The sequence below is a fragment of the Triturus cristatus genome, chromosome 10 (genome assembly GCF_964204655.1).
Source record: "Triturus cristatus chromosome 10, aTriCri1.1, whole genome shotgun sequence".
Classification (NCBI taxonomy): domain Eukaryota; kingdom Metazoa; phylum Chordata; class Amphibia; order Caudata; family Salamandridae; genus Triturus; species Triturus cristatus.
In genome coordinates, this window is record NC_140593.1 from 1098850538 (window position 1) to 1098994716 (window position 144179).

Genomic DNA, 144179 nt, shown 5'->3' on the forward strand with positions numbered 1-144179 from the left:
CCCTTTGCAGGAGGAAATGCATTCAGATCAGGCTGTAGAGTTAAATGCTTCTCACCCACCCTACATGGCCTTCCTTGCCTAGTTAATGGGGACGTAATTACCCTGAAATGCAGGTTCTGTCCCTATTTTATGCCGAAGCTCTGGTAGCTGACTAGACTTAAAAACCTAACTTTCCCTCTGCCAGCCTTGTGAGGCAAGGTATTACACCGTTATAGATAACATTCCCAAATAACTAGGCAGCTTGCTTGATTGCATGCAGCACGTGCTAATTGTACACTTAGTATCTGTCTCGACTGTGCTTCAGAACCAACGATCATTGCATGGGCATATGTGCCCCGTGTTAGTTGTTTAATGACTCCCTGGTGTGACTCTAGTTTGGGGCAAACCCCTTCCCGCCCAGATCGGATTGTCTGGTAGTTGAATAAATGGCGCCACCGAAGCGTGGGGAAACGATCCGACGCTTAGACTTGTAAATCAAGAGGAGGGGAACGGGAGCGTATAAACTCCAGCTTACTCCTTGCGGTGACTAGGCTCAGTGAAGGCACGGGCAGGGGAAGTCCATTTGTAGGCCAGACAAGCGAATGTGAGTCGAAAGCCCCTGCCACGCTTTTAGTTATTTTCTCCTCAAGGATGCGGCTATCAGTCGTCCAGCAGGTGCCGTGGCACCAGGGCCCACAGTACAGTGATTACGTTGTATTTCATTATCCAAATAGAAGAAAGGGGAAGACATTTCCATTGCTTCCACAGGGGCCATGGCTCCCTTGCTCCGTCATTGCCCCCCGCCCCCCCGCCTGTTTTGTGTACTTTGCACTCGTTATATAGTGTCTGCCAGACGCAGAGGTTTTCAGAGCTCCGCGGTTTTTATTACAATGTGAGCCTTCCTTTACTTGTCTGCAGGAGCACGTGGCTGCAGGTTACCAAAGTACTGCTGCAGCACCAAACTTCCCCTGCCTCGCTTATATCGACGCACAGTGCAGTATTTTAAAGCATCCCAAGAGGCTGTAACGCCCTCCATGCCCTCCTGCCGCGTCTGTTGTGTTGTAGACGTGTGGCTATCTCTGTAACAGTCAGGTGATTTACCGCCTATTTAGTCTGTACTTCACTCTGCCACCACGAGAGCTACCATCTTTTTACATAGCCCATCTGCCCATAGACACTGCGTACATAGCCAATTGTCATTCACTCACGTTATTCTGTGCCCACTTTTGTCAGGACAACTGGAACGAGTTCCCTCCCTCAATGTCGCCTATCTCCAGTCGGTGCCAAGGGGGTACCGCATCTAGTAACCCTCGTTGTTCTTTGCCCAGCTCCTCGCCCGAGGAATAACGTGAAGACACCCACCTTTTTTGTGCCCATCACTCTGTGGTGGGCACATCATCTGACCTTACTTCCTGTCCGTCTTCATGCGTGGATCACGCCACCTAACGCCCTCCTTGTAATTTCTTCCCCATCTTTACATCGCTTATTCAGTGGGGCATTTCCGGCTCCAACCCTCACTTACTTCACCCACTTTATACTTTGCCAAGAACGCCCATCAGTTCTAACCCTCACTTAACTCTACGTCTAGGCTACATTGCTGTGCCAAGGACTCTATGGGTCACACTCCCTCTTTATCACGTGTCCAGTTTTGCAGGTGAACCACCTTGCTCCACCTATCCTCCCAGTCTTTCTTATCTTGCTCTGCCAGAGCCGCTCTCAGGATCTAACTCTTCTTCACCCCATGCTTACCTTATTCTGCTAGAGGGCCCATTCTCTAACCTTTCCTTTACCCATAGCTATCTTTTATTGCTAGAGGGCCCTCTCTTTGACCTTCACAACCTTAGCTACCTTGTTGTTCTAGAAGACCCTCTCTCTAACTGCCCCCTTACCCGTACCTATCTTGTTCAGATAGAAGGTCCTCTCTCTAACCTCCACTTTTCCCCCATACCTATCTTGTTATGCTTGAGGGCCTTCTCTAACCTTCCCTTTACCTAACTTGTTCTGCGGGGAGCTCTTTCTGACCTTCCCTTTACCCTGTGCGTACTTTGTTATGCTAGAAGGCCCCCTGACCTTCCTTTTACCCTGTGCGTACTAGAGGGCCCTCTGACCTTCCCTTTACCCTGTGCGTACTTTGTTATGCTAGAAGGCCCTCTGACCTTCCCTTTACCCTGTGCGTACTTTGTTATGCTAGAAGGCCCTCTGACCTTCCATTTACCCTGTGTGTACTAGAGGGCCCTCTTTCTAACCTTCCCTTTACTCTGTGCATACCTTGTTATGCTAGAGGGCCCGCTCTCTAACCTTCCCTTTACACCGTACCTACCTTGATCTGTTGGTGACCTGTCTTTGATTTTCCCTTTACCCCATGAGTACAATGTTCTGCTAGAAGGCCCTCTCTAACCTTCCCTTTACCCCCTATCTACTTGTTCTGCTATGGGTCCTCTATCTAACCTTCCCTTTCTCCTGTAGCTATCCTGTACTGCTAGAGGACCCACTCTCTATCCTTCCCTTTACTCCATAGCCACCTTGTTCTGCTAGAAGGCCCTCTCTCTAACCTTCCCTTTAGCCCCTATTTACTCGTTCTCCTATTGGTCCTCTCTCTAACCTTCCCTTTAACCTAGGGCATATGCTGTTCTGCAAGAGGGTCTTCTCTCTAACCTTCACCTTATCCCCTTACCAACCTTGTTCTCTTAGAGGTCCTCCTCTCTAACCTTTCCTTTACTCCAAACCTACCTTGTTCTTTTGGGGGGCGTCTCGTTAACCCTCCCTTTACCTAGTACCCACCTTGTTTGGTAAAAGGGCCTCTCTAATCTTCCCTTTACCCGTAACCACCTTGTTCTGCTATAGAGCCTTTCACTAATCTTTCCTTCACCCTCTGGCTACTTGTTCTGTTAGGATGCCTCTCTCTTACCCTCCCTTTACCTCTGGTGTACCTTGTTCTGTTAAAGGGCCCTCTCTCTATCCATCACTTTACCCCATATACCTACCTTGTTCTGTTAGAGAGCCGCTCTCTAACCATCCCTTTACCCAAGCTTACCTTATTCTGCTAGAACCCTCTCTCCAACCTTCACTTTACCCAGTGCGTTCCTTGTCCTGCTAGAGGGAACTCTCTAAGCCAGTGCGTTCCTTGTTCTACTAGAGTGTCTTCTCTCTAACCTTCCCTTTTGTCCTATTCCTACCTTGTTCTGCTAGAAGGTCTTCTCTTTAGCCTTCCCTTTACCCGTACCTACCTTGTTTTGCTAGAGAGGACTCTCACTATCCTTCACTTTACCCCATTCCTACCTTTTTCTGCTAGACTGAACTCTAACCTTAACTTCACCATGTATGTATATTGTTCTGCTAGAGGGACCTCCTTCTAACCTTCACTTTACAATATTCCTACCTTGTTCTGCTAGAGCGTCTCCCCCTAACCTTCCCTTTACCCCAAATTGACCTTGTTCTGCTAGAGAGCCCTCTTTTTATCCTTCACTTAACCCAATTCCCACCTTGTTCTGCTAGTAGGAACACAAATCTTCACTTTACCCTCTGCGTACCTTATTCTGCTAGAGAGTCCTCTCTCTAACCTTCACCGTACCCTATTCCTACCTTGTTCTGCTAGAGGGCCCTCTCTTTATCCTTCACTTAACCCAATTCCCACCTTGTTCTGCTAGTGGGAACACAAATCTTCACTTTACCCTCTGCGTACCTTATTCTGCTAGAGAGTCCTCTCTCTAACCTTCACCGTACCCTATTCCTACCTTGTTCTGCTAGAGGGCCACCCAATTCCCACCTTGTTCTGCCAGTGGGAACACAAATCTTCACTTTACCCTCTGCGTACCTTATTCTGCTAGAGAGTCCTCTCTCTAACCTTCACTGTACACTATTCCTACCTTGTTCTGCTAGAGGGCCCTCTCTTTACCTGCTGCTAGAAGGTCCTTTGTCTACCTTCACTTTGCCCCATTACTACCTTGTTCTGCTATAGGGAACTCTCTAACCTCCCTTTACCCCGTACCTCCCATGTTCTGCTAGGTGCCCTCTCTCTAAACTTTGTTTACCCCGTGCCTACGCGGATCTGCCGGTGGTCCACCCCTGCAGTACCCACCTATTTGCCCTGTGCCTTGCTTGTTCTGGCACAAGCACTGTGTAGACCTGTCCCCTCCTTGCCGGGTGCCTGCATAGCTTTGCACGGGCACAGTCGGACTAGCTGCCTCCACTCCGTGCCTGCCGTGTTCTCTAGGGGGCACTCTGACTCTAACACCTTGTGCATGGGCACAGCCTATCCCATCTTCCTCTTTACGTTGCGCACTGTGCCTCGAGCTCCTTCTCAACCCCCTCGCTTGCAGTGGCACCCAGTGTCTTTACCCCTCGACTGCCTCGATGTGCAGGGACACAGACTGTCCTGGCCCGCCGCTGTACCCCGGGTATACCTTTTGCTGCCACGCACTGCCTAGCTTTAACCCCCCGTGCCTGTCTAGCTGCCCGGCAGCGGCTCCCACTCCACCCGTGCCTACCTTGCCATGCCAGGCTCCTGAGCAGCGCTGGGCAGGGTCGCGGACTGCTTGACTGCAGCAGAAAATCTCAGCCCACTCCAGGACTTCGCTGCTTGTGGTTTGTTGCTCAGCCCAGGATCGGAAGGGAGGGAGGCGCGAGGGGAGGGTGGCAAGGCTATAATCTTCTGCTCGGGATTATTATTTCACTCTGCATACAACAGGCCATTGGGCTCCGCGAGCGAGGACCTGCTCCCAGCCCAGGAGTTTACCTGCAGCCTCCAGCGGGGGGACCCGGCGCCCGGCCCAGGATTTCACGCCCAGGGGCACTCCAGGAGCGGAGCCGCCTCCACCGGCGCCTTTTTGCCATTCTTGCCCTCGCCAGCAATTCAACGAAAAGGGATTCGACCTGCATTTTTTGTGGGGAAAACTTCTCGCTGCAGCCCACTGCCTCGAGTTTTTACCGCATGCTTTTGGAGGGGCGCCCAGCCCCCTAGACAGGTGATGGGCGTTCCGGCCGCCTTCTAGCTCGGCTCCTTGGGTTTCAGCCTGGTCTGATCTAAACAAAATATGCTGAAGCCCCGACGGGTGCGCTCCTGAAGCCGAGAGCAGCCAGGGGAGCAGGAGCGGGCGAGCCTGCGAGGAGGGAAGCCGGCCAGCAGACTCCTCCGAGCGGGCCACTCGCTGCAACCCGACCCCAGCGCCTCTCCCCGAGGGATGGTACTGCATTCCCCAGCCCCCGGAGCCTGCCGCCAGCTCCCCCGCCCAGAGCCTGCCTTCCCCTGCAGCAAAAAGTGCAGCCCAACGCGATGAGGACCTGGGCTTGGATTTTGCTGATCTGCGTGTGCCACCTGCCCTTTGCTTTCCCCCAGGTAGGTGTCAGGCTGGATTCCCGCACGGTCATGCTGCAGCAGCCCTGGAAGCTTTGCTGCAATGGAAACTGCCTGCTGCCCCCACAAAGCCTGCACTCTGTATTAGAAGCGCACTTTCCAATTGCGTTTACGGCGTTTGTTGCTTGTGGGATTTCAGACCTGGAATTGCAGTCTGGCTGCGTGCTCTGTTTTTACGCCCCCTAAAAAGTTACGTATTGTAATTTTTCCGAAACTTGATTGTTGAAAATAGCAAAGTGCATTTGCAGGTTTTCTGTTAAACTGGGAGCTATATATATATATATATATATATATATATATATTGTTACACAGGAAGCCTTTAATAGTGCAATGTAGCGTCTGTTTCCTTCATCAGATCAATTAATGTGGGATAATGTCGCTTCTGGGATACAGTGAATTGTGGAAGAGTGTTTTTTTTTAACATCCGTGTTTGACAAGGAAATGCACACGTGAAGCCCAGAAGGAGAAGGGCGTTATGCTGTTTTCACTTTGATTACTGCAGACAGAACAGCGTCCAAAGAAAAAGCGTTCTCAGGAGATTTGCATAGGCCTCGCTGGCATAGTAACACCAGCGGTACTTGTGTGTGTGGGGACGGTTTAAGGGGGGCGAGGGCGCTCGTTGCAGGTTGGTATAGTCAGTAACCTGGGATGCATTAATCGCGCATTTCTGAGGCTTTAGAAGCAAGCGATGATTTCATTCCTGAAACCACATCTGAGGAATTTTATGGGCACGTTAGTTCTAGACGGGCTCTGTAATCTCCCCCAGGCCAGACTGCCCGTGAGGGGAGGAGGGGCAGGCTTAGGCGCCCAGGGTGCCTTTAACTAAAGAGGCCTGAGCCCTTTTATATGCGATGGCTGTGTAATATATGTGTGCATTTTTAATGGGCTATGAAGTGCCTTGGAAGGCCAAACTTCTCCTGCGGTCACATGAAGGGAAATTGAAGCCAGCCTAAAGATTAGCGCGTGGACATGGCTGCGAGCTACAGTTACCCGTGTGTGTGTGTGTGTGTGTGTGTGTGTGCGTGCGTGCGTGTGCAGCGCTTTCAGCCTCATGATCTGCCCAATAACGCCCCTCGTGAGGCCCAGCAGGCTTTGATTTACACACCTAGATGCCCGCACAGATTAGGCCGGCCAGGTTTGCTTGCGCCCCATAACTGATAATATTGTGCACTCTGGGAATCTGCAGCCAGTGCCTCAGCGAAGGGATTAGCCTCGTGTGGGCAGGAAGGGCATGTCTGGGCTGTGACTGAGCACTTTCTTTTATTATCTATCTGTGTTTGTATAAAGGAAGCCGAGATCCCACAGGAGCTGATCGAGAGGCTGGCTCACAGCGAAATCAACAGCATCAGTGACCTGCAGCGCCTCCTGGAGATTGATTCCGTAGGTAAATTCGGCTTCTTTCCTTCCTCCCTCCCTCCCTCCCCCCTGTCCGCCCCTGGCCCTGGGTGGCACCGTGGAGGGGCCTCCCCCGGCGCAGGGAGCCTCCAGCGCCGCCTGTTTATGAATGGTTGGGTGTCTGAGTTCTAAGCGTTGTGAAACCGCAGCAGAGCCGAGGCAGCTTGTGTCTGCAATGCATGTCTTGCACACACCTAGTTTACACACTGTACGCCCTACCGGCCCTTGCCTTCCATAGGTATGCCATATCATATCGTGTACATAGAGCTGCCCAGGTCTCCTTGAACTCCAAGGGGGTCTCTCGTGCCACATCAGTCCCCAGATCCCTTTAACGACCCTAAGTATTTCTGAAATGGATATCAATGGCATGGAGTTACTTATTAGCGCCACGCGAGGCAGACCAGGATCATTCTCTGCCTTTGTAGCATTTTTAGCTGAACCTGGTCAGTGTGTGTAAAGAGGTGTGCCTTTTGAATCCACCTCTCAGTAAAGGAGGCAATTGACGCTTTCTAGGTAGCTGTGCAATGCACTTCTTGTTCAGAGGGTGGCATAGTTTAGTGCTCTGTAGGAGAGAAAAAGGCCACGATCCCTTGAGCTTTTGAACATCATCTCATACGTTGTCTAAGAATATTGAAGGGCCCACCACCCTAAAAAGAGCAGCTGTCTATTTGTCTTCGGTAAAGTGCACACCTTTTTGTAATTTTGATGTGTATTTCTTGTATACAAACGGTACATTTCAGTAATCCTTAGGGACTGGGTTACGCTTCCTTCTGGTTGGCAGAAGAAAGACAGTGTCGCGCAAAAATATGAAATAAGGTTAACTAACACTAGAAGCTGCATGAAGTCGGAGGGTCAAATAGGTTAGGTGAATGGGCAGAGCTAGATGCGCCTACCAATATTAATCAGTCACAAAAAGGTGTTTCTTGTTAGGAGGCAAGAGTTATTTAAGCCTCAACATCCCAACTAAACAATTGGGATACACCGGCCCACCGGTCATTCTTTAGTTCTAAGAACGTTAATTTATTGTACTTCAGCACCATGTGGTCATTGACGCTTTATTGGGTCAGAATTGTATCAAAGCCAGATTATGTATTGTATTGTATCAAGAGGGAAATGAGATGCAGCTTTCATAAGACTTAATCACAACTAATAGGATACTTTAATGCCAGTGAGATTTGATATCACCCAGTCCTATATAAGCTGCACTGTGTTTTGTCGTGGTCGTGGAACAAGGCCATTTTAAGCAAAAGGAAAACTTCACAGCTTTTCTTGCATAGTATTAGGTAAAGATTAGATAGTTATCATGCTGTGATAAGTTTTGATATTTGCCCATACAATATCTGACAAATATTTCACTTCTTTGTTAACATTTTGTGTAAAATATACTTTCAGTCAGTTTTAATATGCCTGGCTGTACAGGAGTTTTTAAATGTCTTTTAAGCTAACTCCTGGAGTTGGCTTGATCCAAGTGAGCGTTATGTTTAGGTCACGTAAGAGAAACAGAGCACATCTTCCTAATTAAATGTAGTTGTAAATTCGAATACAGATTGTAGTTTTGAATTGAAGGCTTTAAAAAGCGCCAAACTCCGGTTCAATATGCTAACCCATAAAAAGGTAAGGCAGGGATGAATACAAAAGTTAAAAGTAAACCCCCAAATAGTGCTCTTTATTATCAATATGACTTAACTATTGTTTTTTCCCAATAATCTTGTGAAAGATATTCAGATAACAAGCCTATCAATCAACACTAAATATTCTGTGTAATCTGCAAAGTGCTTTGTGTGTGCGTGTGATAGGAGCCTTCGTATGCTATGTTCCACATATGTACTAGGTGATTTTAACAGGACCGCTATTCCTCCTACTTCCGAAACATCCCTACTATATCTCCCTCCGACCTATATCGTCCACATTATCCCACGGTCTATTGGATATTTCTGTCGTATATTGTTATTGTTTATTTGATATTGCATATGTAGCTCTTGTAAATGCTGCCGTGCAAACTCTGTAAAATATTCCTCTATACAGCCTACTTCTGAAACACCCTACCATAACTACCTCCGAACTATATCATTCATATATACCACTGTCTATTTTATATCTTTATTGTTATTGTCTATTTCATACTACATATGTAGCCCTTGTAAATCCTGCAGTGCACTCTCCGTATCGCGCTCTGATACCTTTGGGTCAAGTTCGCACCATACAAAACTCGAAAAATAAATTAATGATGTAAGTGACTAAGGCCTGAATGTGTTACTTGGTGTATAAAACCGACACAATGCAATACGCCAGAGAGAGATCCCAGCATACTTTCCAAAAGGAATAATATTGTTGAATAATATTGTTGAAATGAGTAGAGGAGAATTGCCAGTCTCTAGCTCTTGGACCAAGGGTTCTCACGTAAGACATGATGTAATGGGTGGTCAGGTGCCAGAAAAAAGTTGGCTGGTTGAAGTTCCTGTTGATGTGCATAGTGGAATCGTCAATACGAATGCCTGAGGGGGTTAAACATTGCTTTGATAGTAGAAGGCTTTCATAGGAAGTTAGACTAGATAAGTGTTGGAGACTGCGTATTGCAAGGCATCGCTGGTTGGTGCAACAACCAAAGGGGTGGAGTTGGCCGTGGAAGTAAAATAAGCGGAATTAATATAAGCCGGAGGCTGCCACAGATCGGAAAGCATGGGCGTGGAGTTAATAGAAAATTAGAGAGGATTTGATAATGCCCCAGGGCTTTGCATGCCAGAGTGATAAATGAGTATGTAAACCAGAAAGATGTATGGAGTTTATAGAGAGGTTTGAGAGATATACTGGTGTGTGAGGCGCTCAACTGCAAGAGGCTTCTAAAACAGCTAAAACAAGACCTTATGAATGAGAAATGAGGAAGGGGAACTTGAGACATTGAGATCATAGATAAATATGGTTCAGTCGGAAAAGAAGTGATTAAGTAGCATAATCTGGGCTTTCTATATTGTCTAGAGCTAGGAAGGGCAAGATATCTGACAAGGTGTTAGAACATGATCAGTATATAGTTGTGTTCCCCAGTTGTTCACAAGGATTGCTCACAAACCAAGTGCCGCTGGGAGTTTTGTTGTGCTACTTGCTGATCAAAAATCAGGATTTATATTGACTTTTATTTTTCCCAATTTTAGAAAACTAATGCCTACTTTTGGACAGCACTACATGGCTCTGCTCAATATATTCTCAGTACATGCAAAATACAAATTTGTGTAATTTTCTTCATTGTTCAACATATTCTGAGTTATTGTGGACCGGCAAAGAACTCCCGTAACCCAGATTAGTTTATCATGACTAGCTTGTTTGCTCTAGTTCCATATGGACAGAGCAGCAACGAAAACTTAAAACATTAGAATAACTTAATACATTTAAATTTGTCTTGATTCTTATATCTAGAATTTACAATGGACTACATTTGTAGCATTGATAGAAATGAGTTGTGCCTAGGATGACCACCACTCTTCAGGTCATTACGGACACTTTTCAGATCTGGGCATTTGTGTGAGAACGAAATGCATAGTGTTGTATTCTTGTTTTGTGACAATTGAACACATCATATGAATACACCTAAAAATCATTTGTAGTAGAAACGTTCAGGGCTTGACAGTGTCCATAAAGGCTTGGAGCGAGGTGGTCATACTAGTTGTGTCTTCAGCTTGAAGAGACGTGGTTGGGCTTTTTAGACTTATACTTTTTAAGCATGTGCTTGAAAAGAGCATTAGCTGACTAGATGCACTTTTGGTGCTAAAGGTTTTATTTTCATGCCAAATAAAGTGGGAGCCCAAGATGCAGTCGTTTGTGTACTTGATGCCTAGTTTCAGTGTGAGACAAGCGGTTTCGAAGATGTTGGCCCAGTTGGATACACTTTAAGCTATTCTGTTGTCTGTTGACCTGCCGAAAAGCGAGAAGAACTCTCTAAAAACAATCACTAGTAGGACGTTGGGATAGTCATCGCTGAATGAGCCTTGAGCTTAAACAATTTCTTGAAATATTTCAATATTAAGATGTTTAATTTTTCATTTGCCGGTGCAGTTAAATGGCACATGTCTTTGCATCTGTTTGAATGGTGAGTTTCAGGGTTAGGCTAGAATTTAATGAAAATCAGAAATATTCAACTTTCTGGCTTATTTAGCTTTTTGGGTAGTTCTTTTTTCCCCCCACTGCTGGTAATGCAGCTCTTGCAGTGATGCATTAAAGTCCATACATGTGTTGCGTTAGTACCGCAACACCATTGAGGTGGTAAACTTGAGAGCCTTCACAATTATGGTGGATTAACGCTCGCTGCAGCACTGCGCACCAGAGCTTCCAGTGACTGCAAATGCAGATTCATTGTTATTATTTATTGGTTTTCTATCAGACTGGTGGTTGTCTTTAGAGCACTGGAAGGAAAGCCGATGTGGTCCAGAGAGGAGCAGTTTTCGCAGCAGCATTTGGTTAGGTCAACTCCTTTATTATTGTGCGGTAGTTAATTTGGTAAACTACCATTAAGCCTGTTGGAACAGGTGGATTTTCAAGGCTTTGCAAAGTTTCCCAAAGTTATTCTTCTCCTGAAGCAATGGAGAAAAGGAACTCCATATGGGGAGTCGTGAACATGTAGACATCTATTCCCAAAACGTTTGGGCCTCAGCCGGTGGATGGAGATTCTGTTTCAAGTAGTCGACCTGTCCACCAAGGAGATCATCAATGAATATGTATATTAGCGGTTTCAATACAACATACTGTTTTAAACCTAGACTCTTAGGTGTCAACAAGGGACTTTTATGCAATCTGTTTATGTAAATGCATCATTATAATGACTTTCCCCACAAATGGAAGTAAGGCTATAGGTCTAGAAAACCATCTAGATTTGTATATGGCTCCAGGTTGGCCCACGTTTTGACTGCTTTCTATTTTAAGAGATTTATAGACAATTTGTAGCCAAGGTGGAGGGAATGGAGAGAAAGATTTTTGATTGAACATTTATCAGCCAGGATGCACGTGCCATCCAGGTATGGAGCATCATTGCAGTTGCCAACTAAGGGTTCCACACAGATCACATTGGTAGGCTTTCAGCTAGGAACTGAGGGGATATATATCTCTGAGCAAAATATCAAGAGCCCATTTTTATTAGATGGAATGAAATTGTCTTAAATTGGTTCTTTGCTAGGGTCACAACAAAGTTTGCATATAATTTGGTGAAAAACTGTAAGGTCAGCATTTGTTTCAAGTCCAGAGAGAAAACAAACGCATTGTATTTAGGACTAATTTAACGCCAAACGACCTTTACAACGAGGTCGTTACACCGCGGTACGTTTACATCACGGTCATTACAACGCAAGTCGTTACAACGACTTGCGCTGGATGGCGCTATACACTAAGGAATAGTATGATTTACTATTCCAACACCTTCCTTACTGTTACGTAGGCTGGAGTTGGAATAGTAAATCATACTATTCCTAAGTCCAGCGCAAGTTGTTGTAATGACTTGCATTGTAATAACTGCGATGTACCGTACCGCGGTGTAACGACCGCGTTGTAACGTCACATATTCTAATTTAACAGTTCCATGTAACTGCAGGTGGAAACCATGATTTTTTTAAATCTAATGCATTAATACCACTGACGAGCACGATGTCACCAAACCAGATCACAAAATTAGACTTCCGGGTATTGCCAGACTGTGCAGAATGTTCCTAGATTTTAAGATAAAAGAACCTTGGTGGCTTGATAGCTGACTCTGACATTCCTCTTTCCATCTTCAGAGTTCCTGGAGTCTCTTTCATGCGAGGCTTCAACCTCTGACACTTTGTGTGGGAACTGTGTCAATAACTGGATGTTTGCTTAAACCTTTTAGTTCTTTTCGCCTAAATCTTTTAGTTCTCTTCGGTTGTATTTGATTGATTCTGGCTTCATAGAGGGAGATTGAGTGCTCTGAAGTAGACAATACACAAAGTGAGAGCTACGTCAACCATTATTAACGTTACAAAATTGAGATACGCCTTACAACCTGCAATTTTCTTTTGGGAAGTGAAGTAAAGAATCTCTGTTCCCATCTGAATGCATCGTGAGGTGCAGTTGATAATCTGCAGCCTGAAGAGCCGGGAACCTTTATGGATGAATCCACAGGCTAAATCTCTTTTTCTGATCTGGTTTCTTTTCTGGATTGTTTTTGACTGTATTTGCAGGCAGCATAATTCTTTTTACACGCTATTTGGTTTTTATTAGCTATGCTCTCTACTCATGCCTTTTTGAAGCATAAATCATCCAAATTAGACTTATCGCAGTATGCTGCTGTGCAGTCAATAGTGGATTTCAATATGTATAAGTAGAGTTCATGCTCATTATCCCGCTATACCAAGGTTTTTGTTTTTTTCAAGTTCTCAGTTATCCACATCTTAGGTAATGGAACTGGTTCTTAAAACGCATCCACAAGTTAATTTCAATAATTTTATTTCCCAGTCTCTCTCATACACAGTTGGAAAGGGTTTATGAGAGGTGCAAAATACCCATATCCTGTTTCAATAAAGAAAGCGCTATGCATCCTGTCTGAAGCGTATAGTACTTTCACATACTATTTTTGAACTATAGCCATTTGCCTGTGCGACAGCGCTGAACAAAGAGGACTTCACAAACTGTCTTTTTGTGGGCATGGGTAGGGGAACAAAAAATAGATATTTTCTTCAGGGATATACATACCAAAATTATGAGATGGGAAATTAGCAAATTAAACCTAGTCCTGCATTGATCCCGGTTGTTCCCCTTTCCCTAGGTGGGGGCCGTATCCCTGCCTGGAAAGAAATAGTGTTAATGTCTTTCTAAGGAGGGTTCATAAAGGGGGTCCTTCCTCAAACAGTAATTATGTTTATCCATGTTAACTACGTAATATTGAGATGGTAGAGGCACTGAACCATTATTAGTCCTTGTGCATCATACTTGTAGCACTTTTCAGCTTGTTTTCATGGTTTTAAAGTGCTCTCATGGAGGGTTGCCAGTCATACTTGAAAGAATTGAATCACATAATCAATGTTGTGATGGGGCTACGCATACAACAGTGTTTATTTTTTTTTATTTTTACGCAGCAATTTTCAGGGTGAACGAGTTCAACACAGCTGATCACTCACTCCTTGAATGTTCAAATGGTGAGGGAGCGGAAACCACCTTTGCAAAGAAAGGAAAAATTGCTTTAGGAAAAGACTGCAACTTTTTTCAACTGCCTCATTAAAAAAAAGATCTCCTGGAAGTGAGATTCTAAATTGCCATATCATCTAAAGATAGTTCTTAGTGATAAAGCATGCAACTAAAATAATGTATGTGTAAGAAAAATGCCATCTTTTAAGTTTATTTGGTACTTTAAAGCAATAGGCCGCAAAAGCAGCAAAATACATTTTGATTCTTGTTCATTGATTAAAACTGTGTTAAATAACGCCAATAAGTTTTTGGATAGTCAAAGTGATTTAGGCTGTGCTCTGTTGCAGCTGTAGACGTGCAGGCCCGGTTTTACCATGGGCACGAAGTCAGTTCATTGAAATTGGCTTTTATCAAGGCTTTCCCCTTAGCACTCCAATCTCTGAACAGGCATGGTTAGGATGGAATGTCACTGGGGCAGCTAAGTTGAGGATTGTTGCTCACTATAGATCAAAAGGGGCTCCTTGAAGCTCTGAAATTGCTAGATGTTGGCACCTGAAACATACTTGTACTGTACAGTAATGCTACAAAATGCATAGTAGAAAATCTCGAACACCAGTAAAGTCGATAGACTGTTGCACATACTTATTGTTTTCCTGGCCAAATATTAGTAAACTGTTGTCAAGAGAAGTGCCGATATGTGCTTTCCATGCCAAACGATGCTATTTGATATTTATTTGTCAGTTTTATATAGCGCAGACTTGACCCAAAGGTATCGGAGCGCTTTACAGAGTAGGCACAACAATAATAACAGGTGCGTAGCAGGTGGTTAGAGATAAAGTAATGGTAAAAATAAGCACAACAATAATAACATGAGGTACACAAAAAAGGGTACATGAAAATAAATAGGAAATGGTAAGAATACAGACGTTGTACAACGGGAAATGGAGCAAAATAGAACACGTGCTGGGGGTTACATACAATGCCATTAAAAATACACATCAACAATTGTTGTGAAGGGAGAGTCCAAAAGACAGTCTGATACAAGAGTATAAAGTCCTGAGGTAGAACGAAAGGGAGTTTCCAGGGAAGGCAGAGTAGATGCAAGGATTAGCCCGAGGTAGAGAAGGCACATGGCATCTTAGCACTAGTCAACTTGGTGTAGTCAAAGTGTGCACGATATCAGTAGCACTGGGTACAGAGAGAGAAAATAAAAGTATATAATACACCAGGGACAGTGGGGATATAATAAGCATAATAGCAGCGTTACTCAAGTTACATGCAAAGTGTAAATAGCCGTACCAATTAACAGTAAAACAAGGAGGAGTAAGCTCAGCAGTGTATATAAAAGTGCTAAGGTAGTTGAGGCAGGAGGATGCAAGGTGAGGGGACTAGAGGCACAGTTATCCCCGAGGTAGTGATGTGAAGAAAACCGAGGGGAGTGTAGTGAAACATAGGTCCAGGATATGGGCAGGTTACGGAGTCACAGAAGGCAGCTGACAAGGGGAGGGCGGGGTCAAATGGAGTGGGGGTGTGGTTAAGTCTTCAGTGAGAGAGGAATTTGTTGGATAGGATTTTTTTAACTTCTTTTTTGAAGAGGGATGTGGATGGGTTAACCTCGGTGGGAAGAGTGTTCCAGATAGTAGGGGCCATTCCAGAAAAGGAACAGTGATAGGTTTTCTTTTTCTTGAATCTTTGAGGCATGAGCAGTAAGGAGCTCCTACTCCTTAAGGATCTGTTCCCACCCGAAAGAGTCAGTTTCTGGGCCAGTTAGGAAGGAGTGTTGTGGTGCAACGCTTTGAGTCATGCAATCGATTTTGAAATGTATCCTGGCCTCAAGTGGCAAGCAATTTAGCGCACCTAGGTCAGGGGTGATATGATCACTTTTGTTAGATTCCGCGATGAGCCTGGATGCTGAATTAAGAGTGGCCTTAAGAGGAGCAAGTGAGGTTTTTGGAAGGCCTACACGGGTAGCGCTACCAGAGTCCAGTATTGGTAGCACAAGGGCCCGAGTCATAGTTATGAGGTCAGCCAGTGGGCAGGAAAGGTTTTAGTTCCTAAGGATATTCATCTGATGGTTGCCTCCTCTGGTGATGTCACTGATGTGTTTATGCATGGAGAGGTCTTTGTCTAGGGTGATACATAGGGATCTGGCGGAGTCGAGGATGTGAGGAGTGCAGTTTAAGGCACAGATAAGTGGCAAGCATTCCTTGACGTTAGAGGTGGGAGTGGGTGGAGTGATCTGTAGAAAATCAGTTTTGAGAGCATTGAGTTTGCGACGTTTCGAGTCAGCCATTGTTGTGTTATTGTTAGTATGTCGTTAAGGGTGTGGATGTCCTTAGCAGAGGTTATTCTCAAGAAGAGTTGGGTATTGTCAGCACATATATGGTAGGAGATGCGGGAGCACTTGAGGATATTGGTCAGGGGCTCTGTGTAGAGATTAAACAGTGTTGGGGAGAGGATAGAGCCCTGGGGGACGCCCAGCAATAGTGAGGCCTGCTTGGATAAGGTGTGATTAATTAAGAAGCGCTGCAACCTGTTGTGTAGAAAGGAGGAGAACCAGTTTAGCACGGTGCCGGCGCGACTCATCCTCTGTTCTAGAATGTTGAGCAGGGTAGCATGGTTGATGGTGTCAAAGGCTGCTGACAGATCGAATAGGATCAAGAGGCAAGATTTGTTGCAAGTGAGCGTAGGCATTATCGGCAATATAAACCTTGGCTGTTACAGTCCTGTGACCCGATCGGAAGCCAGATAGACACTGGTCGAGGAGTTGGAATAGTTCAGTGTGATTGAGGAGCTGTAAGTGCCCTCATTTTTTAGGAGTTTGGCCAGAGTAGGAATGTTGGAGATGGGATGGTAGTTATTCGGATCAGACTGGTCGGAGTTAGGTTTTTTAGGATAGGGCTAACTTGTCCAATTTTGAGGCACTCAGGTAGGTAGCCCTGGGAGAGAAAGGCATTGATTATCTTAGTCCACAGTGGGAGTAGGAGGTGAATGGACTCATTTAGGAATTTCGACGGGAGGGGATCAATCAATCGGGGGTTTGTAAAGCGCACTACTCACCTGTTAGGGTCTCAAGGCGCTGGGGGGTGGGGAGGCAGCTTCGTTGGGGAGTCATCTGAAGAGCCAGGTCTTGAGGTCTTTCCTGAACTGGAGCAGTGTAGGGCTTTGCCGGACGTGGAGGGGGAGGTCGTTCCAGGTCTTTGCAGTGATGTAGGAGAAGGACCTTCCACCCGCTCTGATCTTGTAGAAGCATGGGAAGGGGCCATGTTAGAGTATTTCAATTAGGGCGAAGATTAAGAGGGCCAATCTCATTAAGGGTTATGAAGCTCGACCACTAGGTATCACTTTTGGGCGAGAGGAGGTGGTTATATAGGCGATCTTCTTGGTCTTTTGTGGGGAGGAGACGGAGGGGTTGGGGCGGTAGAAGACTGAGGGCGACCTGGATGTCGTTGGTGATTAAAGACGTTTTCTCTACGAAAAAGGAGGCAAACGTTTCACTCTAACGGGGTCCTTTGTTGTTTGAGGAAGCAGGATCGCTTTTACAGGTGGCTTGATTTCTGATGATTTCAAACAGTTTCTTAGGTCTATTCGTAGCAGTGTCAAGTTGAGTTTGAAAGAACACTGCTTTGGCGTTCCCAATGTGCCTATTATAGGCGTGTCGTCATTGACGCAAAAGTATGAGGTTAGCTATGGAGGGGGTGTGTCTCCATACTCTTTCAGCAAGCTGAAGGAGACTCCGCTCTTCTTTAAGATCACTATTGAACCAGGGATTTGGATCGTTTGGATGGGATTTTTTTTTTATATTTAGGGCTCAGGTATACATGATGATTGACATAGAGTTGAAGTAATGATCAGTGAGGGCTTGGGCTTCTGTCATGGTGGGAGGTGGGAGCACGGTTTCACAGCTGGCAGTAGATATAGAGTGAGTTAAAGTTATGGGTGTTGCAGGTCAAGTGTTTGGCTTTCCTATGTTGGCCCTTGGAGGTGATTTCTTTTATATTTAGGGAGAAGGTGATGCAGTGGTTCAAGGTACCCATAATGCATTACAGGAGAGAGTCTTCGAAAAGGAAGCAGAGCAATGGAAAGTGCATTTATGGTGCATTAAGAGAATATGACACCACTTTTCAAAAATATACTGATGGGTGAAAAAGGCACCCTCCCCCCCCCAAAAAAACACATAGATATTATTAAATTCAGTGTTAGGAAAATCGATGTCTCATATTATTATTGACATTCTCGGATATACACTTAGGTTTAACACTGCATTGCTTAATCGTTAAATATCTTACTATAAAATGTTGAACCTTATTAAATAAATTGCTCATTAAATAGTCACTTCGTTCAATAGGCCCTTCGAATGCTGATATATATGAACGTTTAGAACAGAAATCATCAGCACTATAAGGGGATAGAATGATAGCTTAAAACTTTGTATTTTAAGAATGGGTTTCAAGTATTCAATCGATGTTATTTCATCTTGTTCTGCTAGTTAGTAATGAAGCAGGTGCATCATTTCTTCACAACAGTCTTTTCCTGGTGTCTTGTAATCCTGACCTACCATTTCGCCAGGCAAATATGCATCTTAAAACTCAGTGTGAAACATACCCCTTCTTCTGTAGTTCTTTAGCATTGTTTCATTTTTACAAAATGTTTTGAAGTGGAAATGTCATCTGTCACCATGGGAAGCTCAAAGTTCATTTGACATAATTTTATCATAACTACGTTTTTCCTGGTCATGGTTTACCTGAATTATCCCACTATGTTCTTAGTTTATGTGAATCAATTTGGTAACTAGCAGTTAGGCAGCCAGATAATATTGAAATGCAAGTTGGTATATTTTGCATAGTACAACGTTAATAAAATAGCTATGCTTATGCCGATCAGTCAATTTTGGGGCACGTTCTGGAAAGTGAGGTTTATTTGTTGAACATAGTCGTTTTTGCTGGCCGTTGAATCAGCTAGTCTAGCCTTTTCAGAAGTGGAGGAGAGAAAACAGAAGTCTAACCTGTGGTAGGATGCTGTTTTGCATCTTGGTTCAGATCGTTCAGGAGGCCTTTCATTTGGTTATTCGCCTTTTGCACCTCTTGCTTTCTAGTCTGGCGATATCATGGCTTAATATCTTTCATTGGCCTTAAGGCATGGAGGCTTTCTTTCCCCAGGCATAAAGGCGTGCACTAGTTGTTACGGCCATCAAGGTAAAAAAGCAGGCCTCTTAAGATTTTTCAAGCCTCTAGGGAGGGCTATTTTAGTTCTGTCAGAGTGGGTGATGTGGTCGAAGTTCTTTAGAACTTTAAGTTTGGCAACAGAGTTCAGGATTATGCATGAATATTGTATTTTTTTTAGTTCAATAACTATAATAGTATGTAATTCACAATGATGCAATAAAGACTTAGCTCTTTCTCTTAAGTGGAGACAAACATAAGGGATGGGAGAGGCACAGAAAAGCAAGAGTACTTTTAAGAGTCCAGTACAATACAGTATCAGTGGAACTAAAATTATACGCATCTGTATTGTTTGTTCCTGTGGGATAAAAAAAAAGCAAAAGAAGCATTGGCATTAGTATACAGAGCTGCTAGGCCTAGAAAGACCTACTCAAAATAGATATTTTGATCAGAAGAAAAACCCGAGTGCATAGAGTATATCTTGGAAGCATTGAGTACAATGAGTAGTTAATAGGAACACTTCCTTTGAAAATAACTATGCTCCATTTAACAGTTTTGCCATAGTAACCCCTTATTTCTGCTCACTGTACATCTGAATAGTGTTTTGTCTCGTGGCTATAGATTTCTTCAATGGCAAGCAAATGAGAAGTATGTCAGTTGGTTCAAGCTAGTAAGTGAACAGTTCTCTGGCAACTTCCTCTTGTAGTCTCCAAAGTAAATAGATTGCAATAGATTTTCAGGGCAGACTCGGAGAATAAACACTTTCTTGCACTTCTTTAGTCAAATGCATTATGTGGTGGGAGTTCAAGCCCTCTGCAGGTGTTTGGTACATTTTCGGAGTTCTAAAACTCCCCGAGTCAATCAAAGACTGGAATGATATTTGTAAGTATTGAAATTCGCAGTTTGGGTGAGCATGACAGCCCTCTTCCACTTTCAGGTTCTGTGTTTGTGATTCAAAGCTAGTAGACCTAGTAGAAAAAGGACAGAGGCTTTGGATTGCACCCTACCAGCCAGCCTAAAGTGCACCTAGCTGTTCTTGGTGCATGTTAAGAGTCTGCTATCATAACGAAGAATTTCTATAGAAATTGTCTTTACATGCTTTTTGCTTATTTGTGTACTTCCAATGTTCGGTCTTCAGTGAGGATGATTGACTCAGGTTTTCAAATGTGAATTCATAATAAAGGTCAAATGAAAGTTTAAAATGAAGAAGTGTTGTGCAATAGAAATGCCATTTTAAATGACAGCCCCTACCAGCATAAGTAAATGGATCCATGGCTATAATCCCTACCACAGTGCATCCTTATCTAATGCAGTTTAATTTCTTTATTGGTCGTCTGTCAGGCAAGTGTAATGCACATGTCTTTGATCAATTTATCATTTTTACTGTATGTGGAAAGTTTTTGCCTCTTCAGTTTCTCGTCTGAGTCCCTGTCTTTTGCTTACTGGAACCTTTCATTACAGTTTAGAAAAATACATTGACTGTACAGCCTGGGACTCTGCATCTAATTGTTGCCCGGTAACTGTACAACATTAAATTCTGTTGTTCATGAGATGTATTGTAGCTACATGGAAACAAATACGTTTAGTAACCAATAATAAGCAGGCCAAAAAATTCACTGGAAGGACTCATTGGTGGTGCCGACCATTGACGACGTACCATTCTCACTGAACTGATATAAAGATTACATCATTCCTTATTCTATAGTGAAGGCCTCTGCATGTGCAGTTTTGAGGCTGAAATCCATTAACATCTGACTAAAGACATTACCTAGACACCCTCCTAACGGGATAGATATCCCTCTACTAAAGAAAGCCAACATCCACCTTTAACGACCTTTCCAGGTGCCATCCAATAACTTCCCTCCACTTCCTCAACAAGATCATGGAGCTGGCAATAACAATCCTGTGCGCTAGCAAATCAAGACCAACACCCTCCTTCAGGATTACTAATTAGAATTCAGACCCCCCAGTTCAGCAGAGAGGCAGAATTCATATACATGGTGGACAATACCCACCTCATCATAGACAGTGGTTACCCAATCTCCTCATTCTGCTGGTCTTCACTCTTCAGTTTCAGTATGATAGACTACATCTCCCTGCTCAACATTCTTACATCATGCGTGAACTTCAACATCACCAAACTCAAATGATTTTCTTCTACTTGTTCAACAAATATCAGTCCATTTAAAAGAACTCTTCAAGATTAGAATATATCCTGTTGAACTGTGGTGTATCCCAAGGCTTCATTCTACCACTTTTCATCTACAAATTCTATATGAAACATTTGGGAGCTCGTTGAGGGCAAGACATTTTGATCCACCAGAACAAGGATGAAACTGCACTAATTGAAGATCTTATTGAGCAGCAATATCGGTCTTTTAAAGAGCTTCCTCACTTGCACACAATCCTGAATGTTGGTCTATTTGAAAATGAGCCATAAAACTGAGATTGCCCTGATCACAAGTGACAACAAAAAAGTACAAGAATGAATTACTCCAGTAAAAATGGACAAATTCGTTTTCCAACATTTCAGCGACCCCAAATCCCTGAATTCCTTATCAGCAGCTTCAAGACTTACATTTTTAAGAAGCATTGGGTAGCCTGGCATTAGCTCTCGCTGTTTAACAAAAATTAAGCCATCCAACTAAAACCTACCATCACAGACATCCACCTCACACCAAGGAAAGCATCCTCCATTCAGCGGCAAAATTCATGAAGGGATTAAAAATGTACAACTGGATCAGCTCCACACTTAAACAACTATACCGATTTCAAGTGAAAGCTAAAACCATCTTGAACATCTGCTGTGCCATACTGAAGGATGCCTCCTCCTAGACACCTTCCTTTATAGCAGCCAAGATCTAGATCTCCAGTGGACAATGTAAAACAAGGTGTCATGACCTCGTCAGGCTTGAAATAAAGCAGTGCATTAAAGAAAAAAAAATAGGTCTTCTCATGCTATGTACTAAGAACTCCACCCCATCACAAATTTGATAAAAACCCTTCTCTGTTTTAAGAAGAAGTTGAAGACCATGCTCTTAAACGAAAACGTTGCAGAAAATCACTTTGGTCCTTTTCCACACTAGAATGCTTGCAAAGACAGATTTCTCAACATTAAACTGGTCTCGCTTGCTATCACTTGATTCTCATTCCCATTTTCTCTTGTACAGCACTTCACTGCTTCATAGAGCAGTATGCACTGTAGAAATACCACATATACATGCATATATGCTGAACGTGGCAAAACAATACTCAGTGTTCCTCCGTGAGTGGGCTACTATGTTATAGTGCATTAAAATGGCAGTGATAAATTATTTATGGTAAGTGCCCCTATCTGGGCCACCTTTTGAGTATGTTCTTCAGTTTTGGGTATATTTTATTAAACAAGATTTGGCCAAGTCAATCAGTCGTTCTATACAAGTTTTGAGTTAGTCAATACCTGACCAGCCATGATAAAAGTATAGAAAATAATGAAAACATTGCTTTCTATACTCTCAAGATGGCTGCTGCATTGTGTGACACAAGGTGCTTTGCATTGTCCTGACGTGACTTGATGACGCAGTGCATATTGCTAACGCTAGTGGAGTTGAAAGCCTCCAGCACTGGCAAAACCAATAGCAAACTACCACCATGGAAAGGGAAGCACTGATTAGTGTAGTGGGACAACATCCAGCTCATCACCAAGGCCACATCTGGAGCCTAGCTATTGTGGAATACCATCAGGAGGAAGGATGTAAGGGGAGAGACCTGGTAAGGTGATAGCCTAAGTCATCACCAAGGCATTTGGTGCGTTGCCAAAGGGCATTGGGTGAGAGCCTAGTGATGGGGTTGATTTGTGTTTGGGGAGGGTCAAAGTGAAGAACTCGAGCATGCGCTGAAGATCGAGACATGCACTCACATGGAGTGCTAAACAAGTAATGATATTAAAAAAATAGTTCTATGATGTCAGCATTAGAAGGCAACACTCTAGCAGATAAAAAGCAAGGATAAACGAGCTATGCTGCAGGAAAGGGACAAACGTGATAGAAAGGAAAGCCTCCAGTAAGGCAGGGAAGGGACAAACATGTGATAGAAAGGAAAGCCTCCAGTAAGAAGCAGGAAACAGACGGCAAGAAAAAGCACGGGCTGACTTTGTGAAGTATTTTATACAATGCTGGTTGTGGCCGACTGCTGAAGTGATCTGTAGCAGGACTGCAAAAAATGCTCAGACTTACCGAAGGTTCAAGCGCAGTTTCTTAATTAAATTACAGAGGTGGACTACTTGAATTATAAAGAAAATATAGAATGTAGTATGACTTGTTTTATTTTGGTACAAAAATAAATACTTCTGAAAACATTTGCATCGGAATTGGGTGCAGGCAGAAGAATAAAGAGAAAGCGGGGCGCCAATTAAGGCTGGAAGAAAGAAAGTTTGAAAGTCATTTTTGTAGTGGCAGCATTTTCACTTCTGAAAAGGACACTGATATATGCATCACATTCACCAGCAGGCAGTTAGTAATGCAAGGTTGGATGAGGTTTTTTGAGATGCGTTATATTAATAGAAATGTTGTTTTCACTCAAAACTCCAATATGGACTGTTTATAAGGAGTCTTTCAAAAATATATCGACCGGAAACTGGGGCGAATAATTGATCCATACGTGAATGGTTTTTTTTTTCTTGCCAACCTCACCCTCTGCTGAGCAGTGGCGGCCGCCTCAATAAATGGGCGGATGGAGGGGTGTGGGGAGAGTGGAAAGGGGAGTGCACGCACGGGAGTGCTTTTATAATTAAAAAAATCAAAAAGAAACACTTACCTGGAGCATCCTGTCCGCCTCGCGCATAGCGCTCGGCCTCGTCCTTCCTGGTCCCAGCAAGCACTGTGGCACGTCACGGACTCCCTGCAATCAATGCGCTGCTCTCATGTGAAAGCAGCATGGGGATTGGTCTGAGCGGGCTGGAAAGTCTCTTCGCTCAGACCAGGAAGTCTGTGGGGGTTTCTCCAGCCCGGCTGCTCAATGCAACCAGGCTGGAGAAACCTAAGTGCGCATTTGTGTTTTGGTCAGCCTGAAACGGCCGGCCAAACACATATGTGCACTTAAAGAGGGCACATAGCCCATAGCACTCCTCCTCCCCATGCCCCACCCCTCCCTGAGCAAGCTGGCTCAAAGCCAAAAAATGAAAAATAAAACGATGACATTGTTTTATTTTTCATTTACTCGCTCCAAGCCAGACAGTGGGGCAACGCTCCTCCGCCATTGTGGAGAAGCCGTCACTGCTGCTGAGTTATTGGTCAGATTATGACATTTAGAATAATGTTGATGTCCGTAGACTTTTACTACATAACGTAACTTATTTGATTGAAAACCCAATTCCAGTGACAGCTGGTAGGGGATGGTGGCGGAAGGGGCTATACATTTTTTTTAAAAGAAGTACTTGCCTGTGGGTCGCCAGCCGCTGCCTCTCCTCCGTCCTCGCTGTATCCTACCTCCCGGAAGCATCCAGGCTCTCGAACTCCCCTAGCCAATCACGACACTGCCTTACAGCAACGTTGTGATTGGTCTAAGCACTGTGGTTCGGCGCTCAGATGGAGACTGGGAGGTTGTGCATGTTCTCCAACCAGGCTATACAATACAGCGGGTGGAGAACATGCAAAGTGCGCATGACGGTTTGGATGGCCCAAGATGGCCGGCCAAACCGCCATGCGCACTTACGGTGCAGCAGTCATTCCTCCTCCCTCTGGGTCATGAGAGCCCTGCCCCATCCGCCATGACCTGGAGCTTGCAGCCAGACTGAAAATAAAATGATAACGTTCGGTTAATATCATTTTATTTTTCATTTCCACTGCTCTTAGAGCAGTGGGGCGATGCTCCTCCGCCTTAGCGGAGGAGCCAGCGCTGCCCAATTCCTATGTTGCGGAAATATTCTGATAAACGCCACTATTGACGAATATGTATGTACATATGTAGTTCTAGAAATTTATGTAACGCAAATCTGGTTTGGAAGCCATGAACCCTATACTATGTTAAGCTAAGCTAATAACTTAAAAACAAGTTCTAAACAGGGATCTTTAAGTAGTTTCACACAGTGTCATCTTAAGGATTTTTGTAGGCCCCAGGCCATATTTTGGGGCCCTCTGTTAGGAAAAACTTTGAATTTGATTACCCATAATCTGTTTATTCCTGCTGATGTCACACACTATTGAATTTAATGCTAAACGTATTATGACATCATCTTACATAAAAATTGCTGAATAGGATTTGTCCTGGCCCAAAAAATCCTTATATTGACACTGCATAGACCGAAAGAGTAATAAGTAGAGATAGGCAAAGAAAGGGAGAGAAGTTGAGATAAAGAAATAGACAGTAGTGACAGACAGACAGAAAGACCCCTGCCCAGGGGCCCCAAGAAGGGTGGGCAGTTGCTCATTTTGCCCATGCCTTAAAACGTCCCTGTTTCTTCACTCACAATACTAGCAGTACTTGAAAGTAAGAGCGATCATAGATGTTTATTTGCTGAAACATTTTCAGCCATTATTCACTTTTTTCCTGTTTGGAACCTCACTCGTTTTCTTTCCCAGCATGTGCTCATGTACCAGTTTATTCGGCCATTAATCAAACAGAGGTACTGGCTGGGTGTAGCTCGAGATAGGGTCAGCTACAGAATCTTCAGTGAAAAGCACTGCTATCCAGGAAAATTGTATAAAATACGACATGAATACTATTGGATACATCTTGATGTAGTGTTGCTATCAGCAATGAGAACCATGTGGACTCTGGCCAGGAATCTTTCCTATGCCCACAGAGGGGAGGATATGGTGACCTTGGTAGGACACTCCAAAGTCCGTCGCCATGAAACCTTTTCTGTCGGTCACTCTGCACTGATCAGGAAGTTCCTGGGATCTCCTTCTGTGTCAGTTATTTAGCACCTAATGCAAACTGCTTGTTTGCTGCAATATGTTTGTCTGAACACAATCATAGATTTCATAGTATCGTTTGTGCACGCACAGTAATGTTGAGCTTTTTGTTTGTCCTCATTCACAAATACGTAATTTTTTAAGAGGTATAGGCTCAGGGAACGTTTTGAAGGAGAAGAGATTCTTATTGCCTCAAGGGTTCCAACAATCTCTTGATTTCCTGAAAGCCAGCCTCATCTGAACCCTGGCACACAGAGGATTTTAGATGACCTGGGTGTTACTCCTCCTTCCTGCCATTGTTTTACTTATTTCTTAATCCTTGGACTTTATTAAGTTGTTATCTAATGATTATTTTTAACCCAATCTTCCCAAGCCGTCCATAATCCTGCCCTTTTTTAGATCGACAGCTACGGTCTAGGCAGTTTAGTCTTTTTACCACTCTAACCCAATCCAGATAATCCGGTGGTGAGATGGATACCCATTTCAAACAAATTTCCCTTCTTGCCAATAATATTAAAATGAATCACAGTAATGTTGATGAAGATGGAGATAACTGGTCCTTTCAAGATGCTAATCCGATGCAGATAAGTAGATGTTGAGGAGCGCTGAGGGAACATCCCATTCTGAAAGTTTTTTTTCCAATTTAAAGGTTACAAACGGGGTGAATGGTAGGATTCAGGTGGGTGGTAAAATAGAACATGCTGCTTTTGACTCTGTCAGTTTATATGCAAAGTGAATGAGAACCATTGAGATGAGTGACCACTCTTAAGGTGAAGCGCCTTAAAACAATTTAGTTTGCAGTGAGTGTTAGTAGTCATTATTCTTATTATCAGTCAATCTTTCAAGTTCAGCAAAAGTGTGATGCTCCAAATCTTCTTAAAAGCTCTATGGTGGGGGACTTCAGCGAATCTGTTAAAGTTTGTTGATTGGTCCTTTTGCACAGAAGGGATTCAAGAGCTGTCCTTACCTCTGAGTAAGACGAGCCACCATTTTTAAGCTAAGAAGGTGATTCATCCCACCTCTCATTTAGTCACTCTGAAACATTTCCGACGGGGTACTGTCTCCAAAGTCAGCTAGTGTTTTAAACATGACTACAAAGGAATGAGATTTATTTCTGCTAAAATATTTTTGCTTTTGGTTGTGTTTTTCCAAGAGAATTACAAAAATGGCAAATGTTAGGGAAGTTTTATTGCTGAGTGCTAACAGGTCTTTGCAGGAGCGGGCAGCAATCTAGCCCTTCTCCGACTGCCTCTAATTTATTTAAAGCTGATGTGTAATTAAGATAATGGAAATAGGATCATCCAGAAATCAATAACCGATTAGTCGTTTTCTATTATTTTGATGTTCTACTCGTAGGCATTTTTACCTTAATGTATGAATGTTATGTTTAATTAAATAAGGAATTGACACTTTAAAAGTCAGTGTCCTACATGCCATCTCAATGCTTTCCTAATCATGGGCCTAGTGCGTATACGTTTCTGTGCTGTAAGCATAACGCATCTGCTCAAAAAAAGTGGGTGTAAGCTCTTTTTTTAAATTTATTGTAGCTAACCCAGTCATGATCAGTAAATATTTCCTGTCCCTGATCCAGTTTACTGTACTGGGCTATCTGCTACTATGAGACACTATTGGCTGTGTCGAATCGGGAACTTAGGCAGGCAGGGTTTTTTTTCGGAAGGGTGGTGGCTTGGTAAAGGCATTAGCGGTGCAAATATTGGTGATCAGCCAAAAACTGAAAAGTTATCTAGTATTCATAAATTTATTGCAGGCCGTATCACTTCCTGGAAAGTTACTTCTGCAAAAAGCAGGAGTAAATGCCTTTCTAGTACTAGAAAGGGATGGGTGTAAACTATATTTAATGTTGGTATGGGGCTTCAATATATCAAAAAATGTTTCCTGTGGAAAGAACAAAATTCTGCTTTTGCACATTTAGGCCAAGTGCACTTTGGTGAATCATCTTCCACTCAATCACCTGAAGTATGCGCAGTGAGCAGTGATTTCTGTGGATTTCTACATGTAATCTCGCAGGATTCTCTGAATCCCTAAAATGTGTAAATCTACACCAGGGTTCTCCAGTACCGATCCTGGAGGGCTGGATCCATGCCAGATTTTTAGCATATACACATTTGGATAAATGTAGTTATCTTAAAAATCTCGCGTGGGTCCGGCCCTCCAGGACTGAATTTGGGAGAACCCTGGTCTACACAAATCCCAATCCTAATTTTGCAATACATGGATTCATGCATTTTTGGTGAATCAGGCTCAAGATGTTGATCATGCTTTTGAAATTTGTTGGGTTTTCGGGTAATCAAGGATTTTGAGTTTTGTCATCATTAACAACACTGACTGTTTTTATAAAAGGGCACGTTTCAGTGTCGCCACTGTCGCATACTATTAAAACAACATTTGGAATGTGTTAATAAGTTAGGATTGACAGAATTTAGGGGTGAGACAGATGTATGTTTGTATTCATTGATTCAGTTTAAATGTTTGTGTAGCATGTGAATTAATTAGCATTGTGTCTAACGCAAGAATTCTTGTGGTTGGTGCTGGGCCTATCACATTTTACTAACATTGCAGTGTTGCTTAACTACTCTGTTATTCTCAATCTAATGCAAATACATTGAGGTTGCGGTCTGTCAGTGACCATACATTTCTTTGGTAACCATGTCCCATCCCTGCAGTGATACTTAAGCTGTCACCCTGCACCACTTGCTTTTCCAAGCAGAAAGTGTAATACAGAAATGCTAATAAAGAACGCATTAACGTGAATTGAGGGCTTAGTTCTGGCAAACTTGCATAAACTCTACTAGTGTTAAAGGCATTGATCCACCGTGGCGCTGATTTATTTAATTGGCAAAGCATTCCTTCTGTCTAAATAAAGAAAACGTGCCTTCTGATGAGGCCACAATAGAACCACTGGAAACATTAAGAGCCATGTCACATTAATTCATTGACTGCCTCTTCAGTGAGGGCATGAATAATGATATTGAAAACAGATCACAGACGGCCCTAGATCCTTGGATTTGAAGAATGTATGCACTGCTTAGTGACGGGGATTTGCTTGCCAAGTGACTTAGCACATTGTAGGAGTCCTTGATAAATCATGGCTTATAATTACATTTCAGTCTGTATTTATCCATATTAATTTTTTGCCCATCTAATTGGTATTTATCCATATTTATTTTGTGTTTTAGCGAATATAGGGAGTAATACAATGGTTTATTTCCTCTTTTATTTAACCGATAAACATGCACTCATACTTTGCTGCCTGTGACGTTGTAGCGAATTAAGCTGCTAAATATAGCAAAACACTACACCTTCAGGTAAATGTAAGAATTCTAATACAAATATATGTTACCATACACCTGCATTTAGGGAAATCTCAACCTATTTTTAGCTTCTCGTGCTACCTATCTGCTCAGCTGTTGTCTTTTTAGAAGTAAAATGTAAATATGTAAAAGTCACAATGAACAAGACATCTTTTACTCCACATATATGAAAAAATAGGGTATAAAGTTAAGATGTAGGTGTCGATGACATTTCGATCCCAAGAGGGGATTGTGGGATCATTATCAGGACTGAATAATAGAACAAGTTGCCTGGGAAGTAGTGCTGTATTAGTAGAGCCACGGTCTGAAGGATAGTATGGCGATGGCCACGTCAAGGGAGCGGGAACCAACGGCCAAGATTGGAAGTGGGTAGCTTCAGAGTAGGAAAAGGTCTGTCCAAGGTGAGGATTCGATGAGTTGAACAATGAGCCGTCCAATTAGGGGCGTGTTAGCTGGGTAGCCGGTAACCAACCGGGGACCTGGTATGGGAAGGAGCCGGGATAAGGCAATGAAGGAACATCAGGCCAGTCCGCGAAGCCATGAATGAATGCGCCGCTGTCTGTGATGCACGATTTCTACTTGTCGAATCCTCGCTTTGGACGGACCTTTTCCTACTCTGAAGCTACCCACTTCCAATCTTGGCCATTGGATCCCGCTCCCTTGACGTGGCCATCGCCATGCTATCATGTAGACTGCAGCTCTACTAATACAGGGCTACTTCCCAGGCAATGTGTTCTATTATTCAGTCCTGGTGATGATCCCAGAATCCCCTCTTGGGATCGAGACATCGTCGCCACCTACATCTTAACTCTATTCTCTATTTTTTCATATATGGAGTAAAAGATGTCTTGTTCATTGTGACTTTTACATATTTACATTTTACTTCTAAAAAGTCACTCTTAAGTCACTTGCCTGTGGTAAGGAAATCGGCTGATTTCCAACTACACCGTCACGTCTAGCTCACTTATTGCATATATTTTGTTGTTTCTTTTCATTATTTGTGAATAAATGTCTTTATACTGTCGATTGAGACACCAACTTAGCCACTTTTGAATGTGATAATTTGGCTACATCTGTGTTAACTTTCTCTCTAAAGGGACCACTGTCACTTAAAACTACTACTGCCCTAGGTCCCTCGTTTGACTTTAAAGGGTTTCCTTGTTTCTAGTCTTATATTATACTTTTATTGCAGCACAAAATCACAAAAGTTATGTTCTTGACAATTGTATAAAACGTATAACTGTTATTATGGCACCATAGCAAGTGCTCTGGGCTTTCTGTAAATTGATTTATTCTCCTGTTGATGTTTGTGTGTGTGTGAGGTTAGTAGAGGGTGTGTTTACTTTAAAAGTGGTTTGAGTAGGTTAGGGTAAAGGTGAATGATTTGATCTTGAATGGTCTTTGTAGTGACGAATGCATACTAATGCCAAAAAACTTTACGTTTTTACTTTTGAATTGAGTGGCCATTGGTCCATTGCTTGTGACCCTATTCAGTATGAAAAACAATATGTACTATATAACTCCGCACAAAAGAATGTTTTTTTAGAATTTTTGCTTGGCTGTTTTGCTAGTTTCAAATAAATCTTTATTTAAACTTCACTCCTGTCCTTAAGGTAGTTCACTGGCTCAAGGTTGAAGCAAAGGCCGCGCTTCAAATTATTACGCTGTATTCGCATATCCTTCCATTCACTGTCCGCTAGATAAAATGTGCTAGTTTCTAATGTCTCGACTACACCAGCTCCTTAGTTGGAAATCCATCAACTTAAAAGTGAGAGACTAGAATTCAAACCTCCTCAGCCAGCAGATAATGAATGGGATGTCTTTTCTGCAAATATTTGAAACACTGCAGACCAGGGGACCTTCCAAAAGAAATGCGGATCCTTTCCCCTTCCTTATCTTTCCGTCACCCAGATAGTTGCACACTCCTCTTTTTCTCTAATAATCAGATGTTTCTACAATGCACAGTCTTCTGTCCACCCAGACAACACTTCAGCTGCTGGTCTTCCTTGTAACAGGCAGATGTACCTGTGGCACGCAGGTAGTTCTAGAACGCAGATAACTCCCTCACTCCTCTTTTCTCCTGCAGCTCCCATATCATCGTAGGTAGCTTCCAAGCTTCAGCTTCTGCCCTCCAACCCCACCCCACCCCGCCCTAGCAGCACACACACTCGCCCTTGGCGATGAGCTAGCTGTCACATATGCTGTTTCACTTCCTACAAGATACAGCAACCAACCCAGCACCGCTCGGCATCTCCATCGGACTCTTTATCCAGAGTCTTTGTACCCTGTTATGCACCTTTTATAGTTTCTGTACCCTTTGTGTATATGCAAGGGTGCTCCCTTGGACCTGTGCTTCTGCACTACATCACTTTGGTCCAAATTGTAGTCCATGCTTAAACAAAACAATTCTATTAATAAATTAAATAAATGCTTTAGTGATCTCACCTGAACAAGTTGCTCAGGATTTTATATGCAATCATCGGAGGATTATCAGCGCTTTGAGGCATACCAGCTTCAAAAGTGTCTCAGTCGCCACCATAAAAATGTGCTTTCCTGAAATACTGGCAGTTTCTCACAATTTACAAAATCATGTTTCTTCAGAGAAGAGATACTATAAAAAGCCAGCAATATGCCATTAAAAGACTTTAATAATCAGGCAAAATTTCCCTCATTCCTGGTGCCATCCTGTTGATGTACCAAAACATTTTAGATTGCTTGTTTTAGGCCCGTGTCTAGTGCACAGCTTGCCAGGCTTTTTGATTCGTGTTTCCCCCACTCAAATTAAGCTTTCCTTTTAATAAATTATGCGATTTAAAATGTTACACCGAACATGCACAGGGTACCTGCCAACACCACGCTTAAAAATACCTACTCAGTCAGGCTTAACATATATTTCATCAGCCTTCCTTTCAAAGAGTTCCAGCGCTATAAAGTATACATTAATTTTTAAAGCTGAGATAGCTATGATAGCATTTCGTACTGCGCTTCTCTGGTAATTATCTAGTTTGTTCTCTTGCGCCTACAATATTTATACATATATCTTCCCCATGGGACCCTGTGGAGATATAACACTTTCCACTATGTCACATGAGGCATTCCTATCTGCAAACTGTATGCAGGGAAGCTTAAATATAGAAATCTGGATACAATTGTTGTATGGTCCCCTCTCCTTTAAGTGACCTAAGCTGTCAACCGCCTTTATGCAGCACGGTTACTCGACTTTCAGCACACACCAGCGCCTCACTTGTTGTTTTTCATTGAGAATGAAATGTGGAATTTTCCGTTTTGCCTTTTCTCATGGCCCTTTAACCCATGCTGCCGGCTTGTTTAGGGGGCGAGGCGGGCCTGGCTGCACTGCCAGAGTCTGCAGCGAGGAACAGCAGCACCCAGTGTGCCTTGAAAGGTTAGGGTGGGTCTGGTGGATTTAATCTGTAGCAGAGACACTAAGCAAACTCAGGCGAGCTGGTGCTTGCTCTTGAATTAGTGCTCACCCGAAACAAAAGACATACCTGCTGCTGTCACTCTGTATTTTGAGTTGGACACTAACCTTGATGCCGATGGAGTCCAGCAGATTTGCTGTTGGCGCTATGAGAGGAAGTTTACTTTGTGTAGATTCTGAACTCGCCCAGACATGTACCGTTCTTAAAATTAGAATTATTTGGCATTGTTTCATGACAACTAGACATCTTTAGAAAGGCTTCGCCAACAAATTGCTCGTGAGTTGCTGGTAGCTCTCCAGTTACGTGTGAGCAGCTCTCCTATGTGCACCTCAACCTAATAAGTTAGAGGATGAATTAACATATGTATACCAACATTGAAAAGGGTGGATTGAAGATGAAGTAGCTGATGTTTGAAGAAACAGGGTTGAACTTCCAAAGTATATTTAAAGATGAAATTTGAGTGATAAATCATGTAGTGCTGAGGTGGCATTATTACTGGTATTATAACCTTAGTGCCGTGGGCATTGCAGCTAATATTACCCATGTAGAGGCATTCCTAGTTGATAAACCTCTTTTGCCTTACTGCTAACAACCCTGCCTTATGCACTGAAGTTGAACATTGCTTACACTTGCTGGTCGCTAATGTAATCTTGTCTTATGTGGTCACTATACAACACGAATAGTAGTAGTAGCTTGGGATGATTTTCATTGAACATAAGTAGCTCTTATTACAGAAAAGGTTGGAGACCCCTGTTATACATGCATGTTATATCATGTGTTATTTTGTTTTAAGGTATGTGTTAAATACAAACCTAGCTTCGAGAAGCAGAAGAGAACTGTGTATAGATGTGGATGTGCGAATAAATAAGGAATAGGTAGGCATTTGGTGAGGGATAACAGTGGAGGAGTACAAATTGCTCACACATTTTTGAGGAAGGTTCAGATCGAGAGGTTGTATGATGTAAAAATGTTAGTCCTTGTTACAAATAAGTGATGACTTAATGCCAGCAAATGAGAAGTTTTCACTGATAGCAAGCTACTGCCCATTGGGTGTTGTAGATGGTTTATATTGGTAGGGTGAATGCAGCCTAAGTGGTGTAAATCGCCTCATGACTAGCCGTTTTGGCCAGGAGATGTTAAAAGGTCGTTCTTAAAACAAATATGCAGGTTCTGTCGGGGGTCTCCGTTCCCTTATGGTGCTGCTTTAAGATCAGAATTTGGACGGTCATGCTCTTGATATTACAATTGTTATTTTTTGGTTGGTTTAGATGGCAGAACATCTTTGGAATTCTTTAAAGAACTCTCTAAGCAAGTGTTCTGTTGACGTTGGAGCTGCATGGTGATATTAAACATCCATAAAAGTTAGAACTTTGGTAGATACTGCTTTCTCCTGAAGGTTTCTTTATCTACGTAATTCTTCTGTTTTAAAACATCCCTACCTCCTTGATATATAGGCCTGTGCACAGTACGAATCGAAGATAGCGCAAACTAACAATCCTTATCCAACATAATAGGTATGTGGAATGGCCTATTGGGTTGAAAATGGTTCTGTGTCAAGAGTGCAAATATATGTTGGGCGGAAACCGAGATGCTTTCAGGTGATCGTTCTGCTTAATTTAGAAAGATACGTGTGTAGCTGTATGTGTGAAGACATCTGAGCCATTTGAACCTCCATTCTGTCAGTCAACAGCTCTGCATTTCACACTGGCTAAAGGTGCAGATTATTTTGTAGCTTTTTATATCACTGTGTTTAGCATTTCTTGATTTGCAGTTAGCCTCAATTTTTATTTTTCAGAAAGAAGTAAAACGTGCTTTAGTCCAATAGAAAGTCACCAGAGCGGGAACTTAGTTGTTCTTCTGACAAACATCCCGATAGGGGAGAGTGGTTACACCTGTACGCCCCTCACTATGGCAACTGGGAAGTGATTGATTGGGCAGAGATCAAGCATGCAGTCACAGACACCTACAAGAGGCGTAGACCTAAATTACCCCATCGGACAATCAGAATTGAACCTTACTCTTGGTGTAAAAGTACGATTGATCTGCACATTGGTATTTGGAGAACTGTTTTTTTTCTTTAGCATCTATCTATGCTCACAGATCCTATTTTATGTTCTGGACACATCTTTGTAAACTGACACTTGGATATCCGCTTCAAAATTAGGAGCGAGTGCTATGGAAGCGTTGCCAGTGAAGCACATGTTTCTTGATTTGACAGATCTGTGCTTCCTGTCTCAAATTTCTTCCGGACCAGACTGTGCGGATAGGATGTGTGAATACAGCATGCTCCGAGAGGCACCAAGAGGCTGAGGAAGGCGACCTCCTCACCGAGGCCTGACTTGTTTAGAGAGAGGCAGGCGAATGAACCTGTCAAGGCAAAGCAGCAGTTTTCTCATATGCGGCGAGAGCGTACGGAGCTGTCCCCCTGAGTGATGCTCTTGTCCTTTTCGGTCATTGGATTCCTGTTGCCATGGCACTGTTGAGGATCGCTTCTCTTCAGTTTCTGGGAAGCATTGTCCATGCAGACAGAACTCGAAATCCAAGCTTCTCTTTTCCAGCGTGAAAAACGAATCACAGTATGTCATTCCTTCCTCTGATGAATGTCCACAGCCAGCCAGTCCTCACACGGCCTACATGCTGATTGTTAAAAACAAGCATATGCAATAGGTCTCGCATTGGCGAGAGTTTAAGCTATTGGCTTTGTAAATGACAATGCATTTTATCTGTTTTGATAATTAACACATAAATAAAAGGCATTATCAAATACAATGCCAATAGCTCAAACTCTTGTAAATGCAAGACCTATTTCACTTCAAAGTAGCGGGCGCCATTGTCCCGGACTGCTTGGAAAGTGAAAGCACGCATGGCGAGCTGAATGTACAGGAATGCATGTTGTGCCTGCAATAGGAGAAACTCATTAAAGAAAAAGTGCTTACTAAATAAGACGTACCGTGTAACAACAGAAGTAAAAGGGCCAGTCCTCATGGGAGATTACATATGAAGACAAGGTGGTACTAAGGAGGGGCTAAGAAACCTATTAACGAATCAGCAGCCAGCATCGAATACGGCATGCCTCGCAGAGCAGCAGCGCATGTGCTGCCAAGGCTTGACCTAAATAATGGAGAATTAGTGGCGCTTTTTAGCTTGATTTTCTTGAGTCCTTATTGAGGAATGTATCCCAGACATAATTTTACGTTATATTATCGTATTTATATGCTCACTCATACACTTGGGGCTATACTGGCTATTTGGCTGTGAGGCTATGCTTCGGGGGACTTATTCGAAGAGCCAGGTCTTTAAAAGACAAAAATATTTTGTACTAACTATTGCAGTGTGACGAGTATTTATGATTTTGTAAATGTAACTTTTTGGTTGCAGCCAATGAAGAAGCGTCAGGTGCAAGCGTGAGATCGCACAGTTCACACTCTCCCCGACACGTGCAAGAGAAGCATTCTGCACCTAGTCGCAGAAAACGGAGTGCCGGTAAGTAAGTAAAATGCAATGTCAAGTTTCTAGAACAAAAGGCTTTTTTGTCCTTAAAGCACTGCACTTGAACATTATCTCTTTAAAAAGCAAATAAAAGACATGTTTTGTGTCTAGGACGTGAAGCGCTTGTCAGCACGAGGTACTTTGGTAGGTTTTCCAGATTTTGACTGTTAGGGCTGACTTTAAATATTTTGCCTCTGTCCATAGTGAAGCCCAAGTACTGTTTTCTGAACATTAGTTGCCAACAGTAGAGCTCCATCTGTGTATGCATATTTTAAGGTAATGTAACAGTGTTGCAAGCATATATATTTAAATGGCAAGAGTTTGTCAACTGCGACCAGTGAATAGTGTTTCCTTTTACATAGAGCTTAGCCTGGAAAATAGACTACCTGTGATCTAGGGATTACTCTTCCTTTTTAAACACTATCCGTGCGGTAACTTTTTCGGCTCCTCTAGTTTCTGGGTTCATCTGAACTCAGAAATTTGAGGAGCAGAAAAAGATGACCTGTTTATGAAGCAGCATTTATTGATCTCACTGTACTGCACAACGCAGTGGCACAAACCTCTTTCATTGGAATTCATTAGTAAGATCTTCAGTGTGATTTCAATTAAGTAGAGAAGCAGATTAATTTGTTTAATAATGAAGCTTTTTCAACACGTCGCCATATACCCCCTCTTGTACAGTTGGGTGGTGTTTGTTGGTAGATGTTATCTGAATGGGGGTTAATGTAACGTGAAGTATTAGTATGATGACCTTAATAATATCAGATCAGCTCCTGTCCTGAAGGAGGGTATTTAAAACTGCAAAAAATGTAGTTAGTAATTGGAGCGGTGCTTGCCGATTGCTTGTTGAGGTTCCGCACAATTAGTCTGGCCATTAAAGCATTTATCTTTGACTGCATTTCCTGGTCACGATGGATATAACACTAAAATGGTGCTTAGCAGTGTGGTGTAAGCAGTGAAGAGTAATTTGGTACTAACTAAAATAAGACAGTGGCTATTGCAACAAGACTACAAAAAAGTACTCTGGAACGGTAAACCGACTGTAGTAACGTATCAATTGCCTTTTGTAGGATAGCTCTGCTCCCAGTAAGACCTCTTCTAGCGTGGTGGGCAGTTTCCACATATCCCTTGCTATAACACACCTAAATTACCCTCAAGGGAAAGAAAAGATGATCATTGTGAGAGCAGGAGGCAATAAAGGTGTGTGCTTGGAAAGAAGTGCTACATGTTTTTAGGGAGGTATTGTATGGGTTCCCTCAGATGCATTAATGATGCTTCTATCTTGGGGCATATGGAGAGCAGGAATAGTATGCATTCAAAGTTCATCTGAGCTAAGCAGCTCAGACATCTACACAAGTGCCAGAATAACTTTAATGCCCCCAAACCCCTGCCTCATTTCTGACTGCTGCCATGTATGTCTTACTTGCATTTGGTGAGTCACGATAAATGAATATCCTCTGCAAAGCGATCTACATTACGACATTTTTTAATAACAGTGCATGCACTTTCACCCTTCAGGAACTGTCGGCTGAAGCACTTCCTGTGACTCTTGAAAGATGTCATGTTATAATGAATGTCATAATATGGGGTCACTCACAGTGTGATGGAAAATATCCAGTTTTTTCAGATGGTTGTGACCTTTGCAAGATTATGTAATTACATCTGCAGTTAAATATAATTCAACTTATGCTTCATTCCCCAAGCCGTCTTGTATTCATTTCCTTCATTACTTCCTGGCATGCGTTGCTGCTACAGTTAGCAGATGCTATGTTTGTTGACTCGTTAGAGAGGTCATGCCCTTTTATGACACTAGCTGAATCAGGTACCATTAGGCAACACAGCCAGTTATCATTGCTTAGAAATGTTTGGGTAAAGGGCGATCAGCACACAGAAACGGGGGACTCTGAATTTTATGTTGCCAAGAAATGCCAAGAGTATCACAAAATTGAGTTGATTTATGAGGTTAGGGGATGGATTTTATTTTATCATTCTGTGTAGATCTCCGAAGGTTGTGGGAAAGCATTTGGGAGCTGTACATTTAGAATTAAGATCTTGAGCATTACGAAATCGAGTTGCTAATGCAGAAGGAGGGCTAGAGGAAAATGGAAAGCGTCTCAATGTCGATAATTTACTGTCGATGTAAACAGTTAAAAATGGTAAATTATAGCTTGACGATTTCTTACCAGCGGAGGAATTCCTTTTTCAATTGGGACTTTGCCTCTTGAGAATAATAGCCAGCCCATCACGTGAGAATAAAAGACATTTCCCATGAACTGGCCTACCGATTAGTCATGGATTTACTAGCGAATTTATGGATGTCATGCTTGGGGGTATACAATTTATGTAATTCTCCTCGGTCACATTTTTAGGATGTTGTGTGCTTCACATTTGTTATCCCCAAGGCATTCTCTTATGGCTCAAGATACCAACTACAGTGACTACGCCCTCCAACGCCTTGAAAAGGCAGTTTCAAACAAAACGTAGTATCATACCTACTTACGCTCAACACAGCATGACCTCCTGTGTCTTTGTGGTGGGTGCTGCCGTTCTTAAGGTTTCATATTTTGTTTCAGCAAAGATGATGTTTGCACTTTGCTTAACTGCTGCTGGTTTTGACTCTTGACACAATTTTCTGGTTCTTTAAAGGCATATAGACCACATACATAAGTAGACATTTAGATGCCGTTTAATCATATTGGTTCATCAAGCGATTTTTGTTTTCACATTTAATTTTTGCTCCCGCTTGAAGTTGTCACTGTGTTTCCGTTGCAGAAATTGCACTCTAGCACCAAATGAGTTTCTGCAGGTCATGCAGATCAAAAATGTGTGGGTCTGAATTAGCCCGATGGCCACCCTATCCTTGTATTTTCCCATCTATGTATGGCAGAGTGTTTCAAAGGTAGCTGAGGATGATTTTCGAAACAAAATGCAGCTTGGTACTTTCAGAATACCCGGGTATCTGGATTATGGTAAAAGATGGCTCAGCTAGTGAAACACTAGCTGCTGATATCCTCTGTGACTTGCTGGCCACACTTTGAACCTTCTCCTGCATGTCCCCAGTTGCACTCCCATTTACCCATACCACTGGCACTGCCATATGCCCCGCCTCCGGCTGGCCAAGGTACTCCTGTACGGTCCATCCTCCTTTCTGGAGCTTTGATCTGGAACCTGATCAACCTCAGCAACAGCTCAGCTATTTGCGGGAGAGTCAGAGCAATAGTCAGAAGCAATGTTCCCGCTACTTATTTTTCTCTCTGTGTGTCTATCCAGTGTTGTGAGTGCACTTTTCTTAGCATCCTTTCAGCATCCAGAACAGTGGCAAGTCACCATGTGGATATTTGGTGGAGAGGTACCACTTTGAATGGGGTGCAAAGAGTGAGAGTGGTGAAAGGTCCATCAAGATTTGTTTTGAGGAACTTCCAGCATATAGAATTCAATGGTCTAGCTAGCCGGTTCCACAATTTGAAACCTAATTTGGGGTCAGGTTATTTCACTAAAAATGAGTTGGCAAAAGATGCATGGACTCACTCTAGTCAATGTCTGTGGGTACATGCTGCATTTCTTTTTTATACAAGAATGAGTTACAATCACCCCAGGCATGATTAATTGGGTATGCTGAAACACCAAGAACACAATTGAATAATAAGTGTATCTGTAACCCTGAAGAGGATTGTTGGGCCATGGTCAACAAAGGCTCTCACAGAAGAGGCTTCAAATGCATAGGTAGAACAAACATTTAAAATATCTTAGGCTTAAGAGCTAAGAATACCAGGTACATTTGTTTTAACAATTTTAAAAGAAATTCTAAACTCAGTGGTCAGGCGTGGCAGTTCCATTGTCTTACCGGAGATCACATTATATCGTTAATAACAAGCAACAATTTTATAAACGTAGAACGGACTAAAATGGCCCAAAGGTTTTCCTGAGTTGGTATTAAGTCCTGTAGAGGGAAGGAGTAGAGAAATGTGAAATAGTGAGGTCATATTTGTCTATTCAGAGCAGGAGAACTGAAGAGGGTTAAGCTAAATTATTCTTTATGGATCAGAAGTGTGAAAAAGACAGATAATTCCTATTCCCTATATAGAAGCACTTGGTGGGAGGGACCTCAGTACCCACTGACTTGATATGCTAGAAGAATATTTTGAGTTTAGCAAAAATTCACTCAAACTGTTGTGCTGGTGCTCTGGCAGTAATCCAAGAAGTTAAGTTACATTTCAAGTAGAACATCCCCTGCCATTATTTTATACTCTGATGAAAGAATGCTGAAATGCAGTGCAAGAGGCTCATGTAAAATGTAATTCTTCATGTAAATAAGTCAATTTATTGGTGCAAATATGTTTCGTGTATAACAGAGGTAAATTTGAACTTAGTAATGCTGCTATTTGTGAGCCACTGTATTTCGACTTTAGTAGTATACTGTGATACCCGTCAGCAGGTCCCAGAGTCGTTTCTGAGAGGAGGAGTAAATAGGCTACTCAGTTTGTTAATTCATGGTTGTAAGATAATTGCTTCTATTAGACCCTAAGAGTACTATGTTTGGCGCTATACGTTATGTTCAGAAGTGTGCTGCAACCATGTTGCCCAAAGTAGTAGCTGCTCTCAAGCATGAGACGAAGCAGAGAGATGTCGGAGAGATAGGGTCACTTGGCATATGCTTAACCTGCCTCGCTTGATTTCTATTCTATTGTGAGTAAACTTGGAGACAGTACGAACCTCCATTAGGAATGGGTACCATGCACAAAAACCTCTTTCAAATTATTTGAAATTGGAGGTATTAGTACAGAAACAAATGTTCATTTGAAAGATGTTCTGAATCAAATGTATTAGTGTATTGTTTATTCCAAATGTAGCATGTTGGTGTAAGCAAATGGAACTGAATGTAGAAAAAACTTTGTCTTTTATGGCACTAGTCCTTCTGGAGTGGCAACCGAAAGAACAGAAAAATAAAATAAGGGGAGACTACATAGTCCATAAATAAACAAAATTGCTGATCTAAGGTCAGCCCATACCAGATATGCAATTCCATATAGTGACCGCTCGCTGTTTACATCTGTAATGGTCTGATGATCTCGAGTCAAAGCTGCACTAAGGCAGAATACAAATTCCACTTTTGTCTAGCCATACCTTTGGGCAACAATAGCATCAAATTGGGTAGCAGTAACATCAGTTATTTACAGCACTTAGAAATGGCAGAATTGTGGTATAAAGCGTTTTATGTAACAATACAAGTGATTATTCAACAAAGCCCACCTAACCTCCACTCCTCCGAAGTATGGTGCACTTGACATCTCATTATTCCCCACTCGATTACTATCTTTTTCATGATTAATTGTTGAAACTGCTTAAAATGTATCCATGGCATAAAAACTTAAAAACCATCATAGCCAATGCCAATAGGTCTGACCTAGTGTCTTTAGTCTCCTAGATGGGATTAGACACTCAATAAATCATCTATTTCGCTCATTTGTGCACTCATTCATTCATCTAGTGACTCATTATTGAATTCATGCTCTGGCACAACTGCAATATAACAATACACAAAATCAGCAATTAAAAGAAAACTAGAAGAAAAAAGTATATGCTTGCAATAATGAAACTAAATATAGCAACAGACATTCCTTCTTGCATGCATATTGTAAATAGTCTGTTGTTTTAAAGTTCCAGCATGGCCGTTACATTCAGAACTAATGTTTTGGCCATCTTGAAATGGTAATCAATAATACACCATGGACAACAATGTTCCATTATGGTCTCCTGGTTTAGAGAAAGTGGCCACATTTGATGCAGCGCACTACAGATGAAATAAGCAGCATGCAAGAAATCCATTAGAATAGCCTGGAGACCTGTAGTATCCTCTTAAACATTAAAATAAAAAAAGGGGAAGCAAAGAAAGGAAAGTTGAACTATAAAAGGAGAAAATTGAAAACTAAAGGACTAGATAACCAGCCCTGATGCTGAAGCCCACTCATTTTCAGGTGGAAGTACACATGTGATCAGAAAATGTTTTCATTCAAATGGGAAAGAGAGTCAATGATGGATATGGGCTGAACCATTTTCCCAAGCGGTACGCTGTCATGGATGGAAGACGAGTGTAAATGACACTCAGACGAACTGCTTTTTAAGATAGTAATTACTAAGCTATGACAATGGCATCTGCTTCCCTTTAGTTTTTGGGGAAGATGCAATATTATAAAAATGAATGTCTTGACAACATTCCTTTATTTTTTTGGTTCTACACTACTGCGGGTCCCTGATTTGTTTTTAGATGTCTCAAAGGGGCAATTGGTAGTTTTATATGGGGGTATAAAAGAGCTAGATGGGCCATTAGATATAAGAAACTGCCCTATGAGCAGGAGGGATTTGAACTGCAGAATTTTAAATTTTGCTAGAAAGAGAGAGAGAGAGAGAGAGATGTGATCAAGGCAGGTAACTGCCGAAACGCGTTATGGCGGAATTGTTTGTGCATGAATAAATATAAAAATTTGCAACATGGACCTATTAGAGTGTGCATACGTAGGCAACCATCAGGCATACATTTTTTAAAAATTTGAAATATGTGCAAAATTACAGGTGGCAAAAACCATGCCCAAAAAAAATAATCACAATAAATGCTTACTTCCGGATTTGTCACAGTAGGTGACCAGCAACCAAACCCTTGCCTACTATTGTAATCTGTGCGATTACATATAACCACATAAACTCTCTACAACCTGCAACATAATGTGATAACAGTACACTGTTAGTGGCTTATCCTACGCTTCTCATAATAAATATGCCAAGCCTATTCCGTTTCTAATACATTTTCATAATGAACAGGCTAGAACTAGTGCACTGGCATTGTTTCCCTGCACTCCAACCAAAACTACAGCTGTTATCATTGGCTTGCACCATAACTTGGCATACTGCCATAAAAGTACAAATGTATTCAAAATGACAGTTGTCAAAGCAAAATATTGTATGCCCTCAGAGAGTCTAACAAGGATTATTGTAGTACACATCTTCTATCCTGACCGTTTGCTTCGGTGGTGCACATACACGAAAACGCTTGCCTACTATGGTAATCTGGTAAAATTCCATGTAACAAAATACCTATCTGTCAGCTTTAATATAGCGTAACATGAATCCACACTTAAATGCCAATTGAGTTTAACATATGCCGTTCACTAACATTATGTCAGGCCTATTTCCTTTATCAATACATTTCATAATAAACAGATCAGGCCTATAACCGTGATCATTGGCTTACCACCATAGCCACCTCAGTCTAACTTTTGTAAGTATAAGCTTTGTCACAAGTTAAAACGTGCAATACAAGCAGTTTTTTAGTCCAATCACTTAAATACGGCCCAATCAAACCCTGTACTCTGGTGAATCAAGTGGACCTATACCCCACTCTTAGTAGTACTCTGACAGCTGTCTTTTTTTGATCACCTAAAATTCATGTAGTTTATTGTAGTCCTTGACATTTAATACTGCTCTCAAACACAAACCTGCTGTCTGGAGTCTAATGTTGATTATGGAAGGTGAGGGAGCCGGGGACTGCAATACATTCTTCATCACTGGCTTCCTCCCATCAGTGCTTCTGCCAGACGCAAACAAGCACTGTAAACAAGTAATCCAAGACACTTTAACTACAGTGTAATGTCATGCGTGTGGCTCTGAAAGTCCAAGCCATACTACTGCTGGCACTGGCAGCTGGATAAATAAACTAATCATAGCTGTGTGGAAGGGAAGCATTTTGTTCTGTGGAATCGCACAACTTCTGTCCAATCAAAACGTACTCATAGCTACCAACATGTGGTCAGAGCCAAAATCTCTCTTTTTGCAGTACTCCTAAAAGCTTTTTTAGGTTGAACACATTGCATCTGGGGAGAGCTGTTTTGTTGGGCCAGACCTAAAAAGTGAACATGTTTTCTTCAGAAACTGTACTAAACTCCAGTACCCATATTTAAAGTACAGGTGACTGCATTTTATTTGTGGAACTTCTTTCATGTCAAAAATTACTATTCTTAGTCAGTTGGGAAACACGTTTTCAAATCTTGTAGACCTGGTTTCGTCCTGCACTGCTCTTGAAATAAGGCACGCCACCATGGATTCGCACACTTTATTTCGCTGATTCTACTAGAGTTTAAAAGTGGGGAGGCTTGCTTTCTGGAAAAGCGTTTACCATCCACACAGACAGTAGATTGACAGCAAAAGCCTAACCATTAACTAAATCGGAGACTGGTTATTGTGCATACTCCTAATGCGTGTGTATGATATCAGGAAGGAAGCAGAGCTGGCGCGTGGCCTAGAGGGAAGAGTAGTCAGGAGAGTAGGAGAAGCCTGGATGGCTGAGGAAGGGAAGAGAAGCATAAAAAACTGCTCTGTGTCTCTCCATGCGTTTAAATGAGCGTGTGTGTTTGTCGTGCGCGTGAGGGTGTGACAGTTGTGTTCTCTGCTTAACATTGTAACATACTGGCTCTGACACAATGATGGTAATTCTGGGCGACTTTAGCTTCATGCTCGTCCCTTTAGTGAAATAATGGCTTGCATATTGGTGGTATTGCTTCGCGATTTGTGGGCATCTATGGCATGATTCCCACCCCTGGTAAAATGATGGTAATTCTTGTCTAATTGTTGGTATCCATGAGATGATGCCTCCCCTTGGTAGAATTCTGATTGTTGCACAGCGGTGGTATTTGTCTGCGCAATGTAGATCCTTAGTATGATGGTAATAGTGGTAATTCCTGACGTACTATGAACATCCTTGGTATGAAGGTGCTTTGCACTGCCATAATGATGATCTAAAAAAAAGGGGGTATTTTTCCTATTAGATTGTTGCCTGTCACTGGGCTTAACGCTATCAATGGCATAATTCCTTGCATAATGTTGGTATGCATGGCATGATGGTAACGCCCATTGGCATAATACTCGCCTTGGCTTACTGGTGGCAATTTCTGCCATTTTGAGGGCACACATTTTTAGAATGGTACCAAACGCAAATAATTTTGAATGCATTATAGTTGAAGGAGGTTCATTGAAGAGGAATCAGTGCCAGTGAACAAATGCAAGGTGTAAGCTAGTGTACATGCTTAGCCAACCCTGTCTCCAAAACCAAGGACAGATACAGTTTTGCCAGTGACCAGAGTTTGAAGGGTGAGTGAGAAATGCAAACACAAGTGCATTTGTAAATGCTTGTTCAAATCTTTGTTCCACTAGTACTGGTAAGTACTATGGATATTGAGTTAGCCGCTTATTTATTGAGCAATTAAATATATGCTGTATACTTTTTATGGGATTTTATTGTAGTGTTGTAATGTTGTGAGGTCTGGCCAGAAGATGGCTATAGTTGTTTTGCCAGCCTCATGTGATGACTTAAATCTTTAAAAATTGCATTTATAGACAAATACAGAAAGTGGCTTTGGGCCAGCACTCTTCATCCATTGATCCATTCATTCACATGTTGCTTCCACCCACTACAGCTTACAGCACGGGACAGTGTGTCAGCCCACTTCTGCCATCATTTTGCCAGATTAGCTGTAAATCCGCCTTAAAAAAGTGGACTTAAGTGCAATTTTTTCTTTCCATTCTTTATCCCTTTTTTATTTTTTAGTCATCCCTGCGTATTTAAATCTGCATTCAGAGTACAGTAATTTAAAGATAATAGTACATTTTCCTGGCTCCAGTACGTCCCATATTTTCTGTGATGTGCATTAAAACTAAAAAGAGAATGTATATAAGTACCTGCACTGTTCTACTAAAGATTAAATGTGATGGTTAATTAAAAAAAAAAAAAAAATCCCTTGAGCAAATGGACCTCCATGTTTGAGGTTGCAGAATGTTTTCTTTTTTTCTTGTTTTTATTTTCATGACATATGCATGCAATCAAATATATACACTGCGGCACCCATATAAAAATAGAATCATTTCTCTGAATAAAGAAAAACAATAAAACAAATACCATCGGAGATCATGCAGCGTTTTTAGATGAAAGTGGTCATGTTTTAGGAAGTCCAGAGAAACTAAATATAAATTGATAATTCCGCATTGATTGCTGTTGAATATCATGACCAGTGTAAGGAATACATTGTTATGAGTGTGCCAGTGCCACTATGTGAATACTGCAATTAATGTATTCTTTCAATCATAGTTGCAAAGTTTGCTAGTAGATTGCTATGGAAAAAAATAGGTTGAATATAGAAAGTAAGACCTTAATAAGATAGCTCAAGAAGGGATTTTGCACACTTTACATTAGTTTATCTCTGTGTGATTAGAGATGTGTAGAATGGAACGCTAGCTAAGTCTTAACTCTTAACACATCCATGTTTTCATATTGTTGTGTTCCTTTTGAGGTATGAACATATATTCATCTATAATCTTTACTCTTTGGTTTTCAGAGGAAGCTGTCCCCGCACTTTGCAAAACAAGGACTGTAATATATGAGATTCCTCGCAGTCAGATCGATCCCACCTCTGCCAACTTCTTAATATGGCCACCTTGTGTGGAAGTGAAACGTTGCACTGGCTGTTGCAACACAAGCAGCATGAAGTGCCAGCCTTCACGGATACATCACAGAAGTGTGAAGGTAAGAAAATGAGAAAAGATATCTTCAGTGTTGTTCTGTCTCTTTATATGTGAAATCTGTCTGTTGTTTTTTTGACCTTCATGCGTCACAAAGAGCCTCTTTAGAAAAGTCCCTGTTGAATTAAACTTACCATTACTTCACATTTCTCGAAGTAAGGTCCTGATTACGATACTGGCGGGGAGATACTCCGTCACAAACGTGACGAATATTCCATCAGCCGTATTACAAGTTCCATGGGACATAATGGAATTGTAATTTGGTGGACAGGATATCCCTCACGTTCGTGGAGGAGTAACCCTGTCTGCCAAGATCATAATCCGGTCCTAAGTACTGATACTGAGGTCCAGTTTAGAACATGGCTTCCAAAGCCTAAGTGATACTCGCAGCAAAGGGTTCACAGGGAGGGATATTCGATGTGAGAACTACTATAACCTCTGCTCCTCTTCAATGTTTATATTCCACTCGACTTTGGGGATTGTGGATTTTATATTCTTCTGCAAGATGTTTTTATAGTCTAGATATGAGCCAGTGACTGCTCAAAGGTTTGTCATGGCTGTTACGCAGTTTGTTGTTGTTTTTTTCATTTCTTCTATCCTCACAAATATTATGAAGGATGCTGAAGGATCTTTGATCCATAAACTGTTCTCAGCAAAAGGGAACCTATTAAGCATTTTGGTTTATGAGCGTAATATTTCCGATTCTTTAGAAGTCGAATGAACTGTGTATACTTGAGCGCAGTTGCTGCCCTGTAGTAACTGTGTGCATCGTATCTTTCAGAAGTTGGGTGCTCAAGTTAACTTGAGTGCAATTGCTGCACAAAGTTTACAAATATTTTAATACAAATTCAAGGTTGCTTGTCATACACCTGCATATCCACACAAGCATGCTTCACGTAAGTTGGTGGTTGGAATTCGTAGTCTAACAGTATTCTAAATAGCAGCATTTCATATCTGAATATAACATACTGTATACCTCTTCAGATTGCATAGGCATGGGTTTTACTATTTGTAAAAGTGGAAAACAAGAAATTCAAACTGGATTTAGCTAAATGTTTGGCCTCCTGGATTTCTGGTTACTGGAGTAGATAACTAGAGAAATAGGCTACCAGTTTGTGTGTTTTAGCTCCTTGTTAGAATGCGTTAAACGTAGCTTTGGCAAACTAGTGAATGATTTAGTTGAGTGAGTATCTTTTCTCTGTGGCGGCCTGGAAGACAGAGTAAATAATCCCCGCAGTCACTTTAGGCGTGCTTTGTTTGTTTTTAATACTCTAGGATGTCTCTAAATCTCAGCTCCGCCCACTTGAACTAGACACCAGGTTCATCCCATTAGTCTTATACAAATGTATGTCCGACGCTACAAGAGACCCATTTACATTTGGATAGCATAGTTTTGTTGATGGATCCTTCCTTGGGATTGTTAAATTCACTATACTTGTGGGATATTTATTTGTTTGAGTGCCTCCACTGGATTTCATGACAAGGCAAGATATTCTGGAGACCAATATGTTCTTGTGGTGCACTAATTTCTAAAGAGAACAGTTTTGCTTTCTAGTGTTTCTACCATTAAAGAAATGTATCATTTTCATGTCATACTTGTCCTTCAGGTTAGCAAAATTTTCAGTGAATCTTGAGCGTAGACCTCACTGGTATTGTATGTTTCGGCAAAGCATCTTTCACATATCACTAAATAAATCACCTTGATACAGTCAACTCTGCAACTTTAAACATTGTCAGAAACAGCTGATAAATACTCTTTGTTGGTACTTGAATAAAGAATTTTACCATTCTTACTTCTTATCCTTCCAGATGTGTTTAAGGGCTTCCATGTCCGTCCACCTACCTAGCATTAATTAGGAAGATTTTCACAATATATATTATTGTAATGATATTTGTGGACTCGATTTCATCTTAAATATAATTCTTAAGCACAGCACAGAAAATATCACAAGATCAAATTAACAAGAATGAAGCAAGTAGATTCATATGTTTATTTACTTGAACTTGTAATGTATGGGTCATCTGGTAGCATGCCGCTGATGACCTATTTGCTTTCTGGCTTTAATTGGAAGTTATTGTAGCATAGCAAGAGTAAGTATTGTATGTCTTAAGGATCGTCCGCAAAAGTAGTTTTATTATGAGGTGTGCAGAAAATAGATGCATTGTCTTCTTATAGTAACATTTAAGATTATGTTTATCCTCAAGGGCTTGGATTATGTGAGTTTAGGCAACCTGAAATCATGAATTTATATTTTGAAGAGAGAATTGAAGATGTAACCTTGCTGGAGCACTCGGGTGGAATATCTACCTGAGATTATGGAAAGCAAACATCATTTCTAGGTTCATAGATTGGGACCCATAACTTCACTTCTTTAGTGCTTGTAGTAATGTTTCTATCTACCTTGTAGCTTCGGTTCAATTAAATTAGCCCTTCTCCAGCATTGGATATTTCTGGAATTCACATGCTTGAATCCTTTCCCTTTCACTTCAACTTCTGCACCTACAGACAGGAATGACATATGTATAGACAATCTAGGCACGGAGTCGGCTGTACAACTGCAACATCAATAAAAGCTGCTATTGGTTTGGCTTTCACGGGACAATATGATTGCCAGATTTGGCCCAACATTTTACCTCTTATTGACTTTATTTCAGATGACTGGACTGAAGAAGCTAGGATCATTATCAAGGAGGGTTAAAATTAATCAGGTTTCGTTATCTTCATGACGTGTGTTTTCACGTCCCAATACATTCAAATCACGGGTTGTACCTATGATTTTTTTCAGTAGTGGGGCAGCATTTTCAATTGTAAGTGCTTTCTTGTGAACTGAAGTCTGCACCCCAGATCATTACAAACTGTTGGGCGATGGTAGCTGGCCTCGTTCAGAGACAAGGCCCCCAGTATACCTGTATTCGTACAACTGGCTCGTCAAGGAGTCTTCAAAGTAAAAGACTTGTGCCGCCACAACTGCCTGCATCTGCCTAATCAAAGAGCTTGGACTAATATTCCACATATAGATTGCGAAAATTGCATTTCTTATAGACAGCACTGGAAGGGAAGGATTTCTCTTTGCCCTCAGAAATAGGAGTAATACAATTCTAGGCTAGGGAAAAAACATTTTTGCTCGAAGCAAACGGCACCTATCAGGATAATCACATATGTCTTAAGTCACATGTCATCTTGCATCGGCCTGATTCTGTTCTGCAGACTTCAGATGAGGCCTATGAAGAGCAGCTAGAGCTTTAGTGAAAACAAATGACGGGCTCAGGGTGCGACACAGTGAAACTCACCAGATGGCTCAACCAATTCTTGCTGTGATGGAGAATACCATCAAACCTCAAAGCTGATCTTCGATCGATCCTTCAACAAACAGGATAATCATGACAACCTGATGTGTCACTGGAAGCATGGGGTGCGCACTTTCAAGATTTATCCAGGAGAGGCCCCTGATCAAAGGTGGTCAGGAAAATCAACATAAACATCCTAGAGTTACAGGCCATCAGACTAGGCCTCCAATCTTTTATTTTGTGGTTAGCATAACAAGCTGGGTTGATCCAGATGGACAACATGGCCTCTATGCACTAAATTGTGAAGAAAGAGGGCGGTTCTCTATTGGAAGTGGCACAAATGCTGCAGTACTGGGTTATCATCAAATGGTAGACATAGCAGTGCAATATTTTCCTGGAAGGCAAAAACAATCAGGGAGGTGCTCTCAGTCACACTTTGTCAGAGGGCAATTTTTTTGAAGACCTAGTTGAACATCTTTGCTTGATCTTTTCCTCCATTTCCCCTCATTTTCATAATATTAAGAAATAGAAGAGCAGATCACTGTTCCCTGATTCTGATTGCCTTGTCATGGCTCACCCGTTTTGGTATAGACACCTATGGAAGCTGCCCCTATCACTCCCAATCGGGTCAAAAAGTAATCCCAGGTTTCTCTCCAGACACAACAGAGAGATTCCCAATCCCGACCTCAAGTCGTTGAGCCTGACTGCATGGTTCTTGACCACTTAGATTATGGCCATCTGAATATTCCTTCAGACTGCAGTGGCATTTTAGCCTTGGCTTTTGCACCATCCACAATAAAGACTTGCAATGCTACATGGAAAACATTCTACACATAGTGCAAATCCAATCTCACATGGCCATATCCGGGTCTACCATACTTGCGACAGCTAACCATGAACGGTCTCAAGTATCCATTGGTCAGGGTTGACTTGACCACACTTCCCAGATTCCGAAAGACTATATTGAAAAGACCCTTTAGGTCTTTCCCTTCAGTGAGGAATCCTCCAGTTTCACAGGCGTTATACACGATGTTGAGCTAACATGAGCTGCCTCCTTTCAAATTCCTTTAATAAAAACCATGCTTGTGCTTGATCTCACCTCAGCAAGGAGAGCTAGGGAATTACAAATGTTCACTGTAGAGGAGCCTTCCCTTCGTTTCACCAAGGACAAGGCGATTTTATGGCTCAAACCAACATTCATGCAAAAGTCGCTGCAGACTTTCATTTGACTGAACCAGCCATCCTGCCATCTTTCTTTGCCAATCTACCCACTTCTTTAGAAAGTTCTATGCACCCGCTGAATGTGCGCAGGTGCCTCAGAGTCTCTATGGACGAATCCAATTACATAAGTTTTTCAGATCAATTATTTGTCCTATTTGGCTATCAAGGGAGAGGCCACCCGTTTGCCAAACAAGGCATCGCACATTGGCTTTCTGCCTGCATTACCTACTGTCACAACAAAGGAAAGTGTTTGCTCCAGAGCAGAGTAAGAGCACACGTTACCAGAAGCATGACAACTACGGCTGCACTGTATGCTGGAGTATGATTATGGAACATTTGAAATGCAGCCGCATGGAAAAGGAGGCATACCTTCACCTGGCATTGCTGCCTAGATGTGAATGCAGCAGCCAACTCAGCAGTTCTGGCCAGCTTCTTTCAGTAAGGCGAACCTGCTTCAGGCTCCATTCCAATGTTATGTACTGCTTGCTATTCTGATTCAAGCTGATTCAAGCAGATGAATATGGGAAAGATCCATTGCTGGAGAAGAAATGTGTTACTTATCTGTAACTCCAGTATTGGCATCTTTCATATTTACATGCAACGCTCTCTCTTCCCCGGTCAGAGAATCATTTTTTTGATATGTACTCTTAAAACTGTTTACTGTTATTTAAGGTTACTGGGGAATCCCAGCCTGACAACAGGGAATGGTTCAAGTCTGAGAATATAGCAATTACACCAATACTGGAGTTACTGGTAAGTAACTGTAGTGTCCTCCCCAACCTGGGAACCCAACAATGACCACGCCATACACAGACTTTAATATTGCACGGCATTATTCGTCTGCGTGTAACCACAAACTCAACATTCTAAACCTGCATTCACTTCACTACGCTCTAACACCTACATCACAGTTCTACGGAGTCCATCAGGAGCCAAAAGGGTTCTGTCATTGCTAACTCGCATGACACTACAGTAACTAATTTCTTTCATGCACATATTTAGAAATGCAAGTACACTCTTTATAAGGTTGCACCATCTGCCTTTAATATGATAACTCTTGGATCCCTAGATAGTTGGCTTTCTGGGTTTGTGATGAAACAATGTCATGCAGAATAGTCAATGAATGTGTTTCCTAGGTGCGGTCTATCACAACTCCGCCCATAAAAGAACATGATTTATTTGTGCATGCTTTTAAAAAAGGGCAGGCCTTGATTCGTTATATACAGGATTGGAAAATTGTACATCGCATGACTGCCCATCTTTCCTGGTGACATAGTTGAAAATAGATTTATGTTTGATTAGTGGACAATGTGGGCTTCTAGTGGCTTCTGTCACCAATGTGTGCCATTTTGAGCGATTCTTAAGAATAGAATTACGTTTTCTGATGACTTTTAATAGGTGACAAGGCCTTGTCATTTCTGAGAAAACCTGTGTTTTTATTGTGGATTTTAAGGACTCGTGTAGACTTTCCAACTTTCCCCACAAAGTTAATGTCTGCTGTGGGGTTTTATTCTTTTGATGGATCCTGGAAAGTAAATGATATCATCAGGTTGTTACTTAGTGTCAGATGAGGGTATTGTTTCTTAGATGCTACTAGCCAGGGATTGACCTTTTGCAGGGATTTTCTACAAGGGTATCTTCTGGCAGATTCTATACTTGGGATTTTTGTTTTTGGGACATTTGTATCAAAGATGACTGTTTTTACTCTGCTTCTGAAGAGGCAAAAATTATTTCTGATTATTTCCAGGGAACAATACAATATTTTTCTGGTTAGCATTCAAAATAAATAATTCAAATCCCAATTTATCGTATAATTAGCCGCGCTTGACATTCTCATTTTGTATTGTAATTATTAAGCAGTTGCCAATAACCACTGTAAAGGTCTGTCGATTCATGTGATGGTTCCAGAGAAGTTTAAATTGCGAAAAACAACTCGGTAACCTAGCTCTGTGGAATAATCTATCTACTGCAGAATTTTCTAAACTGTAAAGCATTGGTTTGTTTGTATCCAACCAGTTTCAGTCAGTTTCCTGAGGATGAAAAAAAAATAGTAATAAGGAATCACCTTGTAGCCTTGAATGTGGGTGCTTTGCTAAATTCAGACCCAGGTGCAAACCCCTGATGGAACGTGTGTCGAGTTATGAAGTCCATCAGTCTTCTTCTAAAATTTACATTCCGGTGCTTTTGTCTGCCCTCTATTTGTGACATGTGGATGTGCAGGCGGTAAGCACCAAAATATTCATCTTATGCCCCATGTACCCAGGGAAACTCGTAGGTGGAAGTGTTCATTGCCTTTGACTAACAGTGATTCCTCGGGTCACAATTGTTTATTGGTTGTGATCAATAACGGACCAACAACAAAGCACTCCAAAGTGAGGACTTGGTGTGCCATGCTAGTTCATAAAGTATTGGTGATCGTTAATGGGCAATGTGTGGTTGCAGTGTGAATCACAATTTATCAACCACAATCTTTCATATGGACTCAGAGTTCCTTGGGCATTAATAGTTAGTGTTTTCTACATGTAATGTGGTACTTGAAGACCATGTGATAATTCTGATGGTTGAGTTAAGTTCCATTAAAAACATGAAGTTGTTGAAGTCAAGTAAGGGGAAAAAGGTCAGTAAGGATTGTCTAGAACAGACCACTTATTATAGAGGTTGCACGCTGACCCTTGCATCACACACAGAATCAACATGCACATCCTACACTTTTTACTCAGCGCAGTCCCTTTTGCAAGTGTCATTGTTTCGTCTGATGTCAGCGGGCAGAGCCTCAAAATCTCTATTTAACACGGAATGTCGCACACAGTGGGCATTATCTAGCATAGGCCTCAGTGAGGGTCACTGAGAAGGTACAGGAAATTGCTGGACTGGCAGCTATGTGGAGGATGCTTGGAATGTTGTTAAGCGTCGTTTGGGTCAGAGTGATGTCAATTCTGTAAAAGTCTTCTTTTGATTTAAATTGAAAAGCGTTTTTAATTGGCGAGTCGATGAAATCATAGTACTTAAACCAGCCTCACTAGTCGCCCTCGAGAATATCCGTATTGAATGGTCATGCCTATTTTATGACACAGTATTTTTCTTTCATCAAAATATCGCTTCTGGAATGCCTCACTACAGATGATTTTCCTTCTGTGTATATTCGTTATTGCTCGTTTGCAGACTAGGGCTGCACTGACCAATAGGCTGTCTGAGGATGCAAAGTCAAAGATCAGTGCAGGGCAGCAATGCTTCACTTTGTGCTCTCTGTCCCTTTTCCGGCTACAAGATTGCTCATGAACGTTTAGTGAGTAAAACATGTACATTCACAACGTACTCAACCCTCATCACGTATTTCGCTCCGCTTCCCCAACTGAACCTGTAGAATTACCCTCTTTTACTTTCGTAGTACCATTCTGAACTCCTAGAACTGAGGGCAAGCCCTGGTCGTTACCTCAGTTTTGTGTGAGGTTTTAGTGAGCAAATAGCAGGTCTGCTGGACCATCAGGAATACGTTCTTCAAAGCTACTTAATACCACTTTAAGGGATGTCCAGCGGTAATAACCATGTGTTGGCATCTTGAGCAGTGCAGAAATTACTAGCTGCACGCTGAGCACCTCCCAAATTTGATCAACAGCACCCTGGAATATATGAACAGCACCACAATATGTTAGCATCACAGTACAGTAAGACTGCAGCAACTGCCGCACAATGCCAGCAAGTCTGTTTTTATTTAATGATTTCCTGTGTGATGCTCCCTGAGAAAGGGATTGCAGGGGCCTTGATTCTCTGGACACTTCATATAATATACTGTTCTCCTGGCACACGATTTATGATCGGCATTTTCACACTGGAGCGTAAGTAAGGCTCACTGCTTCTCCTGTGGCACAACTGTTTTTAGGTCTCTCCTAGCGTTGCTGCACACATGCGCAGCTCGCTCGGCGAGATTTATTGTAGATGAGGAGTTTGAGAAAAGGGCTTAAAGCCCCGCCCCTTATTTCCATTGGCTTGCGTCACCGTTTATAGTAAACGGTGGGCTGCCTTTGAAAATAAGCTTTCTGGGGTGCCTCCTTTTCGCCTTTTGGTCTGGCCCATCCGGACTGGATCACCTGCTTCACGGCTGTCGTGAAGCAGTTTCTTATCTCAAGGAGGCGTGTTACGTAAACAAGCTGTGCGATCCTGTCCGGATGGACCGTCTCAAAAGGAGACAGGGCGCCACATGTTTATTTTTGCATCGCGCTTTCAAAGTGAAAGCGCGATGCAAAAAGAAACAGCGGGAATGGCGGGCGCTTGTTGCTCTAGTGTTTGGTTGAGGTTCGTGGCTGCGCGCAAGCTCATCTACTTGCTGCAGAACCGCGAACGGAAGCTGTTTGAAGACTAGACTGCAGGCAGCAAACACTGCAGGCGACAGACGTAGAGTCTGGAACCTGGACGTCCTTATCGTGTTACACGAAAGGAAGAGCTTCGAAGAACTTGCGCACTACGCTCTACTTCAGACACGGAAGTTCTTAATCTACAGCCAATATGGCTGTCCACAGGCCGGAAATTCCTCGGGATGTAGAATAGTGTTCACAATGTCTCACCCCGTCCTTTAGTCCAAAGGAGGCAGCCTCTAAATAAGGCAGGTTCCGGATTCTTTATTGCCAGTCAGGTTTCAGGGCAGTGTCGGTTAGTGGCATCAGAGCAAGAAGTTTCAGGCCTTCCGCTCTATTGTCCCGTGCTGACTGTCGTCCAGACCTGGCTGCGTGAACTTTAGAAATAGTCACCATGTACGGCTACATGGGGTGCTCGCTACCCACGGGGGTGCGCTGTTGGCCGCGGATGCCAGACTCCCTGCGGCCGCTACAGGTCTCCGGCGGTACTGTCATGCACCCCAGGCCGAGGACGATCCCAACTTCTTCAAGATGGTGGAGGGCTTCTTCGACCGCGGTGCAAGCATCGTGGAGGATAAGCTGGTAGAGGACCTGCGTACCCGTGAGTGAGGAGCAGAAGCGGCTGCGAGTGCGGGGTATCCTGCGTATTATCAAACCTTGCAACCATGTGCTGAGTGTCAGCTTCCCCATCAAGAGAGACAACAGAGAGTGGGAGGTGATCAAGGGCTACCGCGCACAGCACAGTCCGCACCGGACCCCATGCAAGGGAGGTGAGAGTCGCTCAGTTACGGTACTTTCTACGCAGCGAGTAGTGGCAACACAAACACCCCATGCAAGGCAGCCTATAAGTCTGCTGCCAACACTTCTGTAGAGCAAGTAGCTCACAGTTCGTGCAAGCCACTACAGTAGGGATGACGCTAGCCCAGACTTATACAATCATAGGCTCTATCTACTTTGTATCGATATTGTTAATGTTTTCCTGCCCGGTTCTTAAATTTATTATCACCTCTGATACAGTTAAATGGCATTTTATAGTTTGCCCTGTGAAGCGTTGATAACGGTAGACTGGTGAGCCCCTGAACAAAGAAGCTAATTATAATGCCTCAAGCCCATCTACCCTTACTGATCCCTTCCAAGTGGTGTGATTTCCACGTTTGATCGGACACGAACTGCTAGCTCCAGGTGAGAAAAGGGTGCAGATAAACCCCAGCGTTTCACCCTGCATCCCCACACATCTCTGTACAAGCATGGCGAGCGCCCGCCCTCACGACTGATGACATGGGGCCGCATGACAAGTTGATATGGGCAGCAGTGCAAACATTTCAGGTAGGCTTGGTACTACTACAGGAACGACGTATGCCTAGCGCGGTATAATGATTGGACTGGCATTTCTTTGTTGTTTGAAAACTACATTATTCGCAAAGAGAATACAGCAAAGCTTTTCCAGAAAACAATCAGTAGGCATATAAATAACTTTTCTGACACCACTAAGTTAGCATTTATTTTGTAAATACATGAAACTGGGTTACATCTTTAAGACCTATAGTTATATTGTAAATCATAACAAAATATATCCAGCTTGTATTATGTGACTATATTGTCTGCAATGCATTAAGGCTCAGAACTTCTTTTTTTAATATTTTGAGGCCAAACCTTTAATGGACTAGACGTTTTTACCCAATTTCCCAATCAAAAATATGTTTGCCAGATGACAACTTACAAACGGCAAAAACTTTGGTAAAAGGTATCCATTTTCGAACAAATATTAATTCTCAAAGACATTCATTCTCATGTGTGGAAGTTCTACCATTTCTCCCTGCCTTGTCTGCTCAAGAGAGAAGTCATTCACTATCTCTATAAGAAGGCAGGCATCCTGCACTCCTTTCTTACTGTAATTAATCTCCTGAAAGTGGGTGTGGGCACACTGTTACAGCTCAATCTAAGCTGGACCCTGTGTCATAATGAGCATCCCTACAAAATTAGCATTAGGTCCCGTGTTCAGTAGATCAGAACGCAGTCAACTTCAACTCTCCTCTAGAAGCACCTGTGCAACACCTACAGCCATGAGCATACTTCATTAACAATGAACCCCGGCACCCAAGCAGAACCAGAATTTGTTGTGATCAGTTTCTCTCTTTATATAATGTGCTCATTTTCATTAACTGACCCTAACAGAGCCAAAGCTGCACTTTGTGCGAGTAAATCAAGAGTCCTGCTCCTTGTATGCTGCTACTCTGTTCAATGGTAAGGGGGGGGGAGCAGCTCTGCATGTTGTACATGAGTAGTTAAGACGTGGCTACCTATTTGCTACTTATCTGATCTGAGATCAGCCAGCGCTGCATTTTAGGATTAGATAGCCACTGCACTGTTACTTTTTGACCCAACTCTGCATTTAATGGTATGAACATGTAAAGGAGTCAAGTTGCTTGTACAATAGCGCCAAGTTTCAATACTTTCTAGACTTTTTTAGCTCTACAATTTTGGTCAAGCTTGCAGTGTACCGTTCTGACACTTGAAATTAATGGCGTGACCGCTTTTGTAGGGTGGTGAAAAAGTAGCACTCAACATTTAATTTCTTTATGGAATGAACCCTCACCCCCTCTCTCTAGCACCTGTATAATGAGAAGATAGATGTCAATAGCTCAAACTTGTGTAAGTGCGAGACCTATTGCATTGCAAATGCTTGTTATTCTTTGCATCCGTGCAGTAGTCTGTCTGATTGTCCCATGCCTGCAATTTATGCTGCAGAAGAGCAACTATCGTGGGTGCTGTGGCAGATGAGGAGCTCAAATTCACTTTTTAAACTAATGCTTTTGTTTTTCTGTTGATGAATACGTTTTGGGAATGCTGATTACATATTGCTTTACTGTTGAAAGATTTCAGTTCGTTCTTGTGTATTTTAAGAAACCGTATTTCCCAAAAATGTCCAGACAAGAAAGATGAACAGCACTTTTTCACCTGACCTAGGCCACAGCAAAAGGTGGAACATTTCCAGTTCTTTGTATGGAGGCAAATGAGGTTAACCACCCTTGCCTTTCCTCAGACTACTTGTTACTCAATTGACTGTGTCTGCCTACGCATGAGAAGCAATGGACTGCAGTTCTGAATCTGGTGTTTGGTACGGGTGGGAGGGAGTAAAGGTTTAGATTGGCATAGATTGGACAGTGCAATAGTATCAATACAAAGATTCAGAGAAGACTAAAGCCTCTGATCTCAAGTCTGAGCAGAGTGCTTTCATGTTGTGGAACTTGTTATACAAGATGTATATTCAGCAAGGCAGACACTGGCGCCCCACTCCCAGTCCGAAAAAGGTGTTCGCTACACACTCTGCTTCTGGTGTTGGTTGAGTTAGTTGAGGCAGTGACAACCATGCAAGCTTTCACTTCAGTAATATCCCATCTCTGAGTCCATTCTGAATGGTAAAGGTCCTATGGCGAAAGCCGGAGAATGACATCCATATAAACTAAAGCTGTGTTGCGCCAAACCATGTAGTGCCCATTAGAGTGATGAAAGGTTCTAATGTACATCAGTGTATTGTGTAGCATGCTCTCCGTGCCATGCCTTAGCTTAGGAATTAGGTTACCTCCTGTTACTGGAGATATATTTGCCAGAACAAAACCCAGCACAAGTACACAAAACCCATGAGTACCCTAGCTCGCAGTAGAAAGTAAGTGTTTGGCCAGACCCTCTTATTTAGGCATTCTCAGTAAGAACACTGGCACGTTCATGGACCCCAGGACTAAGGCTTCTGGCAGCTAATGATTCCTTGAGATCCAGTATTCTATTTGCTTGACTTCATCTCTCCAAGCCGCAGAATCTGTCCATTACTGCTTACCGGCTGACTCCCTGTTGGGTCAGAGTCAGCCTCACAGTCTTTCAAAAAGCTCATGATTGTTGTTTTGTGTACACCTGGATCTTTGACACTTCTGTGTAATTGGTAAAAAAGGGCCCACATTTCAGTGAGTTAAGCGTTCTAAAGTGTGGGCTAACAGTGGGATATATTTGGAGATAATCCCCCTGTAACGGTTTAGCAAAAATTAGAAACACATGGTGGGCTACTGTGCTGATAGTTAAGACTCAATACTGCTTTTGCTATTAGTTGAATCCTGCAAATGTTCTATGGAGCACGTAAAAGGAGGCCCCGTAAAATTCACCTACTATCGGTTTTCATATAATTAGCTTTGCTATTTCCCAAAACACGTATACAATCAGTTTCTCCAACGCCCCTCTAAAGAGATTCAGTAAAATGAGATTCTTTATTGTATCAAATTCTAGATTGTATAATTTGTGGATAGTGTCTAATTAACAAAGAGTGACATCTTCTTAAAATCTCAGGTGCTGCAAAGTAATGAACCCCTTGGAGCTTCTATTCGTCTTCTAGAAAACAGAAAGTGTGTGTCTAAAGAAATTAGAGAGCTGAATGTTGCAATTAGAGGAGCAACATCATTTGTTTTATTTTAGAGGATACTCCGAAATTGATAGATTGTGTGTTCGTAACATGTAACGAAAACAAAAGACTGATCTATTGTGGCCTTTTCAACCTGGATCACTGGGAGCCAAGTAGAAGGAAAAGAAATCTAATTTCTGATTTAAGACTACTGTTTTCGAAAACAATCCAGTATCTCCAGCAGTCACTTGAGGATTGTTTCAGCTTAAAGGATCTACCACATAAGATTGCATTTTCTAACAGTTACATGATGCTTCCAAGGTGAATCGCAGGACTCACAATCTTACTATAAAATGTAAACTTGCTCAAAACTTTCATAGAACATACAATTTTTTGTTTAAAATTGAGTAAGTCAATGTCTCTCTTCTTACAAGAAAAAACATAGGATTTGAATGCATTTGTTTTTGACCCAGCATTGATTGGCAGGAGGGTTTAAACCTAATTCATATTTCAATTCATGTAGCATGCAGTGAACAGAGCAACAAACCAAATGTCCTTTAAGCCTCATCTTGGTTTACTGTCTAGCTAGCAGAACAGTGTTTTTGTCACACTATATTTTTCAGTTACATGCTATTTAATTAAATTTACTGTTCCTTGCACATACCTACTGCATAAGGACATTGTTTAGAGGGCTTGTTGTAACAGAATGACTGTTTCATCGGATACCCTGTTGGATAAAACAGATGCCGTTGCTATTTTTTTTTCTTTCTGTTGTGCGGCACAGTTACATCACTGCTTAGGCATGTTTGTACTTCACAGGTGGCCCAAATGTTCTCAGAACAACAGGTGAAGTGGAACATTGCACTGATCGGGCCATTACTCTTAAAATGCAATATTTGTATTTGTGTCCTCTTAAAGACGTAAAAACACGTTAAAAAAACGCTCCAGCTCCACTGCAAGGTGCCTTAAAATTGATCAATTAGCAAGCACAAATCACCTCTACCTAATATTATATACAAAATAGCTCACCAAGCACAAAAATGAGCCCCTAACTCCTGAGGGACAAAGGGGAAAGCCAAGAGACACATTAAGAGAACTACCAACATACTAAGGACCAGCCCTCAGAAACTCAACCCCATCTCCTTTCCAGAGAGTACCCACCCATCCTGCAACCCCTAACCTAACTTCCTCCCCAGCTCTCAGGAACTCTCCTACTGAAATGTATCATTTTAATGACTTTAGTCAAATCCACCAGCATCAAGTGCATTCTCTCCAGAAAAGAGTCAGGCTGAGTCCGGTTGCAGACACATCTCTTCCCATCCCATTCACTTTAGGAAGTATGGTATAGCCCTAGCCACCTTGGCTGTGAGCCTTCTTTCAGAAACGTCTTTTCACATTACAGACAGGTCCCCGTGATTGGGGGGAGGGGGGGCTGGCACTCTATTCTAGAAACAGTCTTATTTCCTTTCATCATTAACAACCTTTTCTGCATGGCATCAAGTAGGCTCTGGTCTCGAGTCTTTGGACTGCACTACCACCATTACTGACCCAGCTTTAGAAACACCACCTTTTATTCCTTGCTGGCAGCCTGTATATTTAACTGATCATCAGTGTGTCATCACTCTCCAATGTACTAATCAGGTTGTGCAGAACAGCCATCATTGGTCGTGGAGGGCTTCAGTCGATGTCACCATAGTAACCTCTAACACTCTAATAATAACTGCTGTCCACATAATTTTCACCAGCTCTATCTTTGATTCATACTTCACAGACCCTCAGCTGAGCAGAATCTAAAAGAAGACACTTATTGTACCTCTGCAGCAGGAGACATGGATTCCCTAGTCCATATCTTGACTACTGCTCGCAAAGCTTTCTGCTCCACCTTTAGCTCTTGCTCAGTGAGGTGTTGCTTTTTCTCCACACTTTTGACTGCAGTTTCCTTGGTGCCTTTTTCTGTTTTCGTATTGAAGAGGAAATCCACCAGTAGATTTTTAACCGTTCGAAAGCTTTTCTTCACGTTTGGAGAGCCCTGCCTCTGCTGTTCAGATTATGGTTTCGGAGCTACGCAGATTGAGAAAAAAAAACACCTTCACTTTACTCCTTGTTGTCATGTTTAAAGTCTTCAAAGGGTATGCGTCCCTGCTTTTCTTTCTTCCCCATATGGCATTTGTGGGCAAAATCTTCAAGGCCCCCACGGTTTTATAGTGCAAGGCTATTAAATGTCAGTTCATACATGTTCCTTTGGGCTTGCTGTGGGTTGGTAGGTTGATGACCAATCATTGGCGATATCACTGCCCAGATACTGTGGAGGCCAGTCCACCTTCTTGGGAAAAAATGTAACTCCCCAACTTATCTTTTACATCAAGCGCGTCTTCCCCAAATATTCCTACAGTGTTTGCTGTCCCTGCTTACTGTGATTGGCCTCATGCCACTGTGTCTATCCTCTCGGGTCATTCAAAACAGCTGAAAATGTGGCTACCATAGACGTTTACTCTTTCGACGTAGGCCATAATGGTGTGACCACCACTGGTGCAGTTTGACACCCAACGCTCGGTCAGTGTCTCCTTATCAGGCTGAGCAATGCACTGCATAGATCCTTGATACGGTTTGGAGATCGAAATCCATCACAATGCGGCATCTATCCATCTACCTCTGTCACTGATTCTGGCACTTGAAAGACACAGGGATGGCGCTGAAGAGTGAAAAGACGGGAGCACCCGTAGGAGCCCCAAGAAGTAACAGCCAATTTAGGACCTGAGGACTACATTTATGGCTGCCAGTAATCATTGAGAAGTGACCCCTACAACGCTGAAAGTGTTCAGGGTGTTAGCAGTCTGTCACATTTCTTCCTCAAAGAATGCTATTTGCATTTGATAAAAATATCCATGCACATTAAGTCTCAATCCCAAGCTGTATCGCTTGGATAGATCATGGTTACTGGCAAGTTCTCAATTCCTACTGAGACCGGTCTATCCAAGTGCTTTGCTTTTTGGGCTTTACTCTTTTACAAAATAGGAGGTAGTTATTGTCTAAAAGGCCAAGTCGGCAACTCTAGAAACAGAACTCTAGTCTTCTAATCTGCTTTTCCCAGCTGGTACTCGACCGCATAGTGTCAACCTGTTCAAATCACCCTTTTTTCCGGACCTATGTGCTCTTATCTGACAAACCACAGAGCTAGCACACATTAACTTCAGCTGTCCAATCATAGTGAAACATGAATTGCATGTACTGGTTTGATCCAGGTTTTCAGAGTTGTGCTTTAAAACATCCCATCAGTGGATTTTTCTAATGAAAACACATGCTCATTTACTGGATTGGGAGCTGCTAGCCTTCTCTCTTTTATTGCTGGCTGTCCCAGTGAGTGCTAAATCTAGATTAGTTGTTGATAAATACATTGAAGCCTAATCGACTAAAGAAACTTTTCAAATATAATCAGTGTGAAAGCAAGTGTCATCCGGTCATTCGGAGTGTAATTGTGCAAGGATACCTTCAGTTGGAATTCATATTTCTCGTTAAGAAACCTCCTCTCCCCTGTTCTCCCTTCCTCCCCCAGATAGACGTGGGTGGTGTATATGTATTCAATGTTCGTTCATGTAGACCTTTTCGTAAGTTGGAAAGTGAACTGAAAAAAGTGGGGTGGTTTATAAATAATGGCAACTTAAACGTGCAAATATCATGTTCTACATGCGTTCACAGACAGATGTTGCCAACTGCTGTGACATGACTCTAGATTATGCCATGCCCATTAATTTAGAATCGATCCTCTACCCTACCCCCCCCCCCCCCCCTTCCCCTAGACTTGAGATAAGCGGTGAAAGGCTCTGTGTGTGTGCGTGTATGGTATGTGTGTGTGTGTATGTATGTGTGTGTATATAGATATATATATATATCAAGAAAGCTGCTTTTTGCCTTACGACCTTCCGTCCAATATCTTGTTCGGCAAAGCAGACACGGACCCGGATTTATGTGCTTAAAATAGCTTTTTAATGCCGGCCATTACGCGTTTCGGTCCTGAAAGGACCTTGATCACATGACCTATATATATATATATATTCTGTTCTAGAACCTGGTACAAAACCAAGCGCAGGGATGATTGCCACCTACTTTTCTTTCTGCTCTGGTTGAAACTTTAGCTCTTTTAAAGCAGAAAAGCAGCCTCAGTGCCTTTTTTCTTTAATCTTTTCTCCTTTGCTTTAAAAGATGCAAAGACGTGTGAACTTGATTTGTTTCCAGCAGGAGCAGCAGATGCTGACCCCCCAAACTCTAGGTTTACTAGGGCACAACTTACATTTAGGTCATTTATAAGGCGCACTGTCGCCCCACGGGTATCCTGGCGCTGTATTACGCAACTACGGGCACATAGTCCCGGAAGGAACAGTGTGTTAGCGATTTTCAGCAACATGGTCAGTAAAGTATTTTTAGGTGAGTTCTGCTCTTTTAGGAAGAGTCCTGTTTTAAGTCTCTTCCTGAAGTGTGATACTCCCCCAGCCTGTCTCAGGGTTAGTGGAAGTTTGTTCCTGAGCCGAGCTGCCTTGGTCATGAATGCTCTTCCTCTAAATATGGTTTTGTTAAACCTGGACCTGCTTACCAGATTAGCTGATGAGGAGCATACATTTCTTTTGGGGGCATGCCAGTTAAACCTATTTTGTAAGGGAGCTCGCCCGAGGCTGTGGAGTGCCTTAAATACAATGCAGAGCTGTTTAAATCTTATTCTCTGCACCAAATGGAGCTAATGAATTTCTTTCAGGGATTGAGATGCAGACGACCTGCGTGATCTATTTAGGGCCACCTGGGCTGCCACGTGTATACTCTCTGTAATCTCTTGTAGTTCGGAGCTCCTAGTAGCAGGGCATTACAATTGTCCATAGCACCTGGCAGTCCCGCCACGTTTTGCAGTATTTAGCTCCGACTATCATTGAAAAGCTTCTATTTGTATTCAGTGAGTGATACAAAGAAGCACCGCCTTTCCAGGTTTGGGGAAGGAACAGGATCAGCAGAGTGGACTTCAGAAGTTCACGTCACTGGTTTCAGTGTGAGGGGCTACACAAGACCTCACCGTATCTTCACATGCCACATTCCTTATGCAGGTCACTTTTTTGCCTGTGTTCTCTGAGAACTTTTATTTGCTCTAAGTATTATTCTTATATCATTATTCTGATTATTAAGTCACCCCCCATGATCAAAGATTATCTTTAATGCACTGAGGAAATGAGCAGACGCTCTCGACTAGTGTGCCTCACCTTCCATTTAGAAAATAGTTAATGTTATCCCTTTGCCACACTTCACGTCTTCCAGATGGTCAGCATAGGATTACTTCTGAGAACCTCTGCTAACTGTTAGGAACCATGATCTATTTTTCTCTAATCACCCCATTGGTATACGTCTGACTTACCTTCATTTTTAGGATCCTGTTACAGCTGTTGTAAATACTACTTTATTAAAAGTTGACGAACTTACTCTATATCTGAACAAACACCCAACATAAAATCTTCCCTCTTGAACGAGTTCTTCCGGTGTAAATTTGTCTTCATGCTTTTCACTCATCAGATTGAAGTATTTTGTTAGCGGCATAATATGTAGCAAAGCATCAACATTGTTTGCACGTATCTGATGTGTTTGGCTGCGCATATTTTTGGGAAGGGCTTTCATGACAGAAAAGCCCTCTTTCCCCCAAGAAGTGGCATAAGAAAGGTCAATGCTGCTGTAATTGCTGCTTGCACAATTGTCCAAGAAGGTGAGTTAGAAAAACTGAAGGGAAAAACCTAAAATTTTCTCCTGTAGACTTATGTCTGGGTTTGGCGTATTATTCATGCAGAAGTCTCAGATGTGTAAAGAGTTTCACATATACATTTCCGCACATGCTCATATAATGCTAAAGTGCATTTATCCTGTAAAATGTCCCATTCTCCATGGGGAAAATAACTTTCTACATGTAAAAATGTTTTCCCTTATAGTCTTGTCAATTTCGACAGTGTTTATTCCCATTCCTGTCCTAAAAAGTCATCTACGTCTGCCAAGAGTACATCTTTGGCAGTTTTCAGGGTACAAGACTATTTGCAACAGTTTCGGGACTATCCACAAGTTAGTGAGTGAAGGTGGTTCTGCAAGCCGTTGCTAATTAACTTAAAAACCGTAGTAAACCCACCAGTGAGAACTCATTTGTTCACACAAAAAAATATAGATGCATCGTTCCTGTTACTGAATTTCAGGAACTGAATGTTACCCTCCTAAATGCAGGTATGCGTGACCCTAATTTGAACTTAGGTGTGCAAATAGCTTTGTGAATGTAATCTTAAACAAAATGAATTGATTTTTGTCTGGGATACCCTGAGGGGCTAACTTGAACGCCTCCGCTGTCTTCTATTTGGCAAGATGCATTAAGCTGAAATCCTGTTCTTCCAGAGTGTGCAGAATGCTGAATAGTGGTCGAAGGTCTTAGTGGGGGCCAGCAAGAGAACAAGGAGAAGATCAGAAAGAGGGGCTACCATAAAGGAAGGCATTTGCTTTTTCTTAATGGAAGGTATGTTGGAACAGCAGAGCGAGTAGTCTGCTCCTTATTGAAAATTGGATGCTATTCAGTGTCTGTGGCTCAGGCGGTTGGCAGAGTTCCGAAGCCTTGGTTCCAGTGCAGCAGTTCTCCTTTCACCTCCCTTTATTTATCTGCTACTATGTTTTCTAGGAGATTGGCCAGATCAGAATGTATTGGTTGGCACTTGCTGAAGTGACATGTCAATTCTTTTCTACAAAGCCTTGTGGTTAGTGTAGCATGTTTTGACATAGATGCTGCTTAGCAGAAGTCAGTTTAGACGTTTGAATGCTATTTTAAAACCCAGAATAAAACGAAATGTTTATTGCTCTGTTTTATAGTCTGAATAAAATATGGAAGTGTTTCATAGAGTATCAAGTGGTCATTCTCTGTTTGAAGAGGTCCACGGGGGGACCTTGTTTCCTGTCTTTTTCTGTATCTGTTATTAATGTTATTATTTTTTAACTAATCATATGATTCTGAACGTGTTTCTTGCACTTCCGACAGTCTGTGGAAACAGAGGGATGTTTCCAATGCTCTTTGTTTATCTTGGTTTGTGGCTTATTTGTAGGCACATTATGTAATACAGACGCGAAAAGAAACACTGTCGCTGCTAGTCCTGAGAGTGCTGTGATTATATTACAAGTGCCCGAAGGCTGCTGGCTGTGTTTTAGCCAAAGAATTGCTCACTTAGCACCTATGGGGCTTTGATTTTATCTGGGCGCCTTTGGGGCTTTGATTCTATCGGATGACGGATTTTTGAAGGCCAGTATGCGAACAAATGATAGATAATGTTTATTTTCGGTGTATTTTGGCTTATGTTAACCCAATGCGTTAATTGGGCCATACAGTAAAGTCGTTGTTGTCACTCTCTAAATAACCCCTTCTTTTGGAGAGCGACTGGCCAATACAAGATTTGGAAATACTTTTACGTGCCCTTCTGATGACTTCGCTGGAGCATTCCACACGCCATTTTTTGTGGAAGTGCTTTGGCTTTTTAAGAGGTCTTTTACCTTGTGTATTTTTTGCTTCTGGGTTTGACTAGCACCATCGTTTGCAGAGTAAATGAAAGCTGGCTCCATGCCATGTTGACAAAAGAGGCAGTGACAAAGATCTAGGTCTCCTCTGCGTTCATTCATTTGTCTGTAGCAACCTTTTTTGTACTGTAGTAACTATTTAGAAGTTAAACTGAGTGGCATTTTTAAACAGCCAAGTGCATATTTCCTTAATTATCAAGCCTACTTCCTATCTGACTGACCTGCCTTTCCCGGCTGAGGAGTGGGTCAATATTGTCCTAAAACCAACAGTTGATAGGAGAGCTGGAAAGAAACGTACATGTTGGTACACAGTTAACTAATAGCAGTATTCACACCGTGAACGCAAAGCCTGGAATCTGGGGACTGTTAGCTTAGGCAAAGGCTTGAAGGCGCTGAAAGGATTGTAGGACTAGGAAGAATTTCGCCACAGAACTTTTTATTTTAAATATTTTTTATTTTTGAACTTTTCCATAGCACGGAACACATCATTTTCGACAAGGCACTTCACATCGAAGAAGACATAATTATTTTAAAAACGCGAATTAGAATCAAGGGATAAGACTATAGCAAAGCAGTGGGAGTTACCTCCTCTGTGAAACTTGGTCCTTACAGCCAGGTTAGGTACCTTAGTGAGCAAATTGTTTGGGAGGGCATACTTTGTCGCTGTTAAGCCACCCCTCCCTCCCTTCTTTGTACATAATGAGTCAACATATAAACACAATGAGCAGAGTAGAAGTCAATGAACAACAAATAACATTATTTAGCTTCAACTTATTCCCAACCAAAGGAGGAAATTGGAATCTCAGGTTTTTTCGTGGTGTTATTTATCAATACAGGTAACAAAAAAAAAAATCTCGTCTTAGGGGTAGGTGAAGTTGTGCTCAAGTTGAGAGTATTTTCCTTATTGTTGAGTGTACTATCTAGTAAGAACTTTCATCCCATTTTTGAAGGCACCGTAAGAAGGGGTTGTTTGGAGTACTGAGAGAGCAGCATTTCAGATTCTTAATGCAGCCCCTGAATGGGATTGGTTGACTTTTATTGATTTTTTAATTTAGTGATTTGTAAATGAGTATTTGTTTGTTATTTGAATTCGTTTTTTCCATAGACCTTTCATATCCTGTTCCACATATGACAGAGAATTATGATAATGTGCTTTATAGGTGATGAATATTGTTCTAAAATGTATTTTCAGACCATTGGAAGCCCATTAAGAGATTAAACCTTAGAAATCTAATTACTCGAGCTCATCATGCTTACAAACTTCCTGTTGAATAATGCACCCTTCTTGTAAAAAGAAGTTTATTTATATTTCTGAGGCTGAAACATTCTAGTAAATAATTAAGGATTAACATCTGTGCCTGTAATTTTGTAGTATTTGCATTTTGTTATTGAATAAGCCCAGTCTGGCTAAAACCTCTGCATACTCTCTTCTCTGTTGGTTTGTCATCATCATCATAATGTTTATTCGTCAAATACTGCAATAAAAGTACACACATGGAGAAAGTTTACATAAAAACATAAAAATAATAAAATCAATAGGAATCCTTAAAACCTTTTTAAAATCATCGAATCATTACTCGTGTAACAACTCGAAAAATCATCAGCAGCATAGTGTTTTGCAATATGGCCAGAGCCATTGACTTATATTCTTGAGTTCCAGTTGGTTTATCTGTTCATAGGTCTCTAAAGGTAGCTTAAAAAGCAAAAACCTTTTTCATCGATGGTATGAGAGCATCACCATGGACGGAATAAAGAAGGTCTCATAATCAAGAAAAAGAAACTTAATTTGTTTGACTAAAATCTGGGAAAACTGATGGTGCATTTATGATGCACAGGTTTATTGCATACAGAAAACCGATGACTTGGCAGAACTCAGCGAATCCACTCCTCAGATCAGGTTTCTCTGGCAATTAACCTAACTTTTCTAAAGCAAGTGTTATTGAAATAGCTGAGGACAATGGAGTGCAAGTGGAGATACTGAGTCATACATCTGGTTGGCCAGTTAAAGTCCGTGGCAATACAGAAAAACCTATAAGAGGACCCATGTGAACTAGCAGTTGAGGGCATGGAAATTCGCTGTAAATAGTGCATCTGGGATTGGATTACTGCTTTGGAAGATGACCCTGGTTTATGCTGTTGCATACTCCTTTAGTACTCGCCTAGGGTTGCAGCGCAAATGCGCTGCCATCGCTTTGCGATGCATGCGGTATATACTGTAGTGTGGAAGCTTCGTGGAAGCTCCGCCCACTCTCTGCCCATTGGCTTTTGTCTTAAATGCTGCCTTCCGATTGGTTTGAGGCTTGTTAGTCCCTCCTCATTCATCATTTGTATCCTTCCACGGCTTTTGGCCCCTTTACTCCTGACACTATTTTCTTTTAGGTCTCGCCTAGCATTGCAGCGCAAATGCGCTACCATCGCTTTGCGAGACCTGCAGTATATACTGTAGTGTGGAAGCTCCGCCCACTCTCTGCCCATTGGCTTTTGTCTTAAATGCTGCCTTCTGATTGGTTTGAGGCTTGTTAGTCCCTCCTCATTCATCATTTGTATCCTTCCAAGGCTATTGGCCCCTTTACTCCTAACACTATTTTCTTCCCTGTCTTCCCCCCCACCCCCCCCAGTCTGTGACTTCTCAACCTTCCCTGTCTCCTCCCCCCCCCCCCCCCTCTAACTCGCGTTTGTGTTTTCTTGCCTCCAGGCACTTCCGTTTTCATCCTCATTATTGCCACCTTGAAAGATGCGAGTTCAAGATGCGTGCTGTACAAAAACTTCTTGTGTTTAATGAACTAGATTTTAATGTTACTCTAAATATAATAAGACTCTAGGCAACATTCTGGGTATGCATGGCAACTGACGCCTCTTAGTTCACAAATGGCATTGTTTTCGGGTGGGAGGAGCGGCAGTGATTTAACTCATGCTTAAAACGAGCACTTTTAGTAACTTCCTCTCAATTCAGTGCTATAATCTTGGGTACTGAGGTGATGCGCTAAAGAAATGCACTTTTTTGAATTCTGAAGAGACATTATCACACATTTACATCATGTTTACTGTATGATTAACATGCCAATCATTTTCACGGCTCGCCCACTGGCTCGTATACGCTTGGCTCATCTCCGGCTGGCTCTACCTGTTAAATAATATATTGGCTCACGCACCTCTAACAAAGAGAGATGAATGGATGCATGACAGTGAGCCCCGTAGATGGTAGAGAAATAGACTGGTGCAGACAAACAGACAAAGTAATTCTCCATTGCCTCACGTCAGAATCATCACTTTCAATAACCTGGAAATCCACCGCCAACTCCATGCCCCAACCTCATCCCCCTCACCTATTAGCAGAAGCGGCAGATTCTGAGCTGTGCCCTGCTGGTGCAGAGGAGCACGTCAGAGGCTGTAGAAGCGCTGGGATCCCTAGCCTCTCCGGGCGGGCACCCAAGCCTTATGGGTGCCTTCACACTCAGGACAAATGAATACATTTTGTTCTGTGCTTTAGTCGCCCCTCTGTGAACATTGTCTGGTAGATGAAGCTCTGTGTTAATAAACACATTCAAAGAGGTGGTTGTGTACAAACAAACAGCCACAATACCATATGTTTTGAACATGTAGTTTAAATACCTGCTCATCGAGTACCTCATTGGCTGATCATTCCATGGCACTACCAAAATTACATTTGGACACATTTGCTCCACTGTAAAACACTCCCTTCTATGGGTCATTTAACAACTCGGGGCTTTGGGGTTCGGTAACCTACTTTGGATGCTGTATAAAAGAGTAAATTCAAAAATGAATGCAAAGAAACTAAGCAAGCAGTACTGTCTAAAACTCTGTGAAAACTGACACGCATTCTGGCATTTTGTTTAGTTAATGTCGATTTTCTCATAGATGCGAGTAAAGTACTCTTAATAACTTAATGAAATCTGAAAACGTTTAACAAATAGCACCGGGCGATCTTTGACAACTATGTAATGAATACATTTTTATGTACCCCCGAAGCCCACTGGTCCACTTTGCAAACTTCATTACCTCCCAGTGTTTGGGGGATAACCAAGACGCAGGCGGGTGAGTCAAATAGTCTAGAAAATGAAAGAGAAGCCGGGATTCGGATTCACATGCTCCCAATCGCGTTGGTTGGTCTGTAAGCACTACTTTTATTAATGAGTTTCGCATTAGTAAAGCACCACGGTGTGCATGTGTGGCGACACTTCACCCATGAGGTACGTGCCAAGCAATTGTTGAAACAATCCACACTTTGCGTCTTTTTCAATATATTTATTACGGAGTGCAGGACCTTTCCAAGGGATTTTGCACACTACATACATTCACTCCAAAAATAAAATGTGTATGTAAAATACATTGCCATTTACAATGTCAATAGCTCTAACTCACAAATGCGAGACCTATTTGCATTGCAAATGCTTGTTTTGGTAATAGCAGCACAGACCAGTTTGTATGCCTACTCAGGAAAAGAAATGTGCTCTCTAACGGTGCCACAAAACTAGTGAAGTTAGAGCTTTTACAGGAAAGTTTAAAATGAAAACACAGAGTAGTAGTACAAATCATCACCCTGTGTTTCTCCACAGGAGCCTCCTCAACACGTCGGGGTGGGTCTGAATGCCTTCAAGGTGATTGGCACAGTCACAATTAAAGTACAATAGATTGTTTCAATCCTCAAAGCGACTAACAGAGCCCTCTTTAGAGGTTGGGGTACAAGGTGCATATGATCAGATAGTGACAGCAAGCTTCAGATGTACTGTCAGTCTTTACAAATGCACCCCAAATCTGTGTCTATAGATGGCAATGTAGTCTGTTACCCCCAGTGCTTTATTCGGAAAATAATGAGTGTCTGTGCCCAAAGCTCTATTCCAGGGTGCTATTAAAAATCAGTATTGCCAGATACCAAGCCTTCATAGTCTTAAATTCACGTTAGGCCTCTTTAATCTACTACCAGACAGTGGGGCCTCTTTATCTCACTCCTGCTGGTCCCTGCTTTCTCCCTTTGTGCCAGTTTTTCCAACTCTCTCTTATTTCCCTTTTGTGTGTTCTGGCTCGCAATCAGCAACTGATGAGATAAAATAAGTGCAGGTCCCCAAACATGAGTGCTGGTGGCCTCTACCGGCTCTAATTAAGCACTAGTTTAGTAATCCTTTACTTTCCCTCACAAAGGGCATATCAGGGGAGCTCCTTTTGACCTCCTTCTTGATAAAGGATCTAGATGATTGAACGAGAAGCACTGTACAGCCTAGTTACATTTCTTGGAAATCTGAAACAAGCCGTTGTAGGTTTCAGGGAAACTTGTAATAGTGGAATGAAAAAAGTGAATATTCGTTAAGCCATAGGAACACGAATGTCCTAATATAAAATGAATTGCTATGTTTCACAGCAGGTCAAAGAAAACAGTTGTGCCGTTATTGCACCAAGAACCCTTTTCTGTGCCAAGAGGCTATGTAGTAGTAGATATTGTGCTATACAAGAGTCAACGAACATTACTCAACATAGGTCAACAATGTGCAAATTGTTGTGGAGCCAGTGCTTTGAAATCTTGCAGAAATGGGCGGGGACCAAATTCCCAACAGGACCCTCTTAACGGCTGTGGATCTAACCATCTGCCTACCAAATTTCAGAAAAATTAAGAATTGGCATAGATTCCTGTGAATGCTTAACCCCAAACTTTGGCGTACTTCCAATAAATTGTGACACCACAGCCAAACTGTTTGGTCCTCTGAAAACAGAACTGTTTCTTTGAAGTTATGATGAAGATAAAAACCCGAATGATGGCAAAGATGAACACCAGATGGATGGCCATATAACACATAACATGACAAGAACCAACTCCTGCACACTCACTGCTAACTACTTTCTACACAGAATACCGACATGTCTGTTTGAATTTCTGCCATCTCCAAACTAACCCAGCTGTTTAGCACATTAAATGCCTATATCTTCCTCAACTTTTCTCCCATACATTCACCTTCCACAGTGCCTATTGGCGGCATTTTGGTGTAATATGAAATTGAAATAAATGTGTGTAATATTACCCTGCGGTGTGTGAGCATGAGAATGAGACACTCAGTGCAGCTCACTGTAAGGCATAAAAGAACAGATCCTATTGCAACAGCATGGTGCAGTTTGTAAAAAGGCTTTTCGTGACAGGTAGCTAAACTATAGTGCACTATCACCAAAGTGCTCTGCAGCATGTTAGTTTTGTCTGCCACATACCAAAACTTTTCTTCGGACCCACTTTGGTTTCTTTAATGTACATGTTAGGGAGTGCCTAATTTGAGCTGGTGGTGTCCACTGGCATTCATGTTTTTGTGACTTGTTCTTATTTTTTTCAAACCTACTTTGATGCCTGAGCAGGAGAGTGAAAAACACAAATGGTGCAAAGAAGATTGGAAAAACAGTGACAACGGGAGAGAACATGGGTCTAAAAGAACCTGCAAAAGTGAGATAAAAAGACATGGAGGGGCTGATGATGGCTTAAAGAGGCCAGAGGTGGAAGTAAGGCTACACAGTCTTGATATTCGGCACACCGACCTTCGATAGAGCTGGCTAGCTAGGAATTCTGAGCAAAACCTTTGGGCCTACACTAATTCTTTTACAAATTAATTACTGGCTAGAACAGATCATTTGCTATGAACCCTAGGATGCCCAATCGCTGGTGTGTAATATTGTGCATTGACACATTTCTCAAAGGTATTTTACTCGTCATTGGGCCCCCTCATTCTCGAAATGACAAATACTTTTCATCCTAATCCTTCCCCAAAATTAGCAAATGACCCACACTGTTTAAAATAATTCACCGAACTTCAAAAAAAGTCATTCCTTTCAAAGACATCAGGGGCACAGTGATTTCTAACCTGTTTTGACACAACCCGTCTCTTCATCAAAAAACGCCATTTGGAAAAAAGAAGTTCAACTTCTAATAGCCTAATTTATCAACACATTGAAATTAATGTGGGTTTATTTTTGCATTCACACCATTATGGGGTGTTATTGTTAAAATTAGTAACGTGGAGTTTCTTTTGATCACACTTCATATCCTACATACCTTTTCTTACACAATGATTACAGATTCTATTTCATATCTGCCAATCATCCTGACTAAAACTTCCCTTTGGTTTGACTTGCTGTCACTAATCGTATACTTGAATAAAACAGCCTATTCTTTTGATTGATAGATTGATTACATTCTTAAATCATTTTTAATGTTCCTTCTTTCACAAGTTGCTGCCCACCTTTCCTTTTATGCTTTAACCCAGACACATATGATTTCATCAACAATTTGTAAATTTAGAATATTGACGAGCCAGAATTTGCTATATTAATTTTTAAAGAAATACACTCACATGAGGCACCCTTTCTTAAAGGATTACATTTTTCTTGCCCCTCAAATTCACATTAAAACATTACAAATTATCCTGTCAGGCATGCATTTTAAAATGACTTTAATCCTGGGGTTCTTTCATTTCGAGAAATAATGTCTGCCCTTTCCATTTTATGTTATTTTCCCTGCCTTATTTTCTACGCCCCATCCTCTCGTTTACGAGTTCTTGAGAACAACTTTATTATGTTGGTTCCTTCTGCTTCTAAATTCACGTTTTTAAAGCCAAATGCCTTCATGCTGGGCCAAGAGAGACTTCATGCAGGGAAGCTCTAGCAAAGTATAACACATTATGTGGCTAGGACACATTGGTTTGTGGCTAGAAACATTTCTGAACTAAGGCTTCTGTTATTTCCCAATCCATGACTGTATTTCATGATATTTCCTCTTCTGTTTCACATTAAATTCTCATAGAAGTGTAAGTTGGATCATTTGTCTGTTCTATTTGAATGTTTGATTTCTGCAGTGGAAAGGCAATGGATACGAGACTCATCTATTCCTCCACATTAAAACTTTAAGTTGATATATTGTTTGTTGTAGTTGAAGTCAGCCTAAAATTGTTTGGCTTGTATTTGTAATTCCGGATTCTGTTTATTTTTTACATGTATTTTTAAGATTATGAAAATAGTAGCTGAGCACATTCAAATTCCACTCTATTTCCTGTTGTCTGTTTGTTGTCCATTTGTGTGAAACTTTTCTTCCATAAAACTAAATGTCTCAGGACTGGGAGGCGTTGCTATATTTATTAAAGTGAGTGATCTTCTACTGCACAATACAATGGACTGACACATTAACTTGCTATGACATATTAAACGGAAGGGTCCTTTTACAATTTCAAACTCTTGTGATTAACAAACTCCCAGAAATACCCGAGGACCTGCTCTGTTTAAAATCAGAAATCCATTCTGCTGATTAATGAGCACGGAGTGCTGTAACAATTCTCTATGAATGGCAAAATATGTCTTCATACCAATGATTGAGTTTTTACTGAGATGGATCTCCTCTTTTCTGAAGGATGGACATCTAAATGTTTGGTAGGGTTCGTTTCCCAGGCTTAACCCACACCCATTTATTGCTGAAAGTTTCTCCGGAGTCTTTTTATGGACATTCCAGTTTCTTTAAAGATACCAATTGGTGAGACTCGGTTTATGCTGAATCAATGTTTAATCGGGAGGTTTTATCTTCCATGTGCGAACCTTGGGATTATTAATATACCACTGTTCTTTAAAAGCATTCTACACTCGTCTTTCTGGAAACCACTAGCCTGGTCTATTTCTAAACAGGAAGCCGTTGGAACGCTATACATCATAGGATTCCTTCTAAAAAATGTACAGATATCCAATTTGCTAGGTTCACCATAATCTCCAAGAGTGTGCATGTAGCTCTAAACAGGTAATTTGTTTTGATGCATAGTCCTACTATCCTACACTGTATCCTTTTGGTTACGTGGAAATGTTTTCATTTTTGTGGAATTTTTATTTTAACAAGTTCAGTATTAGAGGCAGGTTTGCCCTGTGTCTCTTCCTGTATCATTTTAGAGAATATCCACAAGTTCGGATATTGGTGGGTCCTTCATTCATTCATTTTTTGCTAGGTCGAATGGCACATACAAATTGAGTGAAATCTCTATTTTAAATTTGTTTTTTGTCCTAGACTTTTGACAGTCATACAAAAGTTTGGCTTTTACTAAGAATTATTCATTAATAGAGTAAATACCTATATAAATTGACATTTTTATATTTGTTCCCAAACCTATATGTCTAAGGGACAATGCTGGATTTGATTTTTCCAAAGGTATCACAATTTCACTGTTTCCAACAGCGAATTGGTCAGAATATAAAGTGTTGGAATTCTCATTGACTTTGTAGACCCACCATTAAATGTTAGACAAACCCCGGCATTCCTTCTTTATAAAGGTAAATATAACTTTGGCCTGGTTTTTTTCCTCTGTGTAGAGCACTTGATAATTGAATTTAATGTGAAGATTTTCTAAATCATTTCACAGAAGTCATTCCCTCCTGAGTTGACACATTTAGCTCAAGTACTACATACCTTTAGTGGACAGGTCTGTTAGCGTACAGTCTCCATGTTGTAATTTTCACAGTCCCTAAATGATCATGGTGTTCAATTAGGTTTTAAGCATGGAAAACTCCCTCATAATCCAGAAACACACTCTGAATCTCCTAGTCTATGCTGCCACTATCTCATTTATAGTACCTCACTTATTAACACCAAGACAGTTCCCCTGCTGTTGGATACTAAAAGGTCTATTCAGAGATCCGATTTTATTCATGCTCTACAAGTTGTATTTGTTTCTGTCATTGCACCAAAAAAATCTGTCATTTCAGGCAGGGGTTGGGCTTTGGGACTTCTACTGAGAATGCCTGTGCTGTGTCATTTCTTACACTCTAGCAATCCTAAATGGAGAGTCATAAGATTTTGTAAGGGAACAAGCTCCTCCCATCAAGAGATTTTCAGTTTCTGCTCCTAGATGTAGTAGTAAATGCACCAAGCAGGCTATTTTCTACATTCACCTTTTGTCAATTACTAATCATTGAAGCGTTGTGAGAACTCTGGTGATTTGGGCAATACATTCACCCCAGGCAATAGCTAAGCCACACCATGTAGAGAGGTCTTAAGACGACAAAATGCACTTTATAAATCCTAGTAAGTAGGGATTATTTTGGGTATAACCTTGTGGGTACAGAGGACTGCACAATTGATAAGAGATCTTATTCTACTATGTAAGATTTTAACAGTCCACCATAGCCGTGGTTGGGACTGAGCATTTTTGGCCTGTTATTTCTGTATGTGTGGAGGTTAATTATCAAGTTGGTAATTTAGCCTAGGTATTTAGCAGAATCTATAATGGTAGTTGTGCAGTGCAAGAGAGTCGGGAGACTTGCCATGTTAGGACATGTTGATTCGCCTGCGGGTGTGAGAGGTGGGACATAGGGAATGCTGTTTAGAAGATCATGAGTCATTCAAGAATGAATTTTACCTTAGATCAGGGGAAGCTGGGTGATGTCATCAGGAGAGGAGACTTTCAAGCACAATTATGTATCCACATAATAGCGGTGTGTTGTGCCAGAATGCTGTCCCCAAGAGTTTCAAGGTAATGGTTGAAACAAAGAGAGGACATGACTGAGCCTTAAAGGAGCACCTTGCATTTGTGGCACTATGTCAAAGAGTAAATATCCAGTTTTTATCTCCTGGGAACAACTCTTTAGAAGCAGAAACAGTTAAGAACAGTACATCATCTTCAAATGCATTCCTTTGGTTTTGCCGTTAAGACTTGGTGATTGAACTTGTCAAAGGCCACCCACAAATCTACAACAATAAACCAGGAGTCACCAGATGAGGAACTGACTGCTACTGGTAGTGTAGCCGTTTCAGAACAGAATTCTGAAACCCTATTGTATGTCACCCAGAAGGTTTGAGTTGTGTGAGCATGCAAGGTATTGTGATAGGTGAAGGATTCCTAAAACGGGGCAAATTGTATTTACCTATGGGCAGGCTTTTAGCAGCAGTGTGTTTCTCATGTCCAGGCTAGGGGGAGTTAACACAACGTTGCCATGTTTGTCCGCTAGGGGGAAAGGTAGTGTCTTATGTCTTCTACAAGTATGTGTGGGATAGGGTCGATAAAGTAATAAGTTGTTTTAAATTAGTGTTGGTATGGATTAACTCGCCCTGACACTTGTTATTAAAACCTGTCAATTTAATGAAGATGCTCTATGGAGTAAGAAAGGGTAATGGTTGTGGGAGAGTCTTGTGAGGGGAAAATTGATGTTATCATGTTTATCTTTTCAAATAAAAAACAGGTGATATTCCTATAACTGTGAATCCTGGTCAGTAATATTGAAGGAAGGTGAATAATTTGTAGGCTATTAGACAGTGACAAATGTTTTGGGGGAATCTGAGATCTAGAGAAATAAGTCATTGCTTCAAAGATTTGTTATATGTTTTTCTTCCTCACTGTAGTCCCTGAAAAGTATTTGTGAGGTGAGGTGCTTTAAGGCGATATTTAGAGGAATTAATTTTTAAGCCACTTTCTTATTTTCATTACTTTTTATCTAGTCATGGGAAGGGATGCCTGGTGGCCTTGACCTTCAATGTATCCCTCACATTAGGCTCCTGTTTTTTCAACCAGAATTTTTTTTTTCTTCTTTAAGACACCACTGGAAGTCTACTCCCTACCCTCATCCTTCATCTTTATAATTCCAGCAAGAGGACGTGGCAGCATTGCATGCACTGCACCAGTCTGCATCTTAGGCTAAATTGATATGTGTGCTTCTGTGTGAGGGTATCCTGAAAATGAGGTTCTTGTGTATATTTTTAGCTTGTCAATCAATGGAAGATATTCTGCTCACAGCTAGAATGACAGATACAATTTAGCCCTGTGAACACAACATCCATTTCTATGAGCCTTTGTTACTGTTATTTTTATGTAGGATAATTATCTTTTTTTAGGCCTTGCCACACTTTACCTCACGTAATTGTGTTGATTTTACTGTGGCGGCCTGAGCTCTGAGCTAACTGAAGAATGGTCCAAGCCTTTTTTAATTAAGTAGGCGTTTAACAGGTCATTTCGAATTGAACAGAATTTTCTTTCTCACTAGTGACATGTGACATAATGTTTGTAACCAGTGCTATTTGGCATATATATCCTGCCCCTGCATGAATATCTTTGATTGATGGGCATAAATGGTCACACTTATGATGATTATACTACACACTTTTTAAATTAACTAGATCTTTTGAAAGTTATCAATTATTTTTAAGGCTAAAATTTTGAATTTGGCTGAATAACATGTGACTACTTCAGTCTTAAATTCCCCTGTTCTACATAATTAGTAGATATCCATTTGAAATACCCACCAGTTTAAATACCCAATGTCTTACCATGAAGGAACAGATTGGCTTAATAAGTAATGTCTTGAGCTGCGGTGCTATATTTGTCAATTTTTCTGAGAAAATAACAGGCAATAATAGCTAGAGCTAAATTTGGAGTTAGCAATGACCTGTAATGCACTTTACTTTGATTGGTCAAACATTTTCCACCTCCCAAAGCAGTTGCAAAACCTTTGTAGACATGAAAGTACTACCACATGTGAGACTATTTCACTGGTACTTAAAAGGCTATGCTTGGTTTCCATTGATAGACAGAATGACATTCTTGATACTTCACTTGTTCATAACTCTTTGTTAATGCTCACTTTTGACTCAAACTTTATGTGCAAGCTTGATATCTCAGGTCAAGGTCTATGGGTGTCTATTGTTACTTGTCTTTCGTTCATGTAAGAGTCTTTAAGTTGTCTCACTATGAGCCAGAAAGTATCAGAAGGACAAACATTACACAACATTTAAAACACTGCTCAAGACCTATCTGTTCTAGATTCTTCAGTATAGATGATCCTATAATGAAAGATCTGTTAAAAATCCCTCTTTCCTTGGTGCATTAAAAATGATGTGCCTTCCAAAACAGTATGTGCCCTGTTAGCCTGCCAGGAATCCTTGATGAACTATTGAACCCGTAACAATAGTTCCCTGTGCTAACAGTTTCTGTAAGATACTAAACACTTGAAACATGAATTCAGCAGTAATTCAACCATCCTATGGCATTCAATGTAGTATGGATACATTATGCCTCCATTCCATTTGAAAAACCAAATTTGATTAAAGGAAGACCCTTGGCAACTAAAAAAAAGTATTGTGTGCTCACACAGGATCATAAGTGAGAAGTCAATAGGTCAATCATTTGCTTAAGCTCATAAAGAAGCTGGACTAAATGCATGGAATTAATTCCTTAAGAGTACAAGACTAATCCCAGTCACCAACACCAATTGATTAGTTTCCGATCTTGGGTTCTGGAGTAGCATGCTACTTGCCGTAAACCGACGCAGTGCCTTGGGGTAGGGCACCCTACATTACTACAATTACAAAACAGTGCAATAGAATACCATCTGAAGTAACAACTCTTTTCCTACACACTGCGTAAAATAACTTTGTGTACTTTCAGCACAGTGGTACATTAGCTTCATTAATGTTTTTTAACATTACTCAAGTATTTTGCAGACGTTTATTACATAACGCCAGTTACCATTTGTGCAGTTTGCTGAAGTTGTGTAATAGTCTGAAGGCTGAAGTATGGACAGTTTTGTGAGCCCTATCCTCTCAGCTTACTTCTTGCAGACTCATTTAATTTCTAACATTTGGACATTGAACTCGGAATTTTTGTTTTGCTATCTGATAATGGTAATGTTATTTATTTGATGCTGTAACTGAAATAATTTTTTCTATTTAGTGATTTGAGTCATAATACAGAGCTGTCAAATCCAGGGTAGGATATAGCAACGTTTTAACAGTGGTGCATATCCTGATAGTATATGTCCCTCTACATAAGCTATGGGGGGCGCAAATAATACTGGACTTTATTTTTGTGCTTAAAGTTTAAACTAAGCATTGCTTTTCTACCCAGGGTAATATCTACCACCGGGTGACCATTTTTTTCAAACACTGTGTTTTGCGGCTGAGGTAGCCCAGTATCTTCACTGTCTTTGTTGTTTAGCTGAGACATTGTGTTGTTTGTATTGCTCCTTTACAAAACTATTTATAGCTACATATGAAGTCAAATATAATCAAAGGAAATAGCCTGCCAATGACCTCAGTACTTTCAATTGTACTTGTCTTTGTGTCCTTTTGTTTCTTAGTGGTACAGTTTTTGAGGTTCATGGCGATTTAATTTGAAGCTTTGATACATATTATTTGTTAAGCACTTTGGCGGTAAAATCTATGGTGGTGAATGTATTGGCATTAATGAAGTTCCATAATTGGAATTTTCAGTTTTATTAATATTTATATCCCCACCTTTGTTCTGAAGTCCTAGGCGTTATCACTGCAATTTGCTAGTGTGATAATATGTAAATATAGTTTAGTTGCAAGCTGATTGACGCCCGCCAACTTGTCTCAAGCATCTTAACGTACTTTGATGCTATAGCTGTCAACAGAGGACATGAGTTTATTAACTTGATAACATGGAAAAGAAGCGCTAGTTACATTTTTTGTTGAACTGGAAAGATGAGCATGTATCATGTGTAACAATTTTTTACTTTGTGCTCACTTGTATGTGTTGTCTATAATACCTTTGTGAATACTTTTATTTGTAAACTATATATGTTTAACAAATCAACCTTTTTCTTCCACAGGTGGCAAAAGTAGAGTACATAAGGAAAAAACCCAAATTAAAAGAAGTCCTAGTCAGGTTAGAAGAACATTTGGAATGCATCTGTACAGCATCAAGTTCTAATTCAGATTATCGGGAAGAAGAAACAGGTAATTATTTAACATTTCACTTTAGATTTTATTTATGAACTTTTTTCTTGCAATAGTGCAATCTTGCGCTCAATAGAAGTGTGACTATATAGTGGCATATACAAAATAGTTAAAGGCGACTGTGCTTGTTTATTATGTACATTAGTTTTGTTCTGTATCGTATGCACCATTTTTTGTAATTAACAATTGTGAGTATGCACTAACTAAAACAGAATCTTGGAATGTAGCGTATCTTAGATCTCATGTATTGAAATGACTTTTCATTCAAGTGCATGTTTTGGTACTTGTATTAATGAGCTGGCTGTATGCATAAAAATCACATTAGATTTTATTTGCCTAAAGTAAGCCTGTGCTATATTTATGAATCACTGCAATATTTCCTTGTGGTAACTTGTTCTATTTAAAATGTTGGGAGGTTGTTGTTACTAAATGTGCAAGAAACATTTTGAAGTTCATATTCTTAAAGAAATTGTGAAATTCAAGGGGTATCGGTTTTCTTTTAGGGACAGCCAGCTCAGGTATTTGTTGTGTCAATATTCATCCACGTGCATTTCCATAGGGCTCTTTACCAGCCCTGCCCTTATGTTAACAGGAAAGCCTAGGGAAACAGGTAAAAAACGGAAGCGAAAAAAGTTAAAACCATCTTAAAACTTCTGGAGATATTTGGTAATCAGGTAGGACCTAAAAAGTTGCTACAAAATAATACCACAAGCAATGAAAACGTAATCAAATACTTTATCACACTGACACAATCACTTTTTCGAATCTTGACACTTGCTACCTTAAGGCTGCAAAGAGATTAGCTATGATTGGCTTTGATAATTCTTCCTGCTGGTATTTTCCCTTTGAGCTACACATCACCAAAAAAACCTTTGCATTCTTGGGCTTTTTTCCCTCTTTGCCCTTTTTAAGGTGCCTCTGCTTAAGCTTCTGCGATCTGAAGTGTCATCCCCTTTTCTTTTGTGTCTTCACCATTGATTCCCGAGGTCAAAGCATCACCTAATAATGCATGAGCGCATGTGATAGTTGAAAATTATTTGTGTTTCAGAGAGCAAGCTGAGAGTGTGCGGTACGTATAGTACATTATACATTATGCATGGCCCACGGAATAGGCTTTAGGAAGTTGCCACCTGCCACATATTTTTCTCTAACACAAAATGTCCTATGCCAATGGCGGTACTGTGGACTACATCAAACCACCCTTTTAATAGGTGTATACTGCAGGTAAAGGTTATAAAGATCACAACTTTTATTTTTTAACCAATTCACCATCTTAAGACCTGGTACTAGAATATACCTTACATAACATCGGTCTATGGATGTTCTGTGTTTTTATCTCGGCTGGCATAAAAACACAGCTTTAAGGATCCGCTGGCATCAAGTTAATGATGTGCTTATAGTCTGCATTATAGAGTTTGGATCAAATCACAAAATGTCTATTAGCGAAAACTCTTCATTACAGACAGTAGAGTTCAATCTCCTCTTATCTGCAGTTAAGACAAATCTGGGCATTTAGGTCTTCTGGCATTTTGAAAGACACATATGCCCATAAGCACCATGGAGTTTATTTGTAATTTGAGAGACATCAGTATAACTTAATTTTACATGATTTTGCCAGACCCATTCCAGTTTTCAAAGACTGACCTCTATTTGGTTATGTCTCGGATTTTTCTGCAGCAAACTCTAAAGTTATTTTCAGTCTGTATTATACTAGTGTGTTGTTGTAAAAAGGTCTTTCAGACCATAAAAGTAGGCATTAAAGACTTGTTTATTGTGTGAGTTTTAGATTGTCATATATCAAACTAAGTATACCTTTTGATAAGGCAAGTTAGAAACTGATCACATGCATAGAGGGGCTTTAAATCATATTTTAAGAAGAATATGTATTGGGTGTAGCACCTCATCTGATTTTTCAAATGATCGATTATCTACTCTTAGACAAATTGTGATGGCTTTTGAAATCCTCTTATTCGAACTTAGTGCAGTTTGTCCTTTTAAAGTATATATTTCTTTAATTAAGCCTAATTATATGCTTTTTATTTTCTACTTTCCCTCCCGCAGATGTGAGGTGAAAATAAGCTACAGAAACTTCCATCTGGGACATGGATGTACATGGTTTGTTACATTCCTGAACCTACTATGTATGGTGCTTTATTGACTGTGTTCCTGTATTTGTTCTCGTGTGTGAAGATTGACTCAAAAAAACACTCCATGAGAACAAAGAAACAATGTACATTTGTGTAATGTGACATCAAAGCAAGTGTGTTAGCACTCTGTGAAACAATGAGAAGCTTTCCCTGCCACAGAAAAGGGCAGTTGGACAAATGGAGGATACCAAAAGGACCACAAACACAACAAAGCTAGAAGTGAATAGCGGACTCATGTCAGAGCGGTCAATGGTGCTTTATGTCAAGAGCTGTGCCTACTTTCTTGAAGAAGATGGATAAACACTGATAGACTAACGACTTGTAAAAGAAGCAGGAATGTATCAAATGATCAAGTACTACACAGAAGCTAAAGAAACAACGCATCCTTGCTCAGTGGTGTTTTAAGTCTTTACGAAAACCTTCTGGGGAGCCTTAAGTAAACTTTTTTGTACACCATAAAGTGATTATTAAGCTTTCTTTTTACTCTTTGCCTAAGCTTTTTATTATTTGACGGACTCCATTTATGAATAACACGTATACAAGGCTGCTTTATGTGTAAGCCAGTGCAACACAATGGTCTGTCTTGGTATGGCTCCGAGGAGCATGCTGAACAAAGGAGATGTATTTGAATGCCCAAGTAACGTCTAGTCATCAAATTAAACAAATGTTTACCACACTCGTACATCCATAATCGCAAAATGTGCCGAAATAAATGATAGGATATCCAAAGAAATTTGAGAGTTGTGCCAGCTTCCCAATAGTTATTGTTATTATGTATTGGCCAAATCCTTATTTTCAAGATAAAACTAACTTTATTTAATATGTTTTGTTTGGTGGAATGGATGGCTTCTTGTTGTAATTGCATTGTAGAGTGTCACTGTAGCATGTGGAAAACATGCTGCGTATAAACCTAAATTCTTTATTTTTGGTAAAAAAAATGTTATGCTTATGTGTATTCAACAGAGATGTGTTTTTGTAAAGTTGAAGTTTGTATTTTTATCTAAAATTAACAGTTTTTATATAACTGAAAAAGCTTTTTATGTTTTCTTGAACCAAAAAAGAAAATGAATTTGTGGTCATATTTTTGTAATACCATGTCCCAAACAATGACCTATTTTTACTGATACCAGTGCAAAGAATTGCTGAGGCACAAAATATCAGATAACCTATGGCTGCAATGCTGGCACCACAGAGGCAGGCTGTCCTATTAACGCTTCTTGTCTAAGGCATGCAACAGATGTTTATAAATTCAGGCAGAGTTATTTTGTTTCATTTTAGAGGGCATGCATAACAAAGCCTATGTATTGATGGTTGGTGGCATGAACCAGTTCTCATTGAGGCAAATAGACTGTTGATTATTAAGGCAGACGAGATACACCATCCTACCAAACTGAAGTCCAATCTAATTTCAAAAAATAGAAAAAGCACCTAATGACCAGCTTATCAAAGCCTTCTTGATTACCTCCAATGAAGGTTTTATCAGCTACAGCACACTCCCAACTCCCTTGCCATTCAATCCAGATCTACGCTGGTATACAATTCTGTTGGTATGTCACTCTTGGCTACCTAACCGAATGTTGGTTGCAGAATAGTCTCTGGAACTTGGTTGCAACAAAGCGACCAATCAAGTGGCCATGTAATTTTTATTTGAAGCTTTGAAAAGGCCACCTGATCATTGTTGCCATAACTGGTTGAATTGTTCTACTTTTTTTCGAATGAAGACATTTTCGGGATTTATTTCATGGACATTATTTCATAATGCCTGTAACATGGATTATAGTTATTTCATTTGGTCCAAAGCTTTCAAAAGGTTTCGGTAAATCTTACTACTTTTATGTTCTAAATAATGTGGAATAAGGGATACTGAAACCAGAATGCTCAGATAACTATTCCCCCCCCCCCTCAAAATTGTTCTTCATATTCGTGAGCTTAACCAAGGCCAAACAGTAATAATATATTTTTACATTTATGCTTTAGTGCCGCAAATCTTATTCGGAAAAGAAAGGTTTCTCTATTATGTCAAAGATCATTATTATTTAGGATTTAGAAGCATTTCAAAACTTTTTTTGATGTATATCTGCAATATTCCCACCGTCTGCAGCCTTGTCAAACCACAACTCAAACAACAATGTTACTATTATGTACTGGTGTCTTCAGATGCTAATGGGAGGTAGTCAGTCAGCCACTTTTATTTTTTCTTTGATGATCTTCCCAGACAATATCATTACATCAGAACTGGAATACATGTGTATGCTTGTTTGCAACTAAGTGTACCATTCATAATGTTATGCACATGAATGTCTGTGTCTATGTTCAAAAGAACGTGTATAAAAGTGTAATTTATATATTTATGTTTCCGTGGGATGCCAATAATGTTGCTCAGTCCTTTATTGCCTAAAAGATATCTAATGAAAAAGAATTCATATATCCATTAAAATCATGTAGATGAAAGTAACGTGCCGTAAGTGTTGACAATCTCACAAGTCTGTGTGTGAAGCTTATGGATATTGAAACTACTCAGTTCATTGCACTGAAATGATAAAAGTCATACTAAAGGTACATAACTATGCTGCTTTTAATCCACCCTTCCAGGGTACAGTGCCCTGCCAATAGATAACCGTCCTGTAACCACGCTTTGAAGGCTGAAAATAACTGTTTTAATAATGGCAGGAATGTGTACTGCAGGTTTATGTCTAGCAAAGCCTGTAACTAGTCATCAACCAGTTCGGCTTGTTCTTATTTTAAATTAAAAAACTTTATGGATAGTATTTATCCACAATTTTAGCAATGCTCCACCAACAATCCACCCAGAGAGATCCTAATCAAGAGTTGCTAATCTATTTATGCTGTTTCCATATTCCCATGGAGCATGCATGCCTTTTGCCCAAGTGAACTCAAGAGTGGTCTGGGTCTAGTTGCAGCCAACGTATCCCCTCTTGTTCATCAGAGAAATGTAATAGATGTGCCTGTTCCCATCTTACACTTGGTAAATTCCAATAAACGAATGGCCAAACAGTTTTGCTCTTAAGTATAGATTTTTCATGACCTCTTATGTCTGCCTTTTCATTTACAAAGTGTGTGAAACAGCAGCCTATTTGAGAGTAATGGAGTGTAAAAGTACTAGTATCATGACGTGGACATCAATGCTCGCTCTTCCCATACGAGTCGCACTTCAGTTGAATGTTGTACAACTAATCGTTATTGTTAGAGCTTTGCCATGTTCCCATTTTAATGTCTGGTGACTGGGCTTGTTACCTGCTCGCCACATTTATCCTTTATTTTTTCAAACCAAGTTTTAATCACAGTGGCCAGGTTTCAAATATTGTACGTTGTTGCAATGTTTGACCTCGGTGTACGACAGTTTGTAGGTTTGCTTTCACTGTCTGTTCCATGCATCATATTTCAATTTTCACATCTTTCTGCAGCTGAATCCTGCTTATGAGGGAACTTGTCAAACAGGCTTTTCTTTAACAAAGTTGGATTACTCTTCAGTTGAGCGATTAAGAACCCACTGCTGCACGTAATATACAAAGGCATATTTTTTTATCATAGTGTATACATTAATATTCATAATCATACCTACCCTTACATGTGATGTTTTTAACACAGTGAAATATATATATTTAATCCAAATGAAATCCTTCGTCTTCAAATTAAAAGCACAATTCTGTCAATGTATCTTTTTTAATCCACTGCTTTTAAAAAGGAACGTAAAAACTGTAGAAAGAAATAAGCTGGTAGCGATTTGCAGACAAAGCAGTGAGTTTAAGGCAGCAAGAGTGAATCCAGAGGTATTGTGACAGTGAGTCGAAATTCATTTGTCTGCATTGTGAGGCATGGATCTTTGAACACTAGACTAATATCTTTACATAGTTAACAGATTAAAGAAACTGTTTTTGACTCATTTAATTTTCATATCACTTAACTTCTTGACGGCCACCTGCCCTTCAAATAGTTTTTGCACGCCTACATTTTATGGGCCTGTTTCTGTAGGGGAAGGCATGCATAGAACAGACTAAAACGACATCTCAAAAGCAGAGGGGACCTATTCAGTCTGTGCTTTATGAAGCTGAGCCTTCGGAACCTACCAGTAAGGCACAGTAGCTTCCTAATCATTGTATGCCTGGCAAGACTCAAAAATGTGGAAGCATCCAGGCCAAGCAATGTGTATCCCATAGGGAAACTGACTGCCAGAACGTCGTTTATTTGTAGAGTTTTATATAGCGCTAGCTCGACCCGAGAGCGTCAGAGTGCTTCACAGTATATACATGGTAGTAAATATGTAGTTTACATAAAATATTAATGTAGACATACAGGCAAAATTGCAGTACACAGGCGATACTTTAGAAGGAATAAGGATCAGTAGCAATACATTTCTGAGGTCAACTGATTATGGCTACATAATTTGTTTTAGAAGCGGTACTTATTGGGGTAGGCATAAAGACATCCTGGCAGTATTTAAGCGAAACGTCCAGGCATTTTAGAGGTATAGACAGTTGATGAGATTGTTTGGGCTGCAGCGCACGAAAGCGAAATGTAGGAAGGCATTAGGAACATTATCTGAAACGTTGAGGTAGAACACAACATATCAATATAGGTATATCATATTTAAAAAAAACATTTGCACAGGTTGTCCGGGGACTAAGTAGGCATAGATCAGACCAATGAAATGTCACTAGTAGTTAGTGCATAGGTAGAGGTCTAAAATCCCTAGAGTTATCACTTCCTTCTGGACTGGGAACAACTTCATGGTTGTATTTCCTCCCCTCAGAGACCTCAGTGGCAGTGTGTTTACTGATTGAAACACAGCTGTCCAAGCCAAACTATCCAAAGCCTCTTGCAGGTCAAACAACTAACTCTTCTTGGGTTTCGTGATCTTGGCTACAAAGATTCTGCTGCAAACCCTGAGTCTATCACGTTAACACGTAACCTGTTTTCTGATAATCTAGCAATCTTGTGTGAAGCTAGAAAGGTTTCCTTTTCACTCATTATCATTACAAGACCAGTGCTGTTATTGGTGGTCCTGGAGAAGGAGCTTTGCCAACTCTGTTGCACTGTTAATGGTGTTCTTCCCTTCCCAGCTTAGTTAGCAATTAGTGTTCCATTGTATTGTTCATGTAGAATCTACTTAGTGTTGACTTGGACATGCAGAAGTACTCTTGAAGAAAGATTTGCAGTGCCTTGGAGAAGGTATGTGCCAATAGGTATGTGCCAATAGGATTGCCTCTGACACAAAATAACTTACTCGGTGGATTGTGAATATTGAACCAACCACGTTCTCCAAAGACCACCATGGCATCTACTGCCAGGCAGCTTTTTAAGGAAAACTGACTGTTTCTATCTGGCAGAGAAAACGTGTTTACTTTTGAAATGTTTCACATGTGCTCTAACTTCTACACTTCTGCTTTAATTAATCATTTATTTAGACCGTTTCACTGCGCACATCTTGAGGTCCAAAGGATTCACCTTCATATAGACATCAAAATAGCTCTAAAATGTGAAAGGACAAAAAAAAAAAAGAATTTGGGTCTCTCATTGGCTCAGCATCAGGTATTTGAGGAATGTCTCTAGTAGAAATCCATCCTGGATCTAATCCTTCTTCATCTCTAAGTGCTACTCCAGCCAAAGCACTTATCAGTAGGTACAACTGCTTAGTCCATTAGTTTAAGTAGTTTTCGTGGACTTTCCTATTTATTTTTGTTTATTTATTGACTCGTAACTTTTGTATAGCGTATGCAAAAATCACAGAGTCTTCCTTGGTGAGAACGTGAGTGAAACAGACTTGAAGCCAATCAGTATAAAGATTTAGCATATATAGAAATACATTTATTGTAAGATTCTAATCAATGTAGTGAATGCCCAATAAAATGTGACCTTTAAGAAAACAGTAAATGATACATTATGGTCGCCATTTCCAGTATCTAGAATATGAAAGTGAAGAAATACAGTTTGAGAAGAAAGCGTTTTAAATCCTTTTTGAAAGTGGGTAGGAAGAAGAATCTTTGTGTAAATGGCAAAGGGGAGTGAGTTTCAGACCTTGGGTGCACAAGCATTTAAATATTGATTAGACATTTAGTTGACAGCCTGAATTTGAAATAGTAACGAAGCAGAGCTACGAAGTTGATGGGTACAACCAGAGATTTTCATTTTTTTGGGCAGATAAGGCAAATAAATGGTCAGAGTGGATCAGTTTGTGACCTAAGCATACAATTCTATAGCTGGATATAGCTTCAAAAAGAAACCACCTCATGAATAAAATGCATAAAATAGAATGAAATTTGAGCAGCATCTCAAGTAGAGACCCAAAAACATCAGGGTCACCCCCAAAATTGAGGGTTTATGTAACCAATTTCACCATAGAAAGTGATGGAAACTGCAATAACCGCATGGTACGAGGGAAAGTAACATCATGAAAGCAAATCATAATTCATCGTTATAAAAAGTCACCATCCTAACACTGTCTTACTACATGAATATGGATTTGCCCGTAATGGGAAATGGCCTTAACAACATGGGCGCAACCTCGCGTGCTGGTTCCCTGCAAGCCGAACCACGCATATGTGTGGTCTAGATGCAGAGCGAATGGGCGAGCACAGCAAGAGAAAGGATCGGAGGTAAGGTAGTTTTTCGGGGTGGGGTAGTTTTTAGGGCTGGGGGGGTCATATATGTTTATAGGGCAGGGAGCAGTTTTAGGGCTCAGGGCGGGGGTGGCTGGGTTGGGGTCAGTTTGTAGGTGCGGGGGGAAAAGGGGCAGTTTTAAGGGCAGGGTCAGTTTTAGGCCTCAGGGCGGGGGGCACTTTAGGGATGTAGGGGTCAGTTTTTAGGGCGGTGGGGGCTGGGGTCAGGGTAGTTTTGGTGGCGTGTGGTTAATATTTAGGGCTCGGGGCTGGGGAAAGGGCCAGTTTTGAGGACTGGGGTTAGGGGTATGATCTTTAGCACACATATCCCTTAACCAATCGTGTTTACCACAAAATTGCATGGTAAAGGCATGCGTGGTAAAGGCTTGTGTGGTAAAGACGCAATCATGGTTGAGACCGCGTGTTTCAGGCATGCGATGTTCCCTCATACAACCGCCCCTAATGTCATCCATAGGTCTCAGAACAAACTAGTTATTGTGAATTAATGCAATACTGTCTGCTAGCAGGAAGAGCCTTGGGAACCATGTAAAGACTTCCACCATATTATTACAAAACAAACAGTGCACATTATGTTGCATGCGTTGTCAATGAGAAATATAAACACAAAATATAAACACACTATAAATATTATAAAGTAAATAGACGGTTTACAAAATGGAGTTGAGTTCTAGTAGAAGCCTAGTTAACACTAGGCCATAAAACACATCATAGCTTTTTTGTTTTACTTTCAAATAATTCGTATTATTTATCATATATTTCTAAATAAAAAAAACACTAGCATCAGCTTCAAATCACCCTTGCGAAACCAACCAAGTATGCAGTCTCTTTTTAGGGATATATATATTCTTTCCTCGTTATGAATTTATCCTTGCAACGCATAAGTTATCCAAGAAATTATATTGGCTCCCAGCATAGCCCATTGACACTGATGTCTGGTATGAAAAGTGTTACCTTTCATATGATCTGTGTTTTTTCAAATAATTATTTTGAAACTAGTCAATTACCATATTTACTTCATGTTCTTCTACTCTTATAGTGTCATTTGGTCTCTTTCCTCTCACTTATTAGTTGCATTACTATTTTCTCAACTTAATCTCTTACTTTGACTTTTTTTTCAGGCTTAATGAGTTACAGTTTTTTACTAAATGTCCTTATCTTCCACATAGTTTGTTCACTGCTTTCTACCTGGGGAATTCTCATTCATTGGCTACGTAGCATTGTGTGCACATCTAAAACACTTACATGTAATTTCTCCTTTTGGTTAATGAGCCACAACTTGTATGTTCCTGTTATTGTTGCGGTCTTGATTTCCTCCACACGTGCCAGGCTGGGTTTGATCTTTTTTTGCAACTAATGTGAAATCATCCTTTAGCCAACATTCCTCTCTGACTTTCCCTATGCTACAATCCTTCTTATATTGGTTCCTAAATCTCTTGTCCAAATTTTATCAAATTTACAATAATTTGGTGACATACTTTCTCAGTTATCTCATACTTTTCCAGAGACTCTGCTCTTTTGCGTTCTCTTCCCAAAGCGTAATCTATTCACCGTAGTGCAAAACTGAAGTAAAAACGTGTCCGGTCTTTACTAAATTTCAAATTTATTCAACCTATTTCATCCTTCAGTTGTGGTCTCAGGTATGTGTTCCAAAATCGCCTGCCAATTGGGCGCATATATATTAGTAAGGAGCTTTTCTTTTTGTATTTAAGTTTGTGCGACATAGTTTGGTGTAGTGTGAAAATATATTTTACCATTTTCCACATTTTATGACTGGTTCTTCTAGAATCTAGATGGACCAAAAAGAATGAAGGTGGAGTGATGATTTGCATCGTGAGAGGTAAATATGAGGTACTGTATGTTATCTAGGCTGGAATAATTTGCTGTACACAACACTGCCTGCCACAGAAGTACTTGGTACTCACAGACAACATCAATAAACAGAATCCTGGTATCCAATATGACACTCAATCCCTAACTTCTCATTCCACATCACTTTCCCATGGGGCTCTCCACATGGTTTTGTCTTCTTGTTGCTCTGTCTTTCCTTTTGTTTAGCTTTTGCTTTACAGTATTTGCAGGTATAGAATACAGAGCTGCATTTTATAAACATTACAAACCCTCTGAAGTTAAATGGTACAAAGCTAAGCACCAGTTTCACCCTTAGCAATTCTGATCAGTGGGCTTTGCAATTGTAGTGCAGTTCTCTTGGGCAACACTTAACACCTGCACGGTAACTCAATCACAACTAAATTGCTGCTGTTTCTCTCCAACTCATGCCAGGAGACAGAGCCTGCCACACGCTGTCCTTGCTCCACTTATCTCCCTGAAATGCTTCTGAGATATCTAAAGGCATATGAATTCCATTTATGAATTCACTGACGTGTCAGATGTGTTTATGCGGGGTGGTGCATCACATATCTGGTTGTAGTGTAGCCGAGCTGATGTTCAGCAGTTGCACCACACTGCGGTCTAATATATATATAATGGTAAGTAGCACAGTTTGCCAAGAGTGACGGGTCCCACACAGCAATGAACTCTGTGGGACAGACTTTCACTCTTGCTACAGACCTGTGATTTGCATTTTGCCTCGAGCACAACTAGTGGCATGAGAGGAAATACCATTGCCACTGGGGCTGGCCTCAAATGCCCAACTTCCACCATATGTCAGGCATAGATCCATCCAAACAGATGACACCAAAATTCACTTCAGGCTTAGTGAGAACCTCCCAAGCAGGTCACAGTGATGACCATTACAATCACTGAAGCCACATACTCATTCAGCCGGTCTCACCAAAATTAACGTGGTACTGCCTTCAATTATTTGTTGACCAGTAGCTCAGTTGCTTCAGCTGTTAATTGGCAGATGATTAACTCAAGGTTAAGGTCATCTTTAAAGAGGTCAGTTGTGATGTACCAAAAAGCCAGTTTACCTCTGTGGCACTTATTGTACAGCAACTGTCCCATCCTTGTCACCAGTGTGAAAAAGTTGTACAAGTAGACTTGAGTGAAAGGTTGAAATGTACATTTTCTTCTTGTTGTGCTCCTCAGCTTCCTATGTTGGTTCTTTAGTTACATTCATCAATGTCAAGGATCCTAACTAGCATGGCATTGGCATCCGGAATGGCGGCTGCAGCATCATTGTCAATGCAGGCTCGTCTCATCCTGATGACTCCAAGAAGAGAGCAACTGCAGTCATCTCCGATAAGTCTCCTACAAAAGTTCCAAATTTACTATGTTTTTGGCTTGGAATCTATTTTTCTTGGATTTTTAGACCCATGCTCAGAAAATGACAAGGATGAAGATAGTAAAGCAGATTGATTTCTACACAAGCATTCTGATTAGGTGCTGTTTTGGGTCTACAAAATGCCAGCCAAGTCTACCCTTGCCCAGAGGGTGACTTTTAAGTCTCCTTTACCATACAGTTCAAGCTGTCTGGTTGTGAAAGACCTATTGTGGGCCTACCAAAACCTACAGTGGGCGTAAAGCCCTTTCAATGCTTACCATTGTCACTCTAATTTGCTTGCTTCCTTGTTCATCATTGGGTTGCCCCTCCTCTGGAGCATAGGCTGTTTACCACCTTTTGGTTGGCTAATTTGTATTCTTCCGCTGCTCACTTTTAGGGAACCACTTATCTCTTTTTCTTTCAGCAATCCATGAAAGAGCATTTGTTTACTAATTCTCACTTTTGTGTGTTGCTTCCCATCCCCAACATCCGACCCCATGCGGGCTTCATGTTGTTCTCTGTCACTCATGTTATGTTGTGCAGTGTACTATCACCTGGGACAGTATCCTGGCGCTGAGTAGGTGTGACTCTAGGCACACCTAGTGGGACTACTTGAAATGCTGGGTCTTTAGCATCTTGCAGAAATCAAGAAGTGAGAAGGCTCTTATGTGAAGCGGCAGACCGTTCCATGCTTCAAGAGGGATATAGGAGAAAGCACAACAGCCAGGCCTGGTTTTCCTTATGAGTGGGATTTGTACAAGTAGTGGTCCGAACGAGCGGAAGTGTCTGGAAGGTTTGTGAAAGCAGATGCGATTGTTGAAGTATGCTGGGCTAATGTTATGTAGTTCCTTGAAAGTGTGGGTGAGGGGGTTGAATTGGAATGTTTTTGAAGGCGGAGCTAGTAGAGCTATCGGGTGTGGTGTTTGGTGATGTGAGTGCTAAGTGGGAGGTTGAGAGTGATTCTGGTCGATGAGTTCTGAATGGTCTGCATCCTTCTGGTGAGTTTTGGTTCATCCCAGCATAGAAGGTGTTCCCGTAGTTCATCTTGCTTGTGACCAGGTCTAGAGTGATGGTTTTGCAAGTGCTGATTGGGAAACATTTGAAAATCTTCCTCAGCATCTTCAGTGTATGGACGCATGAGGCAGTGATGGCATTGAATTGGGCAGTCATGTAGAGTTTGCTGTTGATGAAGATCCAGAGGTTCTTGGTGTGGGGATTGGGGGGTGGGTATCAGTCCTAGCTCTGTTGGCCACCAAGTGCAGTCCCATGGCAAAGTGCTCTTCCTGAAAATCCTAATTTCAGTCTTGTTGGTATTCAACTTTAGACAGTTGATCTTCATAATGTAGGCATTGAACTTGATCTGGGTACTGGGTGTCTTATCCGTGAGGGAGATTTGCGTGTCATCAGCCTCGGAGAGGACCTTTATATAATGAGAGCAATTGATGTTGGCTAGAGGGATCGTGTATGCATTGAAGAGGGTCAGACTCAGGGAGGATCCTTGAGGAACTCCGCAAATGAGGGTGAGGGTATTCAAGGTGTACATAGTCAGGCTGACTGATTGGCTCCTTCCAGTCAGGAAGGAGTAGATCCATCGGAGTATGTGTCCTTGGATTCCGATGTCGTGTTGGATGAGGCTAGGGTGGAGACTGTCAAAAGCTGTGAAGAGGTCGAGGAGGAAGAGGGCCGCCATTTCTCCGATGTCCAGAGTAATGCACTCATGTGCTGCTTTATCTCTCATCTGCTTCTGCAGTGCACACAGTATTTGCTGAATCAATCTCTGATGTGCTTTCCCCCCTGCAGTCCATGTTGGTCTCCCCCTCAAGTGCTGCCTGCCTCTGCTCCCTACCCAGTTTTATTTTTTATCTTCACCTACTTCCTATTGCATCCCCCAACAATCTCCTCCATTTCTCCCCCACCAGTGGTGGGCAGTTACATTTTTAAAAACATTTTTGAGAGCTCATCAGCTAGCATTTGCTGGTGGTTGCTTTGCTACAAAGAAACGCACTTAACATTTTTTTTTTTTACTGTAGGTCCATAAACCTTATCGACTGTATACAGAACATATTCTGTTGCACTCTCTTTACAAGGATCCAGGATTGGATGATTGACAACAACATACTGTCCCCTTACCAAGCGGGGTTCTGGCAGAAAACTGGAAATATTGACCAGGTTTTCCAGTTCACCCTTCTATACTGGAAGGTGGAGATCATTGGCTAGGGGAGTCTCTACATTGCATTCATTGACCTGAAGTCAGCTTTTGACCTTGTCCCTCGTAACACTCTTTGGCAGGTGTTAAAAGCCATGGGTAGGCCAATGGAAATTCTGTCAATTTGTCGTCTGTCTACACAAGGACAGTTATGCCAGAGTGCAATGGGATGATCAAGGCCAAGTTACTGACAGTATTAAAATAAATAGGGGCACTAGTCAAGGGTGTGTCCAGGTCCCCAACTTATTTTCACTCTACATAAACAAAGTAGTCAAGCACTTATCCATGATCCCAGCAGATGCACCAATGCTAGGGCGGGAGAAAATTGTGACACTATTATTTACGGATGACACCATTTTGGTCTTTAAAACACCTGGGGGCCTTTGTTAAATGGTAGCGGCAGTCGTAGTCGATAACCCTTCAAGTATTGCCCGGCGGTAATCGCCTCTTATACCATTCGATGCTAAACCAATAAAGAGGCAGGCGCCGGAGACTGGAAGGCAGGAAACAAAGTTTTATTCCGTCGGAGTGGAACACATCAGATCAGACAGCGAAGTATCGTCACGAGGTGCTCTAACTGCATCTCTGAGGCCTGGCCTCTTATACACAGGTTTATGACTTTATTGCAGGTTTATCATACATGGCACATTCTTGAGATCGCTTTGATATCTGAAAGAACATCCTCAGAATCCCCACTTCGAGCTCGTTCCCACACATATCTACAGTGGAAGTCCCCACCCCACCCACAGTAGGAGATGGCTATCACACAGCTGGACATTCCGCCAATTCCCGGGGGTGTGTGCGACCGGTCGGGTCTCAGGGGGTGGGGGGCCTTGATCTACTGTAATCCCTTTGATGTGGGGTGTTTCCCTTACAGTAGGGGCAATAAACTGCATCCGCAGGGCTAGGTGATGGCCTGGGATCGGTTCGGACAATGGGGCGCAGAGGAAGGGGGTTATCAAAGAGATGCATGACCATGTATGGGATGTCGGTCAGGCGTGGGATTGTGGTTCCATGGCAAGGTCGCGCAGAAGGAGAGGGTTTATGGCCCGTGTATGAGAGAGCGGGGGTGGCCGGCGCGCGGGGGAATGCTTGCAGCGCCAGGGGGACGCGCTGGTGATCGGCAATGAGCAGGGAGAGACCAGGGTGCCTAAAATGGCTGCCGTGCGCTTTCCTATGTGTCGCGCTGGGGAGAGACAAGATGGCGCAGATAATGTTCAGCTCGCAAGCTAAATTTCCACACCTTCAGACGTTGCCAAACCAATTTAAGTTTTTTTTGTGACATGAGAGGTCTGGTAAGTAATACTTCTAAAACAAAGTATAAGACGCTGAACCCTCATAAATCTTACAAAGGGTGACCAACCCTAGACAATGTTTTGCTCGAGAGAGTAGGCGGTTTTGATTATCTGGGTATTAAAACTATTCGAACATATGTCCTGGAATACGCACCTAACCAAGGCAAACCTAACATGTAATCAAATAGTTGGGACCTTAAAGAAGGAGCATGCCTGCTCATATACCAAACCTGTTGCACCCCCTCTCGAGATATAAAATCAAAGGCTGTGAGTTTATGGGGACGAGCTATGGGGCTTCAAACTATTGGTTGACCTATATGTGTCAGAGAACAAGTTCCTAAGGAACTTAGTGTCACTCCCAACCGAGTATTTCACTTTATCCCCTCAAGTTGGACATGGGTTGTAAATCTATTGCTGATCTAGCTAAAGTATGCCTACTGCTCTCTTGGCAGAGACTAAACACGACCCCTGAACTGTCCTACTACGCTACAGAACTTGATGAAGTCAGTTCCCTAAATGCATTCAACCAGATAGGCTGGATCAAAACCATTAAAAGCCTACTCGACAACATTGGGGGTAAAGGGTCAGTGGGAGAGCATTAACCCTTTAGAGTTGCCTTCTAAGAAACAAATGAAAGCTATGGACTGGTACTGGGTAGCCCAGAAGGAAACTAGCAGCATCAGGATGGGCAGGTTAACAGCAGATTTTGTTGATTTTAAAATGAACAGATCCCTGGAAGGCTACCTCGATCTTATCCAGTCACCAACTGACAGGAAGTTATATATTTAGTTTTAACTTGGTACACTTCTCCTGAATTCCTTCACATGTGCATTGTCTTGCAACACAGTACAATCCAAATGTTGCCCTAGCTGCTCTTCCCCTATAGAATCAACTGCACATGTTCTTTTTGTCTGCCAAGTGTACACCCGCCCAAGAGGCAGGTGGTTAACACCCATTTGCAAACAGCTGGGAACCAGAGAGCATGGTGCGGCCCTACGTATCCTGAATTCCGATACAAGACCATTGTTTGCCTGCGCACTTGCAACATTTCTAGGTCAAATTTGGGGAATCAGGAGGAAGTCACAAAGGCCCTATTTCCAACCTCCATAGTTAGCTTCAAACGTATGCTCCCTATTAGGTCTCCCAAGTGTTAAAGGTAGGGACCCTCTGTATGCTTATAGGAAGACTAGTTGACATAGTGGGCCCGCTCACATGGATTATTATTGGCTTTTGCTGCCACTACTCCCAACATATAGTAGGAACGTTTTTATCTGTATAGATTTAACCGATTATTTTCAGCCCAACTTTGTATAAGGCCTCTAAGAATCAATTTACCATTTTAAAACCTCTTTTATGTAATAATGTCAACAATGTTTTTAAGCATTTTTGTACTTCTTTTGTCTGATGACCAAAATAAAGATTTGAAATTAAATGATGCATTAGATGAACAAGTTGCATACATTCAGAATACCTTGGGCTTGATGTACAAAAACATATTCTTCCTATTTTACGATTCTTTTTTAGGCAAAAATAGCTAATAAGACCTCATAAAATGTTATGTACAAATTCTTGTCGGTCGTTGTGAGAAATTGGTTTGTTGGTTGAGGGTGGTGTGAGCCCTTCTCACTCAGCAGCCACAATCCTCGCCAGGGTGAACCACACAAAGTCACTAAATTAGCCCTTGCTTAACCCTTGGGTAGCTTGGCACAAATGCAGTAGGCTTAACTTGGAGGCAATGTGTAAAGAATGTATTCAGCACTTGAAAGTAATAAAGTGAAAACGCAAGAAACATTCCACACTAATTTAAAAGAATGGAGTAAATTGTATTAAATTATTTAACACCAAAACAACAAAACTCCAATCAGTAGAAACTTGAGTTATACATCTTTAAAATTGAAGGTCAAAAATAGCACCTAAAATATCAAAGAGCCCAACGCGGACACCTAGCCGCTTGAGACTGGGGCAAAGTCGAAAGGTGTGGCCGACGCAATGGAGTTCGGTTTTGTTGACCAAAGTGGATTTGCCCCAGTATCCTACGCACTTAAAATAATTTTTAAACAAAAATATCTGAGAAAGTGAAGTTTAGCGGGGTAAGGCAGCTAGTGTTGTCCGAGGAGGAGGCATCATCATCAGGGAGCCACTGGATGAATACGCAGTAAAGATTTCTATGTTTGGTCATAGTCTCTTTTATGGAAAGTCTCCAGTGGGATGTAGCTGCAGGATGTAGCAGATGAGGGCTTCATGAGGCCGGATACCTTTTGTGTGAGGAGTAGCTGAACAGGATTTGCTACTGTGTAGAAGAACGTAGTGGGAGATGCAGCAAAATCAGGCCAACAGGTGATGGACCTTGGGCAGATCAGCGAGCAGGTAGGTCCAGGTCTCCTTCCGGTTCTCAATGCACTTTTAGGAAGAAAATTTTCTAAGACCCAAGTTTTGCATTTGGACTATCTAGGCATCTCCAGCATCACTTGCAAGGGTCCAGGACTTGAGGGTTGCCACTTTAAGGGTCTTGACTCACTCAGACTTGGTCAAGGTGCAGTTCAAGATGGTTGGCGCCTTTTGTGTCCCTGAGGCTCTAATCAGAAGGTCAGCCAACTAGCCCTTGGAGTCCCTCAGGAAGCAGTGCTTAATTTGTGCTGGTGCTTAGCTCTGGCATTTATTTCTCATGGCCAGTTATACATGCAATATTGGGTCACTTAAGTTCATGGATCTCCCGGTGAAAAGCTGATATCGCATGTGACTCTGCGTAAAATATTTCTAATTGGATTCCGCGGCCTCAGGCCTTATGAGTCACGCCACCTCTGTGGGGAGAAGTGGGAGGAGGTGGTGGGGGTTGGCAATGCCCGAGAGCGCGCAGCTAAGCAGTGCCCAGTAAGTCTGCCTCCCGAAGACATGCTTTGGAAGGTGGTTTGCACTATTTCGAATCCGGATGCATCGTCAAAAAGTTTGCCTGAATGTCTTTCAAAATGATGACCGAAGGACACTGTAAAAAGGGAATGCCTCACAAAAGAGGGGAGGTAAGGAAACTCCGTGCCACCAAGCACGATGTTACTAAGTGCAGTGTCTCTTTTTTAAAGCTATAGACTGATAATAACACTAATAGGCAAACTAAGTGGCATACATTTGTTTTTAATGACTCATTTGATTTCAGATTTGCTCTGCTCATTCCTTTTTCCAATGTTCTTGTTCAATCACTTTCCACTTCCTTCTTCCTCCTCCTCTCCATCTCTAGCACCTGAATGCACAGTTGTTTGGTAATAGAACACTTTCAAAATCTATATTTATTCATTTTTTGGTTCTTCCATCTCTTTCAATTTTCTCTCTTAAATACTCTGACTACTTGTATTGCATGGTTGACATTCCCCTTTTCTTGTTCCTTGTTTATTCCATTTACTCTTTGTCTTGCTTTTTTCTTCCTTTATATCTCTTCTTTCACCCTCTTTCATCTTTTACGTCCCTTATTGTCTACACTATCCATATTTTCTCGTAATTTCATCCTCCTGTTCTTTCTTTCATTCATCCTTTCCGTTTCATCTCACTTTATTTCTCTTCTCTCGTGCCCCTCTTTTTCCCCAGCACATTGGCAAACTGTCACTTGACGTATATCTTTCTTTTCCTGTGCATTGGCTTTCGGAACATGACACGATGTGTATACATTCCAGAGGCACACATGAGCTTTTGAGCCCACTCGGCTATGTAGCGCATGCCTCAACACTTTGATAGTCATGCCAGACTCGGCGCTTAGTGTGACCACCTCACTCCAGGTCATTATGGACACTGTCTCCAGAACTTTTCACCTACAAATCGTTGATTTCAGGATCAATTCTCAATCCAGGCAGTATTCACAGATACCAATTTAGGTACAACGCTGTTTGTTAAAAGTAGTTCATATATACATCACACCAGTTCCAATTGAATGTATAGAGGTGCGTTGTCAGCTGCAAAATTCTTAATTAAAAAAAATGTTCATGCCAATGTAGCCAACGTGTTTCGTCCCTCCCACAAGACTTCTTCAGGGCTTAGTTATTTGGCTGATGTTCCCCCTTCCTAAAGAGAAGTCCTGTTCACTAGCTGTATATTCTGGCCCAACTTGGCAGCACAAACTGTTAGTGTGCTGACATGTATGCACAGTCTCACAGCTCGAAGTCAAGTGAACATGACTTCTCTTTGGGAATGGCGAACATCAGCCAAATAACTAAGCCCTGAAAAAGTCTTGTGGAAGAGACGAAACGCGTTGGCTACATCGGTATGAACATTTTTTTTAATAAAGAATTTTGCAACTGGCAACGCGCCTCTATATATTTAATTGGAACTGGTGAGATGTAGATATTAACTACTTTTAAGAAACAGCGTTGTACCTAAATTGGAATCTGTGAATACTGCCTTAATTGAGATATATAACCAGAGAAAACCAATGATTGTGAGTGCTGATCCCTCCAGTGTGCATATATATATATATATATTATTATTATTTATTTATTTTTGTCGCTGCATACACAAGACCAGGGAGTACACTGCAATTTATATTTTGGGATTTTGAACTGTAGTTTGGAAGCGTTATGCAGCGCATTTTTGAAGACATTGTATAAAGGTGAAATTTGTATCAAGTCCAGAGAAGTCACCAGCCAGCACCTGCGAGGAGTTTTAACAAAACAATTGCTTTGGGGTTCAAATAAGGAGCGTTCCGATTGTAAAGTTTGAACACAGCCTGGGAAGCGCACTTTAAGGTTTGGTTAAAAATGGTATCCAGGCCGGGTCAGACTGGGGAACCGAAGCAGCCCTGCCAAAAATGCTCAAACTTGCCCTGCTAAAAATACTCACACCAACCCTGCTAAAAATTCTTAAACCAGACCTGCTAAAAATGCTCAAACCATCCCTGCTCTCTTCGTCTTTCTCCTGCCATTGACCTCTCCATACATCCATTCGCATTATATCCTTCTCTTCTCTGTTCCCACTCTCTCAGGTCACTTTAGTTCTACCATCCACCTGCCTCCTTCTCTCTTTCTTGAAGCCTTGCTGTGCCTCCTGCAATTAACCCCGGTAGCTTCCACCTTTATCAATCTCTTCTAATATTATATCTTTCCAAATAAGTAGCAATTGAGATGTTCATGTTGATTTGTTGAACCCTGCTCGTGCTTGCAATTATAGACTGCATGCTGCCCGCAAAACTGAGCACACCAATACGCCACTTAACTTCATTCAGCAAACCAACATTCTGGACCTCCTACGTCATATAGGACAAAAGATCAGCTGATTAGAATGGTCCTAAATTGAGGTGCAAACCCATGGGAAACCATAGTGTTTATTAAGCAGCCGCTCAACAGAGACCCACATGAAGTGCTGACATTCTGTAAAACAAAGAGATAGACCTTTCAAGTGGGGATAGCTTGTAATCCTGACCGAACAAAATGTAAAAAGGCATCTTCTTTTCAATATTGGCCCTCTTACAGATAGTCATTTGGGATAGGGACTGTAGAACACCCACTACTTGCTACTGTCATGCTGCTTCATTTCAGCCACCATCTTGCATTGAGGCACCCATATTGCATCTGCCCAGGGTTCACTAAATAAACCTTTGCCGCCATTTGTGCTAGTTTTCTGATACTTGAGAGTTAGCAGTGCCAGTTGAACATGTGAGTGGAGCAAGTAGAGTAAGTGTGTGGTGCCAATGGAGGAAGTGGGTGGATCCGAGGGAAGTGGGTGTTGCCTTCCTAAAAAATGTTTTAGCAGCTGCACCTAATATTTTAAAAATTAAGCACTATCCGGAGGTCTTGGGTTTAAGCAGGAAAGTAGGTCTTAAGCAGCAGGGCAGTACTCTGAGGCCACATGGCAGGCATCAGGACAGTCCCATTGGTGTAGCAGGGCAGTCCTCTGATGTACACAGCAAGCTAAAGACACCCAGGCAGGCCACAAATTGAACTGAAGAGTGGGTCTACGAGTCCTAATTTTATACTTGGTGCCAGCTTTGAAGTGGAAGAAACTTCCCCCCCCCCCACAGAAGTGTCTGGAATTGCCTGCCTCACTGCCCTGTTCCCAATCTTTCTGCAGTCGCAATAAGCTAGTGTGAAGTTTTTTGTGTGTGAGCTGAGGCAGGGTTCTTGGGAGTGCAATTCGGGCTATACACAGCTCTGCTCCTCATCCTGCTAGGTTGGCCCATCCAGCCAACAACCAGTCCCTCTACTGTATGGATGTCTGGTAGGAATACACAAACGCCAACTGCCAGCTACAATTAGTCATGTGACCCTGGAAACAGGCTGAAGGCACCAAACAGTGGGGACAAGAAAATGGAAACTTTATAAAAGTGGACTTTTCAGAATTGTGAATTAAAATTCACTCTGCCATTAAGGAAGATTTTGAATTACAATTCCTTAGATGCTAAACATATTTTACCTGCTCCCACACAAAAGTTATTATTAAATTGAATAAGGTAATCAAATGTTATCCTATTGAAGAGGTAGGCCTCACAGTATAAAAAAACGAATTTGGAAGTTTTTCACTACCAGGGCATGCAAAACGTAACAGTACATGTCCCACTTTTTTAAAACATTGCACCCTGCCCTATGTGCTGTTTAGGGCCTACCTTAGCAGTGACTTAAATGTAATAAATGGGAGTTTTGGGCCTGGCACGGTTTATTTTGCTAAGTCAAATTGGCAGATTAACATTGCATGCAGGCTGCAATGGCAGGCCCGAGACGTGTTTTAAGGAGCTACTTAAGTGAGTAGTGTAATAAGTGCTGAAGGCCCACTAGTAGCATTTAATTAACCAGCTCTGGTTAAATGGTAAATTGCTTTACAAGAACATATATGTAAATTAAATATGCTAATCAGGTGGAAGCCAATGTTACCATGTTTTAGGGAGTGAGCACAAACACTTTAGTACTGGTTAGCAGTGGTAAAGTGCACAGAGTCCTAAGGCCAACAAAAACAAAATCAGTAAAACAGGCGGGGAGAAGGCAAATGTTTGGGGGAAAGACCACACTAAGGCTGACCAGTCTAACAGCCTTAATTTGCCATTCCTTAAAATTTGTGATTTCGAAATAGAAATTTGCAATTAAGGAATCGGTCTCATTTACAAATGCGAATATTGCTCTGTCTTATAGCTATGACATCAGCAAAAGGAAATGGATCTTTAGGAGTGCAGCAGGCTGCAGGCGTGAAGCACTGGAAAAGTTCCCAAATAGAACCCACTGTCATCCACCTCCATCCTGTACCATAGCTAGTCAGAACCCCAAGGAGGCTGTAGAGAGCACAAGAGAAGATTTAGCGACCAGGAGTTGGAAATGTTAACGGAGTAGGGCGTAGCTAAAAATTACAAATTAATTAAATTATCTGGAGAGGTCTCACTGAGCAGGCAGGCTAAGCAGGCAGATATGGTCCCGTATATAACAGAGGATCAATGTTGTTGATGTTCCTCACAGGGGTGTAGAAGATATTTCCAAATGATGGTAGGACCTCCACACGATAAATAAAAACCTCCAGCAAGAAGGCAAGAGGGTGCAAGCTCAGAAGGTGGCTTGAGTACCGAACTACCACCCACAAATTTATAGGCATATAAGACACCATACTCATATGCTTATCATCAGATTCCTCCACCTCAGTTTCAAGTTGAAGGTGTGTTTTTCATTGCTATGTGGTGCACCTTTGCACAGTTTGTTATGTTTTTTGCTTCAGGTTCCTGTGGTGTAATTCAATGCCCATCCACTTTAATTCAGGAAGCAAAGCCTGCCCTTATGACAGATCTGGTGCGCTAATGTGAATTGTTGTACCTTCTCTTCCCTTGATTTCATGGATTAAGACAGGGGTTCCCAACCCATGGGCGAATTGCATATGCACTATCACCTGTGTAAAAAGATAAGTAGCCTTCAGAAAGCAAGCAATTACATGCATTTCTACTTCAGTAGTTTTATGCTCAGAAAGATATGTGCAAATCAAGTTTAGATATAATTCTGTCTAAAACGTTATGAAAAACCCTTGAAAGGGCTCTTTGAGATATACCCCTTGCAGCTGCCCAATCTTTTGGTAGCTACCAGAAGCAAGGAGGTGTAGGGATCAAAACACCTATATATCCCAAAAGCATAAGAAAATATGGCTGCGGTGGGCGGATTACCGGGGCATAGAACTACCCCCTTATCACTTCAGACCCCTGATTGGCTGTGTTCCCCTGATGGGATTGGCCAGTATACAACCAGGAATATCATTTAAAACTTCCAGATCGTATATCCAATTGTTCAATTATAACTTGGTGGGAATTGAAAGGAACTGCGCAATGTTGTTATGGTTATGTATACACGTTTTCCAGAAGTTACGATTAGATGTATACAGTGCCACATATTTCTTTCAAAATGATCCTTCAGGTCATGGCCCGGTATATACCATGTAAAATCAATGAAATATATTGTCAAAAAAAGCACCTATATATGAGCCAGTATGCAGCGGGGTAGTGTGGGTTTCCAGCACTCGAGGCATTCCTATGCAAAGTGAGGGTGGCTCAAAGCTGTGGACTTCTGCACTGTGTGCTGCAGAGGCGTACATGCATGTGTCTAAATCATAAGAAGTGACATTTCAATGACTATGAGTGACACTTTCTCGCGAGCAAAATCAATCAATGGGGATGAGGGAAACATATAAATATTAGCAATTACACCCATTTGAGCAGTGTTGAAGTTGCCAGGCAGCAGCAGCAACAAACGGGTCTCGGGATGGAAAATGTAACATCTGACCTGCCACAGCCTAGTCGGACACCTGTATCCAGGTGGGGAAAACAGATGCTCCATCAGCCTGCGTTGACCGGACCTCAGTCGCTCTTCCATAGAAAATAATCAGTCAAATGAAATTCATGACAATGGACTAGGACAAGGATACTGCAACGTGCATGGAGCCTAGGAGACTGAAAGCGGGCCCCAACACTTACACAAGTTCACTGACAAGCAGCACCAACAATCACTCAGGGACAGTGACACAAGGGCACTGACACCCGGACACAGACATTGGGAAATATGCTGGGATACTGACACAAAAGAATCAATTCTGATTCTGAGAAATTGACAGGGGGGACAATGACACTGAGAGCTGAAGAGGGCTCAAACATTGATGCAGGGACAATGGCATGGGGCAGTTGCACTGTGCGATTGACTCAGGGACACTAGGACACTGACAGTAAGATAAGTATGTTTGGATACAGCACAAGGTTCTGGCATGAACACAGGACACTAGCACAAGAGCACTGACCTAGCGGGCACACGACTGGGGTACTGAATTGTAGTTGCTGATGTAGGTTCTGACACTGGAATAGCGATACATGGACACTGACATGGAGACACTGACATGGGAAAACAGGCTTTGATGCTGAGACGTGGTCACCAACATGGACATTGGGCCGTGCAGCCCTGAAAAAGGTTACTGCTTCTTAGAAACCCTCTGGGTACGCAGACACTGGGACAAGAGGACACTAACACAGAGACCCTGAAACTAATACAAGGACATTAACATTGGGATGGTGAACTTGGCACTTGACCATGACATAGGAAAACTGACATGTACACTGGCACCGGGACATGGGTAAAAGTGGAAATAGGGTTACTGGTATTTGTACTGAAAACTGACAGAGGAAACAAAGGGAGACAGAGGAAAACAGGAAGACACTGACGTGCACTAAGATGAACATGGGGACATTGACCCTGGGTACTGAGAGTATACAAATACTCATGCTGAGACACTGACAAAAGGACATTAGCATTAGAACACTGACAAAGGGATGATTGAACTCATGTATTGCGCTAACACCTGGAGGCAACCCAACACAAGGGTACCAGCATGAATTCACTGATACAGGGTCTCTGGCACTAGAGCATCGACACTGACACATGGAGACTGCTGGAGGGAGGGGAACACAAACACTGGCGCATCAACACTTGCACATGTGGGCACAGATACCGAGATGCTGACACTGGGACACTGACACAAGAATACCGATATAGAGAAAGCTGGAATGCCAATACTAACACTAAAACAGCAGCATGGAATATTGGAAGTCCATCACTGACACTGAGACACAGACACAGATATTGTGAAACATTGACACTAGGCCAGTTGCACTTACATTAGGACACTGAAATTGCAAAGGTGACACTGACACATTGGCAGCTCCTCCGCTAAGGCGGAGGAGCGTCGCCCCACTGCCAGGAGCAGCAAAGAAAGAAAAAAATAAAATGATAACGGAATGTTATCATCTTATTTTTCCTCCTGCTGCGAAAGTGTGTGAAGGGGCGGGGCTGAGCTGCAGGGGAGGAAGGGTTGAATACTCCTATGCACAATATACACAAACTACCTCTAATGACTGTTTGGTCAGCCCTCTCGGGCCGCCCAAAACAGTCATGTGTACTCCCCTGTTCTCCATGTAGGCTGCTTTACAGACTGCATGGAGAACATGCCCACCCCGACAGCCCCTGACTGAGCGCCGTGTCATGGCGCTCAGCCCAATCACAACGCTCCATTGGAGCATTGTGATATGCTTAGGAGTGGGAGGCTGGCTGCCTGCTTCCTGTTCCGACTTGGAGTCGGACACAGGTGAGCAGGAGAGAAGATGCGGGACCTGGCGGCGGCGGCAAGATGTCTTATTGAATTGCTTTTTAATCATAACAAGAGAACCTACCTATTAAATTTAATTGGGTATCTCTTAGCTATTTTTAAATTCACAATTCACAATACACTAATCTACAGCCAGAGTACTTCCACACTACTACTCACATCGGCATCTCGTACTCAAAAGACCTCCGGCAAAGAGCCCCCTCGAGGGGCCCAATGGGCACTGTAGCGCCAGCATGATGAGGAGCTTCCCGATGATGAAGCATGACACCCACTTGGGTGTATGAGGGCTCCTGCTTCTGGGCATTCAGATCCCCCTGACTGTTGTCTCAGTTTCCCTGATCTAGATTTCCTTTTCCCCTGTCCCCCGCTTTCCCCGTCTTCAGGAACTGCACACTTTTTGTATTATATGGTATCCTATGGAACTTGTATGCTGGACCTTAAAGTGCTCCTAGTCCATCTCTATGTTTGGCTGCCACTTCTCCAAGGACTTGACAGTTTCAGGGCTGAATGACGATTCTCTTTTCTGGCATTCCATGTCCAATGTGCATCTAGAATGTGATGTCTCTGCATTTTACAGTCTGCTGTCAGTTGATTGCACCTTCTTATAGCCCTGGAGTCTTATAATGTCCTGTGCTAGAGGAGTCAAACATTTGAATTAATTGTCTTTGTGGTGTGAGTCATGTCAAATGGGGTGGGTTATGGATCCGAACTCCGTGTGTCACAGGGCCACAAGCAGCATCTCACTGATGTGTTCCCATTCTGAAGGTAAGTGACCTACCTGTTTAGACTGTACTGCCCCCCTTGGCAGCACAGGGTTTGATCTGTTGATGGTTAGTCCATGTCTGTAATGACAGAGAAATCTATTACATTGTTACATACTCCCAGTTTTCTCAGTTGAGTTAATCAGAGATGATATAGACTCAGTTTTACAACTTCTATGATATTTGACCATATCGGAATACACTCTTATCCTTTGTGACCTACATCACTTTTATCTAAATTCATTGCAAACTTCCTAGACAGCTTATTGCAATTGGCAGCCTTTCCTCTTTCTGGACTCAGTTTAATCCATGTTCCAATTTATGGCATCATATCTAGCCTTGAGATGGCTAGAAAAAGGAAATTCAAGTCCTGCATACTCAATTAGGGATTTATTTTGCCCTGAATTATCTTTAGCTTCAAGAAGCAATGGGGTAGGTATATGCTGTACTTTAATAACAGTGTGACCACTCACTGCAGGTAATTATGGATACTGTTTCTAGTCTTATATTTTCCAGCAACAAATTACTTCTTTCAGGTATGTTACTCTAACTAGTGAAATGGAAACAAAACCAGGCTACAATACCCAGAATGCATTAGGCTCACTCAGAAAGTTCAGGACGGGAAACAGCATCCAAAATTACTTGGTGGAAGTGGTCATCCTATTTACAAATTCCACATAATGCAAAATGCACCTCAGATTAAGTATCGCGGTCAGTGACAAGGCACTTTCAGTTACTCTTTTACTTCTCAAGAAGCACTCGAAATGATGAAGTTGAGACAACTAACATTAATAACACAGGTCACACATCAGACTGTGAACTTGGCCAGTTACTTCTAAACAGCTTAAAACTCTTATTCTGTTTGGGAAAGTTCCAGAGCACTCTGATCTCTTTGAGATGGTGCCCAGAATGGAGATCCAAGATCATATAGTTCTGGCCTAAAGAACAGACTAACATTACTATGCCTCTTCCTTTTTTTTTTTTTTAATTAAGCCAAAAAGAGATAAGAAAAAGACAAATACAAATCATAGCAGAAAATCCCAAAAATCAGAGCAGAATAGGTAGCATAATGCATCAATACAAAAACCAAAATCAACAGAGGCTATTAATCCCATTGAAGACAGTGCCAAATTCGTTCAGTTCTCATCCGTGAGGAGGGGCCCCTGGCCTTAGCTAGGGCAATCTCTAATTCAAATACCCCCCTTAACAACTGCCAGAACTCTGCCCGCGTAGGAGGTTTAGTTTCAATCCAAACCCTAGCTATACAAAGGCGACAGCAGGCCATAATAATGGAAAATAAAGCTGCTGAAATTAAACCAGAATCTTCTATAAGCCCCAGGAGTATCTCTTTCTCAGAAATGACAATATTGATTCCTGAAAGATTACACATCTCCTCAGCAATTTGTGACCAAAAAGTAGAAAGTACAGGACAAGTAATAAACATGTGTCTAATGTCTGCAGCAAAAAGAAAGCATTTAGGGCATTGAGTTTTAGATGTAATAGTAGGCGTGGCCCATTTAGAAATGATTTCCGGCGTGTAGTATAAAAGGAATAGCATACGATGTTGCTGAAGTTTTAAGTTGATAGACGAAACTGAGGCATTAATAGTCAATAACGACCTATGCAAATCTATTAAACTAATATTAGTTCCAAAATAGCGGTTTAATTTCTCTGCAGCCTGAGCAGCGTCATCAACTACACCAATAATCAAATTTTTATATATTTTTCCTATACAGCCCCTGCCCCGAAGTTGCAGCAATGAGCTAGCAGAGTTCCCTAGCACAAATAGAGCTCACTAAGCCTTCCCCGTTAATAAAAAAATCTCTAATTTGCAAAAATTTGAAAAAAGAGTAATTGGGAACCCCAAATTCCTCTCTCAAAGAAGAAAAGGATCTAAATCCATCCTGGTCGTATAGTTGTCCTAACTGTGTAATACCACGATTATGCCAGATCTTCCAGGTGGGATCGTCAAATATAACCCCCAACCTGGGGTTCCCAGTTAAATACGTACTTGCGTGTAAATCAGGAATGTTATATTGCTTTGATATGTCCCGCCAGATCCAAACAGCGTGCCTCAATATCTTGAAGCGAACACGTTTAAAGTAATTCGGGTCAGTCATCTGAGAGAGTATAAACCTATACTCCGGCCTGCATACCAGCTGATACGCAATCAGCTTTTGACAAGTGCTACAGCCATCCATAAGGCTCTGCAGACGCATAGCGAAAGCAGCCCAAAAGTATAGTTTAAAATCTGGTAATCCCAGACCACCTCTCTCATAAGGGAGTTTAAGAAACTTAATAGCCCGCCTAGCCCTTTTAAACCCCCAGATAAAGCTACCTATAATGCCTTCGAGTCGTTTAAAAAATGATAGTGGAACCCAAAGGGGAATGCTTCTAAACAGATATAAGAACTTTGGAAGGATATTCATCTTGATGACGTTACAACGCCCCCAGATAGTTAATGGTAATTGATGCCACCCACGCAAATCCAAAGCAACTTTCTTAAACAATGGTTCATAGTTAATTTTCACGATTTCTTCCGTATGGCTAGTGAGATTAACTCCTAAATAAGTAGCGTTTTGAGTAACGCCCAAAATGGATGAACGGGGGATATGAACAATATTAGTAATAGTTTGAGTTTTATTAGTATTGAGTTTGTATCCTGAGATTAATCCGAAACTCTGTGCTTCCAAGACAATCTCCCCCATCGCTTGAACCGGATCCGTTGTAAAAACAGCTATATCATCCGCGTAGGCGGTTATTTTAAGATATACTTGGTTATAAAAAACCGGGCTGATCCGCTGGTTCCGAATCAAGTGACGAATAAATGGTTCAATATAGATTGCAAAAAGCAAGGGAGAGAGGGGACATCCCTGTCGGGTGCCCCTCTGAATAGAAAACAAATCCGAAGTCAAACCATTAAGCCGAATAACAGCCTGTGAGTTTTCATACATTTTTTGAATAGCCGAAACAAACTTACGACCGATCCCCACTTCCAACATTATAGCCCAGAGTGCCCCCCATTTTACTCGATCGAAAGCCTTCTCGGCATCCAACATTAACATAGCTACATTGCCACCCAAATATTGGGCGGCATCAAACACTGCTATAGCAGTATTAATGTGTGTAGTGGTATCCCGCCCGGGAACAAACCTGTGCTGTTGATCCGATACTATAGAGTGGATAGATGGGGCAAGTCGAGAGGACAAGATCTTAGAGAAAATTTTGGCATCATGATTGATAAGTGAAATTGGACGATAGGAGCCTCTCTCGACCTGAGGTTTCCCTTTTTTAAGAAACACGATTATATTAGTCAGTTTCCAAGACGGGGGAGCATCTCTACCGTTTAAGATGTCATTCACCACCTTTAACAAAACCGGACCCAAAGTTCCAAGAAAAGTTCTATAGAACTCCAGGGGTAGTGCATCACCCCCAACAGCTTTCCCTTGGGGCAAAGCCTTAATTGCTTCCGATATTTCAGCTTCGTCCACATCCTCGTCCATTGACAGAGTCGTAGAAAATTCTAAAACATTCAGCCCGCTCTCCTGTAGGTAAGTTGCCAACCCAGAATAGTCACAAGGTGTGTCGTCGCTGTATAAATCTAAGTAAAATTTCCTAAATTGCTCCAAAATATCTGTAGGTTGGGAATAAGTCAATCCATCCTCCCCAGTAATGCTCTTAATTAACGCATGGGCCCTAGAATCCGCGATTTGATAGACTAACACCTGTCCGATCCTCTCTCCATATTCGTACTGTCGCAGTCTTAATTTATGGTATTGACTAGCAATTTTCTCCTTCATCTTGCGAGTGGTTTTTGCTCTCGCTATTACAAGTTGCTGATAAATATCAGCTTCTCGGGGGTCACTTTTTAATATTGCTGAAGTATGACGCTGTTCTAACTCCAAGCACTCCCTTCTCCCGGCTTCTGCAAGCCGTGCTCTAACCTTGTTTTGGCGAAATAAATACTGTTGGGTAATACCCCGAATGTATGCCTTAAGACAATCCCAAACCATAGACCAAGGAGCAGTAAGGGCATTAGTATCTATAAATTCCACAATCTGGCCTTGCATATATTGAATGAAATAAAAGTTTTTAAGTAGAATTTTAGGAAATGTGAAACCCCTCGCCACAAACAGTGTTTGGGATCCTAAGAATACTGAGACTAACAAAGGGTTGTGGTCTGACGTAATTTTTTGACAAACCTCAATGCTAGAACTTGCTAGCCTAGATATGTTGACAAACACCATATCTATCCTAGAGTATTGGCGGTGTGGTTGTGAAAAGTATGTAAAACCGTTAGCTAGTGGGTAAGTTACCCGCCATAAATCAGCCAGTTGATGTATGCGCAGAAGATCTTTAATAGCCGCTTGGGTTGATACCATTCTTACCCGACCTAACACATTTGAAGAGTCTAGTTTCTGATCTAAGACGCAATTGAAATCTCCCATTAGAAAAAGTTCACCATCCCAGCCCAGCAGCTCTGTGTTTAAAAAGGAAATATCCGTAGGGCAATCACTATTTGGGCCATAAACCACACAAATAGTAATTTTATGCCCAAGAACCAGAAGTTGCGCAATAACCCATCTCCCCCTTTTATCACTAAGTGAGCGTAATAAAGTATATTTAGTGGTTCGTGCTTGCAAAAGCGCAACCCCTCGTATTGAAACCGTCTGCGAAGTACAAATTATCAACTCAAATCCCATTTGCTTAAAAAAGTTACGATCCTTAAAGGCCAAATGAGTCTCTGTTAAGGCAACAATTTGTGGTTGATATGCTTTAAGTTCCTCGGAAACTAGTCGACGTTTAATAGATGAATTCAGCCCAGCCACATTCCAGCACATTATGCGAACTCTGGACATTTTCTGAATAGAATTAGTCTTATCCACCATCCTTCCATTCCGAAATCTTGAAGCATAATTCCACTATATATTTTAACACTCCTTTGGCTTATTTTAATTTTTACCCCCCCCTACCCCACCCCCTACCCCACCCTCCTACCCCTACCTGGACCCACCCCCCCAAAACCCTGTATCTATGAAAAGGAATCACCCCTAAACCCAGCTGTCAAAAAGACAGCAACTCACCCAGGCACACCCCCCACATGGGAGAAGCCCCCCCCTCCTCCAACCAACCGTATCTCTAAGTACGTGGGGAAAAAAAAACAGTGCAATACTACACCCACCCTGCCTTGCCAGATAAATCACAAAATAAATCACAGTACATTAGTTATCAAGTTCCCAAGAGCATAACATAGTATATAATTAAGCAAACAGATACAAAGCAACTGCTAACGCCATTAGAGACTCCCCCAATCATTTCTTGGGTATTTTTTGCCATCTAGATAAACCAATCTTTGCCTCTTGTTTGTTAAAGAAAATATGTGAGCGCCCATCCTTGATCACTTTGAGCCGGGCAGGATCTTGCAAAAATACAGATGCACCGACAGCCTTAAAAGGATCCATAAGCTGCCGTAGCTGCCACCTTCTATCCATAGTTTGTTTGCAAAGATCGGAACGAACAAAAATAGTCAAACTGTACTGGGGTCATAGGTCGAGCTTTGAAAAAGATAGCCTGTCTCAATAGAAAATTCCCAATACACACCAGAAATGGGCGAGGAAATTTAGAAGATCGAGATGGGTTAGATGTTAAGGGGAGCCGATGCGCTCTTTGGATTTGTGAGTCCATATCCCAATCAGCAAGATCTGGGAATATCTTGGAAAAAAGATTAACGATAAAACCCCTAGCATCAGCGCCCTCTCTTCCTTCAGGTACCCCAAAAACCCTCAGGTTCTGGCGTCTTTGGCGGTTTTCTAAGTCCTCAACCTTAGATTGCATTGTATTCATCCATTGATCATGGGCCTTAATTGAGGCACAGGCAGCAACATTAACCTCCTCCACTTCGGCGACCCGCTGTTGAAGGTCTAGTACTTCAGTGGTCAAGTTTGAGACCTTTGTAACGACCTCCTCCAGTGCCGATTTGATCTCCTGTCTATCCACTCTAGCCTGCTGAAAGTAATGCTGTGTCTCCTCATGCTGAGTTGCCAATACAGATAGCACTGTAGTTAAGGTAGGTTCTGAATACACCACTACCTTAGGATTTGAGACTTCGCGTCTGAGTGTCTTAGCTGGCTCAAGAATAGCTGCCGGGTCCACAGATGTCAAGGATACAGAACCCTGGGAGCCGAGGTTGGGAGAGATCTGCTGTTTCCCACTGCCGCTGATTAAAACGTGCCTCTCTTGTAATGTATCGGTAGATAGTGCCAGAAATAGAGAGGGGCTTTGAGTAAAGGGGGTCAGGGAGGTCCCTGTGTTTTCCAAGCTATTAAGGGGTGCTACAACATCAGCCGTATTGTCGCTATCTTGCGTCGTCAGGGCATGACCTTCTCCCACCACTATCAGTTGTTCAGTGGGGGTATTAGGGGCAGAGCTAATTCTCTCAGACCGTATTGCCTGTCCGATTGTTGAAATATCCTGCCCTACAGTGAGTCCAATGTTGGATAATCGAGCGACAAGATTTTTCACTTCACCCTTTGAAGACACCCATTTACGTAGGGGACTTGCTCCTGTGTCCTTCTTCTTGGTGTCGTTAGCAACAGATCTTGAAGAGCCCTTGCCCCCAATGGCAACACCAGCACTTTGTAGTTTCCCGTGACCTCGACCCCTTCCACCCCTGCTACCAGCCCCCAAAAATTTACCACTTTTAGTTTTAGAGATTTTTGACGGGCCGGCTGTAGTTGGGGCTTGATTCGAAAAGCTGCTCATTCCTCCCAACACATCTTGTGGCTCTGTCTGCTCAGACAATACAGTTTCAACAATTTCAGCACTTTCGGGAGGTTCAGCCACGCAGTCTAAGGTAGAATCGTGGGATACAGAAAGGGAATTCGACATCACGTTCTCAACGTTCCCAGATGATAAGCCATTGTTCTCTGAAAGGTAGCCTGTATTAAATGAGTGTAGAGGCAGACCATCCTTCCCAACCTCTCCACCATTCTTAGCCATCCCACTCTCAACTGCAGCATTGAGTACTTCGGCTATTGGAAAGCCCGGAGTGGAAGTCTCTGTACCAAAAGACTGCAGCAAAACAGCCGCTTGCCCAGATTTCAAAATATGCATGATTGGTTTGCCAAGATTACTTGCATTATTATAAGCATTCGCGTGCACGCTATCACTGACACGACCCTCCCTAGCTTGACTGGGTACCTGGGCAGGACTGTGCTGATAGCTGCTTGCTGCTGTTGTTGTTGTTGTTGGCTCCTCCTCATCATCAAAATTCGCCGTTGCAGCAACTGGCGGAGCGGCACTTTCACCCACATGCTCACCCCGGGCTCGTCGATTGCTCCTAGGGGGGGCCATCCTGTTAGCATACAGATTCTCACCAGACTTTGTGTTGGAACGTGGCGTAGCGGGTCCGGAGCCTAAACGACACCTCGCGCTACGGACGCCACAAACTGCTCCGCTTGCTTGCGTGAGGCGGCACATCAGGTAGGAAGCCTCTGTACCGCCGTCGCCTAATCTTTCTTAGTTACGCTCATGTTTATGGAAGTCACTCGAAGCACTCAAGGGGTCAGTGAAATGATTTATTCTTACAGCAAATGCGTTTCGGCATCAGTGTCTTCGTCAGTGCCATAAATCATTACGTATTTCGCACAGCATTCAGTCTTTTTCAAATAGCCTAATGCTCACTTCTTTGGTAGGGCTGCAGCGAATCCGGAAACGGCGAGTTTTTCTTGCGTCTATATTGATGTCAAATGAGAGTAGCCTCCATCTCCCATAATGCAACATCTATGATGAATTAAACAGCGCTCTGTTGATTTATCCAGCATTACGGCCACATCTCATTATTAATTATAGTCTTGGCATTTTCAGCGGGCAGCCACTACTTTCCCGATACTGCTGTGCTCATCTCCCTCGCCTGCCACTGATTTTGTTCACGAAGCCTCTGTACCGCCGTCGCCTAGTCCTCGTAACTTTCTTAGTTACGCTCGTGTTTATGGAAGTCAAGCGCTAAGGAGTTTCATCCCGGCTCCTACTCGGCCGCCTAATTCGATCCAGTTCCGCACGGCAGAGCGGGCGAGATCCTTAGTCAGAGTGGTGAGGGGGAGCTTCGGTAGGGCGTCCTACGGCAGCGAACAGCTGTCCGCCATCTTCCTTCTCCGTCCCGGAATCTGAATAAATCTAATATGAATTAACTATGCCTCTTCCATAGGCATGGTCTTAAGTCTACCACACCGGCGTTGGCTGAACTATACTATCGGATATGTTAGATAAGGATGGAAAAAAAACTAACAAATGAACAATCTTGCCAGGAATCTTAAATCAATGATATGTTGCGTAGGCTGGCTTGTAGTTTGACACAATGCTGACAGAAGCCTGTACGGGGTAGCTTGATCAGTGTCCTGATACTGCCCTGTCTAAATGCTAGTGTTTCTTCCTGTTTCGGGCCGCTAGGAGTGGCCCGTGCAGGTAAGAGCATTGCGGTGGTGGGGCTGGGGTGGGGTTGGGGGGGATTTGACAGACAACCATAAGTGAAAATTAAATAAATTATTTATTTTCCATCGTCATCGTATGTCAGCCCCCGCCCACGGCCCCACCGCCCGACCACCTCACAGCTCTTACCTGCACGGGCTGCTCCTGCAGGCTGCATAACTGCACCCTGGAGTCACTTCCCAGAGCGATTTTGAGGTGCTGTGTATTACTGCAGGGTGAAGGAAGGCAGTGGCCAGTTTACTTTTTGTTGTTGGGAACTTCTGCCGCTTTTCATTCAGATGGATAGTGAGGTCTTCCACAATTGGGCACACCTAAGTGTTGAAAATTGAAACAGCGATGTGATTAAGCATTCACTGAAGACATGAATTCCCCTTAGGTGGACCAAGTTTCTCTCCTTATGTTGACTAATGTTTGGACTCCATTTTGTATTGTCGTGTCTCCACGTGCTCAGCACGAGAAGAGTCCTATCTTCGTGTCAGTTGCTCTTTAATCTGCCTAGTAACAGTCTATAAATAGCTCCTGTATCCGTCTGGCGCATGCCCAGACTTGACCACATCTGTTATCAGTTAGTCCTTGCTTGACCAAGTTTTCGCGGGCTTAAGGAGTGTGTTAACTCCGCCCACATATTGGTTCTGTATCGAAAATGACCATAAAAGGTAATGAATTTTGCTTCATGTTGTATCCACCCACTTATGAGCCCCTCTGTTGTGTATAAAAGGGGACAGTGTACGCAAGTTCTGTGTGCTACTCTATGCAATACTGAAGAGTGTTGTATAGGTTGTAGGACCACCCTTAAGGGTTAATAAACTCTGTCTTTGTATTTTGCAGTTTCCGTGCCAACTTCCTTCTAGTTTTTGTTACAGGAGAGCGAACCCTTGTACTCTGCGGGCCTAGCTGGGGCCTGTATTCATCATAAGTACTAAAGCAGTTAACAGATTAGGCCTTAAAACAGAACTTTTTGCATTTACAACAGCCCGAAACAAACGGCATAAACATGATAGAATTTAATTTAGCTCAGAGTAAATACCAGTGGTTGAAATTAATTAAAACATTCCACCAATCACGTTTTTGTTAATTGTCTTGGTGTGACTCCCTGGGTACCACAGGTGTGCCCAGATAGCGTTCCTGTGCTTCACTTTGCCTAGGACTCGCGCTACAACTCCCCCAAGAGCCCAATAACTCTGAGACTAGTCTAGGGTGCCTGTCTTCCTATTATGAGTTCATGTGGCCCTATGGTTTGGGCTCGACTGCTCCTACTGAAGCATGACCGTGGCTGATTTGCATTAGGCTAGGTCCTTAGTTGTAGAAGCACAGTGAAAAAAATGATGGACTGGAATGTGGTTCAGAGTAATTACCAGTTGCAGAGATTGCCTTAAGCATTCCACTCATCACTTTTTTGTTTTTACCAAGACAGACGAATCAATGCAGCCAGTCCCTGGGGTGAATGTATGACATTGTTCTGCATTCTGTCCATGAACTGTTGTTTTTGCATTTGTCAACCTGAGTGGGAAGGGTATGTCCAGACGTGGGTCCCGTGCTCTCCATGCCACTGGAATCAAGCTATCCTGGCTGAAGAGGGGGGAAACCCCGAAACCGGTCCTAGGATGCTTGTTTCCAGTCCAGGGAGGACCTGTCTTGGCAGTTTGGGCTGGACTGTTCCCATGAGGCACAGGGTCAAGACTGATTTGCATATGGCTGGGTTCAAACTGAAATGGCATGATGAGCAAAAAAACGATGGATTTAGGCCCATATCTCTGTACTGGGGTGAATGTATGACATTGTTCTGCATTCTGTCCATCAACTGTTGTTTTTGCATTTGTCAACCTGAGTGGGAAGGGTATGTCCAGACGTGGGTCCCGTGCTCTCCATGCCACTGAAATCAAGCTATCCTGGCTGAAGAGGGGTGAAACCCCGAAACCGGTCCTAGGATGCTTGTTTCCAGTCCAGGGAGGACCTGGCTTGGCAGTTCGGGCTGGACTGTACCTATGAGGCACAGGGTCAAGACTGATTTGCATATGGCTGGGTTCAAACTGGAACGGCATGGTGAGCAAAATAAATATGGATTTAGGCCCAGATCTCTGTACTGGGGTGAATGTATGACATGGTTCTGCATTCTGTCCAACAAGTGTAGTTTTTGCATTTGTCACCCCGAGTGGGAAGGGTATGCCTAGACGTGGGTCCCGTGCTCTCCATGCCAATGGAATCAAGCTATCTTGGCTGAAGAGGGGTGAAACCCCGAAACCGGTCCTAGGATGCTTGTTTCCAGTCCAGGAAGGACCTGGCTTGGCAGTTCGGGCTGGACTGTTCCCATGAGGCACAGGGTCAAGACTGATTTGCATATGGCTGGGTTCAAACTGGAACGGCATGGTGAGCAAAAAAATGATGGATTTAGGCCCAGATATCTGTACTGGGATGAATGTATGACATTATTCTGCATTCTGTCCATCAACTGTTGTTTTTGCATTCGTCACCCCGAGTGGGAAGGGTATGTCCAGATGTGGGTCCCGTGCTCTCCATGCCACTGAAATCAAGCTATCCTGGCTGAAGAGGGGTGAAACCCCGAAACCGGTCCTTGGATGCTTGATTCCGGTCCAGGGAAGACATGGCTTGGCAGTTCGGGCTGGACTGTTCCCATGAGGCACAGGGTCAAGGCTGATTTCCATATAGCCATGTCTGAAGTGGGGCGGCGTGGTGAGCAAAATAACAATGGATTAAACCCAGGTCTGTGACTGGGGGTGAATATTTTGCCAATGTGCAACATTCCGTCCATCATCTTGTGTGTTTTGCTGGACTATACCCATGAGGCACAGGGTCAAGACTGATTTGCATATGGCTGGGTTCAAACTGGAACGGCATGGTGAGCAAAAAACAAAATGATGGATTTAGGCCCAAATCTCTGTACTGGGGTGAATGTATGACATTGTTCTCCATTCTGTCCATCAACTGTTGTTTTTGCATTTGTCACTTCGAGTGGGAAGGGTATGCCCAGACGTGGGTCCCGTGCTCTCCATGCCAATGGAATCAAGCTATCCTGGCTGAAGAGGGGTGAAACCCCGAAACCGGTCCTAGGATGCTTGTTTCCAGTCCAGGGAGGACCTGGCTTGGCAGTTCGGGCTTGACTGTACCCATGAGGCACAGGGTCAAGACTGATTTGCATATGGCTGGGTTCAAACTGGAATGGCACAGTGAGCAAAAAAATGATGGATTTAGGCCCAGATCTCTGTACTGGGGTGAATGTATGACATTGTTCTGCATTCTGTCCATCAACTGTTGTTTTTGCATTTGTCTCCCCGAGTGGGAAGGGTATGCCCAGACGTGGGTCCTATGCTCTCCATGCCAATGGAATCAAGCTATCTTGGCTGAAGAGGGGTGAAACCCCGAAACCGGTCCTAGGATGCTTGTTTCCAGTCCAGGAAGGACCTGGCTTGGCAGTTCGGGCTGGACTGTTCCCATGAGGCACAGGGTCAAGACTGATTTGCATATGGCTGGGTTCAAACTGGAACGGCATGGTGAGCAAAAAAATTATGGATTTAGGCCCAGATCTCTGTACTGGGATGAATGTATGACATTATTCTGCATTCTGTCCATCAACTGTTGTTTTTGCATTCGTCACCCCGAGTGGGAAGGGTATGTCCAGATGTGGGTCCCGTGCTCTCCATGCCACTGAAATCAAGCTATCCTGGCTGAAGAGGGGTGAAACCCCGAAACCGGTCCTTGGATGCTTGATTCCGGTCCAGGGAAGACATGGCTTGGCAGTTCGGGCTGGACTGTTCCCATGAGGCACAGGGTCAAGGCTGATTTCCATATAGCCATGTCTGAAGTGGGGCGGCGTGGTGAGCAAAATAACAATGGATTAAATCCAGGTCTGTGACTGGGGGTGAATATTTTGCCAATGTGCAACATTCCGTCCATCATCTTGTGTGTTTTGCTGGACTATACCCATGAGGCACAGGGTCAAGACTGATTTGCATATGGCTGGGTTCAAACTGGAACGGCATGGTGAGCAAAAAACAAAATGATGGATTTAGGCCCAAATCTCTGTACTGGGGTGAATGTATGACATTGTTCTCCATTCTGTCCATCAACTGTTGTTTTTGCATTTGTCACTTCGAGTGGGAAGGGTATGCCCAGACGTGGGTCCCGTGCTCTCCATGCCAATGGAATCAAGCTATCCTGGCTGAAGAGGGGTGAAACCCCGAAACCGGTCCTAGGATGCTTGTTTCCAGTCCAGGGAGGACCTGGCTTGGCAGTTCGGGCTTGACTGTACCCATGAGGCACAGGGTCAAGACTGATTTGCATATGGCTGGGTTCAAACTGGAATGGCACAGTGAGCAAAAAAATGATGGATTTAGGCCCAGATCTCTGTACTGGGGTGAATGTATGACATTGTTCTGCATTCTGTCCATCAACTGTTGTTTTTGCATTTGTCTCCCCGAGTGGGAAGGGTATGCCCAGACGTGGGTCCTATGCTCTCCATGCTACTGGAATTAAGCTATCCTGGCCGAAGAGGGGTGAAACCCCAAAACCAGCCCTAGGATGCTTGTTTCCAGTCCAGGGAGGACCGGGCTTGGCAATTCGGGCTGGACTGTACCCATGAGGCACAGGGTCAAGACTGATTTGCATATGGCTGGGTTCAAACTGGAACGGCATGGTGAGCAAATAAATGATGGATTTAGGCCCAGATCTCTGTACTGGGGTAAATGTATGACAATGTTCTGCATTCTGTCCATCAACTGTTGTTTTTGCACTATGTGAAGCTATCACAGATAATAAATGTCAGAGCCTCTGTATATAATCTAGGGTCTACAGCCAGAAAACACAGTTTTAATGAAAACAACTATACTTTGTAGCATTTAAGGTACAGAATGTTTTTTCGAAGCTTTACAGTACCAGAACTGCACCAGCTGCTTTATGCCTCCCTCTGTTTCAAGCACTAAATGCTCTAATCTCCTTCCAAACAATATGGAACTACAACTTTGAAATTACTATTAACCACTGCTTCATACTATGAAATAACACACTTATTATAGGGAGTGTGGTTGCTGCCCTCCCCCGTGTTCCACCTTTGTCTATATTACTCTAATCAATCATTGTTACCATTCATAGAAACTTATTGCCACTAACTAAATCCACCCTGCCGAAGACACACAAATGACCAGGGAACATTGCGCCGCCTCTTTTTTCAGATACCGATTTCAGATCAAGCCACGTGTCCGGAACATACATCACTTCCTGCAAGTAGTCTAACCAGATGCTCTGGCAACATCTCAATATTGCTGATGTTGAGAGACAAGTTAACCAACAAGATACAACTGGTGTACCACATCACCATGGTTCACATCATATGGTAGAGGGACATGTTTGACCTGAAGAAATAAACAGTGGAATGTACATGGACGTTTTTCTCATATGTACTGAGATCCTCCAGTTTGATGTATATATGTCGCACCTTAGTCTATCAATATTAATGTTACTAAAGAGCTTAATTTTCACTTTCTTGGGTGAATTCTGAATCGGTTTTATATCTTAGGGGATTTTAGTGGAGTTTGATGTGAGAAGCGTTGATTACTGAAGTGCACTGTTGTTCTCTACTTAATTAAAAATAGGGCTCTTGGTTTCATAGTATTTATTTTTTAAACATTTCCGTCTTTATTAATCCATATTTATTTTTTGCCCATTTCATTGCCATTTATCTGTATTTATTTTATGTTTAGAGAATACATTGAGATGTAAAATGGTATATTTCCACATTTATTTAACTGATCAACATGCACTCGTACTCTGGTGCCGGTCCCATTTTACATCATTAAGCAGGCGAATATAACAAAACAAAACTACGGCAGGTAAATATTAGCATTATATACAAATATATGTTGCCTAAAGCCTGCATTTAAGGGAATCTCATCTGTTTTTAAATCCCCATGGTGTCTATCTGCATAGCAGTTGGTGTGGAATTCATGAAAGACAACAAGGGGAGTCACTCACAAAAAGGACAATTTTCTGTATTTTTCTGGTTTAAAAAATAAATACAGACAGGAAATGGATTGTTTTCTGCCTTTATGCATCTGTAAAAATCAGTAAAAACGGAAAACTGGAAGCCTTCATTAAAAAAGATGGACGCTCACCATATTTACCCCTGTAGAATCCACACAAAAAACTCAAGTCACCTCCAGGAACATCAAGTGCGTATTAATGGTGGTCCAGGTAATCTAGGGGTATATTATCAAGACAGGCGAAAAAATTATCGCCGCTTTAGCGGCAGAAAACCGCCGCTAAAACGGCGATATTGGGCTTAATAATATGCTCTATGGAATTCCAATTGAAGCTCAGGTTAGATGTCCTTCACATCTAACATGGGCTTCAATTGGAATTCCATAGAGCATATTATCAAGCCCATTATCGCCGTTTTAGCGCCAGTTTTCTGCCACTAAAGCGGCGATCATTTTATCGCCTGTCCTTATAATATGCCCCCTAGTTATCTGCAAAGTTTGCACAAAAAGTTGCTGCATGAGCTAAGAAAGCTGGTTGTGTCTGCTAAAATGAACCACTAGTTTTTTTACAATATGTGTAATATACGTGTGTTCTGCCAGTTAATCCTCCATCTCAAGAGACAAGTTCTATGTGGAAGGCACGTCTGGAAAAAATCTATTTTACATCTTGGAAATGTAAAAGACAGCACAAAAATATAATTTAAGGTTCCTCAGCATTTGGAAAATTGCATCCTATTTTTAGGAGGCCTACCATACACATATCCCTGTCTGTGCTAGCCGTCTTTTGAGCAGCTTGGTGTCTGGACAAGTGGCTGTCTGTGAGCAGTTCCTAAAACAGAAAACTGGTCAGTGGCTGGAAAACCACTGTTTATGAAAAAATATTAAAGTCTTTGGAAGTCATGAATGGATGTGCAAAACTCTGCAAACATAGGCAAAACGGTTTCCTGGTCCTGAGTAATAGATCACACAAAGACACAGAGAGAAGTGTGAAGTTTTCAAACTTCTGGCTAAGATTCCGGATTTATCTGTCCGTCTCGCTTAAGCAAAACGGCTTCCAGGTCAGTCTGCTAAATTGGCCAGCAGAATCATACAAAGCAAAGCTATTTTGTGAACTGGATGCAAGTGACATTTTAATTCTTAGGTGTTAGCATATGGCTATGGTTTTTTGTTTAAAGGTATCTCAGTTTGATTATAGTCATTGGTCCAGTGCAACTCGAAAAGAGAGTTAGAATTTGGGTCGAGAATGACAATGTGAGATAAAAAGCTGATACATTTTCAACACCATTACACAATGCTGTGCATCAAGGCCTATTTAGCATAAAAAAAGTTTGAAAGATCTCTTGAGCAGATTCCCACTTACACAGAATTAATGTATCAAACGACTGTGAATGGAAACAAAATGACTTAAGGAATTGTTAGGAGCTTGCCGGAACGAGAAACTGTCATACATGTCCAATTCTTCACCCTGCCGAGCTCCTAATTCTGTTGCCTTATTTTGAGGTGGCGGAACCACTGACTGACCACCAGGGTGGCCTCCTCTGGCGCTGCTAGTGGTCAATAAAATGCATCAAGCCATCCACCACATGGCGGGCAGCGGTATTTAGGGCAGTACTCCACAGGCATATTTTCCCTGCCAGGATTCCCCAAGTAAGCAATAATGGACCCAGGTAGGGAAGAAAAACAACTACCGTGACGCGCAGGGAGAAAACGCCCTGGACACCAGCATCAGTGCCTTCGCTTTCTGATTGTGAAAAAAAACTAAAAATGAGAGCTGGTCAAAAAAAACACAAAGCACTGTGACCGCCTGTGTTGGCTAGAGCACTTTTGTCAGACTGCTACTGTAGCGGTCAACTCACACTAGGGTGGGCAGCTTGACCCCTTGACAGCTGCAGTGGACCATTAGCCGGGATCTAAATGATCTTATTAGTTATTATAGGCTGTGCTCCTAGCAGACAAATAATAGAAATGTAATCAAACCTAACCCAATATAGAACACAGTCAGCACTCCACAGGTATTGAATGCCAGTGGTCTACTGCTTGGCCTGTAGCTTGTAAACTAGTAAATGACCCACCTTATTACCACCTCTATAGTATAGTTGTTTAAGCCTTAAGAGTGCTAGTTCGGCTTAGTCCATATAGCTAATGTAAGTTTACGAGATATGTAGCGTGGTTCAGATTGTTTATATAGCCCCTCTAATTTCTGACCCTCTTGTCCAGCTCCAGTCTCTTATCTCTCTGCTCTTTGTTAAAGCGAGCTGCCTGCAAGATGAATTCTCTGCATGTGGCTGCTTTCAGCGCATCCCTTAAGATTGAGACTGGTGTGTCAGCTTTGTCCTTATTATATAAATACCGTTATTCAAAGTTTTACTGTCTCAATGAATGTGTCATGTGCCATATATCTACCATGTACTTATGGATCTTTATATTTATTACTTTTCTTCCAATTCAGCATATCCAATGCACTAACCCATTTCTCACCCTATCCCGCTCTCAATATATCCTCTTATCTCAACTCTCTGACTCATCGCAAACCTCTTTCCAATGCACTGCCCTATTTCTCACCCTATACTTCTATCAATATATCCTCTACCTCCACTCTGTCAGTCATCCCAAGCCCCATACCACTACCATGATCCTCAAAATAACCCTTTCTAGACTCTTTCCTACTCTACCCCTCCTTGCATCATCCCATACCTCTTTTACTATTTTGATGCCCCAAAACAAGCCATTCTAAACCCTTCCCTCTGACTCTACCCCTCCACCTCCCCTTTACTAATCCCAAGCCTCCTCCTAGTGCTATGAGCTCCAAAACTAAAAAGATTCCTAAATCCTTCACTCTTCTATCCTTCCAGATCCAATCCAAATAACAGACTAACATGTCCACCACTCAAATTAATTTCATATTTCACTATACTAATTCACCACTAATCATTTATGGGTTCCGGATTTGCGTGCTACTCACCAAAAAAGTACTTCGACACCTCGTCAGCAGTAGTAAGTGCTATATAAATGCAATTACAATACAATATAATATATTGGCTTTCGCTGAGTGCCTGCCACACCTCCCATTGTAATTAATTGCAACATTTGAATATTACTTTATACTATTGCCAAGTGTCATAAGTCTTTTCCTTCTTATTTATGCTCCACTTTTGTCACTTGTAACTCACATTGTCACTTTCAGCCATAATTATGGTAATTTTCAAAAATAAATTGTATTCTCTTTGAGGTAATGATTGGGTTTTGAATCTTTTTTCGAAGTTACTATATAACTACATACTGTATGAATATATATATATATATATTATTGTTTAGGGGTCGAGCCTAGGCAGCGCATGCGCTGTCTCTCGAGAGCCTAGTTTTCTGCTGTCAGTCATCTCATCTCTCACACAACTTATTTTTTCTTATGTTTCCTCACTCTGTACATTCTACCCACATGCCCGCGCCTATCTTCCGATCAGTCTCTTGCTCACTGCTCGTCTCCTTGTTCTCTGCTCCGTTCTTGACCCTCTCAATCCAGCCATACATCATCCATACGTTCAGCACTACATTCACCCACCTAACCATTACCATGCATCCACCTACCCACTCATCCATCAATCCCCCGTACCACTAAGATTAATTCATCCATATGCCCACTCAGATAACCTGACCATCCAACAAGTATTTTTTTCCTCTACATGTTTGTCTTACAATCTCTTTATTCATCCATCCCCATTACTCTGCTGTTTCAATTTTTCTGCAAAGCTCTGTTCAGCCTTTGCAGTCTGTGCATAATGCAACTTAACCAGTTAAAATACCAAACATTTAACATCTCAAGTGAGTACAACCAACAGCAAAGAGGCTCGATTCCACTTGGGAAGATCAGTTGAGTTCATGGACACTGTCACACCTATTAAGGACGGCGAAACAGCAGAATGTACAGCAAAGCTCACAGTGTTATTATTTTAACTTCTCAGATGGAACTGATACTCATTTTGCAACATTGGTAGGATAAAAAGCAAGTCAACCCTGCTGTCATACAAGTCAAACACAGATACAGGAGGTTCTACTTCCAGAAGGATTTACGCTTGAAGTAGTTGCATGTCACAAGTCAAGCCCTTGGGACTTCAAAAATACCAAGGCAGCCCGGAGTCCACAGGTCGAGACATACGAGGATGTAGCCTTACGGCTAGAGCGGTCAACCTTGAAGCTGGGGAACCGAGTTCGAGTCTTGGCAATGACGCTCAACATCTTGTGATTCTGGGCAAATCACTTAATCTCCCCGTGCATAACAAAAATGAATGTCTCCTTGTGTAACAAAACTGTGACTCATGTAAAGCGCTCTAATACCTGATATCTTCGTGTCTAGTTTTCACTATAAAAAACACTAAAAATAAAATTACAAGTGGTGAGCCTGCCATGGGATAGTCGATTTTTAGAAACATATTTAAACAGCATCAGCCATCAAAGGGGCACACAATGTACTGAACAGAATAAATAAGTTAATTCAAGGTCAATTCTAATTCTAATAAATCTTCCATTGAAAGAACACTGCCCTCACCCCCCCACCCTATAGACACTGTGCCATCGTAAAGTAGTCATAATATCTACCAGCGTATCTAGCAAAGTAAATCAGCTCCAGCAATGGCGCTGGTTTTTGATCACACATTCACCCTGTTCTTAAATGCAGGTCTTGGACAAATAGTAGTTAAGCACTATATAAATGCAGAAAACACACAATAACCGCAACTGGACCACAAATCACATTCTATAGGGAGCTGTGTCACAGTCTAATGCTTCATCCTGTAAAGCATCCTATGATAGAGATCCAGTCAATACGGTCGCCCAATTCAGCGTCTATGCCTCGGACGGACAATGTTGGGGTATCTGTTACTCTTTGAGATACGTATTTTATGTTACACTGTTTTTATCCACACGTATTATACTATGTCAACTGTGAATCCTTCTATCAATGCCATGTGTTGTAAAGTGCTCTGATACCCTCGGGTCTAGCCAGCGCTATATAGAACTCTCAAATAAATAAATAAATAAATAAGTGCTTTACTTCAGCCGTAATGGGGTTTTGCATAGGCGAGTACATGAGAAAGAGGGTTTGGCAAAAAGGGTGTTCCAGATGTGATAGCTGCCTCCAACCCTGACAGCAACCTCCTGCCCACCTGTCCACAACACCTGAAAGCAGCATCCTCCCTGAGCCGATCCAGCCCTGAAAGCTGCCTCCTCTCCATCCCTCCAGCTCTGACAACAGACTTGTGCCTCAGCCCTTGCTGCCCAGAGAGTAGCCTCCTGCCCTGCAGGCTGTGAATGGGAGGAATGTGCGCCTTGTTGTCTTGTGTAGCCTTCAACTTTCAAAATAGAACAAACACTTTCTTGGCAATAGAAAACAAAGTTGCAACTAAGGAGCGGGCATGTTTAGCCTCTTTGAAGTACTTTATGATTTCACCTTGCTCTGTGTCTGCACAGACACTACGGTTTCCGTCAGTGGTTAATTTGTGCTGGTGCTTTCCGGTGCTTAGCCCCGGCACTTAATTATCAGGGCCGGGTCTAGATGCTTTGCTGCACGTCATTGACTTTCTTTTACCTCACTACTGGTAGTGGACTTGGCAGTGTCACAGTGTTACTGTTATTTTATGGAACTCGTCCGCAGTATCTGCTGCTGAGTTTGTCCATCTGTCTCACTCCAGTCTCATCAATCCACAGTCCCAGTCAGAGTCAGTGTAATCTATGTTCCGCGAACCGCAGCCGCGCTGCCCTTAGTTCAGTGTTCGTGGCTGGTGGGCGGGGCGGGGGGACACTGATTGATTTGGGCTGGATAGGATTTTGGTTCTTCAATCTGCGGGGGTTGGGCGGCAGCAGGCAGCGCGAGCATGCGCAGATTTCAGATTGCGCATTGCCACGCTCTAGCAGACCCGCGCACGGGCTGGTCGCACCTCACCACCGTGTCATCGTGACTGGTTCACACTTCAACGGCCATCCAACTGAACTCCCCAGCCAGCGCGACTGTGCACGACGACGACGTTGGTTGAGGATCACAGGCTCGCATCAGTAGTAGTGTAGCCAGCCAGCCACTAGCCACCACTAGTACAGTAACACCCAAACAGCTACAGCACCAGGTGAGACAGGCACTGCAGGCTATCAGGCCCACCTGGCCCAGTGTGCCCTTATTTATCAGTTAATAACGCACGCACCACAGTGCACTGTCTGCAGCACTCTGCAGTCAGTGTGTGTCCGCGTTCTGGCTTTGTTGTGGTTTGGTTTCAAACACTGACTGACGATGAGCCCCTGCCCGCCAACTGCCCCCCCGACTTTCCCTTGACCCTACACCCCTCACTCGTTGATAAAGTAAGTTGCTAGTCTACTGCAGAAAGAGCACGGAGATTTATTTGTGCGTCTACTGTAGTAGGTCACATCTGGCCTTTAAATGTTAGGTTAGCGCAAACACGTACAGATTTTATGTAATCCGGGCCAGCTGCCCGGCTCACCACGTCAACGAAAAGACCGCCAAGTTTAAGTAGTAGTAGAAGTAAGCCGAACGTTAGTTAACTTAACAAGTAGACAGTGTAGTAGCGAGTGCCACGTAGCGTCGCCGCCATGCGCCCGCTGGCGCCTCCCATGGAATGATGCCAGGCAACTTAGAGGAGAATGGAGATTCATGATGATGTGATGAATCTCTTAGTTCCTCTTAATCTGTTCTCAATCTTATATAATATGTTGATGGCGAGGTGGTGGCCCTTAGTTTGTTAGTTCAGTGTTCCCGGCTAGCCCGCGGTGGGCGGGTCGGACTCGGGACACTGATTTGGGCTGGATTTTGGTTCTGCAAGGGTTGGGGCTGGGCAGCAGCAGGCAGCATGAGCAGTTTCATTTTTCCGGATTGTGCATTGCTGTAGTACCATCCCCAGCATACCAGCCGCACCACGGCCAGGGCGGCCATATCCCACCACCGACCGAGTCATCTCAGTCCGAGTGCCACTGCCAGCCCAGCGTGACCCAACGACGACGTTGGCGCTGAGGACTCAGGACTGGCAGCATGCAGCAGTACTTACTACTTTGTAGTAGCCACTACACTAGCCACCCCACCACTACTATTACCAGTATGGTACCACAGGCGCCGCAACAACAGCCAGGTGAGGCAGGCAGGCTGGCAGGCCAGGTTGCCCTAATCAGTTAATAAAGCAGAGCTGCCTAACGCACCGCAGGGGCAGTGCACTGTCCGCAGTCAGCGTATGTCCCGGCCGGGCTGGCCGTCCATCATGTTCTTTTGACATTAAAATAATATTTTTCTCAAAATATTCAGACTCAATGGTCGGATACCGGCCGCCAGGCCATGCATTCCTGCTCTATCACTACCAAATCAGCTGACAAAACTGCAACTATTCCAAAAGGAGCATTTGTTTTTTTGTTACCTGGTGAAGTTGGCCAAAGTATACAACTTTGGCAATTTAGGAAGTTTCTAAACACTTCAGACCTTTCTGATTTCTGGAGCATTTTTTTATGGAGCATTCGTAAGTGAAAACTTTATTTTGCATGAAATTGTTTTCACAAAAATAGGTTTTGCTGAGTTTTCCTCCCGTGTAAAGGTACTTATATAGTTGATTTTTAACTAATTTTTAAATTCATCGTTTAGTTAGTGACGAACAAAAATCTCACTCAGTAAATGTGGGCATAGTCCTCTAAGCTAAGGCATTAGTGTGTTAGGATGCATTTGTTGTAGTCACTGAGGAACTGAGGGGCCCGAGAGGGGATTCTTCGTGGTCCCAAAATACGATCCAGTCTGGTGGCCAGGATTAAAAACATAGGTTTTCTGCTTCATTGCCACCAAGGGCATATGTAGGACCCTAGTCGGTGGTCACTGGCTGCTCCTGTGACTTGTCTCCTCCCAGCTTTAAGAGTACCAAGAGACACAACATTGCATACACACCCAAGGTGAATGAATATGTGCCCATTCCTAAAACTTTCCAGTGGCCCATTGGTGGCCATGGATTCTTTGCCAAGCGTCCTCTAGAACAGTAATGGGCACAGTCCTCAATGTATGCTAGCGCCAGGATGCCTGCCAGGTGACAGCGCGCTCTATAAATAAAATAAATAAATTATCATTCTGCCCACAGGTCACACACTGTTCAACATCCCCTGTTATTAGTTTATGTGTAATCCATCAATAAACTTCCCTCACACTCACTTTAGTGTTAATAAGCCCAAGGTGAAGTTCACGGGCCAGAGCAATGAAGTCCTTCTCAGAGCACTTGAAAGAAGACACAGCTCAACTCATTACACAGAACCCTGGCTATGAGGGATGAGGATGGACCACATGTCATTCACCTCTGCATCCCACCTTTATTTACCTTTATCTGAGACAAAGCATGACCGCTCTCCTTTGCCATTATCCACTAAATGCATGTTAAATATATATCCATCACCAGGACAACTGCTCTCTCATGCTGGCCATTGGCATTCACCACTTCTTTCTTCAGCAGACAGCTCAGTGATCCATCACAACATTTTTCATATCTTTGTCGCCACTATTGTAATCTGAAGATTGGACTGTAGAAAGTAGTCTATTGCTAAAACAACCAAGAATAGGATAATGTGTGTTAGCAATAGATAAGCGTGTACCCTCAGTTGGACAGAGAGCATTAAGCATTAAGCTTGGGAGATAAGGTTTACGGTATTACACCTGACTTTTAGCAGTGCCAGTTCGAGGTGTGGGTGGAGCCAATAAAGTGGGTGGAGCTAGTAGAGGAAGTGGGTGGAGCCCGAGAAAAGTAGGTGTGGCCTCCGACAAACATTTGAGCACCTACACTTGATATTTTACAAATTAAGCACTGGTTTCCGTGTTGAACTTTCACTTGACATCTTAATGCTTTCTGGGAACTGTAGTTTTCGTGTGCTTTAATTGAGCCCCTTGGTTGAAAGCATTTCAGAAAAATAAGGATTTATAACCGAAAAGCCGAGGGCTAGCAAGTATAGTGTTTGTAGAAGTACACCGAGTTAGCAACTCTATGATATTTACATAGCTGCTAAGTGACCCAGGCCATGTTGGTCATTTCCTGCAACTCCTGACCTATTAGCCAAACAGCACTTTGCAGCCTGCATTTTTTAACACTTTTTCCAGTGTTAGAAGAGAAACTCCAAATCTCAGAGTGCACTTTACCACTGGCTAAAAAGAAAGAAATAGACATAGGTAGGTGTTTCACAAGACATCAGCCCTTTAACAGCCATGTAGTGGGCTACATAGTAAGTAGGTTGAGTCTCTACTTCATCGAAGTATGTATAGTTGGCCTTTCTGGATGGCACCCTTGAGTCGTGTAGTCCAGCCTTTTAATGCATTTTCTGTAGAGATTTAGGTTTACATAATACACATTCTATTCAGATTGAGTAAACTGAGCTGTTTGTCTTTACCTGGTCGATCAACTAATTACTTTTTAGTTGGATGGTAACATTCACTGCTGCTCTACAACATAGCTTAAAGACATTGGCAAAGTCAATAGCTCTGGGTAACCACTTATAAAGTCCCAAAAGCGAGACCTATTGATTATGCCAATGCTTGTTGATTTATGTATTCACCTGTGGATAGCATTGGCATCCACTGGAAAATATATGTTAAAAAAATGACACTACAGTGAATCATTGTTGTTTGATATATCATACCGTTGATGTGGTCCCGCTGTGATATCTTGGGAGCGGGGTATGATGCTACCCAGATGTACATGGTTGGTAGAGTATAGTTTTAAGTGTGACGTCTGTGAGAGGCATTGGGTATCCTGTGGCAGAGCAGAAGGGGCGGGGCTCACATTGTGCTGCTGAAGGTTTGCCAGTGATGTCCAAGTGTCTACATGAGATTGCTCCATGGCCCCGTGGTCCCATGCCTCCACTCCCAGCAACTTTTATTCTTGCTTTGGAGTGAATTATGTCACTAATTCCCCACTAATCCTTTTTGGGTTCTGTAGTAGTGTGCTATTCACCGAAAAAGCGCTTTGACGGCTCGTCAGGGGTATTAAGCGCTATATAAATGCAATTACCATTACAATTAATAAGAAATTAAGGTTTTGGAATATCCCTACCACTTCCTCTTTACCAGTTTGCAAAACATCAATTGAAGCCGCATACACACCTTTTTTGATAGTTGCAGAGATTCATGAAACAGGAACAAAGTTGTTAGTGTTCTGAAAAGACTTTTCTAAGGAGTTGCACACTTAACCATAACTACTGCTTTTCTACCTGACTCTGTAATGCATGCTCCACTGTAAGTAATGATGGATAGTCTGACACTGCACTCAGCCACCAATTACAGTGATGCCTCTTCAAAGGCTCTGAGGAGTTTCCACCGCTTCCTACGGAGCTGCTTTTCTGAGAAGCGCATTGTAGACCTGCCCGACCTGCAGCGACTTGCTCGGCTGCCGTAAACGCCGAAGCCACCATCTGTTCCCAGCCCAACACTTGAAAGAACACTTAGCAGCAAACTCATAATTCACAGCAGCATTTTACACTTGTGAACCTTTTCCGACCTTTGTGTGATAACCACTTGAATTCTCTTTTCGGAGAAAAATAGTCCCCTCTCTTTACCAGGGGTGTTGGTGTCAGGTTAAAAGTGTATTAACTGCATAGCAACAGCAAGAGGAAAGAATGGTGCACTTTCTGAAAGTGTGAACTGTAATTGCCTGGTTCACCCCCCAAAAATTTTAATAATAAACAGGGATATGCACCCACAGGAATAAAGTCTCACAGGTAGTCAAAATGGTAGCCTTGATGAAACAGGTTACGAGAGTGACGTGCCACTGAGTTTGCCATACCCGATGTAAACTCATGTCTGAGGGTGCCCTGGTAACCCTCCCCTGGGAACTGCCAATACCCCTGATAATTCTAGTGAGACGCCAGCCCCATTCTCGGGGAACCCATAATGAGGCCCTAAGAGTTCACGAGTACTTCTGGAAACACAAGAGAGTCAGTTTCCCACGAGTACTTTTATTAATTCGTACCTATGTTTATGCAAAGTGCTTTTGACATGCACAAGTGTATGCACTTAGCACGTTCAAAAATGTCTCCTCGTTTATGCAATTCCACTTTTGTGTTATTTTTCCCAAAAGGGAAAAACTTTTTTCTGGTGATGTTCCCTTTCAAGTCCCACAATTGAAAAGGATTTACTACTACCATTGACAAGAGTAAATGTTTGACTGTTCCCAAATGGGTCACAGAAAAGTTTGTGAATATCCCAAAACTCATGAGTGTGTGTCCCCAAACTTTCCAGAGCATTCTTCACTGGAATGTGCATTCCCTGCCCCTGAAGTAGAACTTACATCAACATCATATCATCTTGGGGTGATATTACGCATGTGTAACCCTCTTTCAAGTGCATGTCTAGGATCTATGACCCGCAAACATCATAAAATCATTTACTAAAGCGTGGAAGTGAGACACAAGGTAGCTTTGAGAATTGGCCCCAAAATATTTTAGTAAAGTAAATTGATTTGGATGGATTTATGTCTGTGAATTGTTACTTTCAAGGATTCATAACTGTATCCTGGAGTGTACCGGGAAATCCGAACAAGTCCTAGATTTCCATGCCTATTCCTGTTTCACAATGCGTCTGTGGAGTGTCTGATGGGCACCAGGCATACACCAGACTGCTTAACTAGCACCAGATTGCTTAACTAGGGTGGTGAAAATGTTCCTCAGCGCGTTGCTATGTTGTGCTTAATGGTATGTGCAGCCTTTATCCTCACGTCTGTTCTTTTTCCCTGGTCCCCCACCCAGCCATTTTTTTTTGTTTTAGTTTTATATAGCGTTAACTTGACCCGAAGGTATCAGATCGCTTTACGTGAGCATCAGTTGCATTACAAACGGACGCATTCATTTTTGGTAGGCACGGGGAGATTATGTGATTTGCCCAGAATCACAGGATTTTTGGCCAATGGTTTATTAGGTCTAAAAGCCAAATTTTCAGTCCAAAGACCACACCTACAAATCTTCGTGATGTGGAGACACGTAGGCTTAACATAGTGGCTATGGAAGGGACAAGTAGGTAACTGCACATGCAGGCCAGTTACTTAACATGCGGCCTGCGGCCGTATGTATTTTATGGAAGTACAACTTAATTCTTAATACTTTTCCACTCAGGTGATCCACCTGGTAGTCTGGAACCCATGAGTTCTAAGGGGTTTGATTACCTTGGGAATTGGGTCAGATACTAAGCTTCCTTAGCACACTTAGGGCCTGATTACGACTTTGGCGGACCATTCGCTGTAGGACCGCCAAAGCTGTAGTGAGCCCGCTCGCCAGATTCTGAGTGGAATCAAGGGCAGGTGGGCACTGTACCAGCAGTCTCACGGCGGTCTGCATGTTAGGCTCAATAGAGAACCTAATATGCACACCGCTGCTGTGAGAGCACCTGCAGCATGTTCCTGCAAGGTGTGGCATGCATGCATGCCACATCCTGCAGGAAGGGGGATGCACATCAACACAACAACCCCCCTTCCACACTCTGTGTGCACTTTGGAAGACATACGGTCTAACTACTGCAGACCACGAACCAAGACTAAAAGATCTCCTGCAAAGAGCTCTCTTGTGGGGCCCATTGGTCATTGCAACGCCGGCCCAACAAGGAACAAAGCCCAGTGATTGAGCATGCCACCTTTAGGTGGGTGAGGGCTTGTGGTTCAATAAGAAGATTCTTTGCACAACCTCTACCGACCTAGGAAGCCCAGACCTTCATCACGGAACTGCACACCCAATTGTTTAATAACACACCTATGAATACTACTAAGATGGATTTTGATGTGATTCGATTTTTTAGTGTTTGATACAGTGAGAGATCTAGATACCTACATTCAAGCAGGTATTATCCGAGTCAGCTGGGCTATCCTTTTTGTCACCGTCATTGTGAATGCTCCATACAGACAGGCTGGAACGCCTTTATAGCTCAGGTAATCAATTGTTGTGAGTCCCCTGCCTGACAACGCACTTGACTTATCCATGATCTACCTCTCCGTAGAAGGGTTCTTGCATGTTAAACCAGAGCCTCAGAAGCATCTATAGATTTCAAGTGACATGCCCTTCGCCAATTATTTTTGTGGATCCAGTTGCGTATATGGGTTTTTGAACTTTGGACAATCTATTCTAGACTCTATTCATGAAGAAAAATTTGAAGGTAGTGGTAGAGATTTAGGGCCACATGCATCAACGAGAAAACTGGTCGCAAACGGGCAGATTAGCAGAATCTGCCCCTTTGCGACTGGTATTTTTGCATTTGGGATGCATCATCCCAAATGCAAAAATCGCAATTTAAGGAATCTATAAATAGCGATTCCTTAAATTGCGATTGCATTTAAGGAATCCCAAATTGAGATTCCTTAAATGCAATGCATTAAAGTTAAAAAATTAGCGATTTCGCTAATAGGGGGAGCAAATTACCATGAAGTTGAACTTCATGGTAATTTGCAAAAACTGTGAAAAATGCACTTTTGTGCATTTTTCAAAGTTACATGTTGCGCACACACATGCCCTTAGAGCATGTGTGTGTGCAACATATGTGCACAGATCAATTTCAGGGGTGCAATAGGGTGTCATTTTGGCACCCTTGCACCCTTGAAATTGCATGAGCAATTTGCGAGTACATACTGGTACTCGCAATTTGCTCATGCAATCTCCAATTCATTCCTATGGGCCTGGAGGCCCATAGGAATGAAGGGGACAGCATTCCTTAATTGCGAGTCGCAATTTGCGAGTCACAATTAAGGAATTTGTAGGAATCGCTATGTTTATAGCGATTCTTACATGCATAGGCTTTTGCAATTCCTTAATTGTGATTCCTTAAAAATCGCAATTAAGGAATTGCAAAAGTTTTTGTTGATGCATGTGCCAGTTAGATCTCAGACTGAACATGCTTTTATTTTTATTTTTAATCACAAACATTCCCAGAAGTATGCCAACTGCAGATTAGTAGAGGGACTGCTGGGAATGTTTTGTGATTTTTTTTCACAGAAGCTTCTCTTTTCCCTCTGCATTGCTCTCCAAAGTAGAGATGTCTGTATTGGAAGATTAGGAGCATCCCGTGGAAATTCACTTTTTTTTCTCTGCGGGGAAAAAGTTCTTCCTTTTGGAGAAAGGCCTTCAGCTACATCCCACACAAATGTGTGTATACCTGCCAACTTACAAATGAATGCCACCATGTGAGGAGGGGGCATTGCCTTGGAGGGGGCGAGGCCTCGTGCCAGGAGCTATTTAGGAGGCACTCTGCCCATCACCAAGCCAGCCCCCCCACCCTGAACAATAAAAACAAAGAGTAATTTAGAAATTGAGGCAGGCGCCGATGTCCTGGGGTGTTTTCACATTTCTTAATGGGCAGCGGCTGCTTATGGCTTCCAAAAACGAGCTGAAAATCCACTGTTAACAGAGGTTTTTATCTCGTTTTTTCTGCCACCATGTGATTTCGGCTCCTCACCTGGTGACCGTGTGAAGGGAGTCCAAACCATGTGACATACGGTGGCACCGTGTGAGTTGGTAGGTATGTGTTTGGGAGATCAATTTCCCTTTCCATTCTGGAAGAGCAGTGACTCTAGCCCTCAGACGGAGTAAATCTCTGTCTATATCCAGATTGTAAAGAGGTTAGATCGAAGTCTGGGAATGCCCACAAAAATACAGTTTGTGAGATGTTCATAAACTTACAAATCATACCATGACTTCTGAAGACAACTTCCTAACACTTGAGTGGGATTCACCACTGTATGTTTCTCTGCAGTCAAGTTGGAGAAATCTGTAGCAGTAAACAGATTTATGTCTGCAAAGAATTCCTTTGTGGGGAGGGACAGAAAAAGGTAAATTCATTTGTAAGCCTATGTTTATGACCATATTTACTTTTGTCAATAGGGCCTTACATGTCCAACAGAATTGGGGTTGTGTAAAATTTGAGAATTTGGCTTTTGCCATTTTGCCTGAAATTAAAATAAAAAATAGCATGTGAAAAATGCTGCATACATCTTTTTTTTGTCATGCATATGATTTTGCATCAACCACCTGGGGAAATATTCTCATAGTGGCAAACGTTGTGCAAGAGCGGAATGCCATCAATAGCAGCTAGGTAACCAGTGGCTGTAGTGGGCTGACCCAGTGCCCCAAGCTGGATGCTGTGATAGGTGGAAGCAAAGTGTGAATGGCACTACAGCACTATTGTATGAAGAGGGCTGACTGGAAGCCCCTCTACAAAGGAATGTACAGTATATATGTAGACAGCTTGTTTTTTTATTGGTAGTATAAAAAAAAGGGACATATAAATAAATATATAATATATACAAATACTGTGACATCATAGATTGAAAATTCATGGAAAATACATTAAAACTTTGTTATAGTAAGTCATTATAATCAAATTAAGAATAGCCTAGATAAGCATATTTGGAACAAGATAATTGCCTAATCTCATAGAGATGTAATACAAACACAAGATATAATACAAAATCCGTACTAAGCCAATTGATTATTACGAATACATTAATCATGACTCTAAATTACACCAAATGCTAATATACCTCTTCTTTTAATTAATTTTGATTACATTTTCTTGCATGAACATGTTCAAAAAACGAATCCCAATTTAATGTACCAGGAGCGGAGAGACTCGGTTGAATTCCATCGCTGCAAGATCAGAGAGCGTCCCACAGACATCGCTATGAATATAAACCTCCATTCAGATAATGCCAAACAATGAGGTCTGGAACTACTAATAATCCCAAACAAGATAGTAAAAGGCTCCAACAGAAAAGGCTTATTCATTAGGGAGCTCAGAAATGCCGCTAATTAATTCCAAAATTCGCAGAGCAGGAAGTAGCAATGACATGAAGGCAATCCCCTTCTCCCTCTTAATGACATCTAAACCAACGATTAATAGCAGGGATAAAACTTGTTCAATCATTTAGGAGTATAATAAAGAATCCAATGGGAAAAAAGCAGCATGTGCCTACAATGCGCGGCACAAAATAGCTTGTAACTGCATTGGTTAAGTTGTTCCCACTCATTAGAAGTAATCCTTCTTTATTCTCTGGAAGTGCGTAGGGAGCAGATCCGCGTGATAACCATCTTGATTCTGCTGTACCAGCTGCCTATAGTTCTCAGTTTATGTTTAAAAGCAATAAGCCAGCAATAGGACAGACCCCCTCCTTGATGGACTGGAACCTGCATCCCCCCCACCCCCAGTGCCTTGAGACCCTTACGGGTGAGTAGTCATGCTTAACCAACGCCTGATTGATTGATGAATTTATGTTCTACTGCCTAAGCAGTTCCTCACCCATATAGAATCCTTAGGTTCTTACTTTGCCATGTCCAGCTCCTGCAGGTTGGTGTCAAGATTTGAATTGTTGACTGAGCCTAGAGTGAAGATTGCACTGTCAACATTCTCCTGGAGTACTGAAGTCAAATTCTTTCTGTTTTTTGCCATTGTTGTGGTATGCGCAATCACCTCTCAATGCCGCCTTGATGCAACCAATTCGAGCTCCGAAAGCAGAAGCTCATTAAAACTGTATCCTTCTACTTAAGGAAAGAATACACTCCCATTATAAATCTACGGAATTCACATTGTGGTCAGAGAAGCTGTTTGCGATAAAATGAGAAACCAATTCTCTTAAAGATTGACCAATCCCCTAAATTTTTTTAGTCTAGAATCTGTGCTGTGCGTAGCCATAATACAGGCATGCTGTCTTACTAATGGAAATTGGAATCGCAATGGATCTATAAGACCAAAATCAGCCTTAAAGGTGGCAGTGAAACCTGCTGTCTTAGCCAGTGGCGTAACAAAACCTTAGGGGGCCCCCCTGCAAGATGTGATGAAGGGGCCCTGCTCAACTACATGCAATCAATGTCCCTCACCTTTCACCTTTGCAAGAATTTTCAGAACCGCATTGCTTACCGACACTTATAGCAGAACTATTCCCAGATTACACAAATCTTCAGGCTGTGGATTGTCAAAGTATCTTAGTTTTGGATTGACTTGTATTCTTCCTTAAGGCATCTAATTACGGTTTCCGGAGAAAATTACCCCCCCCCCCCCTCCATATTAATAGGGCCTCTAGAGTGAACAGGAAGGAAATACAGTTTTTGCAGGGCCTCAACGTGATCATCAATAGGATGATAATAATTCACAAAATTGCAGACACCCCCCCAACCAGGGTGATAACCCAAAGACATCCTCCTAACATGGAGGAAGTAGAGAGGACTTTTGCTGATGGTGCCTGTAATTCTTTGCTGCAAGCAGATGCCACGGGGGTGTGACCAATATCAGAGCACCTCTCGGCTCGGGGTGAGAGCATCGCAATGATGGTTTAGCTCAGTTTACCGCGGCTGCTGTGAGGAGATGGAGAGATAGACGGGTAACAGCAACTCAGGATGTCAGTCTGATACTGTATCTGCTGCAATCCCACCACACATCATCAGGGGCCTGTCTCCATCGGCTTTCCTATTCTCGGGACTGCTAGAAGCAGTGGATGCAGCTGCTGTGGCGGTCAGCGCACTGCTTATCACAGAGCTGTTTTGGGCAGCATGGCGGTGACGAGTCAGTGAGGCATGAAGCCTGCAGCATAGTCCTGTTGGTGTAATCCCTACCTCACAGCCCTTTCTCTATGATTTCTACTGAGTTGGAGTCAGCAGCTACTCCCCGTGGCATGAAACTCTCCTTGGACAGTGTAGTGTTCTAGGGCCTGGGCCTAGGACAAACTCGAGACAGGGCACACCTGTGTGGTGAACTAGTGGTTAGCCCTAGACTAAACCACGCCCAGAACCTTTATTACCTTGGTTGCGTGCTGGCCAGGCGCTTGCTGGTCCAGCCTACATCGGTGTTGCGTGTGGGGTCGGCACTATTAGCACCCCTGATGATTGCGGCCGAGTGGGCCAGTCCGTGGCAACAACATTACATTCTTCCTTTACCCACAAAACAAAACAAAGCAAAGCATCAGGTTGTCATAAACATTGGCTAACTAGTACTAGCATTAACCTGTACAATGAAATACTAAATGGAACAGTCTTACTTGGTCAGGAGGGACTCGCATTCTCTGGGCGTCATTCCCCGGGGGATTTGGCAGCAAACCACAAAGTCTCTGTACTTCTGAGATGACTTAGGGCAGGGCCTGAGATTGTACCGGCTCTGACTGTCTCTGGTCAGAGGAGTCAGCGGTCTCTCGGCTCGGCTGTCAGTCTCTCCTGCTGGCTGACTGCTTCGAGGGTCCAAATCTTGAGTCATCTCAGGAGCGGAGGGGATCTGGTCATATTCTTCGCTGACTGTCGTGGGGCGATCTTCCGCTTCCTCCTCCCTCGGTGTGTTGTCAATTCTCACAGTTCCAGGCCTGCCGGCCATGGGGAACTCCTCTGTGTCGCCGGCTGGGGTCTTCTTGAAGAATGAGACGTTGCGGGTTACCTTTTCGCTTCCTCGCACCGCGGTCACCATCGTGCCTTTGACTTCCGTTACTGTCCATGGATTTAACTCGAACGGCATCCTGAACTTCCCGCCTGGGCGGCACGAGCACTCGGTCTCCCACCTTGTTCGGGCTCTCGACTGCGTGCCTTCTCCGAGAGGCATCCTGGTTAGTCTTTGTTCGCCGCACAAGCGATTGACTTGGGGGGACCGGTGCTTCAGCCCACACGGGATGGTGCAGAATGGTGTCCGTCACTGCTCTACCAAAACACATGCGGCTTGGGGCCACTCCCGTGGTCCAATGAGGCGTGAGGCGGTAGTCTTGGAGGAATTGATACAGGGCTTGTTCTAGACCATGGCCGTCGGCCAGGGCTATTTGGATTGTTTTGTTCAGTGTTCGCATTAGTCTCTCAACCTCTCCGTTCGCTTGGGGCCATCTGGGAGTCACGTTGCGATGTCTGATCCGACGGGACGCGAGATACTCGGCTAACTCTGTGCTGGTGAAAGGTGGGCCATTGTCCGTCTTGAGCTCTCCGATGAGACCGTGGGTCGCCATGATCTTCTCGAGTTTGGGAATGACATCACTGGCGCCAGTGGAGGAGACGATCTCAACTTCTGGGTATCAGGAAAAATCGTCAATGACAACCAGCATGTACCTTCCTCCGGGGAGACTACCGAAGTCTGCGCTAGCTCGTTCCCAGGGGGTTTTGGGACCCGCCTCCGTGACGACTGGTGCCGGCCAGCAGGGGAGGCTGGTTGCGAGGCACACCGGGCAGCATTGGATGATCGACTCAACTTGTTGGTCCAGGCCCGGGAACCATACTTTGCTTCTGAGGCGGTTCTTTGTTTTCACTATACCCTGGTGGGCTCCGAGGGCTAGGAGAGCGGCCTGGTGGGTTAAGCGTCCCGGTAGGACAAGGCGAGGACCTCTTAGTAGGCAGCCATCAGTGGACACTGACAGTTCGTGGCAGACTAGGTGTAGAGCTCTGAGGGTGGCTTGTGCTTCTTTGGTGCGAAATGGTGTCCGGTTTTGGAGCGGCTTCCAGTCTCCTGACGAAAGCGCCTGGATGGCGATCTGGAGGCAGTCATCCTCTTTAGTGGCTTGTATTACTTATTCCAGCGAGATCGGGAGAGGCCTGGACCGCTCGATGATCATCCTTACATATTCCTCTGTGGCTCTTGCTTCTGCCGCCTCTGGCTCTGTGGCTGGTCTGGCGTGTCTGGACAGGAAGTCAGCCGGGTTCCGGGTGCCTGGTCTGTACTCCACAGTGAACTGAAATTCTCGGTGGAGGAGGCGACGACGAACTCTGGAAGAGCAGGATGAGTGGCTTATGGTCAGTTACCACTGTAAATGGGTGTCCATATAAATATAGGTGGAAATGGGAGCAACCCCACAAAATTGCAATGGCCTCTTTTTCGATTTGCGAATACCGTTGCTCGGTGGGCGTGAGAGTTTGGCTCGCGTAGGAGTCAGGGGCCCCCTCACTGCAGGCCTGCTGCTGGGCTAGCACAGCTCCTAGTCCCGTGGGGCTAGCATCTACCACTAGCTGGGACTCATGCCGAGGGTCAAAGAACACCAGAGTCGTGTCGGCGGACAGGGCAGCTTTCGTTTTCTGGAATGACTCTTCTTGTTCTGGTCCCCATTCCCAGTGGCTGGCGCTCTTGGTAAGGTCACATAGTGGGCCTGTTAGATCCGACAGGTTCTTGATAAAACGTCCGCAATACGTGACCATGCCCAGGAAACTGTGGACTCCGGATACAGACGTCGGTGCTGGAGCGTCCTGTATGTCCTTGACTTTGTCTGGATCTGGGCCAATGCCTTTGTCGGAAAAGCGGTAGCCGAAGAAGCTGATGTTCTTCCTGAGGAACTCGCACTTTTCCCGATGGAGGGTGAGTCAACAGTCTCAGATCCTGGTGAACACCGCTTGGAGGCGTTGGATGTGTTTTTCTAGAGTTTGCGCATTCACCAAGATGTCATTGCTGACATTTAGGACGCCTTCTAGCCCTTGGAGGACCGTCTTGATTATGTGCTGAAACACCTCCGCCGCACTGGAAATCCCAAAGTTTAGGCGAGTGTAGCGTCAGAGCCCTGCGTGGGTGGAGAATGTGGTGATCGGGCGAGAATCGGGGTGTAGTGGGATCTGGTGGTACCCTGACCGAAGGCCCATTTTGGAGAACCATCTGGAGCCGGATAATTCCCCAATTATA

The 144179-nt window shown here is 42.4% G+C and overlaps 1 protein-coding gene across 2 annotated transcripts; it reads left to right on the forward strand.

The window, feature by feature from the left end:
* The first annotated feature begins 4652 nt into the window (after nucleotides 1–4652).
* PDGFA (platelet derived growth factor subunit A) lies at nucleotides 4653–86847 on the forward strand. 2 transcript variants are annotated; one of them, XM_085629324.1, is made up of 7 exons: nucleotides 4653–5314; nucleotides 6620–6716; nucleotides 36055–36159; nucleotides 46545–46732; nucleotides 82123–82249; nucleotides 82842–82923; nucleotides 84311–86847. In XM_085629324.1, the coding sequence occupies exons 1-6, from the start codon at nucleotides 5252–5254 to the stop codon at nucleotides 82895–82897; spliced, it is 636 nt and encodes a 211-aa protein (XP_085485450.1). In that variant the 5' UTR covers nucleotides 4653–5251; the 3' UTR covers nucleotides 82898–82923; nucleotides 84311–86847. The 2 variants fall into 2 exon arrangements, with proteins under 2 accessions (XP_085485450.1, XP_085485451.1); XM_085629325.1 differs by lacking the exon at nucleotides 82842–82923 and having other exon boundaries at nucleotides 4656–5314.
* The last annotated feature ends 57332 nt before the right edge of the window (nucleotides 86848–144179 follow it).

Bases quoted from the DNA above. Each gene is read 5' to 3' on its own strand.
- PDGFA (XM_085629324.1), top strand. From the start codon at position 5,252: ATGAGGACCTGGGCTTGGATTTTGCTGATCTGCGTGTGCCACCTGCCC. The intron at 5,315-6,619 runs GTAGGTGTCAGG...GTTTGTATAAAG, and splicing joins TGCCCTTTGCTTTCCCCCAG to GAAGCCGAGATCCCACAGGA. The intron at 36,160-46,544 runs GTAAGTAAGTAA...TTTGGTTTTCAG, and splicing joins TCGCAGAAAACGGAGTGCCG to AGGAAGCTGTCCCCGCACTT.